Source organism: Saccostrea cucullata, unplaced genomic scaffold, assembly GCF_032062105.1.
Source record: "Saccostrea cucullata isolate Sc308-1 unplaced genomic scaffold, CSIRO_AGI_Scuc_v1 ctg274, whole genome shotgun sequence".
Classification (NCBI taxonomy): domain Eukaryota; kingdom Metazoa; phylum Mollusca; class Bivalvia; order Ostreida; family Ostreidae; genus Saccostrea; species Saccostrea cuccullata.
In genome coordinates, this window is record NW_026936286.1 from 413173 (window position 1) to 557351 (window position 144179).

Consider the following 144179-nt stretch of genomic DNA (forward strand, 5'->3'; position numbering starts at 1 on the left):
CAGGGGCAAAAATTTCCCAGCATACACTACATACTATAAAGAAAATCCGAAGCAAGAAAAACGATATTATTACTGCTACCATTACTGCATAATATGATTCTTTGAAGAAAAAAATATTACATTTCTCTTCACTATATATTTCAATTCTAATATCTTTGTAAAGATCCTATCATACATATACAAGTACACCTCACTGCAACTGGCCATTAATTCAGTTTACCAAAAGCAATTAAGTACATGTGCACAACAAATTCTTCTCAAAACAGTTTAAAATTCTTATTTATTAGAAGTACATGTTTATGATGCAGATGCAGTTCATACCTCTTAAATATCAAACAAGTGAATGAAAAAGAAAGGAACATATTATTACAGATGCTTGGGTAAAAAACTGAAAACTTCTGTTCTCAAGAAAAACTTCTGCTCTCATATGCAGAATGAGAAAAAAAACAAAAATGAGCAAATGAAAGTACATTTTTAGTATATTTATAATCTACATATCTTTGAGATGAGTATTAATCTATGTTAATGAATAAATAACAAAAACATCAATGAATATAGTACATAAGCTGTTGTGCATATATATATATAAAGTCAAATAACATGTGAAAATACACAAGTTTTGCTATAAAAGATTCATTCAATGTGAAAGCAGTAAAAGAGTCCTTTTAGTTGAGGTATATAAACTTACATTTGCAAGCAATAAAATAATTATGAAACAGCCCCAGAAGATCATTACTGCATTTTTTTCTGATCAAATAAATTCTTGAAGCTTTATTTAATATTTATTTACGTCTTTTAGAACCTTTGCCTTTAAAGATGTTTACGTTGATGTTACTGTATACAGGAAAATTTTTGCCCCTGTTTTTTTTGTTTTATTGGCCCTTGTTACCAATGGATGAATTCAAAAACAAAGCCAATTCAAAAGAAACATTGCAATATCCCTTAATTTGACTGTTTGTGGGTGAAATTCAAAACTGGGGAAAGTGATGGAGCAAAAATAACTTGGGGGAAAATCTGCCTGTATGCAGTATATCAGAAAAAACTTCAAACTAAGTGGACGGATGGGCATATTCTGGGTTAAACAGAAATGGCAGCTACTTTCTTTTGTTTACAAACTTGAGTCATAAAAAAAAAAACTCAATCCAGATCAATTAACACATCCATAACATTCAGATCTCAAAAGTTTGAAAACATTGTATTATCTGCATCAAATGAAGCATACAAAGCTCTTCTATAGAAGGTATTTTTCTACAAACTTAATACCAAACTAATTAAATTCTATGTTATAGCATAGACCAGCACATCCAACAATGGTACTACTAACCTACCTTCCAGAAATTAAGGTATATATACATAAAAACATACATATATTTCAAAGAAATTAAAAACCATGACTAGGTCACAGATATAACCCCGAAAATGAAACAGACAACAATAATACTGTCATAAACAAAAACCAAGACAAACTAAACCAGACACAATTAAGCACCAGCATCACTGACAACGATGTCACTTCCTGTTCTCTCTGTGCACATGCTCATTTGGTACATCCTAAGCTGCTGCCCTCAGATCAGTTTTTATTCCTGTTTCTGGTGACCATTGGTTTTTGCATCCTGGTAGGTCTTGAACAACTTTGCATATTCTGGCTTCTTCATTGCATGCTTGGAAAACTCATCTGGTAAGCAAAGATAAAAGATAGTCATGAACATCAAAAATTAAACGTTACTGTACTGAACTTTTATATAATGTACATGCTTTGGAGCAAATTTAATAATAAAATTAGGTTGTCAAAAAAGAGGAGATATTTAATGTATTTTTCATACTTTCAGATCAAACACTAACTTGGGTTGTTCCTCTCACTAAGAACAATTTATGTGAACAACTCATGATTTAAAAATTCTTTGGAAACAACTTCCACTTTTAAATTCATCTCCTTAACCCCTTCCATGGCATATATACGCATTTCTACGCATCTGACTTGAAAAACGAGTATAGTGTGAACAAACATTCATAACTTCGCTAATACTGCAAATATCAGAATAATTTTTGCACTGTTAGAAAGAGAAAATAATTACGATAAAATACTATGCAGAAATTTTTTTTATTGGTTGTACCAGTATTTTGCTAGCTTGAGTTAAACTTTGTGCACTATTCAAACGATTTTGCCATTATCACAATCAATTCGGTGGTAACACGTAATATGTAAAAATGCCAAATTCTGGTGATTACCTCCAAACCCCACCCCATTTCTCTAAATTACTTTAAATTAGATTTTTAAAAATGTACAACATGTTTATAATTCTAAACACAACAATAAAATATTTTTAAATTTATTTAACTAAGCAAAAAAACTACGATGAAACTCATTCTTGAATAAATGGAAATTCCAGCATAATTATTGTGTATTTTGTTGCCATGGCAACTGAAATTATATTTATATAATCATTTTCAGAAACTACACAATACCTGCTTTCAGAATATATATACATTGGTATATACAAAAATTATAAGAAATACCCGGAAAAATGCATTGAAATCTTAATATCTATTTGTCTAGAAATGCTTAAAATCTTTGCCATGGAAGGGGTTAATAATGTTCACATAGAGAAAAAAAATCAGTAATAGAGGAAACACAAACTAGTACAGTTAAATCTCACTAATCTAGAACAAGATTGTGTTCCCAAACAAAGTCTGGAAAAATAAGCATCCTGAACGATGAACGGGACTTGGTAAACATTAGTGTAAATTGTTCAGCGAAACTTTTGTGACGTCCTACTACAGCTTAGATACTTGTTGAGGAATGGGAAAAATTTTGTCTAAAGTCCTAAAATTTTTTGTTAAAAGGGCCAAAGATTAATGAGACTCCACTGCATATATGTAACTTTCAAAAGATACTGTATATAGCTTGGATTTTTTAAATTTTCTTTAACAGTCAATTTTTGCTCAACTTTAGAAATGATGATTTTGCTGCTCATTATAAGAAAATTAGTTTACCCGCTATGAAGAATCAAGGTTACACCCAACCACAAAAACAGTGAGAATAATAAAAAATAGAGCTATGTACAGTATAATGTTCATTAAGAAAATGGAGAAAGTTTGAAACACACAATAGACCAATATCATCATCCAATTCATTGTTTGTCAATTCCATGTGTTTCTTTAAAACAGGTAAATATTCTGGTCTCTCAGCTACATATTTCTTGAACTCATCTGAAAGGGGACATTATTAAATAACGAGTAACATATCAAAAACCTATTTAATTGTGATATTATGTACTACCCACTATGTAATTTTATTCATGGTATTTATTAGAAATCTTGTCAATGGAGGAAATATTTTTTTTATGTACATTAAACCTGATTTTTACCTAAACATTATTGTTAACCATTTGAAAAGGAAGACTGAATGACTTTACCAAAATGAAAAGCTAATTCAGAAAATCTGTGTCCCCTGGTTAAGGAAAAAATATGAGCATGTGTGAATCAAACTGGGAGGGAGGGCGTGTCATAGGGGGGAGGGGCACGTCATAGAGGGGAAGGGCACTTCAAGTAGGTAAGTAGGGAGGGGGTAATAGGGAATTATGGTATATAATTTAATTGCAGAAACTCAAAAGCTTCTCGAGATATTGCCCGTTGACATTTTGACCTCAAAATCAATAGGTGTCTCCCTTCGTCATAGGGAGTTGTGTAAAATTTCATGGCAAAAGCTCAAAATCTTCTCAGGATATTGCATGGAAACAAAAGAGTTACAGACAGACAGAACTACAGTCAGAGGGATGGACGGACAGACAGATCAACCAAAACTAATATCCCTCACTTTCAGCAGGGGGATAAAAATGTAGAGATATAATCACAACAGTATAGATAATGCTCTGAATGTACTTTGTCAATGTTTTCACCTACTATACATTTCATCACTAGGAAATAACCATAATATTATTGGTTTATATGATAATTATTTAATTCTGCCCAATTATCTAATTAGCAATTAAGACGAAAATCTGAAGAAAATGATATAGCGTATGAAAAAAAAACTGGCATACCAAAGCAGATTTTGCCATCTTGATTCACATCCACTTCATCAAACAGAGCATCTGAGTCGAGCCCATCCATGTTGAAAGCATTATGTAGAATTTGTCCAAGCTCGGGCTTGGTAATGTATCCTTTGTTTCCCTCATCAAACAGCTGTTGAAAACAGGAAGAGTGATAATAAATGACAAATGATGAAATTGCTATATTTCTTTAAAAAATACATAATGCTTGTATATGCATATCTGAAATTAAGTTTGGTAGATGTTACCTGCTGCAAGCTCATAATATTTACAGCTTATTCATTCTTAAACTGTGCAGATTTAAAAAAAAAATTTCATTGTCAGGATATGATATATATCCTACTTTTAACCTTCGCACAATCAAAATCATAATGAACATTCAAAAAAATAATTTATTTATAACATCATAAAATCATTCCTCATTTCATACCTATAGAAAACCTTTTCTTCCTAAGCAGATTTTTTTTACCTGGAATGCGAATTGAATGGTCTCCTCTGTGTTTTCGGGAGAGGATACTAGAGACAGTCCTATAGCGTACTCCCTGAAGTCAATCGTCCCTGATCCATCCTGTAATTAATAACCAAGAAATCTATACAATAATGCATTTCTGCTACAAAAAAATCATTAATTTGTTCAAACATTCCAACTGCGTAAATGACTTCATCTGTTCATTGTATTTACCTTTTCAAAAAAAAAAAAAAAAAAAAAGATTGAAAGACAATATTAACAAGTAATGGTGATTTTAATGAGGATTGAATGTTTCCTGTTGTTCAGCTATATTTAACTACATTTCAATATTAACTCAGTTTTCTAAATCTATTTATCTATCTTTTGTAGGTTAAAAACATCTATCAGATGTTTTATTGAAACATTTATGCCTTTCATGAAGAAAGAAAAATAACTCTCCGATAGGTTTACTTTCACTTTCATAACTGTACATTCAAAGAGGCAATAAAAAATATTTTGTGAATTAAACCTCATAGATTCAAACAATTCTTAGGGTCGCAAAAAAAATATGCACTTTGTTCAATGCTTTATATTTTAGTCCTCAAAATTTTTGAAGAATTTCATGTGTAATATATTTTTTTTGGCTCAAAATACCTGACAGTGTAAAAATATTTTATAGTTTTAATTTAGATTCAAACAATTCTTAGAGAAATTTCTCTCGCAAAAAAAATATGCACATTTGTTCAATGCTTTATACTTTAGTCCTCAAAATTTTTGAATACATGTACCCATGATTGAATACATGTATATGTGTAATATAGAATCATGGAGAAAGGGGTTTGGAATAACGGGCATGGAGGAGAAAGAGGAAATGAGTGCTTAAGATTCCATCTTTGGTTCTAAAATTTGCATTTTTTCTATGGAAATAGAACAGTTTACCTACCAAACTCCCTTGAAAAATCTATGAATATAAAATCATTCAAAGCTACTTTTCTGACTTCTTTTCCCAAAAGAAATCAAATCTGCATCACTTTTTAAAATCAATTTTTCTACTTACACGATCATAAAGGGAGAAAACTTCTTCCAGTGCATTAGATTTTGGCAAATGTAGATAATTTGCAAACTGTTCGTAGGTAACTTTGCCCTCCCTGTTCTTTGCAATAGCATAGAATCTATCTAACAGCTCACTGGCTGCATCAAAATTCAACCTTGAAAAACAAAAGACAAATTCACACTGGATTAAAATTATATAATACCTTTTTCTTAAGTTCTTACCTATGATTTTTTAAATTTATTTTGATATCGTGAAACAATATTGTTTGCTTCTAGATTTTGTGGGTCACAGTTACTCAAAAATTGACCATCTTCATAATGTACTTATTGGTTTAATGAATCTTCTCTGTCCACTAGTTAGTTAGCCAAAAAATACATTCTGATCAATATGTGAAACTTTGTTTACCCACAAACACTGACTGCCACAATTTTAAATTTAATTGGACCTTAATCTGAATCTCTCATTTACTGAAGTTCAGTAAAGTGACAGGATCATACCCTAGTTTTTTGTTTAACTTCATGAACTCGACAAGTCCTTCAGCTTTAGGGAGCTTGAGTTTAGCTGCTTTCTGCATCAATCTGCAGTCATCATAGGAATGATCAGTTACAGGAATGTCAAGGGCTCTGGAAAAAGGAGGCATATAAATTATCTTTAATCAACATATTAACACTTGAATTTGGTTACTCAAATAGAAAATAAAAATAAAGTGCCACGCCACAGCATGATACACCTGTCAAAAAATTACAATTTTCTTGAACAGTTTAGTGTGCAAGAAAATCAGGTCAACCTTTTTAAGATTTCCATGATTTTTCCATTCCTGAAAATATTTATCCATCCCCTGTGATGTAGGCATTAATTAAAATAAATATTACATCATTGATAGACTTCTATGCTGGTTGTGTTAGACCTTGTCAAATGCCCATCATATTAAACAATATCAAATTAGTCTTAACACCTTAATCTATACCAAATTAATTTTGAAAAGAAAAGGCTGGCCATCAAATGACATATGCTATAAACTGACCAGCAGCTCTTCTGTCTAATCCCCAAAGGATACAGATAAGACTGCTTGATCAGATAGCCTTCCTACACTGAACTCATTAATCTTGTCTACTCATTACTACCAAGAGATGAATGGGTCTGCAATATCTACCATAAATTTTTTTTTAAACATATAAAATACTCAAAGATTTTTTTTTGGGTTGAGATTTAATGTCCGACAGGTCTTTTTATGTAAGTCATATGGACATACTGATTCCATCCCACCCCATAAAATTAGTTTTTAAATTAATGATATTATATAATATCAGATTAGTCTATTATGCAATATCAAATTAGTTTTAATTACTTTTCATCAAATTAATTTTAAAACTTAGGTTAGCCAACAAGAGCTTTTTCAATCCAACAGGCTTAACAATTTGCCCAATACTCAAGGGATATAGATAGCACCGAAGAAAAGCTGCCAGTTAGCTCTTCACACTAAACTCATTAATCTCTCTCTAATTTGACATGCAATTTTCTTTTATCAAAATTCTTCTTGACCAGTGCTTGATAATTACACTCATGGGAGTAGAGGAATTTCTCTAACCTACATTATATTTGTTATAGATTGCTGTCAAGTATATGCTTAAAAAAATAAGTATTTTCTTGATTTAACACTTTTTTAATAAGGACAGTGCAGTACTCTTACATTATTTGGGATGTGAAAATGAAAAGTAATAAGACACATTTTTTTAAAAAATTTCACTTAAATTAAAGGTCACAGTGACCTTGAAATAGGTCGCAACACACCTTCTACCTAAGATGCATAAACTAGCCAAGTTTGATGATTTAAGTCTTATTGTTTTCTAGTTATGGGCCGGAAAGGATTTTTCCATATTTGGCTATATCTTCTTAATTAAAGGTCAGAGTGACCTACTTTTTGTGCGTGACACACCTTCTACCCAAGATGCATCAGATGACAAAGTTTGATAATCCTAGACCTAATAGTATTAAAGTTATGAGCCGGAAACAAAAAAGCTAACAGACAGACGGACGGACACGAAGCCTATGATATAATACGTCCTGTCTTAAGACGGGCGTATAAAAATGACATAATTTTCTTTCAGTTTACTAGCATTTTTATGTACAAATATCTTCTATAACTGTATTGGCCCTTTACCACAATTTATAGTTAGACTGCCAACTTACTTTGCCATGGTGGCCCTGACATTGGCTGCAAATAATGCAGCATCCTTCTTCTCCTCTTCTGATGGCGTATACACAGGTAAAAACTACAGGTCGAGAACAATATACACAACAGATGATTAAAGCAATATTTTTTTCTTGAATATTATACTTCTCACTTTGAAAATTTTACTTTATACTAATAATTCTGTGCACAATATACTACAGTATTTCAGAATTTATTCAGAGGGCAGGAAAATTACAGGAACATTTTAGAATCATTCTATATATAGACACTCACCTCAATTTCACATTTTGTGTGAAACTGACATAACGTATACCATAACAAGGCAAAGCTGGAAATGAGAAAAAGAAAAGCGCATTATTATAAATTAGTTAACAAGTCATTACAAACAAGACAGAAAACCAGACTAAAGAGTCTTTCCATCTTATCAGCATGATAACACATGAAAGATATTCATTGCTTCATCACTTTACTTTTTTTTAAAAGAAAAAATAAAAAGAAAATTTTGTTGTAACATGTAAGAAACGTTTTGTTTTTTTTTATTTTGAAACTTACGCCCCAGGCCCTTCCCATGTCCATGTTACTGTATCCTAAAACGAAAGATAAAGTCTCCAATACGTTTTATTATATACATGTACATACACATATAACATAAATAATCGATACTGATCGAATCGCTTAAGATGATACATCTTCTCTGACTGCATTTATCATGTTTATATTAACCCCAGATTAGCAAACAGATAAAAGAAAAACATAATACATAGCTTTGAGAGCTGATACTTCAATAATTATAAAAGTTACACATCATGGGATACATCTATAATACAATAAAAATGCACAGAGAAAGTTCTTCCTTTTGGGATAAAAATAAACATGATAAAACTTACAAACTGATTTGGGTATCGTATACATATAGGCTGCACAGGGGAGCCTGGATAAAAAGCACCTACAATAAACAATAACATTATATGTTATACTGTCACTGAAGTGGGTATACTGAAGGGAAAAAAACTCCTGAAAAATAATGTCCCATTTCATATGGGCAGAGCTTGAATTTCACGAGAAAATTGAAATATTTCCAAGTTTTAAAATATCACATTTATAATTTAACTCACTCTCTTCCTTCGACATATATCTAATATTAACTTTCAAACATTCGACAGTGTCAATCATGGTCAATTGTCACAATACTCTAGCTTGTAGAACTAATACAATTTATTGTATTGTACGGTTTCCACTTTTACCATCTAAAAGTGTCTTACCAGATTTAAAATTTATAAGGCAACTTCTATTTGTACATGTTCCCTCCGGGAAGATGATGATTTGGGGCCATTTTCCCCCTGAATGAGCTCTTCTGTGAATTTCCTTAATTGTGTTAGTTCTGGAATTAGGATCCTCTCTCTTGACTAGCACTGGCTGTGTGTACTCTATAAGAGCTAATTGTATATAAAAATAATTAATTAAAACATACTTTTGTTAATGCATAAACATGATGAAAGGACATTTAAATCATTTACTTTGATTGCAAGAAACATCAATATTCTGGCTTCAGCAGAATTCAAAAAGAAGTATTTTTTGTTCATAGATAATATAGTCTAGCACTCACATGTACCGATAAATGTAATTTGTTTCTGTTATATCAAAAAAACAAAACATTTTCACTGAGAAAAATAACAAGAAAATTAGTTGGTAAACAAAACTTGGCTCTTGATCCAGACCCATTTTGATCTTCAAATTTTTTTTTTCAAAAGAATGTCAATTTTATATATTTTATGGATTTTTTCCCTCAAAAACCACATAAACAAGTTAAAGCCCTTCCCCCTCCCCTCGATTCATTTTTGTCATCTACATATTAACAAACAATTCTGTGTTTGTAAAAGCAATGCTAAACAACTGGCCAGAATACTTCACCATAAGCTTGTAGACTTGTCATATTAACTTCTGATTCATCTTAATGATGAAAGTTTGAAACATTTTTAAATTTCTTAGTTTTTTTCCCCCATAGCATGCATTCACCAGATCAGTAGATATGAATACATGTGCAGGACTACAGTGTTATATCAGACATGCTGTTAACCTTTACATACAACAACCATGCAGGGTTATTTGGATTTTCCCTCAGGGCCAATTTTAATCTACAAGGCATTTCTAGACCCTCTCTCTACACATAAAAAAGCAACACAAAACAAAAACAAAAGAAAAACATATCTTTCTGAAGCTTGGGCCTACTTATCAACCTTAGTCTCTGAAAAGGATCAGGATGGGACAAAATATCTTGAAATGGGGGGGGGATTTCTTTTTAAAAATTATGTCAAAGTAATTCCCAATGGTATATTAAGTATCCTAGATGGAATTATAGTATTTTGAACTTTTAATTCTAGACTGGTAAAAAACCCATGCTGACTTTACATTCATTCAGAATTCAGATATATGAATCCATGGCTATATCTATATTATTGCCATATTTTTTTTTAACTTCTTAATTGATTTAGGGGGAAGGAAATGGTAGTTTACAATTTCCTTTCGAAATAAACATCCTCAAGTTACACTGATCATGCTATCACATGTGGGCCAAAAGATTTGATTATCTTCTCACATTCTTTCTTAATGAACAACAGGACATAAACCATTGAACTATCTTTCAACTGTAAAAGGAAACCTACCAGACTGCTAACTAACTAATCCTCTATTTTAAGTTTCCTGTTAAATGTACATAAAAACACACAAAATTAAATATATGTACAACACTCACATTTAAACAGTCTATTTCACTGCAACACCCCCCCCCCCCCCCCCTAATTTGGTCACTTCTTGATTGTCTTAAGCCAAGCCCTCCATCACGTTTTTTATCCTTTCCCCAAAGTAAGATTAAATATCTTATACAAAATAATGTATACAGATTTCGAAATGATGCACTGTATTCCTATCTTCACTAAATTCAAGTGATGCAGTCTTATAAATTTATGAATATTATTAAGGTAGCTTATTCTAAATTAAGATTTCAACATTGTAATTTTCTTTGGGGATTCTAATTTGGAGCTTATGTACATCCTGTACTTTATATTATATTCATAATGTACCATATATGTCCCAATATTACAAGTACAGTGTACTTTGGTTTATATTATATACGGATATAATCACCAGTTACAAAATAACATATATGTCCCAATATTACAAGTACAATATTGATTTTATATGCAACTACAGAGTAATTAGTATATTTTTTCAATACAAAAATTTGTAACTTAATTTTGTCAGCATATTTTTTTTCTTAATCCAACTCAAAATTTTTAATCAAACTTAGTGAGCTCAGTGAAAAACTTCTTTAATATCACAAACTCTCCAAAAACAAAGAGTTATAAATGTTTTGTTAAACATGCAGTAAAACACATTAGATTTTTTTTGTGTAAATCACCACAGAACGGCAATACGTACTTCCCAGTACGAAAAGGGAGGAGATTTCCTGCTTAGACACCACCGATGGAAATTCCCAACAATAAAACAAGACAAGACTATCGAAAAAACTGGAGTGGGGGCCCACTACCAGGAGGGGCGCTTCCTTGGCGGTGGACCGATGACCTTTGACCTTAACGTTATGGAAACTTGTACAAAATATACCAGCTCTTCCCACCATAATCATTGGTCTCATCAAGAACCTGATTAAAAAGGACAAGAAAAAGTACAATATCTATTTAACATGCAATGAGCAGACTTAAGCTGAGAATAACAATCATCTTTTCTTTTTTTTTTTTTTTTGTCTTAGAATAATGAATTATATTAACAAAAAAAAAAAATCCAAGAAAAAATTTTCATTCTGCAGTAAAAAAAAAAAATAAATCCTAATAATTCAAAATGAGTCTGTAAAACATGATAATCATTCTCAAATCTCTGCTTCTGAATTTAAAAAAAAAAAAAGAACCAATATTAGTGCATTTCTTTCTCTCTCTCTTTTGGCATAACAATACATTGAAAAGTTTAAAGACTGCATGATTTTCATGTGCCATAACAATGAACAAAGATTGTTTTTTGTTAATATAGCTCTTTAGGTTAGGATGGAAATTAAGGTTAGTAGCAAATGAAAGCATATCACAAATTAAAGCTTCTAGAGCACATTAAAAGCAAATAATACAATTAAAAATGACTACTACTCCCAAACTCAAAATGGCTCTCCTTGCTGCAGCATGCAAAAATAAGATTGCAAATGAGAAAAAAAATCTCCTAAAATTCACATCACAAAGGATTACATTCATCTTACTATTGGAATTTTTTTTCGAGAAATGTGAAAAAAGACAGTATAATGGGTTGTTTCAATCTTCTACATTTATTATTTAATTTTTTTTTTATTTGATCCTCTAACAACAACATTCTGTTTTTTGTATTTGCAATCCTGGCCATTCAATTTTAAGTGCAATTTCAAAGATGTTATGATATAATATTTTCAATTGCTTTTTTTTTTATTTTAAAATTAACAGAAACATGAATTTCTAAAACCAATGGACAGAAATTACCCATATGTTACCCATACATACATATGAAATGTATTCTATTGAATGTGTTTTACTCTGATTATTATATACATTATTATATTATTATTAGGTGTAAATATGTTTGGTATAATGTATATGTAGGGAGACAATGAACTTTTGCTCTTTAAAGTTATAATAAAATATGTGAAATTACCCATTATGCAATTTTCACAATATCTAAGGTTAATGTCTAAACAATGTGCTCTTTGTTATAATTTGTGTATGCTTTCTACAAGTAAGCAGGGAAACCTCATGCATCCTTATATGGTGTTCTATTTGGGTTTTCAAATCTGCATGAGTTGTCTCCCTTGAACAGGACTGATTTCAAAAAATGATATACCGTAAAAGTATGCCTATCATTATGATTGTATGAAAATGACTTAAATTCAATTATTCAGCAGAGAAAATATATAGATATTTTTCAATGGAAACAACTCTTACTGACTTGGATATAAAATGTGTAGGTTTTGTAACTTGTTTTCAGTCATTTGATGAAAGGGAAATTTGTGCATTTTCAAAAACACATCATACATTGATATCTATACAATAAAAGGCAGTAACATATCATAAAAGGTCATTACACTTCTCTTTTCTTTTTTTTTTTTTTTTTTTGCTATCTTATCAATCTCATTTAAAGGCTAGAACACATAACAACTTTTCAGCCCACTTCCTATGTCAATAAACTACCAAATTTTACCACATTTGGAGTTCCCAAACAAAAATTAAAGTAAAACAGTCCCAGGAATTTCGAAAAAAAAAAAAGAACTTCAACCCAAAAAACATACTTCCGATGATCGGCGCAAGAGCGGTTTCCTGTTTGGCAACAACTGTGGACAAATTAAGATAGACGATGGCGAGGGCATCGAAAAATGAGGAATGAGGTGCGAGAGCTATAATGGGGGCCTCCTTGGCCGAGTGATGCTCGCCTTTAACCGTCAACCAATGAAATCCACCGACAAAAAATACACACCGGCTCACAATTACCACTAGAGGGCGTAAAGAGCTACAAAATAACAGGCATGTTGGATATAAGATGAATTGAATTATGACAGAATTAATGTACTACTTTTATAAAGGCCTACAGAATAGTATAATGTGATATATTATTATTAATGTCATGCTTAGCTTTTGCCAGGTAACAGCATATTAAAGCGTCAATCTATATAGCTGAATATACATGTATCTACTTAGATCTTTTATTTTTGTTTATAATTTTTCTTTTCAAATTTCATGAACAAAATATGATGGCAAATGTAAGGCCAATAATATATTAATATTTTTCGAAGTACTAATGACAAAATTTTTTTAGTCGATATTTTTGTATAAATGAGTGCATGGAAGAAATTTTTTAAAACAAAAATTAAATATGCATGCATATTAAAATCTGTGTTTATATGATATCATTTATTACAATTATGTAGAAATACAGTCATGAGCATGTATTGGCATTATTTCTCTGCATGCACCAAGGATTAACTACCAAATGCAGGTAACTGTTTAATAATGTGCAATTAAAATCCATAATTCAATGACTTCTGAATCTGAAAAAGTAACAGGATAACTTAATATTAAAGAAAATCATTTATTTTGAATATTAGGCCAGCATTTTTTTATTTTTAGGTTTACGAACATCAGAATGAAAAAGTCCCGTAGGAGGAGGAAATAAAAAAAAAAAAAATTATATTTTGGATACATTATCGACTTTTCTACATTAATTTTTGCTTCTTTTTTATGCTCTCCTAACAGGCTTCTTGCCACTGGACACATAAGGGTTACAAAGGGGAAATATACAACCTTTAATTGTTTATTTCATCATCTACCAGTTGGGGGCAGTGATATAAATCTTTTGATGTTGGACAAAATACAGATTTTTTTTTTTTTAAATCAATTTTTTAAATCTCTTTTGATATATCTTTATTTTTGTTTTTAATGTGTGTAAGGTAGAAATTATTCTAAAATATTAATATACTCGAGACCTATAAAAGTAATAATTCCTTTCATAAAAACAGACAGGGAGTATTCCCATGGAGTATTGAGGACCGGAGTAGGGTGGAATTTTTTTCAATTAAGTGTAAAATAATTTTTCTAGCTGCCATAAGCGATACTACATGCCTGTATATATTTGTATATTCTTGTTTTTAAATAGTTGAAATATTTTATTTCTTTAGGCTATTGTTTATTTCTTCCTCAAATGGACTTAACTTCTCCCATAGTTTTATTCATTACATCTGATGCATAAGCGACCCTTTTCTGAAGAATGATGCTAAGACTGTAAGCTATGACAGAAACCTAAACAATGTCTCTGACAATTAATAGCTACCATGGGCAGTTTAAAACCTGTGGAAAATAATTTACAATTACAGACAGTTACTTTTGAATACGGACGGATACTTAATTATCTCACCAACATGTCACTATGCAACAAAGTCGTCAGCATTTTATTGTTCTCTGAACGTGTGAAATTTTGAATGGCACTCCTATCGATAAATATTTACATTAAACCAAGCTTTAGTGCTGCTATGGACTTGACACAAATCTCCCTTCATCATTTAAAACCGGAAGTAAGAGTTCGTAAATTTGAAAATCCCGACTCAAATTTGACATCGGAAAGAAAAACTTCTGTTTTTCTCAATTTTATTTTTTTTCTGAAAATTCAAAAACTTGAGCGGCGGGTTTGTAAACCTAAAAATAAAAAAATGCTGGCCTTACTCTATTTTTATTATCAAAGCATTAATGAGATGTTAGATTTAGGTTTCATCAACAAATAAAATGCATGAGACATTTTATATATGAGTTAAATGAGGTTAACAAGTTTACAACTGTATTTTTAGTAATAATCTGTTTTCAATGAAGAACTCTGTCATTTTTCAAAGAAAAAAAAAGTCAAAAGTTTACTAAATTTGCACCACTACATTGTTCTTTATCACCGAGCATGATTTTGGAATCTAATTCTGATGCATTAAAAGTAAAAAGGAAAGAAAAAAAATCAGTTTAAGAAAAGTTTAAAATGAATATCGTATAAATTTTAAAAAATTAAAGTGTTCAATAATCTTGTTCTGAATTATTCGCAAAGGCATGCATGCAATCCATAATCATAATAAGCATGCCAATAATGATTAAGACTTCCTATATTTAAAAAAAAATATATATAATCCAAGTTTTGTCAATCAAATTAAAATAATTTACCACCTGTGATTTTATAGAAATGATAAATTAATTATATTTAGGTATAAAAATTTGATTCATATTTTGTGTTTACTAGCATTAAATAAGTATAGTACCATAAACATTTGTATGGATATACATATAAAACTATAGTTCTACATACCTACTCAAAGAATATGGCGGTCAAATACTAAACTAAGCATTCTATGTATATTAAATATTAAAAGAAATGTAAGTATCACTAATCAGTAAGGGTTGTTAACTTAAATTTTAAAGTATTAAATGAAGTGATGTGAACAAAACAGCTGCAATTAAATAGAGGAGTAAATTATGTTGTCTTAACTCAATAGAGCTCCAATTTTTTTTTTCAGATATCGACTCTTGTTAGAATTTATGAATGTAACATTTTTGTTATTATTTATAATACATGTACGAGTCGCTAATAACTCTATTTGTTTGTTTTTCTATGTGAATATAAAAAAGAATTGAACTGAATTACTTTAAAACACCCCTATTCAACAGTTCCTCTTGCATAATGATGTTCTTTCCTGTGATAGGGATGAGGAAGAACAGCACAGTAATAAGGAAAAAAAAATTTAAATTTTCATCTTCTGTGTCAGTGATATTTTATAAACATTTAGGCAATTGATTGTAATGTAGCAATTTTGATAACAGTGAATCAATATGTACATTCTAGCTTATCAAATTAAAAAAAAATCATTCTTGGGAAAATAAAAAAGTTTAAAACATGCAGTCCAACTTTTCAATGTATATTTTATATATACTAGATCAATAAAATAACAAATCAAGAGCATATTTCAAAGTAATATCACTGAGGCACAACATAACCTTATTTTAAAATAAAACTAATCATAAATGAAATAATGCACTAATTTACAGACTTATAAGTGCTCAAAATCATCTGAAGTGATAAAAAGAAATATTTCATTTAGTTATTGACTGTTTAAATATTTTTTTGAAAATCTAATAATATTTCATTTATTCACATCTTAGCCTGCCTAAGTATTAAATTAAGTAATTAGTTAATTTGTAAGGTTCCCAGTAATTTGAAGAAATATTTAAATATTCTGAGTCAATCACTCAATGTAGTTTATGGTACATCATGTACATATACCAATCCTTCTGTCGTCTACATGTAATTTATCTAAATCTTTACTTCAGCAAAACTATAACAAGACTATTGAAACGTTTTTAATTCCTAAATATTTACTTTCTCCATCCTTCTAATGGTTTCTCTTTTTCTTCTGGTGTTCTCCAAGCCAATGAAATCTTTGCTAGTAACCAGGCGAGTCCAAATAGCAGGGACAAGGAGACCAGTCTTACAGGTGCTATAGTGACCGACATAATCGCTATCTGAAAATTCATTTACATACATGTATACAGGGTTCGAAATTAACTCATGTCCGTAAGTCCGAGACTAGTAAAAATTGTGTCGGACTAGCAGATTTTGTAAGGTACTAGTCCGTACGGACCAGTGCAAATCCGGATATAAGTCTTGAATTGGTTCACATTTTATTAATTTTATTTCCGAGTCTCTTAGATGTTTGAAAATAAATGAGAAACGCAACCCGATAAAGCGTTTTCTACATTGTGATCAATAGACAAAGACGTGACCATGTGGAGATTTCTGAAAGTTGAAAACCCTCTTTCTTTCACCACATGCTTCCAACTGATGTGTGGACACATATTTCATTGAATTAATTGATAAAATTTTAAGATTTGTATTGTTCTTTTTACATATTATAGGGCGGACTAGTGGAATAGCTTGCGGACTAGTGGAAGCTAGAAGTCACTAGTCCGTGCGGACTAGTGCTAAAAAAAGTTAATTTCGAACCCTGTGTATATTACAGTTTATTACAATGTATATTACAGTTTATTACAATGAAATTTGTCAGCACATACAGAGTGTTACAATAATTAACAAGAGATGTTTGTGAAACACTTTTGCCCTTCCATAAAAATTTGGAATTTTTCTAAGTCCAAGGGGTGTAACTCTGTCAAAAATTGCAGGATCAAACCCAAAACAGACTCTGGCCTAGACATTCTCATGATAAATCTGTATAGCAAATTTCATTTTAGTATGTGCAACCCTTGCAAAGAAAATGAACAGAAAGTGTTGGTGGACTGACAGACAGCTACCAGGCAATAAGCCCTTCCTTCTTCAAAAGGGGGGGGGGCATTATAAAATTTATTGTTCATTATGAGAAAAATAATGCTGTCAAGTGAAATCATCTAAAAAATGAAGAAATCTGGTAAGTAAACACTGCAACTATAATTTCAATAAAGTCTTAAAGGTATGCCTTGAACATGATGAAAAGGATAAAGCTTTCATTCATACATCTCTAGGGATGTGCGATTTTATCAGTATACTGGTATATCGCGATTTTTTGTTGAGTGATATGTATCATGATGCGGACACCTAAATACCAGTCATTAGGTACATATTATAAAGTCAAGAAATTATTCATTTATTTGTTCAATCTTTCCAAATTACAATTACAGAAAGTATAAAAAATGTTGAAAAAAGTGAAAAGAATGGCATCTTACTGTCCAAACATAATTGATTTTATATACATAAAAATTTCAAGAAAGTAAAATTTGGTTTTTCTAGCATATTTTTTAGAAAAATAAATGACTTTTCATATAAAATCATTGTAAAAACTGCTTTTAAAAATATCATGATATTATTGTGATATATCGCAATACAAAATTTTTGGCGATACCCATCCCTATACATCTCTTGTTTAATACATGTATATCTTCTGAATCAGTAAAACCCCTTTCTACATTTCCTTATGTCTATATACAGATTTTATCACTTCTACTTTTTAGCTGACAAATACCTTCCTGCATTTTAATTAGTTTAAAAAACTTCAAAGTTAAGAATAAATGTTTCCTGAATCTAATACTTGAGTTGAGTGCTTATATAATTACACACATGTGTGAAAAAAATATATATTCCTTTCTGTACTTGCATAAATATGATATGTTGAAAAATGTTCAATTCATCTAAACATGATTTTCTTATAGTTTTCTAAGCAAAATTGAAGGTCTGCAAGGCTAAATTTGGAGACTAATGCAAGCTTACATACTAAATGTTTTTATTAATCTATACAAAAAGAAAGTTGACAAAATATTTAAGCCTATACTAGTATCTAAATAAATGTGTTGATGAAAGAATCCTTGAACACAATGTTTTTTTTTTGTTTTTTTTTTCAAACACTGCAGTGCAGATGCAATAAACCCCAACAACAAACTGAAGACAATTCAATAACAAAGATGCATCCCCCCCCAAAAAAAATCTTTCTTTAAAAAGGAAGTTGCAAAATCATCAAGTCTTCCAGCAAGATTTGCAGTCCTATGTCAAACTTTAACTAGATCATCTATATTTAGTATACATTAATACAAGTCCAAATGATTTCATTTCTTTGGATTCACTGGGTTTGTCATGATTTTAACCCAAGGGCAGTTGTTGTGTACATGTACTTAACAGAATGATATAAACTGACATTGTAAACAAATACAGTAGATGCAATTGTTGGAGCCAGCTGTGCAGATGGTTAATGTAGTTTGATATGAACCCCCTCCCATAATATCAAGTCATGCTGAATATTTGAAAATTCATAAGAATTAAGATCTATTATCTTGGCATAATCATGTTATTCGCTTCGCGAATGGAATAAGTTTGACGTTGTACACGTTAACGTCAAAACCTGTATAGGAATGATTTTAATCATGTTTTAGCATTCGTTAATAAAAATTATCAATGATTTAAGGAAATAAAATATATGGAGAATAAAAGGAGAATTCTGTCTTGTATGATAACGGAATAGGTATGAAAAAAAATGAAAGAACCGTATCGATCATACATATGTGAAGAACAGGTAGCGAATCAAATAACATGAGTATATATATACAGACGCAACATTCTAAAAAGCCTCTGAAAGGGGAGATATTCCCCGGAAAAGGGTTTCTTTGGGGGACATACAGATAAAAAATGGGGCTTGGTTTTTTTTTGGGGGGGATCATTCTTAAAATGATCATTTTTCAAATGATCAAGGCATATTATAGGGAGCGAATCAAATAACATGAGTATATATCGCCGCAAGTTCTGTTTTTCCTTGCATTAGAGTCAATTAGACTGTATCGATCATATATATGTGAAGAACAGGTAGCGAATCAAATAACATGAGTATATATATACAGACGCAACATTCTAAAAGCCTCTGAAAGGGGAGATTTTCCCCGGAAAAGGGTTTCTTTGGGGGTCATTCAGATAAAAAATGGGGCTTGGTTTTTTTGGGGGTTTCATTCTTAAAATGATCATTTTTCAAATGATCAAGGCAAATTATAGGGAGCGAATCAAATAACATGAGTATATACCGCCGCAAGTTTTGTTTTTCCTTGCATGAGAGTCAATTAGACCGTATCGATCATAAATATGTGAAGAGCAGGTAGCGAATCAAATAACATGAGTATATATATACAGACGCAACATTCTAAAAAGCCTCTAAAAGGGGAGATTTTCCCCGGAAAAGGGTTTCTTTGGGGGTCATTCAGATAAAAAATGGGGCTTGGTTTTTTTGGGGGTTTCATTCTTAAAATGATCATTTTTCAAATGATCAAGGCAAATTATAGGGAGCGAATCAAATAACGTGAGTATATACCGCCGCAAGTTTTGTGTTTCCTTGTATGAGAGTCAATTAGACCGTATCGATCATATATATGTGAAGAGGAAGTAGCGAATCAAATAACATGAGTATATATATACAGACGCAACATTCTAAAAAGCCTCTAAAAGGGGAGATTTTCCCCGGAAAAGGGTTTCTTTGGGGGTCATTCAGATAAAAAATGGGGCTTGGTTTTTTTGGGGGGATCATACTTAAAATGATCATTTCTTAAATGATCAAGGCATATTATAGGGAGCGAATCAAATAACATGAGTATATACCGCCGCAAGTTTTGTTTTTCCTTGCATGAGAGTCAATTAGACCGTATCGATCATAAATATGTGAAGAGCAGGTAGCGAATCAAATAACATGAGTATATATATACAGACGCAACATTCTAAAAAGCCTCTGAAAGGGGAGATTTTCCCCGGAAAAGGGTTTCTTTGGGGGTCATTCAGATAAAAAATGGGGCTTGGTTTTTTTGGGGGGATCATACTTAAGATTATCATTTTTCAAATGATCAAGGCAAATTATAGGGAGCGAATCAAATAACATGAGTATATACCGCCGCAAGTTCTGTTTTTCCTTGCATGAGAGTCAATTAGACCGTATCGATCATAAATATGTGAAGAGCAGGTAGCGAATCAAATAACATGAGTATATATATACAGACGCAACATTCTAAAAAGCCTCTAAAAGGGGAGATTTTCCCCGGAAAAGGGTTTCTTTGGGGGTCATTCAGATAAAAAATGGGGCTTGGTTTTTTTGGGGGGATCATACTTAAAATGATCATTTCTTAAATGATCAAGGCATATTATAGGGAGCGAATCAAATAACATGAGTATATACCGCCGCAAGTTTTGTTTTTCCTTGCATGAGAGTCAATTAGACCGTATCGATCATAAATATGTGAAGAGCAGGTAGCGAATCAAATAACATGAGTATATATATACAGACGCAACATTCTAAAAAGCCTCTGAAAGGGGAGATTTTCCCCGGAAAAGGGTTTCTTTGGGGGTCATTCAGATAAAAAATGGGGCTTGGTTTTTTTGGGGGGATCATACTTAAGATTATCATTTTTCAAATGGTCAAGGCAAATTATAGGGAGCGAATCAAATAACATGAGTATATACCGCCGCAAGTTCTGTTTTTCCTTGCATTAGAGTCAATTAGACCGTATCGATCATATATATGTGAAGAACAGGTAGCGATTCAAATAACATGAGTATATATATATACAGACGCAACATTCTAAAAGCCTCTGAAAGGGGAGATTTTCCCCCGGAAAAGGGTTTCTTTGGGGGACATACAGATAAAAAATGGGGCTTGGAATTTTTTGGGGGTTTCATTCTTAAAATGATCATTTTTCAAATGATCAAGGCAAATTATAGGGAGCGAATCAAATAACATGAGTAAATACCGCCGCAAGTTCTGTTTTTCCTTGCATGAGAGTCAATTAGACCATATCCATAAATTTCAATTAAAATTAACGGAATAAATAACAAACTTTATTCAATTATTTATTTTCTCATTAAGTCATCAATAAGCTAAATTTTAAAAAATGTGTTTATTCCGTAAATGATATGAATTTAGATATAAAACTTTACGGAATAAATAGCAACATTCATTTTACTAGTTGCAATTAATTAATTGTCTGCCGTTCATACGGAATTAATAGCGTATCTTAAAACTAATTTCTTTATATGCATTTTCTCTTTGTGGTATTATATACTTCAGTTTACGTGAAAAGCATTAAAAGGGGAAAATAAAATTGTGTTTATTCCGTAAATGATATAAATTTAGATATAAAATTTTACGGAATAAATAGCAACATTTATTTTACTACCTGTAATTAATTAATTGTCTGCTGTTCATACGGAATTAATAGCGTATCTTAAAACTAATTTCTTTATATGTATTTTCTCATTTTTTGGTATTATATACTTCAGTTTACGTGAAAAGCATTAAAAGGGGAAAATAAAATTTTGTTTATTCCGTAAATGATATAAATTTAGATATAAAATTTTACGGAATAAATAGCAACATTTATTTTACTACCTGTAATTAATTGTCTGCTGTTCATACGGAATTAATAGCGTATCTAAAAACTTACTTCTTTATATGTATTTTCTTTTTGTGGTATTATATACTTCAGTTTACGTGAAAAGTATTAAAAGGGGATAATTGTGTCGGTATATACTCATGTTATTTGATTCGCTCCCTATAATTTACCTTGATCATTTGAAAAATGATCATTTTAAGAATGAAACCCCCAAAAAATCCAAGCCCCATTTTTATCTGAATTACCCCCAAAGAAACCCTTTTCCGGGGAAAATCTCCCCTTTCAGAGGCTTTTTAGAATGTTGCGTCTGTATATATATACTCATGTTATTTGATTCGCTACCTGTTCTTCATATATATTTAAAACGAACCCTTTTCCTTTGAAAATCTCCCCTTTTATAAAATTTTAGAATGTTGTCTCTGTATATATATACCCATGGCATTTCATTCGTCACCCATTCTTCATATATATGAACGATTATCTAAAGAATCCAGCATTGGACCTCTCTCTCTCTCTCTCTCTCTCTCTCTCTCTCTCTCTCGTATTATTTTATTTCCTGAAATAGTAGTCAATACTACTAAATATTCGAAAATAATAATATAAACTGTATAACATCATTAGAATCCCTCTTATATAAGAAATGACGTTAACGTGTACAACGTCAAACATATTCCATTCGCGAAGCGAATAACATGATTATGCCATTATCTTTTGACATGCAGAAATAAAGATGACACTTTGTAGAGCTTTGTAACATTTTAAATATTATGGTTTAAAAGTTTTATTTTTACTTAAATGTTTGCATACATTTTGCATTAAAACTATATATCAACACGATCAAAATGAAACTTCAATGAATTTGAAAACATGAATCAGAACTTACTCTAACAATATCTAGCGTAGTAAATTGCAGATTATGCACGAACGGATTTTTTACAATTGGATACATGAGAGATTCCTGACGAGGCACAACAACAGGTCGCTTCATTTTCCCTTGATTTGTCGGCAAGATCTATCGTAAACAGTTAAAGCAGTGATTCACTTTCAGCCTATCACCTCATCTTTCTTCACACAGGAAGTTTAAATTAGTTAAGTCAACATTTCCGGTTACACATGCGTAGCTCGTCGAGTGGGAATTGGAATTCTGGGTAATCTATTGCGACGACAACGACAAGCCCTCTCAAAATGGCAACCGAGCCAAACTAAAATATCACCATATTTTGGGACAAAAATTCTTCCCATTTTCAAGACTCTGTAATAAAAATATTGTGATAAATTTCTTCAAGATGGAAAGCGCTGGTGGATCAAATCAGAAAAGCGAGTTCCTGGTAGGTGGAAAGTATCGTTTGGTAAGAAAAATAGGCAGTGGGTCGTTTGGAGACATTTATCTTGGTATCAACATAACAAATGGAGAAGAGGTAGCTGTAAAGCTTGAATCAACCAAAGCTCGACACCCCCAATTACTATATGAAAGTAAACTGTATAAGATTCTTCAGGGTGGTGTGGGAATTCCTCATATTCGTTGGTATGGCCAAGAAAAAGATTACAATATCCTTGTGATGGATCTGTTGGGGCCAAGTCTTGAAGATCTTTTCAACTTCTGTTCTCGAAGATTCACAATGAAAACCGTTTTAATGCTTGCTGATCAAATGATAGGCCGAATTGAATATGTCCACAACAAGAATTTCATCCACAGAGATATCAAGCCAGACAACTTTCTCATGGGAATAGGTCGCCATTGCAACAAGGTTTTCCTTATTGACTTTGGATTGGCCAAAAAGTACAGAGATAGCCGAACGCGCACCCACATCGCATACAGAGAAGACAAAAATCTCACTGGAACAGCCCGGTATGCAAGTATCAATGCACATTTAGGAATTGAACAAAGCCGAAGAGATGACATGGAATCCCTTGGATACGTTTTGATGTACTTCAACCGTGGTAGTTTACCATGGCAAGGACTTAAAGCCAACACAAAGAAACAAAAGTATGAAAAAATCAGTGAGAAAAAGATGTCCACACCCGTCGAAGTTCTGTGCAAAGGTTTCCCAGCCGAGTTTGCCATGTATCTAAACTATTGCCGTGGACTGCGCTTTGAAGAGGCTCCCGATTACATGTACCTGCGGCAACTATTCCGAATTCTCTTCCGAACCCTGAATTATCAGTACGATTACACATTTGATTGGACAATGTTGAAACAAAAAGCAGCACAAGTTGCTCAGTCAACAGCAACAGCAGCTGCTACCGCAGGCCGCTAAAGCAACATTTGATGAGAACAAGGATTCTTAAGATGAATTAAGAAAATTTATGTGATAGAATGAACAGAATGCTCATGATATTCAAGCATGTCTGAGAAAAATTCTGTTAAAGTTGAAAAGTACATTTGGTAAAATCTGTATTCTCTTTTTCAACTAGTTTTATGTTAGTGTGGAAAAAAGTTAACATATAGTGGAAGATAGAGATATTTTGGTTGAAAATGATAATGGTCAGGTGTTGGAAAGTCGAGATCTGTAGCAGTGTATGAATGCTGGGTGATATTTGTGTTAATTTGGCAACATGATAGTTGTAAAAAAAGGAAGCTTTTTGGCTTTTTAATATTAGAGCTTTTGCTGGTAAATTCCTGCAGATGCTTTCTTTGCTTTTAACTAACTTTTATTATTAAATATTATGATTGTAGTAGTCATGACAATGTTTCTCTCTTTCTAACACAATTTATTGAAAAATTAACTGTAAAATTCTACAAAAACACACCTTTTCTGGGAAGCATTGTTATAATTTGCAATTTAACTGATTTTGAAATTAAACTGGATAGCCAATGTCTTTGTAATGAATTATTTTGTTGTTGTTTTTTTTTTTTTTGATCATGATGATAAATTAATATACATAATTGCATCAGAAAAAAATGTACACAATGGCAGAAAATCTAATTCCTTGTTGTACATGTATTAATATTATTATGTAAATAAGAATTTCTTTGTCTTTGTATAACAATATCCTTAATTTACGATAATAATATTGCTTTTTTATTTGTCAGAAGTTTGGTTTGAAGTGGACTGTTAAAAAATGTCAACGTGGTATTGAAATATTTTTATGTCATTTATTCATTTTGTTTGGATATATGCGTCAACATTAGCAGGATAAGATTTGTGCAAATTGTTTTTCTTCTTTTTTTTTTTCTGATGTGGTAAAATGATCATTATGCTACGTGTAATACATGCTATACTTGTTATAGGGATCTCTGTAGAAGAAAGAGAGAGAAATTGAATGAGAGAAAAAATTGAATGTGTGAGAGAGAAATTTAGTAGTATGTATGCTATATTTAAAGGGTCTTAAACACTGTTATTCCTTTTTTTTTATTTGTTGAACAAGTCAAAATCATATAACATTTGTTGTGATTATATTTATTGAGAAACTAACAGCGACAGTACAATATTTAGTTGTAAACACCCACATTAGGAGAAGTAATATTTGATGTAGTTTTGTATTGTACTATGGTAGATATTCCCCCAATAAATTTCATTCATACTAGGCAAAAGCAACCTTTTTTTTCCCCCTTAACACTTTTTCAAAGTAGGCTTTATACTGTAATTTTTGTTATCTTTTTTAACACAAGAATGCATTTTGTAGCTAAGCCCTGGGTATCCGTAATGATTTTAAAATAATCACTGTTTTTTTATGATTTGTAAGTATTGTAGTACTTGGTCAAAATCTGGAGTTTTTAATTTATATGTCATCTGTCTGTTACTGGTTGTATGGAGAGTCAAAGTGAAATTGAATGTATTATAAATTAACTAGAAGTCTGAACACAAATGTAATGTTTGAGATATCAGAGTCCAATAAAATCCTCTGTGTGGTGAATTCTTCGTGGTTTGATAATTTATGGTCAAAAGTTCGATGTCTGATAAAAAACTTAACATTCAAATGGTTTTATCAAGACCCACCCCCACCCCTTTCAAAATGAAATATTATGAACATGATGAACGTTGATAGAAATTTGATATATTAATATTTCCTTTGTTATTCATTAAAAGAATCATTTTAAATACCAGTCTCATCTACAATATGCATTTATTGTGTAATCATATCCATAGAAACAAAAACTTTTGGGACTCGGTCCCTACTATTGAATGTTATTTATTTATTTTATCAGACATCAAACTTTTGATCTGAGTAAAATTTATAATCTTATTCTCCCTTGCAGTTGAAGAGGAGGCATATTGCTGTCCACCTCCTTGTTGGTAGATCTGGTTGATGGTGGGTTGGAAAATAAACCAATGGTCTCATGTTTGCAACCAATATCTCAAACTGATGGTCATCAAATTTTATACACAGATTGAACATTTGTGGTAAACTGCCTGGTCAAGCATTGTTTTCAGAAGAGAGAACAAAATGTTTTAGAATTTAGACACAATCGCATCAAAATATGCAGCATGAAAGGAGGAAATGTATAGCTGCTGGACTGTGAAAATACCCCAGGGCCCCTAAATAAACTTGTCAGATGCTCTACCAACTGACTTATCCAGGCTGATAGCCAAACTGTCTTTGCCCTTGCAATCACAAAAGATCTCTTTATCCCGGCAGGGCAGGTCAGCTGTGCACCAAATCATGTAGGCTAATTAGAATGAAAGAGGTGAAGAAAATGAACAGTAATTGGTCTTGGAATCAAATCTTTGAACAGCGCTTAAAACTTAGACCCTAGGAAATATAGAGGTTAACCATGAAGGTCAAGGGTCAGAAATCATAGCATGCTCAAAAATATCTTGTCACAAGTAATGCACATGCCAAATATGAAAGCCCTATCTCTTTAAAAAAATTAAGAAAAAGGTACATTTTTGAAAAGTAGGTGAAGGTTCAGGGTCATGGGACAAAACACAATAGTGTATTTAGAAAGGTCTTGTCACAGCTACTTTACATGTGAAAGCCCCATCTCTTCTTGTTCAAAATTTATGACCAAGGTGAAAGTTTTTGAAACGTAGGGCCAAACATCAAATTCAAAAATCATAGTAAATTTAGAAATGTCTTTTTTACGGGTAATATACAGTTTTAATATGAAAGCCCTTTCTCTTCTCATTCAAAAGTTATTGCAAATTTACAGTAATTTTTTTTTAAGCAGGTCAAATGTCAAGGCCACGAGGTCAAAAATCGTAGTGTATTTAGCAAGGTCTTGTCTCAGATTATACGCATGAATTTCATATGCTTAATATGAAAGTCCTATCTCTTCTCATTCAAAAAATATTACCAATGTTTAAGTTTAATTTTGGGACAGACAGACGAATGAGACTTAATGTCCCTTGGCTTTAGCAGAAAGCAGGGGACAATAAAGACCTATCAATTTGTAGGGCTGGGTATTGGCCCGAGATTTCGTATTGCGATATATTGCGATATTTTTAACTGTATTGCGATATGTATTGCAATATTTTCAATGTAATAAAAATGGCATTTTCTTACTATATTTACTTTAATTTACATGCAGAATGTACATAACTATGATAAGTAACCAACACGAAAAAAAAATCTTGTTGATTTCATTTAAGTTATGCTCTGAAATGTTCCCACAAAACAACTTCTGACTTACTGTTTGGCTTAATAACAAACTTTCATAAGTCCATTTTTATATTTAATGCTAAAATTCCTTAATTTAAGCATATTGCCAATATATCGATATTACAAAATCGTATTGCGATACGATATTTTTTGTCATTGTATTGCAATATATTGAAATATCGATATTATTGCCCAGCCCTATCAATTTGTATGAAACATGCACATCAGCCAAAATATGACCTAATGTTTGGCTATATTTGTCAACAAGGTCATAAGAACACCACAAATTTACGAAAAATTCCTGTGACATCAACTTACTTGTTACTAGCCTGTCTAGTTTTAAAAATTGATAGTACTCAGAGCATCCTCTTGAGCATGAAATAAACACAGTATGCAGGTGATAGTGGATCACAACGTTTACAAGCAAACTCAAAGAATGGTGGTCCCCCCGCTTTTGGTGTCTAAGTGGATGGGATGTCGTTATTTTTGGCATATTGTGTCAAATATGAACACTCTATCAAATGTCAATCAAAAGTAATCACCAAACGTATTTTTTTAATTAGCTCAAACACGAATGTCAAAGTCAAGGGGTATAAAATAATAGCATGCTCAGAAACATTTTGTCACAGTAAATGCACATTTCAAAAATGAAAGTCATATCTCTTCTCAATCAAAAGTTAAAAAGAAAGATAACATTAATTTTTGAAAGTAAGGTCAAACTTCAAGGTCACGGGTAAAAAAAAATTACTTTATTTTAAAAGGTATCGTCTCAGATTATTCACATGTCATATAATGAAGCTCTATCTCCTCAATCAAACGTTACGACCAATTTAATGTCAAATGTCTAGGTCATGGGGTCAAAAGTCACAGTATATGTTTGGAAAGGCCTGGTCAGAGTTAATGTACATGTGAAATATGAAAGCACTATCTTTTCTCATTAAAAAGTTATCACAAGGTTAATTTTTTTGTGACAAATGGACAGATTGACAGACGAATGAATTAATTTTAATGTCCCCTCACTTCCGCAGAAGCGGTGTACAACAGGCACGTTGCAACAGGGAAGCCTGCCCCCCCCCTACTTTATTTTCCAAACACTACTCTTACCTTTTAAATTGTTATTTTAAAAGCCCCCCCCCCCCCCCCCCCCCACAGTTTACTGAAGTAAAGTAATATGAAGGAAATGTGGTATTGTATTTTTAAAAAAGTGGATATAGATATACCATGATTTTTTATGCTGTGTGTGAACTTGACCATGTTTCCGAACATGCTATAATTTTGACCTCTTGACCTTCATGTTTGACATTTTGTACTTTGGGGATTACTTTTGAATGACAGGTGATATGACGTTTATATTTGATACAAAATGTCATCGCCTCCACTAAGACACACAATTATTTAAATTTGGTTGTTCTTTTTAGTAAAGCACAAAAAAGAAGAGATGCGGCAAACTTCGTGCATGATGTTTTTCAGGCGCGGATCCGGGAATTTTTTCCAGGGGTGGGGTTTCCACCCCAGTCGGAAAAAAATCCAACCCACAGATTTTTTTGACAAGCAAAAAAAAAACAAACAAACAAAAAACTCCTTTCCCAAACGTTAAAAAAACTGTTTTTTCGTAGAGTGGTGGGGGTTATAGTCATTGACTTTTAATTAATAGCTGCAGATCTGTAGCGTTATGGTTTTATATATTTGTCTTTGACCATAACGCTACAGCATTCGGCACACCTCGGCCGATTACATCAAACATTTGATGTAGGGTACCGTAGTCAGCCGAGGTGAGCCGAATGACGCTACAGATCGCGTAATGCAAAAAGGTGCAATTAACCGCGCAATATTTTTTGCGCATTTTGGGGAGAATTTCTTCACTTTCTAGCATTGGTCAATCAATTACCTCTCAATCCTTAATTCTAGACACATTCTGTAGCCAATATGTATATTTTATCCACCTCCCAACCAATTATAGTTGTCTCTACAGGCAATAAATTAAACTCGCTTGAAGTGAATTTTCAGCAATATGATATATAATTTTAATCAAGCGAGTTTATCACTTGTAGAGACGACTATAAAGGGTAGATAGATGAATAAAATATACAGATTAGTTTAATAATGTTCCTAGAATTGGGGAGTGAAAGGTACACTGTAGTTAATTGACCGGTACCAATGTTGGAAAGTGGAGATATTCTCCCCAAAATTGCGCAAAAAATATTGCGCCGTAAATTGCACCTATTTTGCGTTACGGGATATGTAGCGTTATGGACATAGACAAATAATATATCTAACGCTACAGATCTGCAGCTATGACTTTTACAGCTTCATACCTAGAAACCTAGTTCTTTTCATAGAAACTCAGCACATATTTGCGTATTGGAGGAAGGGTCAGGAGGGGAGGGGTTTCTAGGTGGGGGTCTAAGGTCAACTTTATTTGTTTTAGTATATACATTTTAAAACTCTGCAAAAACCATTTTTGGGGGTGGGGTGGGGGTGGTTCCCGACACCCCTCCAGATCCGCGCATGTCTTTTATTTCTCTATTATAGGAAAATAAACACAGGTAAGCTAAAAAAGGATTAAATTAGTGACCATAGGAATACCAATTGTTCCTTGGAAGACCTAGCTGATCCCTGAAGATGACATAAATGCGTCAAGGAAGATCTCTAAGATCCTTGGACTTGCCCCCCCCCCCCCCTTTTCAGACATTTTTTTTACCTATAGAAAAGACAGGTAACTCCATCCCCTTTTTTGTTGTAGTAAAGTCAAATAAGGTTAATGTAGCATGTTTGAGTAAAAAAATGGTACTGGAAAAAGTTGGACCCCCCACCCCCACTACGAAATGAGATTTTCAAGTTTGCTTGTCAATTTTTTTCCCAGGTAATCTGAATTTTTTCACAGGCTTATCCCCCCTCCCCACTTTAAGAAACGATGTTACGTCCTTATAGATCATTATGAGTCCGAAAGGAATACACAAACACTAGAATATAAATATCAAAGCGCTCACAATGACTACTCAAAAGTCATGGGAATGTTATATTTTATTCATTCATTTATTTATTTATTTATTTTTTGCGGATGAAGAGCTCAACAAATAGAAAGCCAGACGGGCGGACCAAAAATATTTCCCCGAATCTCCGATCATGTGGGGAATTTGTGAAATTCTTTCATATTGCTACATGCAGCATACAAATCTCTCAACTGATTCGATTTCAACAACATTTTATTTACAAAAGAAAACATCATATACATGTACATGATTCTGAAATGTAAAACTAAGTTATCATGCAACTCCAGATGCTATTTTTCTCCACCTATATTATAACTAGTCTGACTCTCATAAAAAACCTTACACACGTACGTACCTAAATTCTTAGCATATCAACCCCAAATCCCTATATCAATTCTAATTTTTGAGAAGATTAGGAGAGCTTGGTCCTTTATCAAAGATTGAAATGTAAAATGTGAAGATAGGGAACAGCGATCGATCTAGAAATCAATAAACAAAACAAATCAGTGAAGAAAGCATAACACACGGATCCCTGGAAATCCCAGTGGGATCAGGTGCCTAGGATGAGTAAGCATTCTCTGATTGATCACACCTGCCGTGAGCCCTATCAATTGATCAAGGAATATTTACATTTCCAATGTCTATATGTCCGAGATAAAATTACAATTAGTAAATGTAATTTATTTCTCCATCAATGTACCCCATGGTTCATCAAAAGGCGCGGTTAAAAAAGATCACATGCAGGGCGGGACAAATAGTTAGACAGAAGCAGGACTTGTAGCACGTGGATTGGCGGAATCAAGAGCATGTAAATATATATAAGGAATAACTGTCTTATTTTTTTATTTCATGACGATGATCAATCGATTGGCTTGTGTGATAATTTTATGCATTTTATGCAAATTATCACGCAAGCCAATAGATTGATCACATCATGAAATCGGAAAATAAGACAGTTATTCCTTAATAGGTTTCGTAGTCAGTATAAAGACAAGATGTGTTTGTGGAACACTGATCCCCCCGTATATAATTTGGCAGCTTATGACGAGAGTTGAATTTTTATGCCCCCGTAATCGAAAATTCGGGGCTATGTAATTTTTGCCCTGTACGTCCGTCTGTCTGTTTGTTCGCAAAAACTTGAACGTTGTTCACAACTTTTGAATGGATGGCGCTATGGCTTTCATATTTCACCAGTATATTCCTAATTCCCTTGTGACAAGATCTTTCTTTTGGTACAGCCAAATTTGACCTCTTGACATTGGAGTTTAGCCATAACTTTTGAATAGTGATAGGGCTTTCATACTTAACATGTGTATTTAATGTGACGAGCCTTTCATTGTTTGTAAAAATATTTGTCCTTTTGACCTTGACCTTACAGTTTGGTCTACTTTTAAAAACTTTAACCTTGTCCGTAACTTTTGAACCGTAAGTACTAGGGCTTTCATATTCACAGGTGTCTTCCGTGCGAGAAATGCTTCCATTGGAGTTTAACTCGCATTGAGAAATTTCAACCCTCCCCATTAGCTTCCATACGGTAATTCACCAACACATCTTGTTTCAATTGCATTCAAATGCACTTCAAGGTCAAGGTCAAAAGGTCAAAATTGTTGGTACCAGAAAGAAAGGTCTTGTCACAAGGAATACACCTTTGAAATATGAAAGCCTTAGTTCTTACTGTTCAAAAGTTATGGCCAGGGTTAAAGTTTTTAAAAAGTGGGTCAAACTTTGAGGTCAAGGTCAAAAATATTTATACCCACTGAAAGGTCTTGTTACAATGAATACACATGTGAAGCATGAAACATGATGAAAGACCTAGCACCAACTGTTCAAAAGTTACGACCAAGTTTAAAGCGTGATAATTTTTTGTAAAAGTAGGTCAAACTCCAATGCCAAGAGGTCAAATTTGGTGGTATTTAAAGAAAAGTCTTGTCACAAAGAATACACCTGGGAAATATGAAAATCATAACCCCATCAATTCAAATTAAAGTTATGAGTTTTGCGGACAAACAGATGAAAAGACAGAGAGACAGACGGACATGGCAAAACTATATACCCGGAATCTTCGAAGTTACTCAATGATTGCATGGCCATACATGCACTTGCTAACTATAGGTCATTATAACTAACAAAGAATTTGTGAAATGCTGAAAAACGAGGTTAGTTTTGAAATATCTGTACATCAGCTCATCAGTTTAGCACCATGCCTCGTTGTAAAAATTATCGTACTCAGCAAGCAGCGGATAAGTTGAGAGACAACAACGCCGTTAGCAGGTGATCGTGGAATTCGAATATATTACCAAACGTGCACAAATAAAGAAATTTTACAATGGAAAAGCTGAATTAAGTCATCTCTCTTGTCATTCAGTTTAGTTTTTAGCTTTTCGTTATCGACTATAGTCAGTAAAACATCCGAATACTACTATGAAACAGATGTGACAGATTCAATGGTTTCTTTTATTTCAAGTTCACTGTAATATATCGAATTGACATATATAAGTAAAAATAACTATAAAACATCGTCAGTATACCAAATGTCGAACTGAAGGACACAGTAAATGTTTTCGACTTTTCAAGTCGATTTAAAAAAAAAATTTCTACTTTAAAGGAACATAAAAAAAGGTTAGCCAATGAGGAGCACAACAAGTGCCCATGGGAATTCCAACAGGTTGTTGGAAAAGTTGGTCTCCGAAGATTGCATAAGATATTATTGTTCAGGGTACATACGCGTGTACAATTAGAGTGGTTTTTAATGAATTATTTTTTGCTTATGATCAATCACATGATGAGAAAAATTGTTCCTTTCATATCGAAGATACCATGGACACCTTGCAGATATATGATATCAGCAAGTCTAGATTTTAACTCAATCATTATAACGAATTGTTTCGTAAATTATAGAAAAAAAACATAGAAAAAAATGTGATTTTAAAGTTTCTAAAAAAATCCTTGGAGTTTTTGAGCATCAGATTAATTGCAACACCTCTAAAATATGAATATGCTTATGATTGTAAGGGTTTGTAATGAGTACAGGCCCCGCCGCCACCAAAATTATACAGTACTCAGCCTCAATTCACTACTCAAGCGTTGAGGCCATCCTCAACAGAGGACATTCTCAAATCACCACCACCAACATAGTTGAGTATGTACTCTGTTGAATATGAATTTTTAGGTTCTCAACTCTACTGAGTACATACTCAGTCAATTTTTTTCAATGATGTAAGCGGTCTCACGAAATATACGAAGTACACAAAATTTGATGAAATGTTTGTTACGTAATAAACAGGTATTGCCGTCTGCTTTGTTTGTTTGTTTTATTCACAAACATGGAGCTTGTCGAAGTAAAACTCCCGACAGAACAAAATAATTCTAAGAAAAGGGGCACCAATTGGACTTCAGAGGAGGAGATCCTCCTAATAGAAGAGGTTTTGAAGTATGAAGAGACCCTCTTCGGTAAAATGAAGGGTTCGGGGGTGAAGGGTAAACATGGCAAATTGAAAGAATCTACGTGGAAATCCATCGCAGAAACCCTTAACTTGTAAGTTCTGTTGTTGTTGCATATTCAATCAAAACATTTAATTTTCCTACACTTAAAAAATATTATAGCTTATTAAGTTTTTACTTAACTTTTCCTTTCCAACTCACTGTAACGCGGACCTGTTGTAAATAAAGTTTAGTAGTTATCTCCCTTCAATCTTTACATGGGTAACTATTCATTTCGACCCAATACTGTTTGGAACGTGACGGTTTGACATCCATTGATGTGCAGTTGTATATTAGATCTAAAGTTTAAAAAATACGATGCGGTTTTTTTTTTAAAGAAAACGTTTTAGATCGCAGAAGATTAACAGACAAGAATGAAAACATTTCACATTTGATTCGTTGTATATAAATAAGAATTTTCTATCCATTTCATTATGAATTTATAAATTCTTATAATTGCTTATACAAAGAATTTTTAAATTGCTGTAATGAATTCAACAATTTTTAGAAACGGATTAAATTCGTTATAAGGATTAAATTCATTGAAATTGATATAATTAATTAACAATTCATTTAACAATAATTTATAACAAATCAAATTATACAATATGCTCACTCAGCATTCGTTACATGGGATTCAGTGATACTTTTTGATACGTCCTAATTGGCGATCTCAATAAACTTCTGACTAAAAATAATAGTTATCCATAGTTTTCTCATACGATTGTCTGACCAGTCCCCCCCCCCCCCCCCCCCCCAATTTTTCCAGTTATGTTCTGTGGTCTTAAATTAGGTTAAAGCATTTTTTGAAGTATTCTATTACATGTAATTATTATTGTATACATATAGAAAATATCGCTTTGAACACCAAAGTCGCTATTAAATGTTTCCTTATTCTTCTGATTTTTTTTCGATGGCTTACTTTTCTAAATACTCTCGGGCGGTTGATATTCAAAATGATGGTGTTGTAGAAGCTACAAAAATGACAGAGACAACGACACAGTAAAGAAGAAATTTAACAACATCAAACAAAGAGGTATCAATTTTTTTTTTAATCTAGTCGTTTAATTCTTGTAGGTTTCATTTAGACTTTTGATGATTATTTTTAATTTGTTCTGATGATTTCCATTTGTTTTTTTTTTTTGTCAGTACAAAACTTCATCGAACGTTTATTGTTATCATTGTTGTTATCATTTTGGTTCAAGTTTATGCAAAACGGAAACGGTTTCGTATCATCGTTTCTGAAATTTTGGGAGGGGTAGTCAGAGAGAGAAGGGAGAGAAAGAGAGAGAAAAAAGGAATATCCAAACTCGAAAATCCTATTTGGGAGAGCGTAACGGGGGGGGGGGGGGGACCTAACTTTTATTGCTCAATTAATTTCTATAGTATAACGTTATGTCTGGAAAAGGGACCCCCCCCCCCCCACCGCCTGTGATACGTGCTGAGAAATACAGTTTACTGTTATATACATGAAAGGTAATACCATCGTCACAATTTTTATAAAGTTGTTGTTTTCGTTAAAGTATAGTAAACAGTAAACTGGAATGGGACATTGTTGCATGAATGAGGCAAATTACATTTTTCCTGGATGAATGAAAATGTACGAAAAATCGTTGGGCTCATTTTCGTAGGTTAAAAAATATTTTTTCACGTTATAAGGAGATTTAGAAACAGGAAAGACACACTCAGTTGCAAGAAAACTTATAATTATTGCTTGTGATGGTCCAAGATAAAGATAGCCTTTAATCTTCATTGTGTTGAATAAACTAGATCACAAAGAAGAAAGAGGAGACTTATGCAAATGTCTTGGTTAAACAGCAAAAGTTTCCCGTTATAACACGAAAGTTTCGCTCTAACGTTAAAGTTACAAGTTTATTCGCAAATTCTTTTAACCTACGAAAATGAGCAAAATGGGCTTTCGTAACTGATTTGTCTTATCTATGCCTGCTCAATAAATGCAAATTTCTAAAGACATATTTAAAATAAATTAAGAGGACATGTATTGACCCAGGTAAAGAAAAGATTGACATGTTGAGAAGGCCAAAGACAGGCGGTGGTCCGGCGCCTTCTTCCCTAACAGCTTCCGAGGACGCATTGATGCAAGCCTTTGAAGGGCGACCACAGATATGCGGACTGCCGGATGGAATAGACACAGACGCAACTGATGGTACAAACAAAAATAAGATGAAGCTTTCTATTTCAAATTTTGCTCAACCTTCTTATTTCACAAAAATTTAAAATTCTATGTATAAATTTAACAGAAATTGACAACGGCACGGCTTCTGTCTGTACATCTTCTGCCGCCTGCACATCTTCTGCCGCCTGTACATCTTCTGTCTGTACATCTTCTGCCATCTCTGAGTCTGCTACCCCCAAGACTGCAGCCACTGGCCATCAAGTCTCTTCTAAAAAGCCAAAGAGAAAGGGAATCAAGGATGCGTATGAAGAAGAAGATTTGGAGAATATGAAACTGGATAATAAAAAAATTAAGCTCCAAATTGAGAAATTGATAATTGAAAAGCAGAAACTACAGGCAGAAAAGGAGTTCATTGAAATTAAGAAGGCGTTTTTGGTCCGTCAGTTCGAGGAGCGATATCCGAATTCGATTATTTATACAAGTAATCCAAGTCTGGGTAATGAATTGTAACGTTGTTTCAATTACGAGTGTAATTTTCTTGGAAAATTAAATGTACATGACTGTATTTAAGAAAAAAATTACATGAAACCTATAATACTGGTAAAAATAAATACTAATACATATAACGTTAACATTTATCTGTTAATTATTGCCAAAGGCTATTTTTAAGGCATAACAGCATTTAATACTGTGTTGTGAAATCTTATATCTTATCTGGCGAAGGGTACCTGTAAAATGTGAAACGAAATAAAAATAAAATGAAACAATTAAAACGCCACATCTTCCGAAATGAAACGAAATCAAGGCCTAACGAATAGAAATAAAAACGAAACCTACCGAAAGCAAACCAAACTATCAGAATTACAAGCACTTGGGGTATGGACCCCCCCTTTCCATGTAACTTGGTCATCTATATAACTGTTTAAAAAAATTAATTATATTGTTATAAAAAAAAGAGAGAATGTTTAAATTGTACATTTATGTATGTTGAAATGCCCCTCGGGGCCCTTAATTGGTAAATAAAATATCTTGTATCTTGTATACATGTACATGTGGACGAATAAGGACTGAAAATGAGAGTAAGACATAAAAATTAGAAAATACTAAATATACTGAAATATTATGCATGCATAGTATGCTCGCACATATTTGCAGCTCTCAGCAGTTCCTTCGTGTAAATATATACATCACTACTAGGGAAACATTTTGACAGTTTTGTTTCGTTTCGTTGTGATTCCGTTTCGCTTCGGCAGATTTCGTTTCGCTTCAGTTCGTTTCGTTTCTATTTCGTTTCGCACAGGTACCCCTTTGCGAGTTTTGTATAGGTAATAAAATATCTTACTTAAGTGAAATACGTATCCACTATGTGATTGCGCATGTTTAATCCATCACCAACTACATGTAATGCATTGTCGTTTCCACCAAGCAGTTGAACTTCATCTTGTCTACAATCTACGATATCACCCCTGTCTATTCCAATGTTGTGCAATATTGCACAAGCAACGATGTACCTCGTAGCTTGACGTGGGTCTGTCCTGATATAGAATAGATTACAGATTATTTCTCCAATTAACGGTTGTTGATTTATTCTTTGTCCCGACTGACAAAATGAAATAATTGAATGCAAAATACTGATTAAGTTCAACGGTCTCTTTTAAACAGGTTTTTTAAATTATTCTTTTTTTTTTAATTTTCAAATGCCAAACACCTTAGTACCCCTTGTAGGCACGAAAATCTGCGCTTCAAAATTCCAAACGTTTGTTCCACTAGTACCCTCGTTTTATAAAGTGATGCATTGAATCTCTGTTGTGGGACAGTAGAAGGATTCAGAAACGGTGTCATGAGATACCTTTTACACGGATAACCAGAATCTCCGAGTAGAAATCCGTTATATTCACCTATTAAGATGTAATACAGAATTACACTCTAAAAATGCAAATAATTCATTGGTTTTGTGTTTTTGAAATGATAGGAAAGTGATTGCAAAACAAGTACTGTACCATTCTCAAATTTCTGACACAATGCAGATTCGCGCCATATTCGGCTGTCGTGAACGCTGCCAGGCCATTTCGCACAAATACTTGTAATTCTGAAGTTGGCATCGCAAACAGCCTTTAAAAAATTTAATATAAAACGAAACATAATTATACAAGGACAATATTGAGGCTGCTTGATTTTTAAAATGTGCGTTAATTAATCGACATCAACATGCACAGAATTGATGGAGCAACCTCCAGTGTTTTACAGTAATAAGATTAATGAAGCGACTTTGAACCCCCTTCTCTTTATTTAACAAGTAGGATTTGGACAACTTTTTTCTTTAATGATTAATTCTCACTCTAAAAAAAAGTCTTAAATCCGTGCACATTTTTTTAAACATCGCAAAAAATATACCTGTACGTTCAACGAATGGAAACCTTTACGATTGACATAATCAGGTTCGTTCTCATTAGGGGCAATAATTCCAATAAATGTGCCATCAACACACCCTAAAACGTTTGGAAATCCTATAAGAAAAGATCAAATTAAATCAAAGCATGCATGATAAGTCTAACTCATTTTTTTCGGATTTTAAAAAAATAAATAAAAAGGTAGGCCTATATTTTTTCTTATGACACATGAATGAAACTACGTAAACCTTAACCGTTTGTGTAGTTCTATAAGTATCTCTTACATGTTGAATGTTTTCAAACCATAAAAGCCTGTGCCGTCCATATGAAAAAAGCCTTTTATTTAAGTTATTTGAGTAGATATATTTCTTATTATTTGACTTGTCATGCAATCTAAAGAGTACGAACACATAACAGGCACCTAAGCCTTTGAGGTAGTAAACTTGTACGAGTTGTCTGTTCATTGGAGTTGTCTTTCTTTGAAAAACAAAACCGAAAGTACAATGCAGACGAAAAATGAAAAGAACATTGATAATTTGATTTCATTGGGAAGATGCGGGTTTTTTTTTACCTGCTATTTTCAAAAATTGTTGTTTTGTTTCTCTGGCACGGTTACCCTTGGGGAAGGTGATACAATCTGCCAGCAAATGAACTATAGCATCACAGACTGATCGACAACATCTTCCAGTAGTTGTTTCAGACACTCCAATGCTGTCCCCGACCAGTCTGTGAAACGCCCCCGTTGCTAGGAACCTCAGGCAGGTGAGAATCTGCAGGATTGGAGGTAAGGCACTGTTCTTCGTCGTATTATGCATAATTGCTGGACTGATTTTGTCCAAAATATATAAGATAGTTGGTGTTCTAAACCTATACCTATCAAAAATCTCATCCTCAGAATATATCTCTAATGGATTCATTCGGTCTCGTATTACTCTTTTTGAAATTCTACGAATACGTCGCATTTGTCGCCTGCGGCGCCGTTTATGTCGTCTGTGAGCAGCCATTTGTATTGCTTGAGTATTTACTTGAGAAAGGTAAAGATCTACCTCCAATAATTTGAGTACGTAATCAAATTTTTGACTTGAGTATGTACTCAAATATTTGGTGGCGGTGACTTGAGGCTGAGATTATGGGTTTGAGCATTTTGTCAGAGTTGAGCCTGAGTTTTATACTTAGTAGATTGAGGTCACCTCGATAAACTGGAAGTGGAATATATTAAAGGTATTTAAGGATTTTGAAGAATTTTTGTGTTGTGAATTGATCATTCAATGACCGACAAAATTTAGAATATATTAAAATCAATCAACAAATGTGAATAAATATACATGAACATGAAATCGTGTTTTTTGAAATAAATTTGGTATTCCGGAATAAATCGGTCTTATCATATTCGGTCCTACCCTTATATTCTGCGCGAACCAATGAACGATTATCTCACAAACAATTTCGGGAAATTCAAAAGGGCTGATCATCGCATGATTTGCTGAACTTGATCAAAACATCAAGCAACACATCTTTTGCAGTATTTCAAAGAACAGGTAAGTTAAGAACGAAACATTGTGTTTCATTCACCTTCACTTTAAACCCTTAGTGACGACAACGTCTCAGGGTGCTTTGTTCTGAATCTCATAAAATTTCATCATTTCTATTTTTGATGGCTTCAACAATTTATGAGTTACCAGTGTATTTGCAGTTCTGATCAAGTGTGAAAGGGTTTGTATTAATGTCAGTTGATTCACCCTTTGAATTTTAAAATACGCATTTTTAATTATGCTACCAATTCTTTTTTTCTATTTAAATTAAAAAATGTGTTTGATAAATACAATGAATGGTTATCATGTTAAGCAGTACACACATGATACAGTGGAGTAGCCAATTCCGGGTCATCTCCTATTCCGGGTCACTCGCGTGTATTTTATTCCTAGTGTTAAGATTTAAGCGCAAAATACTTAATGAATACGCTGGTCGTGAAGAACTGGTCTTTCTGTTTGTCATTAATTACAAAATTTTGAATATCAACTTTAAGAGAGCATCCGACAATCGAAATTTTGAAACGCGCTCATTAAAGACTTGGATATTTCTGCTGCGGTGACAGGCTACTTTCGTTTTTGTTCGCTACAGAAAGGCTGATATAAAAGTTCTAGATAAATAATAAGAGCTCGAAAGTATGGCAAATGCATTTAGTTTTAACTCAGAAATCAATCATAATGATCGTTGCTCAAATAAAATTATTATGATTATTAAATCAAACTGTAGTAGTTTCTCCAGTTGTGGGTCACGCAATATCGTGGCATGAACATTTCAAATTTCTATGTACAAAACCAATCGACAACCACGTATTTACCTTGATTATCAAAAGTTTTCTAACTGGAAAATATTTTTTCTAAAAATCAAAATCTAGTTAACCCTTCAAATGCATCTTTTAAATAAATGAATTTAATTGTATCATTAATCCTAATACATTTTTTACATTCTGCATACTGCAATTTGTAATTGTTTTAAAAATAATTAAAACATATTTCTGTGATTGTTTTACTTTTTTCCAAGCTGCATGAATTGTTTTTGTTTCAACATCATAAAAATCGTGTTCCAAAGCGTTCCATGAATATTACACGACCGTGAAGTCATATGACCCGGAAATGGAGAAAATGATTCGTAACTGGGGAAGCTAGGCCTTGCTGAAATACCCGTGTAAATATTGTTCCCGTGCAGCTACTTTGAAAACGAAAAGGTGTTTGGATGACTCACTATTTGTTCTTTCAATACATATATTGCATAAAATATAAATTGAACAGATTTGCAAAATATCAACGAAACACCCTGACGTGACCCGAAATTGGCGACTTCACTGTATTGACAAAGTGAAAAAAATAACTTTTCTAACATGAAGATGGTCATTGGTGCGTCCGTTAACACAATCATAGTTACACTGTACGAATTCAGATATGTCTTTTCAAACCGCATGATATCTGACACGTCTCTGGCGTCGCGTGATGTTTTTAAGTTACATTGCTAAAACGAAGTGTGAAAGGTGCTTATATTACTATGAAAAAAAGTTTTGTCTGCAATTTATCTGCAGTATCCATTAAATTAATGTGCAGATTTTAATTTTCTTGTTAAAGATTTGCAATTGTTGTACTCCATGCACACATGATCAAATGTGATGTGTCCTGCTCAAATCCCTTTATAGTTACAGATTGTATTGAGGACTCATATGAAAATAAACCTGCACCTATAACATTCCATGCATGTGGAGTGTGGAAACATTCATTCCTTAATAAAATCTATTGTAATCTTCACACCTTGCAAATAATTCTTTAACAAGAATTTCTTTCAAATTTTGTTTTAATGTCCCTTGAAAAAAAGTTAATTGTAAGCTAAAATGTGGACCAAAAACGACAAACTGGCTCCTAGCTGGGCCATAAAACTTTGATGAGCTCACTTTTGATCTCTATCTCACTTTTGAATTACACTACATATTCCTTTTGTAAAAGTGGGGCTGAGATAAAAAGTGAACTAATCTAAGTTTATGGCCTTGGAGACTGGTTATTAATTAAGGCAGTTTTAAATTTAAGAGACATCCCCCCAAAATTTATAAAGTTAATATAATCTCAGTGGCTATATGCTTTTATTATTTTTTGTTTGTTTGTTTATTCTTACCTGCAGTTTTGAAATAACAAGAACATTTAAATGATATATTAAGTTCAAGAAAGTTATTAAAAATCAGTTTTTATTTTTCGTGCTAGAAAGTAGAAACTTAATGATATATTTATTTCATGAAGTTTGGAAGAAGGTATGGTCACACAATAAAATAAGGGCTTTAAACCACAAATGAAGTTTTTCTTAATGACTTTAGACCTTGAAGTTTTTACCTGTGAAGATTTATTCCTTTAAACTGATTTAAAATTCTGATCTATTGATAGGTATATAATTACATATATTTTGTTTCCTATTTAGATAAATCACAAGTGCAGACCTGCAATTGTATTCTAAGAGCTTTTTTTGTTGTTTGCCCTAGCACAAAAGGATAAATGAAAACGTCACTTTAATATACGTAGGGATACAGAAAAAGTTAAATGGCTTATTGTTGATATAACAAGATCAAATCTTACACTGGTATTTGACTCTAGATTCCCATGGAACTAAAAGTGAAATAAAAATATCCTTATAAATGTTGGAGTCAGGGTTGATCTATTTGTGGGTGTCATTTATTTTTAGTTGAGAAGCTGAGAGATTCGACTCATTCTAGGATACTACCAGATTGAACATACAGTAGTTGTGAAGGAATACAGGGTTTTGAGACCATTCAGAGGTAAGCATGTTAATTAAGGTACATGGGTTTTATTTTGTAGAAAAAATATTTGGATATCGTATCTGATTGGTGTGCTTTTAGATTACTAAGTAGAATGAGGTCTTTAAACATGTTAAAGGGTAGAAGAAAATATCTTTCATACAGAAACTGTCATATATAATGCAGGGTTGTACGTAAGTCTTGGGTTTGAAAATTTCCCAGCCTCAGCCTGTAATGACATTCCTATGGATCTTCTGGCGTTGCCCCTTCAACCCCATCCTTTTACTTTTAAAATGTCCCTTACATTTCATTTCTTTTGGAAAACACTGCTATGCAATGCCAGTCCTGTCCAGTGTTTCAAAATTATAAGACTCTATCAGTATGTTATTTAATCATTTAATGAGACATACATATACTAAAACCTACTATAAAAGGGTAAAAACCATCACACTGTTTCATGTATGGTGTCTGATTGTTGACTTTTGAATTATCACATACGTCAAGATATTATTAATACTAATACATTGACTTTAATTTAATTTGATATCTTCCACAATACAATAATAAAATGACATGTAACCATGATAACATCATAACAAACACAATTATCTTAGAATGTTAGATAAGACAATTTAGGGGGAATTTACTCAAATTTTAAATATTTTTGAAGCAAAATTTTCATTTGAATTTGAATTTAGTTTTATATTTAAATTACGTGCACAAAGCATTCATTCTGCCATTAATCTCTTATGAAGGGGATCTTTAATTAATTAATGTACCTTGAGTACGCAAACAAGATGTAAATCAATTAAATTAGATGATTGTAAGACTAAGGCATCAATGTATATGTGGGATTATTGATCATCGAGACTCAGGGAAAGAGAAAAAACAGACATGGAGAGGGATTTACAAGTATCAGATTTCATTTTGGGTGTAGGTTTAAGCATTTAAAAAATGGAGAATTTAAATGAATATTTTAGTGCTATTGAAATTTTGTCTTGAGTAGACAATGGAGGTGAAGGAAGCGAAATGATTGTTTATACGATCGGATTTGTCGTGTCTGTTGAATATTTAATAATAATCCTAAACTAACAAATTGCTGAATAATATTATGGATTAATAAAAAAAGTGTCATTTTAAAATGAATTCTGACTGGCGTCTGCATGTTTATTATATGTTCTGTATACGAATGTAGCAGATTTTATATGATCTGTTTATATATTTTGTGTCTTTACAGATTTGAAGACTAGTTTTACCTGGCATACACAATACTTGTTCCTGCATATATAAGGTACTTGAGAAAACAAAGAATGTTCTTTTACTTAAATGTTTAACAATTCATGTTTATATATCAAATATATATATCTGCTGATAAATGAATAGTCTCCATGAAGTCTTCTATTACAGAATGACTATCATCAAAACCTGATTTAGTGAGGACAGATCTAAGAAATTCAAGGAAATTGAAGGTAAGAACAAGAATGGAGATACAGCTAATCTTAAGTATCTTTAACATCAATATTTTAAATACCAATCAGATTTTCTTAATGAATTTTACTTTACGAAATCTTGAAAAAAAATTTTAAGTCCCATAGAGTTCAACATTAATTGTTACAAGGTACAAAGTTTTACGTAGATTCATAAGATGTATGCTTTGGTCAAGTAAAAAAGGTTCTATAAACCTTTGATAAAGAGTTACTTTCTCAAACATCTCAAAATTTTTATGGTTTCTTTGAGTTGGAGATGCATGTACTGAGTTTGTATTGAGAATACAGCTGAACTTTGGTACGGTGATATCTAGATTACTGTAGATCACTAAATTTTTGTGACACCTTATTTTCATGAGATACTCATTGACTCTTGATAAGTGAGACAAAAAAAGTGAGAGAAAAAATAATAATTGCTCTATTTAATCCTACGGAATATTATATTATGTGAGAATTTTTCGCACACTGTCTGGTGTAATTACGTGAAAATAAAGTTCTCACGAATAAAAAGTGAGTTACAGTTCCATGGATATGCTGAAGTAAATTAGAAGTCCCAACAATTTATTCTATGAATATCTTACCCTAGATATCACAAATTCTTGGACATCTCAAATGTTTTCTTCGTCCAATGAGTTCGAGATAACAAAGTTTGACTAAATGAGTTTTATTGAAAATGAAAATGATTTATTCATGAATGCATTGTTCCTATAGTGTAATTACCAGAGAGACTAGCAGTCTAAGTATGCATTCTTTTCCATTGTCTTATACAACTGCAGTTGCAGCACTAATGGGATTTTTATGCTGAGTTGGATTTCTATAATTTTGGGTCCTGGGGAGACTTTGAAAGACAATCAAAAGAGAAATCAATAACAGATCAAAACTTCTCTTAAAGTTAGTTTAGTTTCCAAACATAAACTTTGGCCTATTGCAGTATTTTTACAGCTCTGGGTAAATATCTCAAGTTTTTTAAATGTTTGAATCACTACAAGGGCCCAAGTTTATAAAAGTTGTGTATTGATTTCTTCACAATAAAATGTGGGACTAGAATTAAAGTCTCGAAAAGTTAATTCTTTATTTCAAAAATCAGAAAGTCAGTTTCTGCACAGTATAAAAAAAATTGTCACTTTGTTGGCAGTAATGTGTCATAAAGTATGAGTATGGTAATTTTCATATTATCGGGTATAACAAAAAGTCAATATATGGTACTCGAGCTTTCTATTGATGGCTTCACAGGAATTTTTTTTTTACTTTGGCCATTACCTTGCTTGTTCAAATAATGGTGTGTATTGATTTGTTTTAGCTGCTGTTACAGAACAGCTTCTGTCAGAAGAGGGGCTTGTAAGGAAGGAAATTTGAAGTGGAGTAGCTTGATCTAACAGAGTGGCTTGACAACTTTTATTATTGGTGGAAATGTCATATACCTCTACTGGAATATGATAGGTAGGTGTCAATTTGTTCAGGGTTTTAATATCACATACTGAATTGAAATTCTTTAATCAGGAATCTTATTGATATTATTCATACAATGAAAAAGATATTTACCTGGCTGTCATGCAATGTAAATAAATTTTATTATGTTTATTATGGTTTTCTGATAAAAATCTGAATGAATTAAAAAAACTGGAATCATCAAGAGAAATGCCCTGTTTTTTCCCTATAGAGTATTAAAAAAATATACTGATTCTATTTAGTAATTATTAAAATAATTATGCATCTTCCTTTCTCTGGCAAAGAGGAGTTAAACAACAACTTTAAAAAAATAGTACTGTGTTTCTAAAACAATTGTAAACATAAACCTAATATGACCGCAAACACCCTTAAATTGTTGGAATAGATTTTATAAGTCCTCAGTCCTGAACATATTGACTCAAAGACCTGACTTTATCCTCTTGTTTTTCAGATCGCAGTGTTTCAGTTACATAAGAATTAAAACAGAGAACAGGTAGATAATCCTTATCCCAGCTAATCCTCTTAGGACCTGAAAGGGATTAACAGGTGGGTCTTTATCACTGAGGAAAAAAACACAGTTTAAATATAGAAAAGCTTATAGTGATTTGTGGAGGTATATCATTATGTTTTGTAGAGAGAATTAATCAGGTTGTTGATACTTCAAAGAGAAAGACATTCCATAATAACAGAACTGTTGTGAAGTTGAAGGCCTTTGTAAATTGTAGAACAACTTTTCCCTCTGGGTAGTTTATGCAATTTTACTATTCAAAAATGGGTATGAACACAATAATCTCTTGTGATTCTTCTGACCTTTTAATTTGAGGATACAGAAATTGTATATATATATATATATGGAATATGGACTTGAATGATTTTCATTTTCAAACGAAGGGTAAAAGAACTTGAAGGGCACTTAATAAGTTTATTATCTCAAACCTGGTTCTGGTGTACAACTATGTAAGTTTGATTTTTTTTTTTTTCAAATCAAACAACATAAATTTGAGTTGACAGTTACCATGATTTCAAAATGAATCACAGTTTACAATTCTAAAATGTCTCGATTGAACATTGACAAATACCACTATGGAATTACTAATTCCTGTCAGTATATTCTGTTAAACATACCCAACATGGTTCTGGCAAGCCCCAAAGACAAGTGGTGGATATATCCCTATTTGGTGACTGTTTGAAAAATAAATGCTTTAATTGCTATAAAACTTCTATTCATTTCAATTTTGTAAGTAATACACTTTGACAAATTGTTTTACAGTACATGTAGTGGTAGAGTTTGACACAAAAGTAGGACAGAGTTTTGCAGATTGGTACTTGATAGAGGTGCGTACCTCCAAAGATGGTCTCTTGAATTGTAGAAGTTGGGGATTCTTTAAAAAGTTGAACGGTCTCCTTAATCATGTTTATCTGGCCGATTGGTCAATCCTTAGCCAAGGTGCTTTGAAGCTTTTTTTTTCTTCAAATTTGGTAGAAATTTGTAACAATTATGAAAGGATAATGAAAGGATTAGCTTTGACAACAGTGCTTGTAACTTCAGGAGCTACACATATTAAATTGTTACTGTCAATATTCAAATTCTGCCATTCTTCTTTCTTTTCAAGTGTATATGTTTGATTGTAGAAACTTGTGTCAATATGAATTACACAATAGCCCTGTGTCGGTGATAAATCTAATTTCTCCATTATAAACGTACCAGTCAATGTCATTTTACTATTCACACAAAACAAGAACTTTTAATTTTGATGGGAATGATTAATCCATTTAAAACTGGAAATTTTAAAAGTATTTCTACAGAAAAGAGCCATGTAATGTAATTAAGAAAGATTAAGAAAACTTTGGCAGAGTATTATATCGGAAGATTAGGAAGGGCTAATTTGCAGTGTCTATTGTTAGTACCTGACCGTTCCTAATCGCCCGAGTCTACTACCGAAATTCTGTCATAGTTCCTTTGTTGTTTTGTGGTTTCTGTGAATGTGGTGTTGAAGTAAATTTTTTTTCTGTGGTGTTGGATTTATTGTGGCCTCAAGGAATATACATTCTAAACCATTTACATTTTGGAATTTCTAAATCCTGGGTCCAAAATTCTGGAAGATGATCAGAAAATTTGGTAATTGTGGAGAAGAAAGTTGAATTTTCTTAAGGAAATCTTGATGGTATTCTGAAGAAGTTTTCTATGAAGAAAATTTTTAATTTCATTTATGACTTATACTTTTCTTGTAGCTTTTAACAAAATGAGTGCTAAAAAGGCCTTTACCCCTGGAGGACCAAAAATGAAGGTAATACTTATTCTTGTAACAAATAAGAATCATCAGTATTTAAAAGAAAAAAAGTACTGTAGATGTACTTTTTTCCACCTGGTCATAATTCAGCGGAATCTCAATTTCCGTTTAATCCGCGGGTTGAAAATTATGCGGATTTCTTAGACTGTCACTATATCCCTTACATTTATATTAAGTACGCTTGGACAATATTCCGCGGAATATTTGTGACCATGTACATAGTGTAAATTAATACCACGCGGAAAAAAGTACTTCTACAGTAATTCATATATTTTGAGCCAATTTGAGGTGAAGAATATTTTTGTCATATAAATTTTGCATGGTAGATGTGATACTGCATTTATAGCTGTTTTGAAAAGTTTCTAAGGTCGTCTTTGTATTTTGCTCTTCATATTTTATTTGTTACTTTATATAGGAGCCAGCCTTCAGAACCCCGATGTCCTACAGCCCCAGGATTGTGGGTAATAAACCAGTCCCCTCCCCCTCCAGATCAGAACTGTGGAAAAAGCAACTGGGTTTTGAAGGTAGGTTGATGGAATATTAAAGCATTAAAATTTGTAAACAGGAAAGCTCATGGAGGGACACAGGCACAAAAGTTCTTAAAATAATTTGAGATGTTGTGTTTGCCTACTTTGACTATAAGATCAAAGCTTATCTTAAGTATAGAACCCAAGATGGTGGAAAAAGATATTATTACCCCCTTAACCCCACCCCCCAAAAAACCACCACCAACAGCAAAGCAATGCTCTGTCCTTATGTTACTCTATAATCATGATAATAAAACCTTGTTTGTTTGTTACCTTCACTGTGATGTAATTTGTTCAAGTGCAGCAGATTTTCCAGTAACCACTAAGGTTTCTTATAAGTACCTCTATAAAATTTCGCAAGACAATATGTAGAGAAGCAGGGTGTCCATGAGAAGAAAATCAAATCTTTTTTCAACAACCTTGGGTTCTGGGGCCCATTTTACAAAAGAACTTACGACTAAGACCAAAAACTTAAGTTGATTGTAAAATTCTGTAAAATTAATGATTCTGTTTGAAATTGCTATCATAAGAATATCTTGTTAAATTCTTGTTAAATGAAACAAAAGATTAAAACAATATTCAAATCAATGTACAAGAGAAAGTTACAAACATAATTAGATTTTGGTCTTTGTTGCAAGTACTTTAGAAATACACCTTATTTCAGTATATGATTGTTTGTAGTAAAAAGTATGCTCTTTTACAACCAAATATTCAGCATAGTTTTTTTTTTTTCACAGTACTGAAAATTAAAAATAAAAGAATAAAAAATATATATATATCCATTTTTTAGATGAAAATAGATAAAGTTTTGCATATATGTGGATTAATTTTTTTTTTGGATGAAGTGGTTAGTAACATTAAGAAATTGCTACAGTATAAATAAAGAATCTTTATTTTTTCCACAGATGACATTCCAGTTGACTCTCCGTCAGAATCAGAAGAGGATGAGAATCCATTTGATGATTCAGGTTAGAATTGACTGCCAAAAGTAAAAACAAAAGTTAACTTGAAAGCATTCTGTACAAATTGATTGAAAATAGACTGTGATATCAATTTGTAAAATATATTTGGTGCATCAAATTTTTTATTGATTGAATCATGCATTCACAAATTAGGACATTGATGTCTATGCCAAAGTGGGATTTTAGCTTATTAAAAAAAAATTAAATACATACATTGCGGGGAAGTTGTATCATCTCAAACAAAACTGAATAGCCCTGTAGTAGTCTTTCCCATTTTAGAATGTAAATTTCTAGTTTGAATTGCAGTTTTGTCCCTTGCATTCAGTTATGAACTATGTCATAGTTTTGTGTTCTTACACTTTTAATAAGTGGTCTTTCTATGGTACTGTAGATCACTTAATTTTCGCGACACCTTATTTTCGCGAGATAGTCATTGACTCTTTATTAGCGAGACAAAATTTTCACGAATTATGATCATTGCTCTATATAATCTTAAGGAATACTATTAAACGCGAGAATGAAATTTTCGCGAGCATATTGTCTCGTTTAATTATGCGAAAATAAAGTTCTCGCGAATAAATAGTGATTTACAGTAGGTAGTAGGGCTGTATCAATATATTGATATATCCATACGTATCGATATTCAAGAAAAATATCGTATCGAAAAATAACTTCCAATATGTATCGGACAAATAGCTTTTCTTCTAATTCAGTTATAAAGATGGGAATTTCAATCACCAAAGATTATATTTCACTTTTTTGAGATAAAACTGTTCAATAATAATATAATTTGTAAGGAAATAACACAGTTTTTATAACTGTTACAAAATACAAAGACAATTGAATTTGAATTTTTTTAATGTCATAAAAAGTTTTCATTTGAAGTGTTATTTGTAATGTCAATGAGACAAGAAGTTTAAAATGGGTAATATAACACTTAATTATTATGAAAGTTATGCATTAAAATGATGAATAAGCCTTTTCTGATGGACTTGTTTTAGAATCCAATATATCGCATATCGCTTTAAAAAATATTGTATCGTATCGTATCGAAATTTTTGGCTCAATACACAGCCCTAGTAGGTAGTTGATATCATTTGGAATTTCTTGATCATTATTTTGTGCATTGACAGAATATTCAAAAGAGCCACATGACAACCAGGAAGTTCCTTATAAAAGTCTGTTGAGCCCGAGTAAAATTTATTTTCCAATGAAGGGCATTTGTAAATGGGTTATGGTAGAAAAGCATAAATAGGTTCCCATGTTTAGGTGGTGATAATCGCATGACAGTCATTCTGATCAAATATTACCAGTAAATCTAACATCCATTTACCTTCTACCTAAGTATTGAAAAGAAAAAAAATGTTGGGCCTAAGTCTCAGGTAGGCTTTGTATTGCTTTCTTTTAATTATACCCCACGCAACTAGTTGCGGGAGGTATAATGTTTTTGACCCGTCCGTCAGTCAGTCAGTCAGTCAGTCAGTCCGTCAGTCAGTCAGTCCTCTTTTTTTGTCAGCGCAACTCCTCATAAACCGCTGCACAGAATTTTGTCAAACTTTGCAGGTATTTAGGACATAATGTGTAGATGTGCATATTACCAGGAAAAATTATTTTTTGGGAATTTCCGCACTTTTTAACTTAGACATTTGGCCATACCTTGAATATAGAGATGAACAGTTTGTCAGCACAACTCCTCATAAACCGCTGCACAGAATTGCGTCAAACTTTGCAGGTATTTAGGACACAATGTGTAGATGTGCATATTACCAGGAAATTCCGATTCCATTATTTTTTCCGAGAATTTCCGCACTTTTTAACTTGGACATTTGGCCATACCTTGAATATACAGATGAACAGTTTGTCAGCGCAACTCCTCATAAACCGCTGCACAGAATTTCGTCAAACTTTGCAGGTATTTAGGACACAATGTGTAGATGTGCATATTACCAGGAAATTCCGATTCCTTATTTTTTCCGGGAATTTCCGCACTTTTTAACTTGGACATTTGGCCATACCTTGAATATACAGATGAACAGTTTGTCAGCGCAACTCCTCATAAACCGCTGCACAGAATTTCGTCAAACTTTGCAGGTATTTAGGACACAATGTGTAGATGTGCATATTGCCAGGAAATTCCGATTCCATTATTTTTTCCGGGAATTTCCGCACTTTTTAACTTAGACTTTTTGGCCATATTTGAATATAGAAATGAACAGTTTGTCAGCACCACTCCTGTTAAACTGTTGTACATAGTTTTGTCAACCTATGCAGATATTTAGGACATATTCCATTATTTTATCCCAAAGAGTTTTGCCTATTATTCAAGAAAATTTCTCACCCCCCCCCCCCCACCCCCACCCCAACCACTTCAAATTCATGTTTGGATTTGTATAATGCCAAGAACTTTTGATTCAATTATTTGTCTAGAAATTTCTTTCCACATTTAAATGTCGTAATGTGCAAAACATTTTGATGTGAAGATTTTTTTTACAATTATTGCCCTTTTTGATCTATACTATGTATTTAAAGTGCACTGTGCCTTTCATTATGTGTTTCACCGTCAAGTTTTGGGGGAGCGTGGGGTATGTGAGCTAGCTCACTTTTTCTTTCATTCCTATTATATCCATTCTTCTTTGAATACAGAGTTAATTAACAACTTCAAAGTGACTTAAGCGGGCTTTACACCTCAATATTTAACAACAATTAACACTAGTGTTAGGGTTTTTGCATTTCATTGAACGGAACCTTCAAAAAGTGTATTGAATATTTGTTAAATAAAAACAATTAGTTGCTAAAATTGGCCGTACTTCCACATGGATAAATCTGGGTGGTGAGTGGGGGTTGTTGATCCAAACTTATGTAAATATTTGGAAACTATTGCTACCAAGTACACAAAAATTGATTTTTATGTGAGAGTTGCTATATATCATTTTAAGAGTGATACATTGTACAAGAAAACCTATTCTTTAAAGCACAAATTTTTATTTCATGGAGAAATTTAACTGATTTAAGGTGTTTTGTAGAAAAGTAACTGAATGAACTTGTGTGTTTGACAAGAAATAATAACTTGTAACTTTATATATATCAATTTGAGAAATGGACTCTGACATACTGTTACACAAGAGGCCCATGGGCCACATCGCTCACCTGAGCACTAAGGGTAGGAAAAAGTAGAAAATGGCTTTTTATTGTAAAGTTTAAATCCAAAAGTAGTCCCATGACCAATCATGGATTTGCTATTTTTTAGAAAATGATTTTTAAAGAATTTTCCTATATATATCTTCAAAAACTTTGGTCGGCCATTTTGGCCCCGCCCTACCCCTGGGGGTCATGATTTGAACAAACTTGAATCTACACTACCTGAGCATGCTTCCATATAAATATGATAAATTATGGCTTTGTCATTCTTGAGAAGAAGATTTTTAAAGAATTTTCCTATATATTTCTATGTAAAAGTTTGGTCGGCCATTTTGGCCCCGCCCTACCCCGGGGGGTCATGATTTGAACAAACTTGAATCTACACTACCTGAACATGCTCCCATATAGATATGATGAATTATGGCTTTGTCATTCTTGAGAAGAAGATTTTTAAAGAATTTTCCTATATATATTTCTATGTAAAAGTTTGGTCGGCCATTTTGGCCCCACCCTACCCCCGGGGGTCATGATTTGAACAAACTTTAATCTACACTACCTGAGCATGCTCCCATATAAATATGATGAATTATGGCTTTGTCATTCTTGAGAAGAAGATTTTTAAAGAATTTTCCTATATATTTCTATGTAAAAGTTTGGTCGGCCATTTTGGCCCCGCCCTACCCCCGGGGGTCATGATTTGAACAAACTTGAAACTACACTACCTGAGGATGTTTCCCCATAAGTTTCATAATTCCTGGCACAGTGGTTCTTGAGAAGAAGATTTTTAAAATATCCCACCAAATTTTCATTAATTCCCAATTATCTCCCCTTGAATGAGGGCGTGGCCCTTCATTTGAAGAAACTTGAATCCCCTTCACCCAAGGATACTTTGTGGCAAGTTTGGTTGAAATTGGCCCAGCGGTTCTTGAGAAGAAGTCGAAAATGTGAAAAGTTTACAGACAGACAGACGGACAGACAGACGGACACCGGACAAAATGTGATCAGAAAAGCTCACTTGAGCCTTCGGCTCAGGTGAGCTAATAAGATTTCAGTGGTGGTGGTAGAGGTCTGACTCAACACACATTCCCCCCCCCCCCCCCTCCCCCTTTTCTCCTCTCCTCCCCAAATTCAGTGATTTTTAGTTGACATATAATCTCATGGTCATACGATACCTTACCATAATACATGTATACACCTGGTATTATGATAAAGGAATTCAAAGTAAAATGTGTTGTCATTTTAAGAACACATTTTCCATGCTTTGAAGTTTTAATTTATCATATCCATCAGCAATAAGGAAATCTTAACAAGGAACATATTATCCATTATGGTACTGAATTTACAATACAAATTAGTAGTCCATGAACAGAGCTAGGAAACATTGCATAATTACATTAAAAGGAAAATGCTTATGTAAAGCGAAGCCTGCCTTGTAAGATTAAATTCATGAACTGTTAATGAAAATTAAATATTTTTTCAAAATTGTCTGACAAAATATTAGCCCCTAGAGAAAGTCAAGATGAGCTCATGCTCTGACATAGACTTTGGCTTCCCATTAAATTTTAAAGAGCAGGTCTCATTCTCAGGTAACTATAAGTCTTATAGCTAGGCCAAAGTTGCGTGGATCATGTATGCGTCATGGGATGTACACCTAACTTGCTTAGGATGCAGGATCTGATCTTCTTTTCCTGGATGACAATACAGGTTAAATGTTTTTGAGGTTTCATTCCAAAGTAAATGTGTGCATGGCTGATGCTTCTATGAATGCACATCACCACACTGGCTGTTGATGCTGGATCAGACATAACTCTAACCAATCAAAAGTTATGGGCAATGTCAAAGTTATTTTGGACAAACAGACGGATGGACAGGGCAAAAACTATATGCCCCTGAATCTTCAATTATAGGAGCATAATAAGTCAATTCAAAAAAATCATTTTGATAAAAAAAACACTTTTGATATACTTTCATAAAATCTATGAATGAAATTCCAATTGTTGAGGTCAATCATTTCTATTCAACAATTTTCATTTGAGCACAGTTTAAAAATGATTTAGTCGCCAATGGGATGTGAACTTGATTATTTAAATTGAGCAAAAAATGCCTACTGTGTGCACTTCTCCTGTTAAATACACAAATGCCTGACTTCTGTGATTGTCAACTGAGAATTTTTCTGATGGATCCTTCCAATAAATCTGCTAACCTTATCTCAATATAAACAAATCTCCACCTATACAGAGAATATTTTTATGGCTCAAAGATTTAATATTAGAACTACAGAGTGGCTTAAAAGTTTGATTCAGGAAGAAAGAGGTTCTGAATTTGAGCTAAAAAAAATTCTTTTAAGCATTAGAGATATAATTATTGCAATTATATGGTACAGTAATTTTTAAATAGTTATAAAATTTTAAATTAAATATAAATCCTTTTAGACATATAGTCATGTATAGTATGGTATACAGTCAAGCTTAGGGCATGTAATTTTGAATAAGGGGAGGCAGGAGGCATTTTTTTCACCATTTCAATGATCAGAATTTGTCACTTCAGATGTCATAATTGACAATATAAACTAATTGGATACAATTTTAAATGATCCTCTTCAATGAATAAATTGACCTCTCCATTTCAGAATTATTGAATTCCCTGTACAGTAACAAGTATTATGCACATACTTCTATGTATATCAATATCAAGGCTCCCTTTACATGAGTCTCCCTATCAATCATAATTAAATACACATATATTGGATTAGATTAGATGTTACATGTACTATTCTATTAATTCAAATTAGTAACACACTTTGAGGTGAAAACTGCAATCCAACCCCCAACCGCAACCCCCTTTTTATACCCCCCCCGCAAACGAAGTTTGGGGGGGTAAGATCACCTTTTTCAGCTGTCCGTCTGTCCGTGTCTGTGCAAACGTGTCCGGTCCATATCTTTTTAAAGGGACATCAGTCTATATCCACACAAAGATTGCCCATGACCTAAGGGTTTGTCATGACCTTGACCCAAGGTCATTTGGGGAAGTTCATGGTCACTGGAAGAAAAAGTTCATACCGTAAATCTGGAAATTTTTACGTCGATTTATTTTTGCGAATTTGGGTCAAAAAGCTGTTGATTAATTTTTACGCTTCAAATTTTTGCGAATTGTCACTGGTGTTAAAAATAAAAATCACTAAAGATTTTCATATCAGGTTATGTTTCAAATAATATGCCTAGTTAGAATACCACCAATATGCTCGCAACGTGGCAAGATATTGCAAAATCGCTCCGAAACAATTTTGATAAAAATACAAAAGGATTTGCACGGAAAATAATTTCTTAATCAATTATAACAAACATTTTAGAGGTTGTGTATGCCTTTCAACCTGAAGTATAATCCAAATGAAGAAAAAATACCGGTATAACTAATTTTCTCAACATTTTCACCTAAAATTTACACGACGCGTTTACATTTGGAACTTTCTAGTAAATGCACTGAAGTTATCGCCCGTGTTGATACAAGATAAAATGACAGTTCTCTCTTTATTGGCAAATTAATTGATGAAAATACCGGTAATTAAAAACGGGAAATCAGTGCTTGTCAAATCATCGGACGATATTGCATATAATGAAGGCAATTTACACGCACGGGTAATTAACTTGTAGTTATATAGTGGACTAGTGTAAACAGGTTTCTTTTAAATATGACCAGTGCTTACCGACGCCTATTCACTGAGTTAAAAAAATGACACGAGTTCTCAGAAAAAAAAAATTCTTCAAATGTTGATTTATTTTTAAGAAAAATATTTTTGCGAATGCAATGTACGCGCAAATTTGCTAAAAATTTATCTACAGTAAAAATTTCCAGATTTACGGTAATTCGTGTCCGGTCCATATCTTTCTTATGGATAAACTTGGTAGGTTCTCATTTCACACAAAGATTGCCCATGACCCAAGGGTGTGTCATGACCTTGACCCATGGTCATTTGGGGAACTTCAAGGTCAGTGGAAGAAAAATTTAATTATTCGTGTCCAGTCCATATCTTCTTATGGATAAACTTGGTAGGTTCTCATTTCACGCAAAGATTGCCCATGGCCTAAGGGTGTGTCATGACCTTGACCCAAGGTCATTTGGGGAACTTCAAGGTCACTGGAAGAAAAAAGTTCATATATAATTTGTGTCCAGTCCATATCTTTCTTATGGATAAATTTGGTAGGTTCTCATTTCACACAAAGATTGCCCTTGACCTTAGGGTGTGTCATGACCTTGACCCAAGGTCATTTGTAGAAGTTCAAGGTCACTGGAAGTAAAATTCATAATTTGTGTCTGGTCCATATCTTTCTTATGGATAAACTTGGTAGGTTCTCATTTCACACAAAGATTGCGCATGACCCAAGGGTGTGTCATGACCTTGACCCAAGGTCATTTGGGGAACTTCAAGGTCACTGGAAGAAAAATTTCATAAATTCATGTGTGATACATATCTTTATTATGGAAAAACTTACCTCTGAAAAACCCAGCGGGGGGTATTTTGTCCCGTTTGGACAGTTCTAGTTTAAGATGCCTTTTCATAGTGGGAATCTTTTAAAGTCAGTTATATTTTAAAGTAGTATTACCTACAGAAGAAATCAATTTGGTAAAATCTCTTGACACGTTGTTGACGAGTAGCAACTTTTTTATGAACATACAGAGCCCCTTGTAATTAAAACGGGATCTCTATTTTAAAAAGTACAATTGCTACAAATTTTATGGGACATTGTTGAAAGAAGTAATGTTTACTAGGAAGGTACAAGAAGTTCAGGGTGTTTTCAGATAGCTGTAATTGTTTTGAGGCCACCCTGTATTAAAAAGATTGTGGGTGGGTGTATGCTCCATGTGCTGACTATCATTTTACAGAGTGATTGGGGTATTGGAAAAATTCTCTTCATGTGCGGGTGGGTCTCCTAGGAAGTGTGCAGGAGTTTTTCAAACATAAGCAAAATTTAAAGTGCATATAAATGTATGTGTGGCTGTATTTGTGACATTGTAGTCTTTGGCGGAGTATTCACTGGAATTCGGAAAGTTGTTATTTTAGTGTTGTGAATTCATTTAGTTTGGCCTTGGATTTATAATTTCTATAAGCTTAGTTTTACATTTTATTAAGATTTGCATCTTCATGAATTTGATTTGTTTGTATAAAGTTTTATTATATGAATTGTTGGTTTATTAATGGGAACATTTATATTGATGTATCCTCACACACAAAAATAAATTTGATTTGTGTAAACAAACTAAAGAAAAAAGCAACAATGAAAAACCCCAGAGAGTTTCACCACCTTTGATGTGGCTTAATTATGACAAATGGTTTAATACCTATGGTTTTGATTGAAGAAATTTGAATATTTTAAGTATTTACTTTGTGACATAAATTGACAAGTGTAAAATTTACACACTTATCTCTTATTCATTGAAGTAGTAAGTGAACCGTATAAGATTGTGTGTAGAACAAAAACCACCGGTTTCCTGCATTTTTATCAATGATCTTTGAACAAACTGCAAGTTATTGGAGAGGCTACAAATTAAATCACACATGGATAATCCATTTCCTTATCTGTGCATATTTTTCAAACTCTTCCTCTTCTGCCTATAATTGCTCAGAAGATGGATTAAAAACCGACTTGCATCTTGAGGCATGAATTGATTTCTGGTGCATCAAAAAAAAAATTATTGGCAACGGTTGTTCCCGCGAGGTGTCTCTTGATGTGTTAGTGTAATGATAGATGGAGCTAAATGTTACGTATGTTCATCGACTGGGTAAAATGCTAGTGTGTCCCCGGTACTATGGATGTTGTCTATGCCAGGCCCGCAGACAGCCGCAGAAACTGTACATATTTCCTTCGGGGCTGGAGTATAATAATGTCCAATGTAAGTAGCTAGTTCAAATGTGTCATGGTGAATTGACATTAAATTTGAGTGACTGTCAATGAATTTTAGGCATAATTGAGTGGATCTTTTTTTTTTTGGAGGTGAGAAATATTTTGCTCTTTTCATTTGGATCTTGTTTTTTGTCAGATGGTTAGAATTTCTTGAAATTTTTGAGAGATAACATGTCATTAATTAATGCTGAAAATTGTACACTTTACCATTCATGATTTATTCTCTTTTTTTTTAAAGAGAGGGATGACAAATGTCTTGATCAATCATCTGTTTTTATTTATAATCTAGGTGATATATTCACAATCCTTGCTTCTTAATGGCTTTACTTATATTTTGTCCTTCTGGGGATATAATATAAAGGATTCCATCATGTTCATATTTAAATATATTTAATGAAAAGTTAGTTAATTTAATTAACGCAGGTGTGCAGTCTTTTGAAAAAAGAAGATACTGAAAAATAACAATTTAGTGCACTCTTATGAGATGATTATATTGTATAATACAAGGTCATTGGCTTCTTGGTTTCAAGACTGTTCTAAAGAGACCTTAAGCTAGTGCAGTGAATTGTCGATAATTGCTAAACACAGTATCCTGCTGCTGCACAACCGTCTAGACAAATCAGATGCATCTCTGGAAAATCCTGTAATTGTGATGGGACGGAATGTATTGGTCTTTTGTTATATATGAAATTGTGAATAATAGAGAGGCCTGGGGATATTCTCTCTTGGCATTTTCAGTCAGAATACTGGAAAGTAAAAATGAATGGTTTTCAAAAGATGACTATTTTAATTTTGTTCTTTCTTGCTTTTTATTTGGCTTTTGTACTTTTATATACATATGTCTTGGTGATCTTGCATTTGTCTCAGAAAATTGAAACATAAGGAGAATGATAGTCTTTCCACAAAAGTTTATTGCTCAGTTTGAGATTGAGCCTGCTAGAATTGTTAAACTTTCACTTTGACCTCGAAGCCCAGATTAAAGTAACAGGTTTTGTGTTAAAAATAAAAACACCCCAACATATTATTATGTAATTGTGATTCCACGATGAGAATCACAACAGACTTTAAATGTCATGACTCAGGCTCAGAATGTCATTTCTATTCATATGAAAATGACCATGAGTATTTGATACATATATATCCAATTTGTAAAATTAATTTTTTTTTTTCAGATAACAAAGAGAACATTTCTATTGTGGAATACAAGACTCTACAGAAACAGTTGGATGAGAGGAACGCTGAGAGAGATGAACTCTTGTTCACCATTAGAGTAAGGGGAATGTTATAGAAGACTTATCCATGCATGATTCTATTAACTTTTTGTCCATTTTGAATGGAATCAAGTTAATGGAGTGTGCCTTAGAATTTTACAAAGCACTCATCATTGTCATAGTACTATTAATGTATTAGCAATTAATGTCCAAGGTCATTTTCTCAAGGCTGCAAGTTCAGAGAATCAGAACTAGTTGTACCCAGTATTACTGGGATAGGACTGAGGGTCTAATGCTATAATGTTCTTGTTGGTCACAGGTATTGTCATACCTCATGAAGAAATACACATAAAACATTTCAAGAATGGCAGGAAATCTTTATAAAATTAAGTAGGTAATCAGGAGTAAACTGTAGAATATGTTCTACAGTAGATAGACTATATGAAGAATATTGAATAATATATGAAGAAATTCACAATCTTTGTAATGATAGCATTTTTTTTTTTTTTAAAGTTTTAAATTCAAATACCATATAAGGAGTTTAGACTGATTTTTGCTAATGAATTAAGAAAAAAGGTTGTAGATGTTTTATGCCTTTTGTTCAGCCTCATTTGTAACCCTTTTTTTGGTAGAATTTGTCAGAGAAGAATAAAAAGTACAAAAATAAACTGGAAAAAGAGGAGATGACAAAGAGACAGCAGATGAGGATTCTGTGTAAGACCCAGGAGATAAATCTAATGGAGAAAGACAAGCTAATCGGTAATCTACAGAGTCTGGTGGAAGACCAGGAAAACCGGATCTTGGAACTGGAGCAGTCCATCAATGGTAGGTACAACTGGTTCATACACAGAGTGGTTCATACACAGACTGGTTCATGACCACATACAGCTGGTTCATGCACTGACTGGCTCATGACCACATACAGCTGGTTCATGCACTGACTGGCTCATGACAACATACAGCTGGTTCATGCACTGACTGGCTCATGACAACATACAGCTGGTTCATGCACTGACTGGCTCATGACAACATACAGCTGGTTCATGCACTGATTGGTTCATGACAACATACAGCTGGTTCATGCACAAACTGGTTCATGACCACATACAGCTGGTTCATGCACTGACTGGTTCATGATTACACACAGCTGGTTCATACACAGACTGGTTCATGACTACACACAACTAGTTCATGCACAGACTGGTTCATGACCACACACAGCTGGTTCATACACAGACAGGTTCATGACCACACACAACTGGTTCATACACAGACTGGTTCATGACAACACACATCTAGTTCATGAACAGAGTGGATTATGACCACACACAGCTGGTTCATACACAGACTGGTTTCATACACAGTTCATATTTCTTGACATGTCCAAATTCCAAATATTTTAGACCTACAAATTCTCCCCTTTCCTCCTGCACACAAATATCTGTCTAGGTAGATTTTTTTATGACCAACAACAGTTAGGCCATAAAAAATTAATTTTTGGTTTGCAGGCCCTCCTTCATCTCTTCCAAGGGTGCCTCATTGACCCTTTTTATTGCTAAATCTATAAAATATAAACAACAAATCACCTCCCTCATCATTTTGTGAGGTCTTGTACAATGTAAAAAGATGCCTCATCATGTTTTGGGGGCAATAAAAAAGTTTGTAAAAAATGCCTCTCTCCCTCATCATATTTCTTGAAGAAAGGCCTGAGAACCAAGGAATTAAATTTGCATGGCCTTAGATATTATCCAGTAAGCATTTCAATATTTATTTATTTAAAATGACAAAGTGTGAAATGAGAGTGTGAAAGAAGAAGCATTTATTAGATGATCTAAGAATAACCTACGTCATATACATTATGTACTTTACACCTACTTGAACATTCGTGCACAGAAAGGTCAATACACACCTTTAAATACTGGGATTAATGGCAGATAGGAATTTGGAACAATTTGTTAATAGAAGAAATCCTGTTATTGTCATGTAGATGCATGAGGATGAATTTATGTTATTAATTGCAGGGAACACGAATCCGAAACTCCCCGGACATGCTAATGGCGGTGCTAATAATAAACTGGTGGAAGACATTAAGAGGCTCCATGAGGAGAAGGTCAATCTCACAAAGAGGCTGGAGATGGTCCAATCAGAGATGGAGACACACTCCTGTACAAACGGAGTCAGTGACGACTCCAACAAAGAGATCATAGCTCAGCTGGAGAAGGAGAAAAAGGAGCTACAAGACGAGCTCAGCAAATACAGCAAAAATAACATGGTAAATTAATAAAGATAGAGATGGGGAATTTTTTTTCTTTGAAATAATCCTGATCAAGAAATGAATCTGATAATTAAGGCAGAATTTAAAAAGCACACACATTTAAAAAAAAAAAATAAATATTTTCATTCAACAAAAGTAAAACCTAATGGACAGACAAGCCAGAACAGACATGAAGTGACATTATGTCATAAATCAATGCACCCCCAACCAATAAGACAATGAGAAGCGAGGCACCACAATACTCTTAACTTTCTCGTTATTTTAATTTTCTGTAAATTTCTTACACAGCAGCCTTCAGACACAGGGCCCTGTCACACAGATACAGAGAAACAGGTGGAGAAGCTGCTGTCTAATAACAAGGAACTAGAAGAGGAAGTCCAGGAACTGAGGCAGTCCCAGGCCAGGTCCACTTCATTGTTTGAGGAGGGGGTCAAAAAACAAAAGGTCAGTCATAAACAAAGGTTCATCTTCCTAAACATAGGATTGGAAGAAATTTATGAAAAAGGTTAAGTAAATTACATTAATTGTCTTCTGTTAATCAACGGAAAAATACAATATTAAACCAAGAATTTAAATTATGGAAGTCAGATGGGTTAATCGTTAGTAGCTAGATAGTACAGTTGGTAGAGCACTTGACTGGAAATTCAGGGGGCCTGGGTTTGAATTCCAATCTGGTCTGCACCTTTCTCCTTTCTGTTTATACAAAATCATTCTTATTTTTATATAGAATGACTTTTTATGATTTGATGATGTTGTTAGTCTGCAATAAATATGTTAATTATTAGGATCTGGAAGATGAATTAAAGAAGTACAGAGAAAAGTTTACCAGACTGAAGGAGAGCTTACAGAAGAAATCAGAAGAGCTAAAGGAGAATGAAACAAAACATCGAGAGCAGGTGACCAAACTGTCAGAGGAGAACCGGGTGACCTCCAAGAGAATGAGGGACCTCATGGTGGAGGTGACCCATCTACAGGCCAGGGAACCTGAGGTAAGAGTGAGGTGTCTGGGGTGTGAAAAATTGTCAGAACCAAAGGTGAACTCAGTAAAAGAGAACCTTCTGGTGCAGGCATGACATAAAACATTCTTAGGATATAAATACTTGAAGTCCCTTGTAAGATACATATACCAGGAATTCATTAAATTTTTACTGGCAGGAATTTATTTTCAATTAACAGTCAAAGATTTTTGGTGTGATATGACATTCCTATCGGCATACTTTTAATACACAGAAAATTTTTTATGGTTTTGTGAGATCTTGTCCATGTAACATGAATATAGTGTATATTTAAAGTTTTAAATATGTCTTGACAGGTTGTCACCAAAATCAAAGTACAGGAAGTGGAGGTGGATTCCCAGAAGACACTGGAGGCCCTTAAATCCTGTGAGGCTGAGAGAGACAGCTACCGGTGTAAGATGGAGGAGAGCCAGTCCCAGCACTCACATGTGGTCAGTCTGCTGGAGAAGGAACAGCAACTCACAGAGACACTTTCAGAGGAGGTAGGGCAGGTTCTGTTGTGTTTTTGGAGAGAGTTCTTTGTGTTTTAAAATTCATTAGAAGTGAAAGATAAAGTTTTCTGTATACATGAACACCCCCCCCCCAAAAAAAAAAAAAAAAACAGGACAGTGTATTTAGTTTGAAATTAAATTTCATTTTGACTTGGTATTAAGTGTTACTATTTTTAAATTTGTACTTTCATAATTCAAGTTTCGTAGTTTTAAAAGAGAAATTTGTCAGTGTTTTCAAGATATATTTCCTAAATATAGGGCAATAAATAGATTAATGAAAATTAATATGGAATTTGGTGATTTTTATATTTTTACCATGAGCAGTTGGTATTTTTGGTTGTGATTTTGTTTTAGGTCAATAAACAGAAGGAGAAATTGATCAGTCTTGTCCAGGATACAGCAGACAAATTAGAGGAAGCAGAGAGAGCAAAAGAGGCAGCCATTCAGAGCACTAAAAAGCAAATGGAGAGAAATCTCAAGCATTTGGAGGTAGATATGCTAAAGCACTAATGCACTGTTAAGTTAGCCCTTTTTGGGGTGCTATGTCATCCTTATTTATAACTTGCTAGGAAAATTATGATCCAGCTATATTCATGTATACTAACAACACAATATTAAGTTTGGTGATAATTGTATGTTGTATAATGTGTTATCTACATAGCTTTGACATGCTGTTGTCATGCTGACAGTGCCAAACCCATTTGCTTGCAGTCCTAGCGATTCATTACCTTTGCTTATACAAGCGGCTTACTATAAATATATTTTATATAAATATATCATAATTTTATTTCAATAGAATTGAGCAACACAACAAAGATTTAAACAGAATAAAGCATAATGACATGCATATAAAAACTCAAAAAAGTGATTCTTTTCATGATCACATCTTAAATCCCATGGACAGATCACAAATTTTTTGTCTAAAAGTGATGACATTGGGCTTATAAACATGATAAAAATAAAAACTGGCAGAAGAAGTTTGCGCTTAATTACTTTGTGTGCATGAAAAGCCCAGCGAGTGCATTTGCGCTAAAACATGCTTTGGTGTTTTATTGTAAATATAAAGTATGTTTAGAATTTAAAGTCAATTTACTTTTTACAACTTGAAGATTTATTGATGTCTCTAAGGATAATTCTGAATTTCTTCACGATAGATTATCTTTTGGAGACTGATTTTTGACACTTTTTTTCACCTTACTTTAGTTGGCTAACTTTTGTAATGGTATATCCTCATTTTGGATGAAAAATGCTCAGCAATGGCAGGTTTGAAAATAAATGTCACTTATCCAAAAATATCCCCCCAACATAACTTTTACTAAAACTTTATTCATCCAATGAAGTAAAATAGTTACATATAGCCAAAATTTGTTGTGCAAATATTAAAATTCAAACCTCTAAATATTATGTGTATTCATTTATCATGGTATTTTGATAATATTTGTCAATTTATTAATGAATTTCTATAAACTAAAAATCTACCATCACAACCTGAAAAGTGATCTGCATAAAGCACTACTAGTATCATAATGAGAAGACCTCAGCTAAAACACATTAAAATGACAATTTAAATTCCTTTTCTAATTTGTAAACAACTAGAAAACTCTTAATCAATAAGACAGTGGTATTCAGATAACCTAGACAAAATTCTCTGACATTTGTTTGATATTTAAGAAGATATTAAAAATGATTTTTATCACATAAATGTAATGAAAAGTTTTTTTCTTATATGACATTTTAACAAAATATATAAATGATTTTGATTAAAAAAATAAAAATATTTGCATTTGAAGTGAATATGGAATGTGTTTTTGCATTAAATATCTGTGTAGAATTGAAATTCATTGTGTCAACTATGCAATCTAATATTTTTTACATTCCTGAAATCAAAGAATAGAATATTTGTTCTCGTCTCATTGTTTGGTACACTTTCAACCTTGAAGGGAACCTTTGCATTAGATAAGATATTGATTTCAAACTCATGGTCAAGATTAAAAGGTCAAATCAGGTCAAGGTAGTACAATCAGTCCAGGTCAGAGGTCAAATATGTCTTTAAAAAATAGGACTAAGTCATGGTTAAAAACCTTTGTAAGAACAACTTGATTTTAACAAAAATGTTTGAAGTAACTTTTTATCTGTATGAATGCATATTGCACTACACATTCTTGATTTGCTAGGCTAAGTACAGACAGTTGTGTGAGCAGGCCTCCTTTGTCCTACCAGCCTACCAGGCCCTGGAGAAATCCTACACTCATCTGGAGGCAGAGTGTAGGCAGTTCCCTCAGTTACTGCAGGCAGCCATTACTGATGTCAAAAATCAGGTACAGTAGTAAGGCAGTGTAGATACTACTATAAGACTTTTGCCCATAGAAGTGATACTTCAAATAATAAAGCCTATTGGTTTTGTATTGGTGGATACCTATAGATCTATAAGAACACTCTAACAGCTGTTTTTATATTCATTCTGAAGCTCTCCTCTGTGACGAAGTAAAAGTCGATGCTTAAAATTTGTACTGTTAAACTCTTTGGACTAATTTTAGGTTCCTTGAAATTCCACCATGATTTCAAACGTAATTTTATAAACTAAGGAGGAAAAATTTTTCTTAAGATTCCAATTTATTAATGAATATGTTTTATTTGTAGATGTGTCATGCAATAAGAAACATTGATGACTACAATAAAGACTTGGTACGTCGATATCACCGAGAGATGCAGCTCAGGAAAAAATATCACAATGAACTGGTGGAACTAAAAGGTATCCTTTGTTACGTCAGTACTGTGGACTCAAGAGTAAAGTTACAATGTTCTGATCTTTTTTGAGAAGTAAAAAGCTTTGTACCCGTACAACATTGAGAAATTTTTTATCACAGTCACAGACAAATAAAAATTGTGTCAGAAATTAAGAATACCGTATTTGGCTGAATATACTGTATACAGGTTATTTTCACCCTTTCACTCTTGAAAACAATTTTGTCCCGTTTTAAATTGGCCCATTCATAGTTTTGTTGAAGAAATTATACTGCATTCTTTGAGTTCGCCCCGTTTTAAATTCACCCTAAGAAGGATAGGGCGAAAATAAAACGGGGTCGAAAATTTCCCTGTCTACAGTGATAGACACTTTTTTTGTAGAATATTTTTTCCACTAATATTCAAACTCAAAAAGGGGGCTTCATATTTTACACTAATGCATATAGGTTTTCTTGCTAAAGGGCATGCACTTAATGCATATTATGCTTCTTTATTTTTAGGCAACATCAGAGTGTTTTGTCGAGTGCGTCCCAGAATAAAAGAAGATGGTGGAGGCATGATGGGAAATATTGTGGTGGATTACGACAGAGACGACAATGGGCTCATCTATGTGAACAATAAGGGGAGATCACAGAACTTTGAGCTCGACCTAGTGTTCACTCCGGAGAGCACACAAGAACAGGTAGGGATTAATGTTTATTGTTGGTTATGAAAGTTAGAGTTGACTCATGAACTCTCTGCATAAAATCATGAAGATTTTGCTTTGTACTTTTGTGTCTTTTCAGTAGATAATTATTTTTTATATTTTCCTGGAATTTTGAATCATGAAAACTTGTACAGTCAAATTTCGTTATCTCAAACCTGATGGGAGTGAGAAAAAACTTTGAGATATCGAAGGTTAAATACTTAAAGAATATGTTGTTGGACTTCCAAAACACTTACAAGATATAGAAGTTTGAGATACTGAAGTTCAACTGTATTTATTCAAATGTCAGGTAATATTTAATTGTTCAAACTTCAGGTGTTTGAGGAGGTTCAGTCGCTGGTGACCTCCTGTATAGATGGATACAATGTCTGTATCTTTGCCTACGGACAGACGGGCTCAGGAAAGACCTTCACAATGGAGGTAAGTGTAGACGAGCTTTCTACAACTCAAAAAATGAAAAAATATCAGTCATTGTTTCTATCTAACGTCTAAATTATTGAATTTATAATTTCTGTAAAAGCATCTACAAAAGTCTTGAGATTATTAAACATTATCTGTGTTATTTTCAGGGAAACAGAGAAAATCCTGGCATCAATCAGCGAGCCCTGGCCCTGCTGTTTAAGGAGATAGAGGCCCGGGGCCAGGACTGGGGGTACACCATTACAGTCAATGTGATGGAGATCTACAACGAAAAGATTAGGTACGGTCAGGGAATCTCTAAAAGTGTGCTCATTGTACATGGATACAGCACTGAACTCTCAAACCTTATTATACCCCCCGCAAACGAAGTTTAGGGGGGGTATATTGGAATCACCATGTCCGTCTGTCCGTCTGTCTGTCTGTCCGTCTGTCTGTAGACGAGATTTTGTCCGGACCATTACTCAGAAACTATTTGAAGGATTTGTCTGAAAATTTGTACACATATTATTCACCATATGAAGTTGTGCACCTGATATTTTTAATTTTGATTGGATTATTATTTTGAATTTTACAGGTGTTTTTTCATTTTTATTTTGTGGTTTTGTCTGGACCGTTTCTCAAAAACTATTGCAAGGATTAATCTGAAAATTTGTACACTTATCATTCACCATATGAAGTTGTGCACCTGGAATTTTCAACTCTTTTTGTTCATTTTTCTGCATTTTACAGGTTTTAAAAAAATTTTATTTGACTTGTTCATTTTGGGCTCATGTATAAGGTTTGAGACATAGAATCTAGAATATCTGTACAAAAACGTGAACTACAGCTTAAAACTACTCATAAAAACTTTAAAAAAGAAACATCATCAAGTGTTAAAAACAGTTTTTACATTGCACAGAAGCTAATGTAATTTCATTTGTCTCTTGGGAATAATGACTGGACATGCATCCAGTTAAAGATAAATTAATGAGTTTGGTGTTGGAAGTCTCTTATCAAGCGTGTGTGTGTTATCAAATCTCCAGGGAATAAGGCACAAGAATTAAAGATCTCTCTTCTCTTATTCTCTTAATTGTAATTTATTGTCTGTCAAAACACTTCATTACTGGATGAGCAGCTCTTTATTTTCAAAATGCATTTCAAATTGATATATCAAGATTAATTTGATTTTGTATAATGGTTTTTTTTCAACAATCTGTTTGCAGAGTGACATAACACATAATTGCAATAATTTTTTTTAATGCAGTAATAAAAAAAAATTAAATGAAAAGATTAAAAAAAAATGTTACAATGGAATTACAATGTATTATTATTGATGTTTCATTTGGTTGCACCTCCGTTTCATTCATTAAGAAACATGATGAGCAATTATATTTCACTGCAAATTTTTGTATTACTAAGTAAATTGTGAACATGTCTAGATCCATAAAGTATTTTTGAATTGGCACCTTCTCTGAAAAACCCAGCGGGGGGTATTTGTCCCTATTGGACAGTTCTAGTTGCTTTAAACTTGATGGGATCAACAGACTGAGGTATCTGTGGATTTGAGATGTCAAGATTTCCAATTCACTTTAACATTCATGTATCTATGGTATTCCAGATATTGGTATGAATTGAATGTTTTGAATTGCATCATTGGCAATATTTTTTTTATCTGGATATCAGTAAAAGGGTTTTTAATGTATCTGGGATATTTTAGGGATCTGTTGAGTGATGACCCATCTTATAAGATGGAGGTAAAGATGAACCCAGAGGGAGGACTACATGTACCAGGTCTGTGTTCAGAGGAGGTCAGATCAGTAGACGATGTCAATCAGGTAAGGCTTGTGTATAAGACAGCAGTAACTGTAAAGTTTATAGAATAACAATAGAACTAGTTGATATTTTCTATGCTTGAACTTTTGTTCATTTTCCCTGAAACTTCTACATTTTTTCAGTGCTGACTTTTTCACCCTAAAAATACAAAAGTTAAATACTGTAAAATCACATTTTCGAGGGGTCAAATTTTCGTGGTTTGAGGAAAATATACTGGTTTGCAGGTGTTTGCTCTCGGCCAGAAGAATCGAGCTACAGCCACAACCAACATGAACGAGCATTCCTCTCGATCTCATGCTCTACTGACGGTACAAGTTGTTGGTGTTAACAAAACCACTAATGTCAAAACTGTGGGTAAGTATTCACTTTTGTTCATTTTCCCTGAAACTTCTACATTTTTTCAGTGCTGACTTTTTCACCCTAAAAATACAAAAGTTAAATACTGTAAAATCACATTTTCGAGGGGTCAAATTTTCGTGGTTTGAGGAAAATATACTGGTTCATGGGGATTTGATTTCGTGGTTGAAGAATTGTTATGTAGTAATTTGTGTGAAAAACTGCATTTCGTGGTGGACATAAATTCGTGGGTCTCATCATACCTTGAAAACAATGAAAATTAAACTCCCATGAAAATTAGTGATTTCACAGTATGTTCTGTTGGTATTTTATTGATATTCAAAAAAGTATTATTCACTGAGCATCACATTTGGTGGTATTGCAGGTAAATTGAACTTGGTAGACTTGGCGGGCTCTGAGCGGGTCAGTAAATCAGGAGCTGATGGAACTCGACTTAAAGAGGCTCAGAACATCAATAAGTCACTCTCCTGTCTAGGGGATGTGATCCACGCTCTCCGCAGTAAACAAAGCCACGTGCCATACAGGAACTCCAAACTCACCTACCTCCTGCAAGACTCCCTGGGTAAGTTTGAATTTTAGGATATTTTATGTGAAAGCGGATAGTGCGTCTCTTTGCTTTGCCTTAGTTCTGTTGCTGTAAAGATCAACAATTTTGAGTCCTTCAAGATTGCAGCTCTGTACAAAAGGAATCTGTTGAATTGTATCTAAAATATCATTGTAATATTTGTCAAAAATACTCAGAAATGAACTAGATTTTTGAAAATTCATGAGGACGTATGTAATGAAATGCATTAGTGCTTCATGATTCAAGTATCAGTGTGCAATTTATGAAGAATCCAAGGGAAGCTACTGGAAATGTAAATACATATAATTTCACCAAGATTTCAAATTCTGTTGTTTTAATTTCCAGGTGGAGATAGTAAGACCTTGATGATTGTACAGATTGCTCCAGTAGAGAAGAACTTGGGTGAATCAGTGTGCAGTTTGAACTTCGCTCAGCGAGTTCGAACTGTCGAGCTGGGTCAGGCGAGCAGACAAGTGGTTCAAGCTGTTGGAGATGAGGTATGCTCACATAAAAAGAGCTTGCACATAATACTATGCTCTGTCTTCATTCTCCTTGAGCTGCTGATCTAGACAAAAGGAATCACTGGCAAATGCTACAGAGAGCTTTATGGGTATAATATCCAGTTCTTGGTGCTGGGGGATGGTTTAAAATGCATGAGAATTTTTCAAAGAATGCTAGATACTGTAACATTTTCATATCTTTCCCTAAAATTTTAACATGTCTGAAGACTTGTTTGTAAAGTACTTCCACTGCAAACACTTTTTCCATTCTCTCACATTCATTAACTGGGTTCCTCATCAGGTTATATCATCATTGCAAAATATGACAATTATTTATTGATGAAATGGTTGAAAGTTTTGTAACTTTGATCATCTATTAATTTTGTTTGTGCTTGCATGTGTGAATTAAACTATCTTATGTTCTATACTTACTTGGGTTAAAATCCATCACTTTGCACCTGTGCTACTTTATTTCAGAATTTACGTAGTAAAGGATATAAAAACAGCCCGTAATGGTGAGAACTTCAATCAAGTGTTGCATGTTGTTGATCTCTCTATTTTGCAAATTCTTTTTGCTTTCTTTATCTTGCTCCGGTTAGCATGTGAATAGCTGCTTAGAATAAAATAAATTCGAGTTTCAATTTGAATCATATTTGTTTATTGTAGAATATCCTTAATTTTGTAGCTTTAGCTAGAGCTAATATGTAAAATTGACTCTGCAAGTCCTAAGAAAGAAATATTGTTTGATCCTAACAGGTTAATAAAAATTTCGAAAAATCCTACTTAACTTTGAATTTAAAAATTACTTTTTATCCTCTAAAATAGCATCAAAAAAGTGACCTTATGTCCTACACATGCATAACCTTTTACGTTTAACGGAAAAGAGTTATAAATGTGCAGTTTCTAGGCTTTAGAGCACAAAAAATATTTTTTGGTTCGCATGAAGGGTCAGTTTGGATATGGTATAAAACAAAAATATTTTTTTCTTAGCCCTGAGCTTTGAGTTCTTTATTTCAATAAAGCTACCCAGTAATTTTTTACTTCTTTATATTCAAAATCTCTTTTAGAACAAAAAAAATCAAGTTTTAACTGAAAAAAAATTGTAACTGTATCTCACTCAAGTTATTTGCAGCAAATGAACAGATTTGTGTGTTAGAAGTGGACACAATGGACACTTATTTTTGATTTGATTTTAAACCATGCCATTTGAAAATTCACAAATAAATTATTTTATGCATTATATCTTGTATTTGCTGTTCATTTTAAAATTTGTGCATCATGGTTATAGACACCTCACCTTTAAGCAAATTGAAATTAACTTTTTAAGAATAATACAAATGTATGTATTATATGGCTGTATGAAAATAGTAAAAAAAACATTGTGAATGTCAGTAATATTTTTGTTCTGTTCAGCAGGCTAATGGAGTATCACCAAGTACCCCCAGCAAAACAACCTCCACCCCCAGCAAAGCCCCGTCCACCCCCACCAGAACCATGAGTCTGAACACACCTACTGGTCGACAACATACCCCAGTCATAATGAACAGGACACCCAGCAGCTCCACTAAAGGATCATCACTCCGCTATCCTAAAAGACCGGATAAATGAACAGTCATACCTTTACCAAGCAGGTCTACCAAAGGGACTTCACTCCGCTATCCTAAAAGACCAGATACCAAGTAGTCCCATTAAAGGAACTTCAATCTGCTATCCAAAATGACCAGATAAACGAATGTTCTCAAAGATGGCCAAAATGACTGTGTTAGTAGCAAAGTGGTATTAAAGAGACTTTGCTTAAAAAGATTCTAAATCTTATTTGTTCATTTAGCTTTAATTGCCCTACTCTTTGATGAACCATTGAGGTTAACAGTGCTTAGGAAATTCATAGCTGTTGGGGTTATGTCCCTTTTTCCATGTGTTGACGTATGTGATGCCAGATCTTTCTTGCAATTTATTTTAACCTTGGTGATATTTTCTAGTGCTTCTGCTATTATTTCCTATTTTTGTTTTTAATGGCCCCCAACTTACCCCCAATTTTCAGTGATATATTTTTATTCAAAGGAAAGTGTTTAGTCTGTTATTACTGTCACATTTTCTGTATGTTTGAAGACTCTCATTGCTGGGCATTATTCATTGCCTTTGCAGGTAGATTTGGCAATAAGTTCATTAACAAGGTATAATATTTTTTTGGGGGGGGTGGGGTGGGGTGGGATAATTGATTTGAATTTTGCATGTGTATGTTTTTTAAGTTGTATATACAGGTACAATTACTAGTAGTTAGTTTGTAACATCATTATTGAATGTGTAATGATTTGACCTTCATATTAATATGTGTCCTGTTTTTATATGATGCATTTAGGAGTGTGCAATAAGTTTCTATCTTCTTTTCAATGTATTAATAAGGAAAGTTTTGTAAAAGCAATATGTTATTATCATCAACATTTATTGAGAGAGTTATGGTACTTTGTTTATAATGTACATTGTGTCATCTACCCTTCAAGTCATAAAACCATCTTCCATATAATTTAAGTATAAATTTGAGTATTTTTTCAAAAAACTTTGTAATTTAGTATCAATATGTTTTCTTTGATTATAATTTTTTTTAAAAAAATGCACAGGTAATCCAAAGTTTAAATGTTTCATTATGCACTGTGTTTGTCAGTACATTTCATGGAATCAGTAGAGATTTGAAGGTTCAACATATGTTACCTTTAAATGCTTACTAGAATAGGAAAATCCAGATCCCCTCTTTATGCACAGATTGTTGAATAGCATTATGTATAATGATGTGCGTTGTTGTTCATTTCAATTACATGAATTTATTTATGAGTTTGAGTCTTATCTTAATTTCAGAAATATCTTAAAATTTTTCATAGACCCTGTATGTTCAGTGTATTGCATTTTGACTATGTTGTATACAGTGGGTTTTTTTTTTTCTAGTCCTATAACTTGTTTTCCTTATTTTGCTGTAGCTCTTGTGTTTGGAAAGTGCCTTCTTAATTGTTGATGAAAATAATTATCATTCATACTGATTCAAATATATCATGATATAATGCAATAATACATCCCATTTGTGATATGTTAATATTGGAATTTCAAGTGATGCTGTGACTATGTGTGATATATACTTTTTTTGTCTTGTTATGTCAATAACATTGCTACTTTATAACTTACAGAACAAGTACATCATCTTAAGGTTCATAACATTATGTAATTAGGCTACAAGGTACTTTCCTTTTAAATAATTCCCTCATATTCATTTTTTTTTTGTAAATCTTATAAGCAAAATTAAATTTTAACACATTGCTAATGTATATCCAAAATTTACATTGAAATACTACTCACAGCAGTGGTTCAGTTTTACAAATTTATTTTAGGGTTCTGGATTTTTTATTGACTTAACAACTTGACTCTATTTAATTTTGTGTTTTCATATGCTCAATACACATTTATGGCAATACATGTTTATCTTTGGTTAAAATTAAGGTCAAGGTCATTCGTGATAGCATAATGCAGGACCCCCTATGACATATTATGCCCTGTTCACACGGAGAGTTTAATTCGAATTAAACGTAAGTTTACTGCGAATTAGCTTCGCTTAGCTTTCACATGGAGAATTTAATGCGAATTAGTTTACTTCGCATTAGTTTACTGCGCATTAAATTACTTCGCATTTAGCTCCGTGTGAACGCTAAGCGAAGCTAATTCGAATCAAATTTTGGGGCATGCGTAATGGCAAAATTAAGTCAAATGCGTCATGTCGGTGGTCAGCTTTAAGTATTTGTGCTTTTTTTGAGTGAAAAACCAAGAAAAAATGTTGATCACTAAAACATGTCTCCAGACACTGTGACATTATGTCAAATGTATCTGCTTCTGCATAAGGTGACGTGATTTGCAAATGACATCATAATAGTCTAACTGACACCTGACTGTAAAAGTAAATTTTTAATTCGCATTAGTTTACTTCGCATTAATTTACTGCGAATTAAACTCTCCGTGTGAACAGGGCACTATATTTCTAGTTTGAATCTTATTTCAAACATCAAAGATATTGATGAAAATAGACTACAGACATAGTAGACAATCTCTTTTTAAAAATGTAGAATTCAAGATTAGGGGTAGATTTTAGCATGTTTGGTTCAGGGGCCAAGAAGATTTGGTCACTACCAGGAAAACAGTGTTTCAGTTATTTCTATTTTCTCTTTTTGCTATGTGCCAAAGATTTTGTGATGAGCTCTGGATTTCTGTACATATAATATTTTTGCTCATTTGACTAAAAATGACTCAGCAGACAGAGGTTAATGGCTAACCTCCATTTATGTAAATTAGATTAAAAATTGAAAGCAAATGCAGTGAATTACTGGTAATAAAAAATATGAATGAAGTTCATGTATGTATGCATTGAATTATTTGAAAGAAAAGTTTTTTTATTGAAAGTAAAATCCATGCAATAATGAATGAGATGTTACAAAGATGAGTTGATCATCCCCTGTAAATTCCATCTTATAAAATCCTGATGTTTTTTATGGATTTTAAGTGATTTATTTTGGATCAGATTGTTTTCTGCATGTGAAGACATCTTTATGTACATCTGCAGAGGAAAGGGATATTTTTTTGTTCAACATCTTTCCAATAACTTCTGTTTCATTTATAAAATACCTCCTTCAACATATGGAGGTGATTAAATAAATTTTGAAAAAATTACCCTTACAAATTTGTTTATTTTCATTGCATGCTGCAGAGGAGATTTTTGTACTTAGCTACTGTGCTTGGCTTTAAGCACAAGATTTTGCAACTTTCTTTGAATATTTCCAGATAGTGTCTGAAGAAGATTTATACTGAAATAAGTAAGATATGGAATTCATTTTACATAGATAGAATATCTTAAAGATCAAAGGAAATGAAATCTTGACGTAAACTAGATGCCACTGTGCTGGTAATGATGGAAAGCTGCAAATTGAGTACGATTCTGAATGAACCTGCTTTAGAATATATTCTCATTCATGTTTCAAATGCAAAATCACAGAATACTGCAAAATTGGGAGTTAAGCACTAGCCTTCCAATTTACTTTGTTGCAGAGTTAAGAGGTCCTACCTAGCTTGAACTTGTTCAAATGACCTTCATTCAAGGTTAAACCACATTATCAGGTTATGTTTTTGCTCTGCTTCTAATTTGAATTGTTTGAATGAACTGTTGAGCATGGATGCTATAATTCCTTTAAGCAACCAATTTTGTCAAGTATTCATTTCCATATACCTAATAATGGATTTATGTAATATAACTTCCATCCTCTCAGCAACAAAATAGACTTGGGACCCTGACAAAAAATTGTAAGGATTTGTTATTTCAAATATTCCCAGCAAAACATCAGAAAAACTGTTTTATGCTATCAAGTATTCCTTGCTGCAAAGAATTTTTACTTTGAATGCAGAATTGAGCCTTTCATCATGTAGTAAATAAAAACTGGACCAGAAATGTGCAATTCCAAAATAGGTATAATAAATTTGAAATCCTAGCGGTTTGATTTACCAAAGAAAAAGAGCAGTTGAATCAATACCATAAGTAATTGCATGCAGAATATGATACCCAACTTTTATGTTGCAATTGCCCTAGTCAGTTTTCTATTACCTTATTTAGTTCAAAGTAAATGCCTTTCCTAGTAATGCTCTATGAAGTCTGTCAAAAATGAAAAGTAGCTTTTTCTGCTAATTATGATTGAAGACTCTACACACTTGTTCAAAATGGATCATTTTTGGTAAGCTCTTTTTTCATAATTGTGTGTTTTGCTGTAACCAGTATCTGTTTTCATCAATAGCTGCCAAGTAGAAAAATGGCAAAGCAAGATAATCCAATCTTTGCTCTCTTTAACATAGTGACAGCACCATACCATGCAACCTAGCATAATTAATGAGAATTCATTGCAAATTGGTGAAATCTTTACACAGAACTGAACAGATAACATCACATATCATTAAGGGTGAGTGACTCCTAGAACTAGATTGATCGTATGCTTCTAAGTTACCTCCCCTTGTAAACAGAATGGCTCAGGTGATTTGGCAGAATTTCCACTCATTTCTATGATAAACAGGATGAAAAAATATCTATAAAAATTCCTTAACATGTTAAGAGAAAGAGTTTATTTTATTTCAAATAATTTTTTTAAGCAATATGTTGTCATCCAATACATTTTACATCCTTCACATGTATTAGGTAAAGGATTATAACCTCTGCCAGATTTAGCAGAAAGGGGTTATCTTTTTTGTAAATCATCCATCTACAAGATGTCGTGAAAAGTTGCCGATTGAGAAAAGGTGGAAGGATTTGATATTTAGTGGTTCCAATAAGGTGTGGATTGATGCTAGATTTTCACCTTGAGTAATGGTTTGTGAAATCACAGAGAGCAAAATCCTATTATAAGTATCCACACCATACTAAGTACAGTAATACTGCTTATAACAGAGTGACAAGGACAGACAATTTCATGTGAATGCATGAGTTCAATTTGATAGATCCATGAAGTTTATAACATATTTTTGAGTCACTGAGAATGAAAATCACTTTCACTGTAAGCGTCAATTCATAACAAAGCACTATTTACAGTATTGTTTTGTACATTCAGATATAGAATTCTGCATATTACAAGAGATTTTTAATTTTTTTTTTATTATGGGGGGAGGAAAATGCCATTATCACATGTAGCTCTTAATTTGTCACAATACAGCCCCCTCATCAGAAGAGCCAAAAAAGAAAATAAGAAGAATCACAAAAAATTAAATGTTTTCATGATTTATTATCTTTTTACAACAATCTGTACCCCTTCAAAACAAATGGGTATTTATGCAACTTTCTGGATATCTTGATTTAAATGTAGTTAGTTCTACAAATTGTTTCCACAGTGTAAATAGGACATTATATCCCAATTGTGCTTTTATTGAAATTTAGAAATTATTACAAAATATTGAATTTTATTTACAATTAACCAGTAGAAATCCTTCAAATCTAAACATATAAAGGTATAATTTTTAAAGTTAAAATGAAAGAGAAACATAATTTTTGCCTCAAAATATTAATTTGCATCCACACTTTTATTTTACAGTTGACAAGAATACTGTATGCAGGGTTATTTTTGCACTTGTGAACAATTTTGCCCCATTTCAAATTCGCTCAGTCACAGTTATGTTTTAGAAATTAAACTGTGTTCTTTGAATTAGCCCCATTATAAAATTCGCCCACCTGTGATTAGGGCGAAAATAAAACAGGGGTGAAATTTTCCCTGTATACAGTACAATAGGACTGATATTGGATTTGAAAGTAATATTTACTTAGCTGACTTCAAGGGAGCTAAATCATGAGTGTAAAGTGAATTTTCTCAATGCTATTAACAACCTTGAAATTATGGACTACAATGTGATTCAAAAAAAAAAAAAATCTTTCAAAAACAATAACAACACTGAATAAAACATGTGTGAAAACTTGGACCAGGCAAGGAATTATCTAATCTACTGATGAACAACAAATAAATAAACCTTAATATGTTTGTAAATGCTGAAAATTAATGCTTCAAAAATAAGAAAAATAATTAAAAACAAACAATACACATGGTAATAAATATAAAATGCAACAAATTGATTGTCATGCAAAATAGGATCTAGTCTCCAGCTAAATGTGGCCAAAAATAAGAACTAAAACATTTTTAAAATCCAGAAATATCAAGAAAATATTGAGGGTCTAAGATTATGAAAAAATATTCAGATTTGGGTATTTCCCAATTGTATAATTAAGAGTTAAAATAAAATCTGGTTCCAAAAGAATGGCACATTAAAAATAATAGACGTGCTAAAGTGGTTAAAATGTGAAAAACTTTTTTTATAATAACATGTAAAACAGGATCACAACAATAATTTTAAAAGTGTGTAAATTGTAAAAATATACCATTTCCTTACAACTTTTGTACTCACATGTACAAGAAAAAAAAAACAAGAAAATTTAAATCCTTCTTGCAATTCACAATTGCTAAGTATAAATGCATCATGTAGATAAAATTTCACAGATAAATCTTGATCATCAGTATGTTTTGTTTTACATCAAAGCACATGGATTTCATCTTATCTCTCCCTTCATAGAAGGTTGATATAATTTAATAAATAAAAACAAGAAAAAAGGGGGGAAATCAAAATGGAGACAGGTCAATGTGCAATGAATGAGATGGACAATTCCATTTCAAAGTTGTTTTTATTTTGTTGCGAAGAAAATTTAAGTATCAGAATGGCATTCTCTGTCAAAGACATTTGTATGTTGCCTTAACTGCACAATGTTGAAACTTAAATTTATCTAGAAAACTAACAATTTGCTTGTTAATCTTTATTGAGGAGATCAAAGAAATGTTTTGTAGCTTTCAAGGTATTACCATATTTACAACTGCAATTCAATGCCATTTTGTTCCGTAAATCAAGCATAATTCTATTGTAATCTCAGATAGGAAATGCTGCCTTAATTCAATTTTTAAATGTGAAGTTAAACCAAAGTTTGACTCTCAAAAGGGGGATTTTTATAAATATTGTCTCAGCTACTAAATCTGTAGAAAAAGCGTCATTGCAATATGCATTTACCATGATCAACAAAGAGAATGGGGAAGGGGTGATAAAGAAGGAAGCAGCAATACCTTTCATTGATATATTATATATGATTTTAAGTAGTAAAGTCTTCATAATTAAGTTAAAAACATGTAGAAATGATTTTTTAAAAAGTGACATTTTGTATCCAATATCATAGTCATCTTCCAGAAATCTGGATAAAATTTCGCACACTACTGAAAACATACAGTTGTCTATTTTTATAAATTTATACATACAACTTTCCATTAGACAAACAGTAATGCATGCATTTGTTTTCTTTAATACAACCTCTTGGAAGTGTATAAATAGAGAATTAACAGCTAAAAATAACAAATAAATGTACAATTGGAAAAAAATCTGTATATGTATATGTCTTGAATGTGTTATTGTGAAAAAAAAATTAAATTCAATTTTCATTACATTTAATGATATTGGCATAATTTCATTTTAAAATGTTGAAATAAACATGTGGTTTTATAAGGGACAATTATGACACTTTAACTGAACACACTACAAATTCAAGTTTTAAAAAAAAAAATTACATAATCATTGTATGTGCTATACAAATATCTCCTGAGATCATAATATTTCTGTCATTTTACAAGTCTACAAGGCTAAATCCTTAAAATTTAGTAGCTATAGGTCACGTGGCATCCACATCACAATTTCACATTCTCCTAACCACATAACAGCTCATTTATATCACAGCAATAAAACACAATCAAATTGCTGCACAAAACTTAGGCATTTACACATCGGTTTCAACCATTCTTAGCATCTGCAAAAGCAAATGCCCTGCAAGTTCAAGTGTACATATAGCACTGCAATAAGTCATTTTTCCATCTTCTGCCATTTTTTTCCCCACAATGCACTCACAACATATCCCACAATTCCTTTTTCCATTGTTCTTCCTCTGCTATAGGTTAGCTATGGGCAGTGCAATCTTGTCCGTGCCTTGGGAGTAGGTGACACTGGTGCTATTATTAGATCGCGTGGACTTTCCCGAGCGGGAGCTTGTCGGGGTGTAGGACCGGTGGTGGGAGGGGGGCTGTGAATGAGAGTGAGATTGAGAGGAATAAGCACTTCCTGAATTGTGAGTGTTAGCTACTAAAACATCACGAGTATAAGCAGCAGTGTACAGCGCTGTGCCATGCTGAGCGGTAGGGTGGTATACGGGTTGCATGGGGAAGTAACCCTGATGCGTGTGTGGAAATTCGCTATATTCCCGACTAGGAGGGTACGAAGAGTTACACGTGCTTTGACCTACAAAGAAAAGGCAGAAAGAAATATTCAAAGCTGTGTTAGTATTTTTTACAACAATGCCAAACTGAGAGGCTCTCATATATATAGCTTACAAACTTTATAATGTTTAACATGACTAAGCTTTTTGTAATTGTGCCTAAAGATAAATACTCATGCACCTAATTGAAATTTAACATCATTCAAATCTTCATCATTTAAGGTAGCCATGCAATATTGCAATCAAAGCATTGCTACAAAACAAAAAATAAATTCTTGGATATATGCTTCTTTTTATACTTTGATAAACCAGTATTTTAGTTTTTTTCTGTCATAATATAAAGCAATGCATGCATAATGCAAATATTGATTTTTATTGGCACTAAATTGTAATTACGAACTCACTTTCAATCTAAACTTGTACTCAATATTGCAGCTGATCATGAGAATTTGTTTTAAACACAAACATTATGTCAACACATGAACATGCATTTACGAATAATGAAATTTGTTTGTTAAGAGGCCTAAAGTACTAGATACAAAACCAATCTTTCTCTAGAGGTTTTACTATTTAAACAGATGTTTTTGTACCGCTCAATGCTACGCACTATTTTATTTCACAGCATTCAACTTGGTAAATATTATGAAAAGCTGTTTTTCACGTAACTATTTTGAATTAAGTCTAAGGTATTAAATCTAACAATATGGCTCTGAAAGATGTGCTTCTTTTCTAGATGACAGAACTGTCACAAAATTTAACACTTTGTTAATTAATGAGAAGATTAAATTTCTAGAAGCAGGGTCCTCAGGGCTATTAACTATCAGAATTTAATGCAATCAGATATGCCACAAGCAAGTGCAATTTTTAAAAGATACTAGAAATTTAATCTTTTTAATCACTATTGGGATCAATTTTTGTGACACATTTTTTAAAGCAAGTTTCAAAGGATAAGATAGAGTAAACGAATAGTTCTTGCCCCAATAAATGTATCCTGCTTACATGATACATCTTGAATTTAAAATTCAAAAAAAGTCGGGAAGACCCGAATTGACTTTTCTAAGTCACTATCAAGAAGGTCATCACTTGCTTTCATTTTTAAATCCCTTCTCTTTAATCAGCTAATCCCTACGCCCTAATCTCTTAACTTTTTAGCAACAACTGGATATTTTCTTTTGTCTGAAGTTGACATGTTATTTATCATTTCTGAAGTATCAATACAAACTCTAGTGAACACAATGCCCCTGGCAGGTGAAAGAAGCAAGAGGTCTGCAGAAACCTTACTCCATCCCAATATACAGAGATTTTTAAGAATCTAGGAAGTTCCTCCTTAACCCTTTCATCAATGAACGTCACTTTTGATCTGTAACAGATTCTGGCCACTACTTGTCCTTAGTTACAAAATAATGTCTATATCCTTTACAAATATTATATACTTCTTATACCTGCTTTATAATTGCCAAAGTGTTGTTGGGTTTATATGGTTTACAGGACTTTGAAAATATTTTCCTTGGTTCATATTACCTGTATAATATCTTTTCATATAAAAGTGCATTCATATACTTTTTGGTAAAAATATAAATTCCACGTTTCAAGGCATCTATTTTTGAAATTTAGAGATTCAACAGTATATAAAAGTACTTTTTATAAAAAATAAAATTCTATGGCCTTCTCTAGACTTGAAGTTATATTCTTTATATTTGTCCTCTGAACAACCCTATTCCTTTTTTTATCCTGCAAAGACTTAATTATATCCAATAAGATTTTTGTTCTCTGCTTATTTCCATATTATCTTTCTTCAACATGTGTAGTTTAGCAGTGACAGATGATTTTGCTGGTAGATAAAGATTTCCATTACCCACTAAAAAATCAGGAGAAATCCATGCTACATTAGTAATTATATTCATTAAACAAGATGATGACCTGCCCGGTTATAAGATTCAGTGGAAATGATCAGGAAGCTAAGAAAACCTATTAATCTCTCTTGTTCATGTTCAAACCCATCCCTCGAAGGGACCAAGTTCATTTAGTTTTCATCAGATATCAGTCTCCATTACACTGTTCTGTAATTAAAGTTTATCTGAATGAGGCTGCTGATTGCTTAATCTTAATTAGCAGGACATTATTTGATGGAGATAACTGGAGGATTACATCACAATTTTCTACAAAACAAGATCGGCAATAAACTTAATCAGGGATTCATTACCAAGAAAGCAATTTATAAAAATATGAGAAATATCTATCATAAAATCTCTGATTAGGAATGCCTGGTTAAAATCTCTAAATTATGAATTTCTAGTCATTACTACATAAATATTTTTAATGGCACTAAAAAGAAAATAAAGTTGAAACAGTTATTTGGTCCTTACTTTGATTATAGGGTGGAACCCCATTTGCTGCCAAATTGTTGGGGGCAGCATTATGTGGCGAACTAGTGGTGCCCTCTGGGGGCGGTTTACAAAATACTTTTTTACAGCAGCAGACGGCGGCGACAATGCAGACGATTAGAACGATGAGACTTCCGACAGTTATCGTCACCGAGGCCGTTACTCCGAGGGCTAAGAAGCGGTTGAGAAAGGAGCCATCTGAAACAACACAAAAATAGATCCTGGTTTTAAATATATAAACATGGAGGGGCTTAGGACCCCCAACAAATCTCTAATTCCTGGTGAAAAGGAAAAATAAATAAAGTCTAATGGTAGACCTGCACCTGATTATACAGATACAGTTTAACAGCCTCTGTTGAAACTTTTTAGATACTGTATCTAATTTCAGTTGTACTTTTTCATAAATGAATGAAAATGTGAGACATTAAAAAAGTACAAACTCTGAATGTCAGACTGTTCTAATTTAACAATTTTTAAACAAAGAAGAAGGTATGGTTATAGCTTTATTGCGCCCTAAAAATGTGATGACATCAAAAAGTTTTGAAACTGGCTTAAATATTAGTTAAATAAATGACTGTGATAAATCAGGAAAGAATATGGCATGAAGAATTACCATTCTGTAAATATGACGTCATAAATGTGAAGCATTTCTCTATTTTCAACAGAAAAAGCCTCAAAATGGCACATTTCAAGGGTAATTTTCCTTTAGAAAACTGTGTCCACAGCCGTCGCCCACGTTAATTTTTTGATAGTTTGTGCACAATTCAATAACAAATCACATATCTCAAGATCTTTTTATGGACAATGTTATCTGAAAGAAAATTCAGTTGAAAATTGGTGTCTTCTGCAACTTTTTAAGAAAATACGGGAAAAAACGTTTATGACGTCATAATTAGCATTTAAAAACACATGTGAGAAAAATGACTTGTATGATTTTTTTGCATTGAATTTCAATTATTTAAAAAGCATGAGTTTTCAACTTTTACACCAGTTTCATATTTTAGAAAACCACAGGGCAAAATTTGTTTTGAAATCATACCTTCTTCTTTTGAAATACATGTACAGTTAATTCTCGATAAACCGCCACCTTTTGTAATTTAGAAATCATGGCGGTATAACGAATTTGGCGATGAATTGAATTTTCCATCTTGTAGGAGAAAAGAAGTAGAGTTATCGTTCTTAGAAATACCATTTAGCATTTCTATTCTTATTATCACATGTACATGTATATATAAACATATTTCTAAATTTGAAAATACTTCAAGTAATTTTTTTATGTTCAATTTCGCTAAAACAAAGTATTCAGTTATGAAATTAAGACAAGTATATGTGTACAGTTATGTATGTAAATCTGCACGTCTGATACTGAAAAAAAAAGGATCGTTGATATATTGCCTATAATACGTAAAATAAGTTCTTGAATAAATTCTTTGTTTATGAAATCATTGTTAATGAAACGTTCAGAATTTCTGACTTATAATTATTTTTTAAGCAAACTTTGCATTGTTTTTAAAAGCAGAGATCATCAAAATAATATCGTTATCGGCGTACTTTACAACGACCGCTTTCGTGGCGAAGCCTTGACTAAATGATTTTATTAAAAAGAAAACAAAATTATTCTAACAGTTCATGTTAAAATCATTGTTTACTTAATTGCATGTACCTTGATTGGCTTTGCATGCTTTACAACAGGGATAGCGTCAACCAATTATCACTGACCACATACACCTGTGGCGGTTTATCGAGATAATTGACGCTTAAAAATGGACGTTTGTTGTGAAAACAGGGTTGCGGATGGCGATATGCGTATTTGATGTTATAAAGAGAATTTTATATAGCAGGAAAATCGTTCTTGGGAAATCATGGCGGTATTGCGAAAATGGCGATGAATCGAATGGCGATAATTCGAGAATTGACTGTACTGTAAAATCACATACTTTTATGAAGTCCAATTTCTGAGTTTTGGGAAAGAAAAATTGGTTTGTGGGGATTTGATTTCGAAGTTGGAGAAGTACATGTATTGAGTAGTAATGCATAGGAAATGTTACATTTGGAGGTGGTCACGAGTATGGGGGTCTCTCCATACCTTGAAATCAACAAAAATTAAACCCCATTCAAAAATTAGTGATTTCACGGTATATCAATTTTTCTTTGCATTTTGAATACAAATTCAAAAAAATATAATTATTTTCTCCGAACAGCTAGGTAGAACTAAGTATAAGTGAGAAAGGATGGGTGCCTGTAATTAATGTAAAAATGCTCATCTTTATCTTACAAATTCCATTAGACGCATACATCCTGTTGCTTGTATACAGTAATCTTTTAACACTTACGATTATTTTTAATATGAATCATGCCAGTAATCATAACATGTACTATCTTAATCAAATGGGCTTTTGGACAAATTCATCATAAATCCATATGTTTCTGAAAACCTTTTGAAAATCGTAGTTCCATCAACAATATCCATGTCAGCTTGTTTGCTTTTTCTACATCAAAGAAAAATTATATCTACCCAAAGGCACCAAATACCGATATTTCCCTGATCAAAGAAAGCAAGATCAAGTTCCGGCACCTTGATATTAATTTATAAGATGAGCAGGGCTAAATTATAATCATGCAAAAGGATCCAATTTTCATTACTGAAGAATCAATTAATATTGCACAATGTACAAATTTATGACACAATTTAAAAAAAAATATATAAAAATGCATTGTATATTTTTTGCCTTTGCTTCATTTTTTTTTTTTGAAAATTAAAATTGTACACATTTTGCAGTCTGGCTAGCAAAATGCCTTAACCCTGCATCCAAATATCCTCTGCTCATAGCACATGCTTCCCTTTGCTATCCCTTTCTAATCTTATCCAATAAGATATCAGGTGCATTTATGAGATACCAGTGTGAAATATGTCCCTCTAATTCCAATCTCAGCAGAACCTATTAATTAGTTTTTTGTCTGCGATGTCTTGTTAAGATAAAGTTATGGTGGTCAGCTGGAGAAAATGGCTGATTATGAAGGTAGGCCGTGTGAGAACGGATGCTCTTGCTTTAGCATAAAGCTTTATATCAAGACCATTAATGATAAGCATATAGTCACGAACCTTAATTCATACATTATACTTACATTATATATATACATGTACCCAGTAGTCTGATATTATCACACATAAAGTGAGTACATCTAAATTTTTACTATTTCTTAATCGGAGAGAAATCCTCAAAACTAATCATGTAAAATATATTCATCAAACACTAAACTTGAACTGTTTGCAATGTAGATACATACAGTAACTATTTTTTTAATGATTGTATTTAAGTTTAAAAAACATGTTTTTTCATGCATCCAAGTCAAAACATCATTTTATATAAATTAAACTACATCTGATGAAAATGATTGTGTTTACTTTTGAATAAGATGAAAAAGTCAATTTTGATAATTCTATCAAAACACAAACTTCCTGGCCTTTGAAAGGGTTCAACTTGAGAGAAACCATTGCAGAACTGAACATAAAAACAGCAATGATAAATGAATACACCAAAATAATCATTTATAAAATACATCACCCATTTGCCTAACTGTCATAGAAAAATATGCCCGGAAACATCTTATCTTAAACAAGAAAGCTTTTTACAAAAATTTAAAACAAAAAAAAATTTAGTCAAAATTTGGATTTAGGATAAAGGATTAGACTTGATGACCAGATAAAAATGTCCCAATAATCTTGATCGAGACAGAAATCACAGGAACAACATGGAGTCCTGATGTAAACAAGCAATGCTCTCTATCACTTTTTCTCTTGATTCTCACAGAAGATAAAACAATGAACTAAAACATTGTCTGGCACCAGTCTCTGTGTAATGTAGATGTCAGTGATTATAGAATTGTATGGAGACCTAAAATCTCTGATTTGGGATTAGAGAGGGTGATCTGTTTTAAGCCATTCCCAGTTACAGTGATTATTTTCTTTAGATTTTTGTTAAGATCCATGAAAGTTACTCTTTATTTCCCAAAATAAAAATGTGTTTTTCTATTTACAATCTCCAAATTTCACATATACAATCCTTAAAATCCCCAAAACATCTATTTAACAATGGTGGTAGGACTTGGGGAAAAAAAATAATGATTCACATAAATAAAGTACAATTCAATAAAGTGTCTTTTCATTTCAAAAAAAAAAATTGGAGTTAATGAAATAAAACAGAATTAAAAAGAACAATATGAACTCATATTTCCATCCAAATGTTTCTTTTGTACATATCACAAATAAAAGAAGACTTTGATGCTACAGATCAAATTCTTGTTCTATTTGAATTTAATTCATGGCCAAATAATATGATAACAGCAATCAATGACTACGAAGTAAAACTTTTCAAACATTAATTTTTTTCCGAAAAATTCACTTCTTTTTACCAGTAATTCTGTTAAATCTCTATACTCTCTATTTAGATGCTAAGAATGTATCAGAATGGCTCTTTCTTAGTTTTGACTGCTAGAATATCTTACATTGTTGTTGTTTGACTAATTGAAGGAAGAGAGCCAAAGGATGCCAATTATCGATAAAAAAATGTGACCACCTTGAACATTAATTGATATAAACCTAGGATGTAGCCAAAATATATTCAGTATTATCTAGGCAATGTCCAAAATGTGTGTGGTTTGGTAAACATCAGTGTGTTTGCTATATTAATAACACTGTACCAGATAATGGCATTACACCTTATAATCCTGGTCACGGCACCAAAATTGACCAAACATTGAAAAAAAACTTCTTCCCTTTAAAATCGAGTCATTTAAAAATATTAATTATTAAAAGATATAATATTACACAAAATCACCAATCTGTTTAATGAAAATTTTGATATTTTTTTTCCCACAGCTTACCATCTTTGACGCCACACTGAGCAAACCCCTCCATGGCCTCATCAGAGTTATCACCGCAGTGATCCACTTTGTCACACTTGAGGTCTTCATCTATACAATATCTATTACCACACTGGAAATGTGTGCCACAGGAATTATACTTTTGAAAATCTGAAGTAAAAAAAAAGAAGAATTTACTTATCAATGCAAAAATTTTACGTGTCGTGAAAATAAAGCCATTAGGGCATTTTATCAATTTGTTCTATCAAAGTTCATAATACAGCATCACTAATTTTTAACAAACTGTTTACAATCTCAAGCCATTTTCAAATTTCTTTTAAAAGCATTTTCAGGTAAATATAAAATTTGTCATCTTAAAAACATCTCCAAAAATTGGAGTTAATCATGACATTGAACCATAAATCATTCAATGAACAATTGTTTAATCTTTTGTTGATCGACTTTTTTAACAAGCTGCTGGTGTCATTTGATATAGTGTTAATATTACTCTACCAATTATCATGCCTGATAATTATTCTTGATTGAATTATGGTAGGAACACAAGAAATATCAATTTATTGACTCTCTTTCTGAAAATACATGGAGCTGTGTTGGATTGAACTGCCTTCCAGTCGATAGCATTCACTGTAGGATTAGGTAAATTATTGTTGAGAGTGACAAAATCTTCAGGTGTAATTGTTTGAATTGATAAGTTCACATCCATCACATGAAAGAGTGAGAGAGGAAAAAGAAAAAGATCAACTTTGTGAGAGATTCATTATGTATAGGCCAGGCCATCTATAAAAAAATGTTTGGTTTCTCTCTCCTTACCATGTGACTTATAAAAACTAAAAATGGCCTTCTAGTACTCAGAACTTCTTTTAAACCCCAAGAAGCATTTGTTTTTCAGCCTTTCGGAAAATAGATTTTGAAAATTTCAGCATTGTTGAAATTTTCTGATGAAAGAATTTCTCATCAACCTATTGACTTATTTTTTTTTCATCCAGAGTCAGAAGAGGGCAAAAAGTTGGTCCCATATAATTCACACAAGTAGCCCCATCAGCTATTGACAGAGTTACATAATACAATACATAAAATAATCAATCTGAAGAAAAGTAAAACACTGTCATTACCATCAGATACATTTATGATGGATGTCTCCAACTATAAAACTATCCTAACCACTGTACCAAGACATGCAAAATGAACATCAATTTTAAGATAGTCCTGACCTTGAAAATAATCTGACCTTGTCCTAACATTACTTCCATGTTTTAAGCTATTTGTGTTGTCTAATATTCCCTAAGATTTGGTTTTTAAGACTGAGCTGTTCATAAATCTGATGATTCATCTCCTAAAATACAGCCAGATTATTTGTGCTGGACCACAAAAGACCACAAAAGACCGGACTTGATTAGACCTTAATAAACTATCAATGGGCAATAAACATGACAAGAAAATGAATACCAGAGGTTTGGGTAATTTTTTCAAGATACTGGGAACTAATAGGCATGTATAAATGAACTGTTTCAATAACAAGAATACTAACAAGACGCTACTGTGTGTCTAACATGTAACAACAGCAAAATAAGCATTATAGGTGAACTAGATTTTTGGATGAAAATTTGGTAAATTTTATTTTTTATTAACTAAATTGTCTTGTAAAAAAACCTTAAGAAAAAGAATTCCAAGCAGCTTTTAATTGTTGTCAGCTTCAAAATGTCAAGCAAAGATGGCCTGTCTCCTGGTGCCAATTGGGAACAAATTTTACTTCAAAGCCAGACAGTTAAATCACCCTTGGGAACAAATTGTCATCAGAACATGGAAACAAGCCATCACAACTAAAGGTTGACCAGCGTCTCTTGGTAAATTCTCTTCCAGGGAGGATAATTGTCCTTAAATGTTGACAATTCTTCAATGTGAAAGATTATTGATTCTCCAAACTCAATTATGAAGAAGACATTGAATGCTTCCCAAAATGTTTCAATTCCAAGAATTTTATTGTTGTTCTATGTAGACTTTCAGATGTTCAAATTTTATCAGACAATGAAAATGGAGATAATTTACATGCAATGTGTTGAAAAAATTAGCAACAAAATGAAACTTTGTTTAAATTAATGCCAATTTAACATGCATACAAATGCTCTGTCGTGTTTAAAACTCGATTTTCCACTACATTTACTTCTTTGAATAAGGCGAACTTGTGTTTTGAATTCAATACAGCTGTTTCCATTACATGAATAATATCTTGTGTTAATTTCGGCTCCCATTATCACATACAAGAATGGAATCTTCATAAATCATCGACTTTGTAATTCAAAAAACACTGCATGACAGTGCAACAATTCTGCACAAAACAAAAGCAACACAAAACCTCATGCAACCAAGCACTAAAAAAAGACTCATCTGAACAATATATACACATGGAAAAAAGAAGTCAATCATAATAGCTACCCAAAGCAAAAAGGTTCTATTAATAGCTTTGTCAATATGCCTAATTACTGAGCATTGCATCTCTGGATCTGTAGCAGATAATTATCTGGAAACCCTTTACTAGTCAATGGTAAAAACATTACCACTGCAACTCAAAATGTTATACAAGATTTCCCTTGTAATTTGCAGCCAGAAATCTTCCAAGATCCCCACTGTACAGGCACCTAGGTCATTTATTTCTAATTGGGTAATTGTTCTAAAACAGCAGATTTGCCACTACAAAACATGGGAACAGTTCGGTACAGGCATACTCATCTAATCCAGGGAATATATGGGAGCAAATGCTCTCAATCATCAGTAAAGTGGATAAAATTGTACAGATTTTTGCAGAGTTCTCATCTAGATGGAACCGAACATTCTTTCCCACTGATTAATAGCATACAGACCAAGGGGGTTTTTATTTCAATTGATAAAGGATTCTACCATTTATCTATCCAAACTGTTGGATATTTGATTGTCTGTAAATGGTATATTACAGTTTGCTCAGATTTTACGAGGTTTCCACCATAGACAATTTCCTTCCAATGAAACGACTACGGCTTGAACAATACTGGATGAAACGAAGCAATGACTTAATAATGGCTCATGAGGACCTGTTGCCAAATCGACCATTAAAACAAGCAGGCGGCCAGGAAAAACTGTGACGATCAAAAAAACTTGAAGAAGATGTATAACTAAATACCCTTGAACTTCTCCCGAATTAGAGATAAGGAAAATAATACACCTGTCAATCTCCTAGCAGTTTATAAATCAAACCGCAGTTAAAGTGGTAAAATTCGGAGTCCATAATCACCCAAATCACCGAATTCTTACTTTGTCTCATGATAAGAGAGAAAAAAAATTTTTTTTTTTCAAAACTTGTCACTTTCATAGGATTTCAAAGAGAAAAAGATCTCTTAAATGAACATTAAAATCTTTCAATGTTACGAAAATTCTCGATTCGTATCGAACTTCAGCTTCAGAAATAGGAAACTTTTTTCCAGCCTGATAAACCAGTCTTGTCAGTTTGTATATTTTATTGCAGAAATACAGGAGCCAAGCTGAAAAAGGTTAACCGTTCTGACATTGTGATAACATGTTTCATCACTCTATCTCGCAACCAAATGATGGATTACTCAAAACTCCGTATCATACCTTGTTGTTTTTTCACCTCCAACTGTTTTATGATGAGGAATGATCAAAGGGGAGTAGGGGTTTAATAGTTTCCCTTCCAGTCTTAGGAATGCGATCCCTTAACATAGAAAACAGACCTTTAACATATTGTATTGCAGCTCTGGCTTAAAAATTGAACAACTGAATGGCTCTTCAAGATTTATCTGCCCAAAATGATGAGTTTATGTACAGAAGAGAAATTTGTATTTCATAGGCACCAGCAAGTACAAATTACAATACCATCCATTTAAAATATCTACAACTCCTTCCCCCCTAAATATTTGATTTACATGTAAACATTAACATTGTAGATAAATAGCAGCTCCGATACTTTGATGATAATGAAAACAACAAAATTCAATCAAGCTTGCCCAATCATTTCCTATTCATGAACCAAAAGACCCATCTTCCCTGACCACTTGATGCAGACCAAGAGCAGCAAGAAAATGTTTCCATGGAGAAACAACCATAATTGCCCTTAATTCGGTGTTTGCATACTCTTGAACTCCAATATCCTCCACCATTTTCTTTTATTAGAAATTTCCACTAATTAATTCCCTCTGCATTTGGGGATGTCAAACCGAAGAGGGGGTTGACTATAAAGACAGCATTGGAAATCAGCAGGTGGAATCCATTTACAAGGTCCTTTTGTCATATTAACCTATCAAATATCCACAACATGACAGGCAAGAATTCAGAGAAAAAGCTAGGGATTTCAAAGGATGAGAGACAATAGTGACCCATACCCTGATCACAGAGAATAATTGGTCATCCAATATCAATGGTACTGGCTATAATGAGTCTCAAATTAGGGGCAATAGAGGAAGGAAACCAATGTATTAGAGATTAATATTGGGAAGAATTTATATATTTGATCTTTACGCATTTCATATAACTTAATTTGTAAGAGGCGTAGAACCACGTCAATTAAACTAGAATTCAAAGAAGGATAAACAGTAATAATAGTTTACTTGCCTACCAAGTTTCAATAAAATCAGATAAAAACTCTTAAAGATGTAGAATTTTGAAAAAATTATTTTAGGAGAGCCAAACAGCAAGACAGAAGGCAGTTCAATAGACATCTTACTTAAAGAAGCATTCACTTTACAGTATTTTGTAACAATTATAAAATATGCATATAAATATGCTTTTAGTTGTATATACCTTCACTAAATGCTGTAACTATGAATTTGAAACCCCTTCCAATTTCTCTTCTTTTTAAATCTCCATTTTTGTTGGTCCTAAAAAGAAAGAAAACAACATAAGTACAATGTAATCTATAATGTATTTTAAAGTGTTGGCATTGCATTACTGAAAGCAACATATGTAAGAAAAACACAAAAACTGTTTTAATTATCAGTTCTTTTCAACACACACAGGGTGATGGTAATAAAAGTCATTTTAAGGTGTTGGCAGTGCAACTCTTCAGTAATAGGAGTTACATTTATGACATCTCTGATAGAATTACTCAGCATGTGTGGTATCAGTTGCCTTAAAGATAATAGAACTACTTCTTTGAAAGTCAAAACATTAGATACTTTCTTCTTTATGATTTCCTCTTTTTCTTTTGACAAAGTATTATATAAGTTTTCTAGAGATTTTAACTTCCTACTTTAAAGATATCAAGTCTTACATTACCACTGACAATAAAGGAAAGGTTATAAAATTTGTAAGCTATTGACCCCAAACCTCAAATAAAATTTTCAACTACCTGTACCAAGAGTATGTGCTCTCAGAATACATCTGTAGTAGAAATTTGCTGTGTTGTTTAATGGAGTCAACACAAGAACTCTCATTATTAAAAGACCACCAAAGAGTTAAAAACTTAAAATCCTTCACATTTTACATTTCAACCCATATTACAGAATTAATTTGCTACTGACAGTAAAATCTTGTCAAAATGGTGAAATTCAACAGACACCATGCTGGGCCACGACAATTCGATTTTAGTACTAAATTCTTCTTATTTATAGAAAATTGTTTTGAGGATTCCAAACATTTTTTGTGTGAGATTAATCTTGTTATGTGTAGTAAAAGACGGTTTTAGTGAACATGCTTATAACAGTGAAGTGATTTTATTCACCGTGACTTTATTATATATTGCAAACTTAACTGAATGAATTATGCTTTTAACAAAGCAAAATAGTCCATCTTTTATTCTTTGTTACAACTGTGTTTTACTGTATGAGGTCACAAATTTTCCATCAAAATTTTTACAGCATACTTAAATTGCATTCAAGACAAACAAATGGCAATCAACAAACCAGAAGTCTCTGTCGAGAGTGAAGCTCTACTGGTTTGTACTTATAGCAAAAGAAGAGAAAAGTACTTATGCAGTTGGGAATTGAAACTTTTCAACAGCAATTAATAGAAAAATGATCCTTGATTTAGTCTCTTTATGTTTTAGTGTAGTCTACTTGCATGCCACATTACATTATAATCAGACTAAAACTGTATTTGGAGTAGCATTTTGAGTGTATTAAACAGAAATTTCTATTTTTAGTAACCGTGGCAACACCGTTCATTGAAGTGAAAAACTATACACAGAATTATGTACCTTAGTGTAGTCTACTTGTGTGCCAAGTTATATTGAAATCAGACCAAAACTGTAGGAGGTGTAGCATTTTGAAATAATTTCACAGAAATTTCTATTTTTAGTAACCACAGCAACACCGTTCATCGAAATCAAAAACCGATACACAGAATTATGTATCTTAGTGTAGTCTACTTGTGTGCCAAGTTACATTGAAATCAGACCAAAACTGTAGGAGGAGTAGCATTTTGAAAGAATTTCACGGAAATTTCTATTTTTAGAAGCACGTCAACACAGTTCATCGAAATCAAAAACTGATAAATAGATTTATGTACCTTAGTGTGTTCTACTTGTGTGTCAAGTTATATTGAAATCAGACCAAAACTGTAGGAGGAGTAGCATTTTGAAAGAATTTCACAGAAATTTCTATTGTTAGTAACCACAGCAACACCGTTCATCCAAATCAAAAACCGATAAACAGAATTATGTATCTTAGTGTAGTCTACTTGTGTGCCAAGTTATATTGAAATCAGACCAAAACTGTAGGAGGTGTAGCATTTTGAAAGAATTTCACAGAAATTTCTATTTTTAGTAACCACGGCAACACCGTTCATCCAAATCAAAAACCGACACAGAATTATGTATCTTAGTGTAGTCTACTTGTGTGCCAAGTTAAATTGAAATTAGACCAAAACTGTAGGAGGAGTAGCATTTTGAAAGAATTTCACAGAAATTTCTATTTTTAGTAACCACGGCAACACCGTTCATCCAAATCAAAAACCGATATACAGAATTATGTATCTTAGTGTAGTCTACTTGTGTGCCAAGTTATATTGAAATCAGACCAAAACTATAGGAGAAGTAGCATTTTGAAAGAATTTCACAGAAATTTCTATTTTTAGTAACCACGACAACACCGTTCATCCAAATCAAAAACCGATACACAGAATTATGTATCTTAGTGTAGTCTACTTGTGTGCCAAGTTATATTGAAATCAGACCAAAACTGTAGGAGGAGTAGCATTTTGAAAGAATTTCACAGAAATTTCTATTTTTAGTAACCACGGCAACACCGTTCATCCAAATCAAAAACCGATATACAGAATTATGTATCTTAGTGTAGTCTACTTGTGTGCCAAGTTATATTGAAATCAGACCAAAACTGTAGGAGGAGTAGCATTTTGAAAGAATTTCACAGAAATTTCTATTTTTAGTAACCACGACAACACCGTTCATCCAAATCAAAAACCAGTAGAGCTAAAAATTACTTCTATCCATGGATTGAACCGAAAAATTTTGATTCTGCAGAATTATAAGTGGAACCCCCATGGAAAAAATCTGTTTAATGTAAGGTTCTAGCAAAAACGTACTGATATTTATGGCTTATCATGGAGAAAAAATGAGCTATCAAACCTAGTGTCAGCAATATTACATATACATCAAAATGTTCAAACAAATTAAAAGAACAACTTCAAAACCAATACCAAAAGACAACCTCTCTACTCATCAAAAACAAGACAGCGGCATGATTTAATTACGAAAACCACATAAAAGTCACTGTAAGCTCCTTTCTGCCTCAACCCTCCTTGTAACCTGTCAAAAGATCATAATTGTGTCCCAGGGAAGACTAATAGCCAGGATTCACATAACTGTCTATGGAGATCAACTAATTGACTCTTCTCTGTCACACAAGTCTATAGACATACCGCCTGATCTAGAGAACCTAGCTTATAGTGATAATGTGGATATCAAAGCAGCAGCCGCCAATGGAAGGAAATGCAGCCATGAAGCTGATGGGGGTATTCATCATATTTTTTCCTGTGTGCATGTCAAGAGTCATTACTCAATATTAAGTGGTTGTTCCAGGATTAATTATTTATCTCATGCCAAAGCCTACAGAGATGGCTTAATTCTCTCCTGGAAAAAATCTTCTCTAATCTAAGACATCAACTCTGCAAAAACAGAGGTGTGAAGTATGAATTTGTTGCAAGGAATCAGTTTAAGCTCTGAGCTTTTAAAAATTTTATTAGCTATCAAACCTAGTGTCAGCAATAGGGTTTGTTACAATAAATAAAATGTTCACACAAATTAAAAGAACAACTTCAAAAAATGAAAAGTCACCTTCAAATTTATCAAAAATGGTGAAAACAATGAAATACATGTAACAATAAAATAATTGGCAATTAGGCAATAATAAATTATGGGTTACCTGGCAATAAAAGTCACTGTAAGCTCCTTTCTGCCTCAACCCTCCTTGTAACCTGTCAAAAGATCATAACTGTGTCCCAGGGAAGACTAATAGCCAGGATTCACATAACTGTATGGATTTGCCGGGGATTGGCATCAATGAATCAATTGGGTATGGATCTTCGGTTGGCTGTCACACAATATCTATCAGATTTTACCCACTTCTGGGGAGTTAGAGAACCTAGCTTATATGTTGATAATGTGGATAAGAAAAAGCAAGGAGCCTTCTTTATATACCTTTTCATCACTAGGGCCGAATTAGTTCACGCAGCCATGAAGCTGATGCCAGTATTCGCGCATATTTTTTCCTGTGTGCAACTTTTGTCAAGTAAAGGCTTTATCATTACAAATCAATATTAAGTGAATTGTTTTGGTAACGATGCCAAGTTGGAATTATTTATCTCATGCCAAAGCCATTTGCTATTACGATTGGGCTTCTCTGGAGGAAATTCGGGTTTCTTACAACGAAACGATAGCATGAAATAAACATATACAATGAATTATAAAGCATACATTAATGACCAGAGGTGTGAAGATGTGAATTTGTTGCAGGGAAGCAGTTTAAGCTCTGAGCTTTTAAAAATTTTATTGCGCTAGCTAGGACTCTTTCAGACCAATTCCTTTAGAGTTCTAGTGTTGGTGAACAAAACAACCTACCGGTATTTCAAATTAAAAAATTTCCACAGTTCCACTCTCTCTTCATGTTAGACTAAAATACCATGTCTTGATTCTGTTGCTCAATAGCAAAAATCAGCAATTCTCATCTTAGTTACCAGAATTACTTTCGAAATTGCCAACAAAGACTGGAAAATAAATATTCTGAGAGTAAATGCTACATCTTTATGCTCAACATGCTCAAGAACAGTTGCATAACCCCTTAAGCTTTCTCACGTTTTTGCTATTTATTGCTCCAAGTATATTTTTATTTCTATGAAAGTGCGTAGAAGTTAGTGTGACATAAAAGTGACAGCAAGATAAAAAGTCAATTCCTTCAAAAACCAACACATTTTTACATCATTTATAGTCATCAAGAGAGACAGAAATATTTATACAACCAAGTCCTACCGAAAAATAAACTCAGCTTGGAGAGGAATGAAGAGAAATGTTAACAAGAGCATTGCAACTTATGATTTCAAATGAGCACATCAAAGAGGCTTCCCACTGAAACACTTAGTTTTGTTTGCCATTGCCATTAGCTGTAATTCAACGATCAGTAAGCCTCCTAAGAGAAGACTCAGTGGAATCTTATGTTTTTCATTGAGACCTGAAGTGGGGGTAAAAAAAAACACAACTGAGTAACTGCTCTCTTCCTGGAACTGCGTGACCTGAGCATTTCTGCCTGCTGCTCACTAATGCACTTTGTTTCTATCTTTTTTACACAGCTTTCAGGGGTCTGAATGGTCTTCACCTTTTGTTTGTACTTGGTCAAAGTTATGCCAGAAATTTGAAAAAAATGCAAAAGAAGATACTGCAAGTCACCCAGGATGCCATTTTCAGTGGTGCCCTGCCACTGAGAGAAATGTTAACAAGATCTTTTAACATTATGCCTTATGATTCTGAATGAAGACATCAAAGAGAAAACAGACTCCCCCATGTTTATTTGTATATTGTAGAATAGCTTCCACATGACCACTGTCTCACCTCATAAAAGAATAAATATTTTCAATTTTGTGTGATACAGATTCTACCAAAATGAAATATATATTCTGCAAAAACACTTTTTTTCTTACATTATCTACTAACTGTCATACTGTAGATCACTTAATTTTCGCGACACCTTATTTTCGCAAGATAGTCATTGACTCTTTATTAGCGTGACAAAATTTTCATAAATTGTGCATGGTCATTGCTCTGTATAATCTTAAGGAATTAAATTATACGCAAGAATGAAATTTTCGCGAGCATACAATCTTGCATGATTACGAGAAAATAAAGTTCTAGCAAATAAAAAGTGATTTACAGTACTTTTACCACATTGAATTTGACATGAAACCTATGCACTGGATGGATGCTGAATACAATGTAGTATATAATGCTGAGAAATGGGAGTTGACATCAAATCACATTTTGAATGCATGTATAACTTATTTATGTAATGGTTTGGGCTGTGGATATCAACCTTGGTAACTTAGTTGTTAAAGCAGTACCTGACGAGTGAAGCAAGTGGGTTCCACATTTGATTCCTGGTCCAGCCGTACACATACACATTCTTTCCTATTACAAATCTGGTGCCTAATTGACCACCCCTTGACTTGCAGGTGAATGTCTTGCCAGAGGCAAATTAAAGGACCTGGGTTGTGTCTTTGATAGGCTAAGGACAATTCAGGAAGGAGGAATGTAATGGTCTGGGCTGTGGATATTGGCCTGGATACTGGATAGCTCGGCTGGTAGAGCACAAGGACGCAAGGGTCTTGAGTTAAGTTTTCTGGTCGATTTTCTCCATTCTTGTTACATATATATGCACTGTTTTCACCTGTACTAAAAGTGTTCTCTGTTTGCACAAACCTGTCTTGTTCCATTGACCAGATAAAGAGACCCCATTTTTTTGCACAGTGGGGCAGGTGTATCTTAATGCATTTTACACACTGCTAAAGAGCTCTGCAAATAAAAACCCTCTAAGACTGACACCCCTAGAAAATAACGGCAAAAAATACAATGCAAACATTTACCCAACTCCAATGCACACACCATAAAAATACCCAGCATTCCCTTCTTTATGGATGTAGAGTTTCTAAATATTAATCTTTTATCAATTTATCAATGAATAAACTCTCCTCATTCTTGGTAATTTGTCTTTGCAGGATTGTGATTTCAAAGGTTGTGTGCTGACAAATTGGAGCCTTCTGTCAACAAAGCTGTCACTATAAAACAGTATTGATCGGGGATAAAATGGTGTTGCATGGGTTAACAAGTTTCACATTCAGGTACAAGGAGATCTCGAGTACCGACAAATCTTTGTCAACAAACCCACAAAATTAAAATCATCACAACTGCATTCAAACTCGGGGGTTTCGAATTCAAATTTTGTATACCGATTCAACATATAAGAAAATTACGTTTCCTCAAATATTTCATTCTGGAAATCCAATTTTGGATGTACTGTTCAAATATTGAAATTTTTATCAGAACAATTGAGTGAAAATTACATTTTAGCGATGAGATATAATTAATTCTTCATATTGCACAAGAAATTAAGCACATTAATATTTAGTTAATAAAAGAACCTATAATCCGTGTGATATTGACTGTGTCATCCGGTACAAGGGAATTCCAGGCTTTCGGAGTCTGAAGCTATGAGCATTGTATTTTGTAGAGAGAGTGTTGACAATCAATTTTTTTCTTCTTTTCAATATAAAAGTTGTAGCCTTACAAACTCTTGGACAACAAATTGCAGCGTATTACAGTTAATAACTGATTCATCCTTTTAATGATTCAGAAAAACCAGTCAACATTATGATGAGGAAGCCAGTAAACGAATAAAGAAACCAGGATTTACAAAACTGCGTCTTCTAGTACAAGCTCAGAATATCTGAGATCTATGCAAATGTGCCAGGACTGCCTTGTCGAAGTGATGACCAATGTTGCCATTGGCAAACAAGCATGTTTACACACTATGCTTGGTTTAGCCAAATCTTAGAGTGGTGTAGAGAGGATGGATCATGGATGTCAGTGAAAAACACTTGACCTTGAGAAAAAGATGGAAACCTGAGAAAAACCCCTGTTAGCTAGGCCTTATCTCTATTACATGTTACATCAAGTGTAGGCAATATGTTGACCAACAAGAGATTGATATGACCTTTAACTGTACTACAAAACTTTTTAGAATCACTCCAACTCTTTTCCTTTTTGTTTATCACTGTGTCTGTAACTTCTATCATGAATGGTTCTTGCACTTTGAGCATGTTGAGATGAATTCCTTACAAACTCCTAACCAGTATTTACTATCATTGCCAATATTTCTAAGCTCTGTAACAATCAATATGGATGCTTAATGCCATGCTATGAAAAATCACCTCTCAAAATGATACAAATAATTGGACAGAACCCATCAGTTGAGTTTGTCAAGACTAATAATTTTTACTTTTCAAAATAATAAACATTTAATGTAGAAATCTTGTTTTTTTTTGGAAAAATAAAATTGATTGATACAACTCCCAGGAAAGGCAGGGAAGCTGCATGTTATAAGAATATTCACCCTGCTCGGTACATACCAAAGAGAGTTCATTGCGAGAACAAGATGGTAATTGAGGCTGCAAATTAAGATACCTAGAGCTGAACCCCAGGTGAGACCGGCTTTGAAGTTTGAAAAAATGATCACCTGCTTGATCACAAGCTTATTATCCAGTTTGTCTCTCGAATTTGTCTGTTAGTGGACTGGAGGAAAAAAAATTGACTTATGTAAACTTGTCACACATTGATTGTTTCTTTTTTATATAAGGACCAATGAAATCTCTTATCTTGTTGGGCCCTCTCATTAAAATCTAACAGTTTTATTGATTTTTGTGGGTTTTGGGAAAACATTTTTATTGCACAATTTCCTTGGATGCATAAAAATGCATGTCTTATGAAGTGAAAATATCATAATAACTTGTATCTGATCTTATCTTATGTGACATTAAACATGCAAACATGTCCCTGTTTTTTGGCATGTAGTTTTTCCAGGCAATTACATCAGACTGGGTCTTTAAGACTTCAATGAAATAACTTTATGAAATAACATCATAATGACCAATTATAATTTGAATGAATATGTCAAAAACATTTTTTGTCAGAGGCCTGAAAATCTTAATAAAATTCCCCTTCAGATGTCATCCTCAAAAGATTACAGCGCGATAAAACACCTGTAAAAATTACGCAACAATCTGCAGAAAACATCTACCCTCTGCTCGCATTCTGTGACTAAACCTCCGAACTTACTGCTTATTTTTTTCTTCATTTAAACCCAACAGACCTGAATCTAGCAGCAGACAATTAATCAAAATTTCTGCACAGACAAACTTGCATGTCAAACCTATGACCCCCTGAGGATCTAGGTCATATGAGGTCCCCAGGGTTGAGACACAATCCCTCCCCTTCCCCATTCTTTACCCCATATCAGTCAGAATGTTTCTCAAAAAAAAATCATGAACTGATTTTTATCTCTGATATATTAAATGCCTTAATGATAATTAACAAGTCTGGAAATAGATATCCTTGAATTACCTAGACTTTTGCCCCACCTAAAATATATTTTTCTAGTCTAATAGCTGAGTGTGAAAAAATACCCAAGGTATACAATTGCATGACCCCTTCACTCAAACACAGTCTAGGGAAAAAACTACTGTATTATTTTACTAAAATTGCACAACAGATACATGTACTGATAAGAGTTTTTAAGGGTATCTTAGCAATATGTACCAGGTACATCTTTTCAATGATGAAGCAATGGCTACTGCAGACCATATAAACTCCAATGACATTTCTGGACTGAAATATAACTGAGAAATCAAACTCTTCTGGTTTTTATTTTACATACCTAAAATGGACCGTCATAAAAGGCCCTGTGGAGACCAGCAGATTTGGTGGAGGCTGGATACCACATAATCCAAAATTTCCTCCTGCTTCTAACTATAAGTAAAAAAGATCAAGTTTTCATATCAAATAAAGTAAAGTTTTCATAAATGCAAATTATAAAATCTTTAACAAAGTGATAGATGCTGACTGTAACATTTAATTTGCACCAATACATTGTTTTTTCTTAGTCCCAATGAGTTCCAGATAATGAGGTTTAACTGTATTTACAAAACTGAATTTACAAGGTAAGTTTTCTACCTGTCTCACAAGTTCCTGACATTTTTAAACTTCATACTCACCATTGCTCCTGTAAAGATGTCTTCAGAATCATACATGTACAAGGCATCATTACATATTCCAGTATTTTGGTCTATATCAGGAATATCTAGTTCTAGAAAACGTAACATAATTCTCCAGCCTTCATTATCGGCTTTAAAAGTCATTTTACACTCATTATTGTTCATGTAATATTCCGAGTTTTCCTCTCGATGGGATAACACAGTGGCACCTCCTATATATTTCTTATTTCCGCAGTCTATTCCATGCATATAATCTGTAAAATAAGAGGAAATAATTTTATAAATGTCTTTAAGAATGTAAATTAACAAAAAGGTACCCACACATAAAAATGAAAAAATTATCTCCAACTTCACAAAACGTTCTTCAATTCATCAGTTATATCAATGTTTCAAATTTTAATGAAAAATACATCTTAGTCTAAAATATGATTTTTCCAATACACATATCACCTGCCATTACACTCAAAAATACAATTATATGACAACACTTTTATATTTCTTGTGTTTATTTGAAATCCAATTCTTTGAATGTATATTAAATAAAGATTTTTATCGATGACAAAACTTATGAGTTGCATGCATTTTTTTAAATCCACAATAAAAATGCTTCTTTCCTTACCCTATTAATGATAAAATGCAGTAGAAAGAAATCAAAAATGAAGTTGATTTTCAGTCAATTGCAATTATACCCTATGCCTAACATTCTAATATCTCTAATTTCTTTGATTTTTTTAATATTAAAAATGGAATATCATCATTTAAAATTTCTGTCAACAAAATATAAAATACAGTGTAACAACTTCAGAACAACTGAAGCAGAAACATCATGTCCATATAGTAATGGGTAAATACTGGTTTAATCGAGAGTCAAATCTCGCAGTCTGTCGAACATAAGAGCCTTTAGAGGTGTGACATCACAAGTTTTTTCAGAGTTCACTATGGTGATAATAATTCAGCTTTCCTCAGAACATGCCTAACATAACACCTAGACAAATGAGGTGCTACTTTAATAGGTGATAATGGCCCCTCAATAACCCTCCATCATTTCCCCCCATAAGACAGATTTTGACACTCCCAGTAGGCTGTTTGCAGTGCAGATGTGGGCTATGTAACCTTTGTTCCTGATTTTTGATTGCAGTTTAAAGACTTTACGTATTATCACCTTGTCTGATCTGCTTTGACACCTATTTTATGTGAAATAATGGCACAGACTGTCTCTGTGTCAAGTTAGATATCAACAATGTCAAAAATATACCCCAAATAGTGTAATGGCTTTTGTTTAAATGTACCCCTGCCAAGCCATGAAGAAACATGTAATGAATGGCATTTCTCATTTAGGTTGACAAAGTTTGGTATTAATAATGGGCAGCCATCTTCTTGTCACATACATTGCTTCATTGACTAACAAACTTGACAAAAAATTGAAAAATTTTCTCGTACTCTTTTCAAATTTATAACCTGAAACATGTGATTTGACATTTTAACTAACAACACATAATCAGAAGTGTTCAAAAAAAGATTCTAGATAATGAAGACATGTCCGTTTATTTTCTTTTGACCTTGAGTACTTAAAGTACATGTCAGTTTTATAATATATTGCCCCTTTCCTGATGAATTGTGCTCATGAGCCAAAAAATAGGCCAAATTTTTACTATACTTCTTTTCTGCTCCCTCAAATACTCTAAAAAACCTGCAATTCAGCAAAGCTGATATATGTGTATGAAATAAATTGTGCGAAGATAATCTGCAACATTATGTAAGATAAATCACAATTAAGTAACATTTTAAACCTGTGTGGTAGACTTCAACAATCAGCCATTAATCAGACATGCTGAAGTTTCCTGGCATAATAAAGATTTCCTAAGAGCGTGAAAATCCATGCAGGTTGTGTCAGCTGCCAATCAAAACCTTATTTTAAACAAGAGGCCCAGGGGCCACAGTGCTCACCTGAGCACATCGGACTTGAATTTATCCCCCCCCCCCCTCCAGGCGTTCATCATTTGAACAAATTAGAATCTACACTACCTGAGGATGATTCCATATAAATATCACTAATCATAGTTTTGAAGTACTTGAAAAGAAGATTTTAAAAGGTTTCCCTATATATCCCTATGTAAAACTTGGGTCGGCCATTTTGGCCCCACCCTAGCCCCGGGGGTCATGATTTGAACAAATTTGAATCTACACTAAGGATGATTCCACATGAGTTTCATCTTTCCAGGTGCAGTGGTTCTGGAGAAGAAGATTTTTAAAGATTTTTCCTATATATTCCTATGTAAAACTTTCGGCCATTTTGGCCCCACCCTTGCCCCGGGGGTCAAGAACAAACTTAACACTACCTGAGGATGATTCCATGTGAGTTTCATCTTTCCTGGCCCAGTGGTTCTGGAGAAGAAGATTTTTAAAGATTTTTCTTATATATTCCTATGTAAAACTAGGGTCGGCCATTTTGGCCCCACCCTTGCCCCAGGGGTCATGATTTGAATAAACTTGAATCTACACTACCTGAGGATGATTCCACATTAGTTTCATCTTTCCTGGCCCAGTGGTTCTGAAGAAGAAGATTTTTAAAGATTTTTCCTATATATTCCTATGTAAAACTTGGGTCGGCCATTTTGGCCCCACCCTTGCCCCGGGGGTCATGATTTGAACAAACTTGAATCTACACTACCTGAGGATGATTCCACATGAGTTTCATCTTTCCTGGCCCAGTGGTTCTGGAGAAGAAGATTTTTAAAGATTTTTCCTATATATTCCTATGTAAAAATCGGGGGTCATGATTTGAACAAACTTGAATCTACACTACCTGAGGATGCTTCCACATGAATTTTTCCTGGCCCAGCGGTTCTGGAGAAAAATTTTTTAAAAATTGTGGAAAAGGGCGTGGCCCTTCATTTCTCCCCTTCACCCAAGGATACTCTGTACCAAGTTTGGTTGAAATTGGCCCAGTGGTTCTTGAGGAGAAGATGAAAATGTGAAAAGTTTACGCCGACGACGACAACGACGACGACGACGACGACAGACAACGGACAAATTTTGATCAGAAAACCTCACTTGAGCCTTCGGCTCAGGTGAGCTAAAAAAAGACAAAAAAAAAAAATCGTAGATCTCTAATCGACAGCTGTCGAAATAATGACCCCCTTTCTGCCTCTGCCCCAGTCAATACCATACCACTTCTATGGTCCTTTATTTTGGAGCACAATTTCAAATAACTACAGAATTTCTATTACTTGAAAGCCAAAGTCACGATATTTCTAGCATTTCATAAAAAGAAACAATTACGAAAAATGCTTCGAAAACCCCTCCTGGTGCCCCAATTAATATTTGTATGTCTCGGTGGGGTTCCTCTGTGTCTCCTCCGAATTCAATAGGAAAAGCCCTATTATTTATAGCAGAAATCGGAGTCGCCAGTGGCAGATCCTATCAAAAATTCATGCCGGACCTCTTCGACCCTTTTACATAACCAAGGCCACTATTAATGGCGCTTTGTTAAAATTCTTGTAAAGTCTCATTTAAAATACATGACCTCAAGTTTTCAGACTTGACAGAAATTTCTACAGCAAAATTCGTCACACAGGAAAAAAATCTATATTTTCCCAAAATCTGACAGGTCCTATCTAAAGACTGTCAAATTTCTGAATGGCATCCTTAACCGTTCAAAAAAAGTGACCTGAATACAATGCACAATTAGTTGGAACATTTTCTACGATTATTCATTTCATCTGTGAACAAAGTAACACAGTTGTTAAAGGCCTTTAGAACAATATTTTGCTTTAATACATGCCAATCGAAAAAATATACAACAGAAAGGTTTGACCTTAGGTAACCTGCATTTAAATCATACAGTGAAGGCTAGTTGAGCCAAAGTATGAACTTAACCATAGGCGTAGTGAACATCATCCGTATGTCTGTGCCCCCCCACTTTTTAATGAAGAACAAAAACACAGCTATTTTGAAGTAATATTAATACATAGTAATAAAATTGTGTAGAAAAATTGAAATTGAAAGTAACTTGCCTTTGAAAAAAAGTTGGCCACAACCCCCCCCCCCCCCCCCCCCCCCCCCCCCCCCCCCCACGAAATAGGATTTTTGATGGGGAACATACTTTTTTTTTTTTTTTTTTTTTTTTTTTTTTTTTTTGCTTGTTAAAGAATTTCTGGAAGCCCCCCACTTTTAAGCTTTTTTTTTTTTTGCTTGTTAAAGAATTTCTGGACTTGAGCCCCCCACTTTTAAGCTTTTTTTTTTTTTTTTTTTTTTGCTTGTTAAAGAATTTCTGGAAGCCCCCCCACTTTTAAGTTTGTGACTACGCCTCTGACTTAACGAACATCATCCTTTATTTTATGACATAATCTTTCATGGTGCCAAAGCAATATTTAAACAATTTAAACAATTTGGGGTAAAGTTGACACTAAGCTTGCCAGTCTTAAATGCCTAATCTTTGACATATGTTTTGGCTGGCACTAGCTAGCAGTATTAATAAATAAGTACATACATAATATCTGCAGTCGGGGTGTTTGAATGTGTGTAGGTATACCTTTCTGAATGGAGTGATGAATGTTACTATTTATAACACTGTACAGATTAATGGGATGTGCTACTACACTGCAGATATCACCAAACACCACAATAATTATGTAGGATACTGAGATATGTGCAGAAAGATAGATGGACAGAGAGAAATATAATTATGTAGGATAAATATATCTGTAATGATAAAGAGATATGTGCAGGATAGAGATTTGTATTTTGAACGAGAAAGATCTCTGTAGGATAGAAAGACATCTAGGTGATCAAGAGATATCTGTAAGTCAAGATATCTCTAGGATAGAGCCATCTTTAGGATAGGAAGATATCTGTATAAAAGAAGAAACATAGAATGGGCAGATATATAATTTGTTTTATGACAATTTCTTTTACATTATTTTTGCAGCACAAGAATCATTCTATCCAAGAAATACATGTACTGAGGTAATTAATTCTAAAACAGGACCAGGGAAAGGCAATTATTCTACAAGGCAACAGAGAGTGAAAGTTCCATAGAAACAGGAGAAATCAAGTCCAGCACATCTTCAGTTTTATTGAATTAAACTGCATAAAAAAAACACCAATTTAAAAGGCTTTCAGAAGTTTCTTGAAATATTTAGTAACTGTAATTACACAAATTTCAGGACATAAAACTTTGATGTTCTTGAATTAAAAAGCTTTATGAAAGATGGACAAAAAATACCCAACTGCAAGTAGATAATTACAATGTAAGAAAAGATTTTTTTTAAAGTTAGACACTTGTGTCAGAATTTGCAGGCGCACCTCTCCCAATGATAAGCAATGAGAAAACACACACCTAACCAGCTACCCATCTGTATTTGCTCTCCTATCTTCAAGGGAGGAAAAAAAAATCAAAGCAAGATTCCTCCCTCAATTCTTTGAGAGCCAGCACTCACATATGAGCAAAAAGGAAACAATTACATGAGTATCTTTCTGCATGTCAAAAAGGTTGTGTCCTTCAACATGTCAAAGTCTATCTTAACCCTATGATGCTATTAGAGGTCCACATTTGCTCTGCTCAAAATCTGTTTGTTTCAATGAGCTTGATTGCTGTTTGTTATCTCCATATTTCATGAAGGCATACACTGGACACTAACTGGACACATGGTACAAGGAGACCCAAAAATCAATGGTATCCCCTTCATTAAAGGCTGTCCCCAAACTAAGGCCATATTGGTGGACATTAGGTAAAGATCGACCAAGAACTGTTTGTTCAGTTTATCAGCAGATTTGCCATTATCTCATCATTGTTATGAATGTCTTGACAAGGGACAAACAATTACATTACAGTTTTATGATGAGCCAGAGTTCAACAAGTCATAAATGGGCCATTCGAATTAATATGTAAACTGGCCCTTGGTCAACTTGCTGATAACGGAGAGCTTCTGTTGATTACACTATAATCATATTTCCTGCAGTCCAATTTGTCGAAACAAATATTGATTTAATACATCAAAATTTTTGGTCTTGGTTTTTAAAGAAAACAAAATTATTTTAATAATTAAATTTGTCTGATCTACCACTAATTATCGAACATGATTTATTTTTTCAAAGAGGAAAAAATGAAAAGAACAAGATTTATTTTTACAGAGCTGACATAACATGTCATTCAAATAAATTTGTATTAAGAATGTAGAAATAATTAATTTCAATATCTGCCAGCATTTATATATATTGATAAATAAGTACAGGTTCTTAACCAGTTTTTTTTAGGTTTAGCTCAAGAGTCCCAATAGCTTAGAGACATTTTCTTTTCAAAACATTACATCAACCTACATAATTGAGCAGGAAATTTAATGTAGGCTCTGTCAATCTGTTTACATTAATCTTTTTCATCTGTCACAAGCCCACTAGTAACTGACACAATGTACATCTACATTTTCAAAAATATTTTTTCAAACACTTCACTCCTCAGGGGGAATATGATGAGAGAAGAATGACCCAGGTATCAAGATTTTCCAGATGTCAGCTAGAATACCAAGAAGTTATATTTTGAGGGCATGGTACAAGTACACGCCAGAACAAAACAAACATGAAAAAGAGCTGAATATAAATATATCAGACGAAAAGATAGACATTCAAGCCAGTTTTTCAAAGTTTTTTTAATGACACTTAATGCAGTCAATTCTTTTACTATTTCTAAAGATTTCTACTTATATTTTAATTCATCATGCTGCACATAAATTTTTCTCAATTAATCTCAAAAAATATTTAAACATCAAAATAATAATTAAAATTTACTTGTACAGCAAATCTACCTGAAATGTCAAAAAACATTAGGAGCCAGATGATCAAAACCCAGTATATGAAATATCGGGGAGCTATAATCAGCTCCATGCTACTGAGAAGGGACTTAATCAACTGTTAATTATGACCTTAAATAAACAAACAGGGAGATAAAGGCTAATCAGGGAGATTTTGGCGGCTCCTAAATATCACTTGTGGCCAACGGGAAGGCAAGCTAATCTCCAAATTTTACGTAATGTTTGTCAGAAAGACGTACTCCCTGTGAACTCAGAGTTCTAGTCTCTAAACTCGTAAGAATGCTGAAATGCATGGATCACCGATCAGGATAAGTTTTTGTGAATCCTTTAGATATTAAACTAATGTAATGATCATGATGAAGTACTAATTATCTCACTATAAATTGAAAATGTACACATAATACAATACAAGTTTTTATGTACATGTATATGTTTTGAAGATCGATTGTTAAATTCTTCTGTCAGATGAGAAACCTCTGTCAACAGTTGCTAAAATTCTAATCTTATATGGCTTATCATCTTAAATATTGTAAAGTATATTGAGTATGTAATTAAATTCTTCTCCCATAAATCCTCAACATGTTTTAGATCATCACAATAAATAATTTAGTAAACCAACAGCCTGAGTGTTGAAATCTGAAATTACAAAATATTGCATCGCAGACCACCCTTACTTAATCACCTCTTTTATAACACATAAAAATCACCCAAACCCCCTCATTTGCTAACCCATTGTAACATTCTCGTTATTTAATATGGCCTCCTTTGTGATCTACAAGCCTTACGAACTATGCTCTACCTCTCCGAATTCAATTGCCCCTGCCGAAAAATCGGAGGTTGTTTTCTAATCACTTCTCAATCCCGCTTCTCCATAGAAAACAAAAAAAGAAAAGAGAAATACAGATTTAGATGTTTATCAAAAAACATGTATTTCAAATAAACTCTTATTCAGCGTACTTATTATTACATGTACATTAAACTACGCTACAGAAAACATGTACAATTAAAACAGATTTATTTCTCCCTTTGTAAACAAGGAATTTTTTTGTTATTTCAAAAAGATGATAATCACAGATTCAAATTTCAGAATTTTATTTGTGTACAATCCATTATCAAGCATGTCAAAAATGACACATAATAGAATTGTATTCTAATGGACAATGAAGTTCGCAAGCTCGGTTTAATACCACTTGGAGAGATAAGAAAAGCCCTTTAATTTGTTTTTGAGAGTTTTGATTATGACAAGGTATTTTCTTTTAAAATAATTATGTGACTTGGAGCTTTGATTTCCTCTTTATAGCTTCAAGAAGTTAAATCCCAACCAGTTACAAATTATTAAATAATAATGCCATTAAACATATGTTAAAGGGCTGGAAAACCCACAAGAAAATTCTCTGCACCTTATTGACATATATATTTCTCATTGTCTATGATACATAAGATGCAGGCACTGGCACTAATAAAACTAGGGTCATCGTCAAATTATCATGTATAATATGAGTTCTACTGGCCTTACAATATCAGACAACATATATCATTTATTTTCATTATAAACAAATCTACTAACAATATTATACTCCCATGACATCAATATGAAATGGAACGCTAATCCATTTATGCACAGACAAACTGGCATCTAAACTATTCTAGATACGATATTGTATGCTCTGTTATAATAATTTCTATGTAGATGTAACCTATTATAAGCATACATGGTCTAATTAGAATGCAAAATGAGGTCAATATTTGACACATGTTTCATATGAAGCTGAACTTTGAGAATTACAGGCTAATACAGGGCATACATTTCTTAATATAAATATAGCATGTGTTTCTAGTTGCTTTTGGAGAAATGACTAATCCTATATAGAGAAGCAATAGCACATGAACAGCTTTTCAAAGTCTAAGGTATGAAGAAATTCATCTTCTATTTTCTTTGGACTTAGGAATTTTTGTATCCAATCCATAAAATAATGTAAAGAGCTTTCATTTGTCATTTTGCTTTTCTTGGCTTGAATTTGTAATTTTTTCAAAATACCCTTAATTAGTTTTTAACTGTTTTAGAGTCCATTTAATACATTATGATTCATAATTTAAATATTTAAAAACAATATTAATTAATGAAAATGATTTTGGTCCACATTTTTGGCACCAAAAAATGAAATAGCCTAATCAGTGATATTGTAACTTTATGATTTATTCTTTTATTTAAAGTTCATTTTTTAATTATTATTTCTCCCCCAAACACTTTCATGACTTTGATACCTGCTCTTGAAAAATCGAGAGGCAAAAAATCAGCACACAGTAATCTTTATCTTAAAAGTGTTGGAATTATCATATTGATATCTTAAATAACAATCTGGGATCCCCGTGTTACACTAAGTTGACTAAGGAAAAACAAATAAGACACATGATGGACGTGAAACTTTTTAAGTTTCAAAGTAATTTTTCAATGCAAATATTTAAATGTGGCACTTTAAAAATGTCCAGATGAGAAAAATATCGACTTTTGTTCTTAAAGATAGGGAGACCCTTGAATGACACCGAGTTCTCTGGAATTCTGGATCGATCGATCGTTACAAATTTTTTTTTCAAAACTAGCACGTTTTTGGAAGCAGAGCATTTCGGTGAAAAAACAATCAATTTATCTAAGTCATTTGAGCTTGTTTGCAAAAATTAAAAGAAGACAATTATAGGCTTAAAATGTACTTACATGTTTGTGTCTTTTTCGTCTGAGATTCACTTAATAATAGAGTAAACATCCATAAGAAGCACCAGGACTGAGAAACCCAGTCTGGCCCTAACGCCATGTTGAGTTACTACTGAAACAAATAACTTCCGGGAAGCGCCATCTGTAAACAACACCACGTGGGCAGGTGAGACCTGTCATCGGTAAATATATACATTTGTGGTATCTCTCCATTATATAAACATTACAGAGAGAAAATATCTTCAATTCTGTATGAAGTTTGTCAGAGGCAAAATATTGACCTAATCACACGGCGCAATAATATCTACCGATACATAAATTATAAAATGACCAGCTCTACTTGCTTTTCATGTACAAAAATGAATAAAAGAAGCAATTATAATGATAATTATTTTATTTTAAATGTAAACAAGTATTTCATACAGTTTTGCTATTTGTACATAGAGAAAACTAGGAGCCTAGCGTTTGTTTACATTTTTCTTCACTTTTGTCAGCTGCACAGTCTCTAACGTTCATTCTTATTTTTTGGAAAGACCTTTGGTTAAATTTTCATGATAAACTTTTATTTTATCTTTAAATTTTACTCACGATAAATGTGCAAATCTGTTGGAAAATATCTTTGCAATCATGCCATGAACAGCTGCCAAACACCTCGGCGTTTTCGTAGTTCAATGTAAAGCTGTCGCCATTGTCTCCGTGTTTATCAGTGTTTTACTATAAGTATGCCTTTAGATACTGAAACCGTGGAATGTTTTTGATCAAACAGCAAATTAACTGGCTCGGACAAGTGTCTCAATCCATCGGATCCATCCATGTTGAGTCTTTTATCGATTATCATTTTTGAAGACACAATAACTGATCACAAGTAGTCTTTCACAAAATATTCCCTTCGAAATAGATTCCTTAGCCTAATGAATTCGAAGCGTAACCGCCATGATTTACACCTTGCGTCATTTTTCAAAATCTACCACGGTTAGTGCAATAATTCAAATTTGAAAGTATTCAATCGTCTGTCTCAAATGTATATATAAGTAATAAATAACAAGTTTATAAACTTCAATGGGAATTGAAGTGGTCGGTACGTGATCAAATCTTCTGAGAAGGCCTTCGGCCTTCACAGGATTTGATCACGTGACCGACCCACTTCAATTCCCATTGAAGTTTATAAACTTGTTATTTATTTCTTAATTAGAATGTTCAAAAAGGTGGTAAAATTCACCTACCGTGAAAATCATAGTTATGACAGGTGTCTTAGAGTTTAACGTCGAACTCTAAAAAATTAATGTCTTGACCACGCATTTGAGATGAGATAAATTTCTTGGTAACTTTGGTATATAAAATTAACCGTAATTAATATAATTCAAGACATTAATTATATATGTCTGTGTCATTACAGTAAGTTTATGAAAAAAAAATTCCATGGACTTTTGAAGAATGAATGACGCTTAATTTTATTACCGATGATGATATCTAAAAAGAAATTAAAAATATACATGTTTTGAGGTTATGTGTATATTTTAAATGCAACAGGAAAATATATTTCAAAAACATATCTGAAAAAAGTCCAAATATATACACAGTTGTGTTTTTCAAAGTTTTATCCCTCGTTTTGGGGATGGGTGGGTGCCGGTTTGTTAAACCTATTTGCATAGCTGTTAATAATATTTTTATGATATAAAAACAATCGAGACTTCTTTGATCATGCAGATCTGCGCTGTATCTACAATACCTCTGCTTCAAAAATTCATTTATTTTGGATGCCGGGCATGATCTTTAGTTTAAATATTCTATTACGTAGTAATCTCGAGAATATCTTTTGAAATGGTCCTTGGTGGGAAACCTTATATACAAGTTCACAAATTGTAAACAATTTGCTCTATAGTAAAAAAATTCTAAGCTTTTTAATAACAATTTGTTCCAAGGAAGAAAGAAAAAATAAGAAAGTTAAATACTATTATTCAAAGTACGAAGACCAAGGCGCATTTAATGAAATTCAATCAAACAAGCATAACAGAGTTACATCCCTTCGGTCTCTTAATGTAGTATTGGGCTGAAAAGGGGGTGTCAAACGTGCAGTTGCCAGATTAAAATTTTCTATCAAATAAATTTGTCAAAAGCTGAAAATCTATTTAGAGATTTCTTTACATACACAACTGGTGGATGTATCGTCCAAAAGCACCTGTTGCCATTTTAGTGTACACACGTACGTGTTAATATACAAATTTGCTGCATGAATTTCTAATATCACTGATAAGTTTCCTGACAAGTTTTCTTTAAAAATATTTTTAGTAAAAGCCCAACTGCTCTGCAGAATATACGTCTACGAAGTTGCATGTATTAATAGTGCTTTATGCACTTAGAATACATGTACCAGGTATGCTGAAAAAAAGGTGATGTTTTACGCCGCCTACCCAAAATATAGTCCAGACATACAAACAGCTAGACAAAGTGTAACCATATTCCGACTGAGCAAAACATTATGATTATGAGGCAAGAGTGATAACTCGAATTCATTGAAAAAGGAAAACTTAAGATATTGTGCGCTGAGCTCAGTATTGATAACCCCCCACCCCACCCCCCGCCTCCCATATGATATACATGTACTCAGTAATGGCAAAGCCCATCTTTTGTTCTGGTAAAGACCCAAAAGAAGTGTCAGATCAACACGCACTTTTCCATTATAATCATAATATGGGAGGTGGGGGTATCATTTAGAGAGCTCATTGCTCACAGTACCTCTCTACGAGTATATGTTATAGGTTTACGAGAATTCAAAAACTATAGTTATGTGTATGTAGTTAAGGGTATTTCCCTTGTTTCTTAAAAATCATTTTTTTTATTGCATTAGTCCAGAGATAGATAGAGAGAGAGAGAGAGAGTATTATAGTCGCATAGCATTAATTGGGGTGTGTGGCTGTGTGCAGAGAAAAGAGTCTGAAAAGCTTTACATTTATGCCAAAATTAGTGTCAGTTACGCATTTAATTAGCGTTACGCGAAAGTAACACTTTATTCGCGGAAATTTTGCGTCGCACGAAAGTTACATATTTCTTCACGAAAATCTTGCTATGCACTGAACGCACATTTATTTGCGAAAATTTCGCGTTCATTCGCGAATTATAACGCAAATGTTTCTTGTTTATATTCGCGGAATTTCCGCGTAATAAGGCGAAATATATGTTTTTTTAATCAACAAAAATGAGCTAAATGGGCTTTCGTAAGCACACTGCTCAACGCGTTATCGGCTACTCGGTTGTTATTGGACACTCGGTGCAAGAAAAGCAATGTTTAGAAAATGTGGGTAATTTAAATTTCATATTTCAAAGATAAATTCGTATTTCAGCAAACAAAGTTTGTGATCTATGACAGATAATAGATTATACTTTCAGCAGCAGAAAGCACAAACCAAATCACTCTCTTTCAAAAGATCTACAGCTCTTTCAAATGATATTTTACAAAACTTTCGGACTATGTCGTCACATTTTAACTTCTGTAGAATTCAAAATTAGTTTATTCTATCAAACAAACTAATCTATTTATTTTATGGACAATCAGATACCTTTAGATCAGCAAACTGAGATTAAAAATCCAAATTAAGAGTGAGTAAACAGTCTTTTAAAATGTCTCGTTAGTTGAAAACATGTTATCGTTAACACGGTTGATGTTGCCGGATACTTCGGTTTTTGACAGGTGTACGTTATCGGAAACTCAGGTTAAAAAGTGTCCTTTAGCTTCATAAATAGATTGGAAAAAAACCCATTATAATCTGCCAATCCTTGAAAAATAGCAAATGTAAAAGTTTGTTTTGATATAAATGTATATAAATAAGATTAATAATTATAAATTTATTATAGAACTACTCATCTGTTCAACCATTTTTCTTGTTTTCCATTCAAGATAACCTCTTGGAGATCGCTTCAGGCAGTTTCAAACGTAAATATATCATGTTTAATTAATCATAACAATTTTGCTTTAGTCTCCCGATATAGCTTACATGTATTACGTTATTTTTGGAAAAAAAAATAAGTTCAATTTCCCCCATGATCCCCGGGGAACTATTTTTTTTTGTCCAGTAATGTCAATCGTATTATCACGTCACAGTTACACATATATAGCAGGTTCACCGAGACAGCTCTCAACATTAAAGAAAAATAATAATTCTAAATTCTTTTTTTATACAATGTAATTTGGATATGTAGTAGATTAAAGAGACTATCCTTTCACAAAAAGCATGGTCCAGAAAAAAATACTTAAAAAAAAATGAATATATAAAGTTAAGGGAGCCGACTGGATTTTTATTGTTTTATTGTTTTAGAAACGCTTTGATTAAAAAAAATATACTAGTACATAACTTATTTTCCAACCGTTAAAAATAGGAGGAGGGGTGCTGGTTGTTTCACCTCAGTTCCTCGTATGTTTAACTTTTTCTACAAACAGTTATTTGCGTTTTCAATTACAAGGGATTCAAAGAAAATTTTTTGCTTCAGTATAAACACCCAATAGCAAATTGGTTACAATTATAATCATTAGCGCTATCTACATATTGAATTTGAGCACACTGCGGGATGTGACCGTTCATCAGGGGCTCTTACTCCTTCTTGGTTCGTTAAACAACCTCCGATGTTTTAGAGATCTGTATTTAAGATTTTGTAATTTTTTTTAAAGTCAACATTTTGAATTTTATGTCATATATTTTGGTCTAACTACCTATTTGGAAATTCATCTAACCACCCTTGAGTTTAAATTATTTTGCATGTATATACCAAACAGATAAATGTATTCGCGTTCGAAAGGTTATGAGTTTGAAACTCAGCGGCGACTGACCTAAGTCGATAAAAATGGCTAGCAACTGTTCTTTCGCCATGCGTTCAGCAACTTGATTGTGTGTTATTTAACGCCCTCCTGAGATTTTTCCAGTCATATGGAGACGCCATCACATGCCGGCGGAGAGGTTCAAAATTTGTCATATACTCAGCACCTAGGGCCATTGAGCAGTGAGGGATCTTTTTGTGCTAGCACTTACTGCGACGTCCCACTGTGGGATACGAACCCGCGACTTAAGGATCGACTCCTTACTTGGTGTTCAAAAGACACTCTAGTTCACTGCGCCACTAGGCGACCTCGGTACCTTGAAATGAAATTTAAAACTTATACCATATTTTCAAACAGGTCAAGATCATGCAGATTTCAGTGAGAAATGCTAAAAAACACTCATTTTTTAAAACTTACATATTCTTAAAAGAGGCAAATTATAGCCAAAAATTAGATTTTCGTGCCAGCCACTTTATATATTTAAATTTCATACGGATTTCTTTCGTTTCTTTGCGTTTTTGCCTAATTTATGACAACGTTTGTTTCCGATAACCAAAACCGAGTTATCCGATAACAATAAAGTGCATTATTCAACCGTATTTCAGATAACATACTGAAAGTTAAACTCGGGCACTTTTTGCCCTTTATTTACATATTCGCAAGATTCTGAGGAAGTCTTCTTGTGGACAATTATTAACGTAAGGTAAACATAAGGATTTTGAAGAAAAAAAGCTATCTACAGCAATGCCAATCGGAGAAAAACTTGCAAAATACAACAAATTTGACTTTTAAAGCCTTCCAAAGGCTAGCTAACAAATGCTGACTAGTACGTATCGAGACTTTATTTTGTATCCGTATTCATTTCTGTTTACAAAACGCACAATGAATATTCTCTGTTTCAATTTTAACACAGTTTATTTAAAATAATTTACTATCCTGTCAAAAATTGTTATCAACCGAGTGCCCAATGACAACCGAGTAGCCGATAACGCGTTGAGCAGTGTGGTAAGGGCATAATTTAATTTTTTTCGTGGAAAAATTACAAAAACATGAGAGAAGCTCTTATTTTAAAAGAAAGTTGAAGAGGGTGATCGAGGGGGTATGGCTTTTTGAATAATTTTCAGCATTACAGCATCACAATTTTTTTCTTGTTTTTTGAGAAATAATATTTAAAAAATCATGCTTTCTTCGACATTTTTACTAAACAAAAGGCGGATGGTGTATTTTGACGTTTTGTGTATTGAAAATAATTAGCCTGGTATAATTTATGTAGACCCCTCTAATGATATTTTTTAAAACTAATTTAATGTGAATTATATACTGGTATGCAGGTCCCTGATATTAAGAAGAATAAATGGGCCTATAAAAGGTACTGATCCAGGTTTGAGAGCCCCCCCCCCTCTTTTTTTTCTCTCCACTGTTTCGTTTAAATATTGATGTAAGCGGCCACATACAAAAATAAAAGAAATATTTATATATATCGGTTTATGTAAAATATTTTAAATAGAACAAACTTCTTTATTTGAAATAGTAATAATCGAGTAATCAAAGCCTTGAGGTTGAGGGAAAAAAAAATCCAAACGGCTATCCGATTTCGACCGTTAATGATGTAAGGGGCAGAGTTTATTTTCGTTGGCATGCACTTGGCTATTTAAAACACAAACTCGTGCTCTTAAAAGCTTTAAAGGGTACTAAATAGAACGTGCTTTTGAAATTTCACAAGGGCGCAATGCATGCAATATCATGAAAATTTTGTAAACAGTACAATGCCACACGTTTCCAAGTGAAGAAAAAAGTAGGGCTCTACCCGTCTTCTTAGCCCTTAATCATGAACTCATGATCATGATCCACACATTTTCATACGATACAAAGCGACGAAAGGTAAGAAAATTATAGATATAGATGAAAGCGCGTGTTTAATTAGTGATTTAAAGAAAAATATTGGTTACATTTACTTTTAATAAAAAACACGTAATAAATGAAAAGTGGATTATTTAACTGTTTAACAGTTTAAGGATTCTTTGAAGTAAATTTTGTTCACCAGAGAGAAAGTATGATATATAAACCATTTGAAAATGTAATTTCATATGATCATTGATACCAAAAACTTGTAATGCTCAGTAATTCTTGAAAAAAAAAAAAAGGAATTTTCAACTTTTAAAAATACATGTATAACGTTAGTCAGACATCATTAGGATAAGAAAATCTTTGAGATACTCAGTGATTCAATGTACCAAGGGTAAAAGTCTTTGAAAGTAAAGACTTCAGGACTTCCAAATCACTTGTAAATCCATACAATGATATTAAAGATACTGGTGTTCAAGATTCTGAAGTTAAACTGTAAGCTGTGAGCAAGACAGTCAATCGCTCAATGCATGAAAAAGGTCCTAAAATTTAGGATTAAACATAAAAAAAAGTTGCAAAAAATAGGTAGAAAAACAAGCAATTGTTTCTGCATAAAAATCACAGATGAGATATTTGTCGGAATTGAAGGAACATGCTAAATAATTTTTTAGAATATCAAAGAATACCCAAATACTGTCAGTGAAATTTTATAAAATTGTCAAATCAGAAATTGATAAATTTTCATCATGTTCATACATGCACATTGAAAGTATGTAATTTTGCCAGTACAATACTTTAATTTGTATGCCTTTAGATGGACTAAGGATTCATTGTTGTATTTAAATGTACGTATACTTATAATTGCCCCTCATATAACAGAAAATGTTATTTACACTATATAAGAAATGTACTGTTGTTTACCATAATTTGCTCTTAAAATTTTGATGTACAATTTGTATATATAGTATGCTTATTAAAAATGCACAACAATGTGACTGTTTCGGTGTAAGTCGGGCAGGTGCTTGAAAGTAAAGTGTATTGCCAAATCTTCTTCCTCCTTAAATATAGTTATAAATTTAAAGCTCCATACACCAGAAATTTTTATGATTCTGATTAAATCAGAGTTTACATATTATAGTTTTTCATCTCATAACTTGTTCAGTTGTGGTAAGTGCAGAAATGCCTAAATTTTGATGGAAGATGCAGGGAATATTTTGTCTCAAAAATATTTCAAAATATTAAACCTCAAAGAAATAGTTTTGTGTCCCTTTTGTTATTCCATTAAGAATCTTATACATTTCAATTTCAATTCAATTTCTTTATTGCAAAAGACATATGTCTTATAGCATTAATACAATATATAAACAAAAGAAATAAATGAAATAATGGCTGGCATATATATACATACAAACTAGTATTAACAGTTTTTACAGTTCATATGGAGAATGACATGTAATATAGCAGATATAATCATATCAACAATATAGAAGTAATTAAATGAGACAAATCAGCAAATGACACACAATTACATTATTAAATCATTTCTAAGCGCGAGGGCTTTATAGATAAACTTCCCTAAATTACATAATTCTTTTACATTATTCACACTTAGCAACTGTATTAATTTGTACATAGATGGCCTATACCAATAATATTTTTTCAAAAACTTTGATCGCAATGTTGAATAAATTGGGCATACAAGTAAAAAATGATATTCATCTTCAATTTCTGAAGTACATATTTTACAGAATCTTTTGTCTCTTGTTATATTTTTATGCCTACCTGTTTCAATAAACAGATTATCCGAGGACAACCTCATTTTAGAAATACATTTTTTGTACACCTTTGGTATCGATTTTTCTAAATAATATTGCAAGCAAAAATTGTCAATTAAATGCTTATAAATATAACATTTTGATTCTGTTTGCATTTTGCTATATAGGGTCTGTATAAAGTGATCATTAAGTCTTTGACGAATGATTGGCAGACAGATACGACTATTCAGATTCATGTATTATAAATCAAAATTAATTTGATATCTGAATTTTAAGAACAGAAGTTTGAAATAGTGCTTTAATTTTGAATAATTTGTACAATCTAAATGTAAGAAAAGCATGCAGTTGAATAAATAATTCAATTGAGAGATGCAAATTATGATTTGGAAGTATCAATCACAGTACACACAGTTCATTGTGTATATATTTTACTCTGGAGATTTAAGAAAAAACAACAGAAAGACAAGTTTATATATAAGTTCATATGTGATTTTCAATTTTCTGCTTTATTGTAAATATCAAAGTCTGCTCTTAAAAAATCTTTAAATAAAAACTTTTATCAGAATAAGAATTCAGTTATACTGTTGTAACTTTAAATCAATTAAATCCTTGTATTGGTTGGAAAATGAACTATGTGTATGTCCTTGTATTGGTAAGAAGATGAACTATGTGTACTTATGTGTGGATTCAAATGAGCAAGATCTTGTGTCAGTATTAAATTATGTTACATACATCAGCAGAAATTTAATGAACCACTGAAACCAGAATCCTTCTTCCTTTTCCTCCATATCCTTTTCCTCCATATCCTCATATGACCCTCCTCTCAATATATATAAGTATGAACTGACCTGTGTTTCACACCATAAAGGGAGCATTCACACACCTAATACCGGTAGGAGTATGAAGACATTTGCCACTAGATAAAAAGCCCTCTGTATAGTTTTCTTTAATATGTTTAATAATTAAGCTTCATAATATATTCGTACCATGAAATATACCCAAATTATGTTTAATTACTAAAGCTTCATTTATACATGTAATATTCATACCATGAAATATACCCAAATCTTGTAAAACGTAAATACTTATTGTACAGTAAGATGTACATGCCATTTTGAAATCAACTTTGACCCATATTTTAATCTTCGTATATTTGATGTCTAAAGTGCAATTTATTTATTTGTTTATTCATGTGGCTGATGTATGAATGTACTGTGTAGTTTGACCTACATCAGGTCTAGCTGTTTTCATTTACAATCGGGGTCTTGTTTCATTAAGGAGGCAATAAAATAACCAGAATAGCTAGTCAACTAAAATTTAGTTATATAAACTCTTATCATGTGATAGAGTGTAAAGAATTAAACTACTAGACCATTGCAGATATACTGCACTTTACACTTTTTTTGGAAACATTTTTTCCTTATGGGTAAGGTATGTAAACTATGTTATATTGGATGACTGCTAATGTTGAATCTAAGTTTTGCTTGACATTAAACTGTAATCACCAGATATTAAAGTTGACATTTAATACATGTATTTATTATATGTTTTATGGTTTGCAGTTGAAGTATTATGAAGTACATTTTATGAGAAAAAAATATCTGGTTTGAATAAAGGGAAGCAGAAGGCTGGGTTACTCCTTAATTCTATCTTTCCCCAGAAAAGTTGTTAATTACTGTGGGTTATGACTGAAGGTGGTTATAGTTGGTAACCAAAAATTTTACATGAAAATTCTAAAGTATATATGAAAGGTGCACAGGCCTAACAAAGCTAATGTTGTTTGTCATTGTTTTAGCTGGGACTTTAATAATTTAATTAAGCTATACCTGCATGCAGAGATTATAAAAGAGAGAAACGAAGTTACTAGTGGGTCAATGCCTCAATAAAATGACTTTTATGTATTGTATGATAATCATATACCAGTTTTTATGATGGCTATAGTTCATCATTAGCAGTTTGGGAAGTATATAGTCTTGCAGCCAGTTTTATGATCCTTGAGAGATTAGAAAGATGAACCTCAAATAAAGGAGTGGATCCAGGAATCAGAGTTAAAAGGGAGGTGGGATCTAAGAAGTCTGATTTTAAATAGATTGGGGCCTCTTGTATAAAAATGCACTAGCAGAGGTCAAAGTCATACTTAGAGGTCAAGGTTATTGATCTAAAAAAAAAGAAAATCAGAGTTTACAAACATATGTTAATCTACCATGATGTTATAGCAATGATATCTCATATAATATGTAAACTAGCTGTAACATCTCATATTTTCGTTGGGTCTAATTTTCAAGGTTTGAGGAAAAAAAATTGGATTGTTGGCCGGGTCATTTCACAGTAATAAAAGTTCTTCAGTAATTTTTTCATCATCAGAATTAAATCTCAAGAGTCTGAAAAAAGTGATGTGAGAGAAGTTTTTGATTAATATAATTTGTGAATGAACAGGCAAAAGTTCATTACAAGCAGCAGCAACATGATGAAAAATGATTTCCCAATGGGTACAGAGTTCCAAAAAAGAACTGTGTATGTCTTATTGATTTGGTTATTTTGTGTATGTATTTATGTATATTAATTTCTTTCTAAATCTTGATCCACAGTACTGACAATGATCCAGGATTGTATACACAGCAGGAAAAAGCAGAATTTTGATGGTTAATTTGAAGAAATAGAGTTACAGAAATTAAGGTAAATGTTTTTTTAAATTAATTTTTCTAATAATTTGAATACTGTTTCCTAATTTCAGTACATACATAGGTATTTGCATGTCATTATCCAATGTGTTAATTATATTTTCATGCATTGCATAGTTTCTAGGTGAACATATCTCTTATTTCTTATACAATATACAACTTCATCTGTAAAACTGTTTTATTGACCTAAAGTTTCATTACAAATTTTTGCATCAATTTCCCATGATAGTTTTTATTTATAGATCTCATTTTTTGTTAATTTGAAATGGGTATGGTAATGAAATTCTTATTCTCAAAGATTCAGTTTAATTAAATAGTGATATAGATTACTTTATTGAACAAATGGTTACTCTCTTGAGGTTAAATTACAGGAAAAATAGACTGCACTGGTTGTTAAATCACAGAAAACTGAGATTGATTCTATGTAACATGGGAGTTGCAGCATGATGTGTTCGTTAATTACAGATATCAACTTTGTTTTTCTAAATTTAAACACTTTATAAGGAAGTTTGTGTTGGGGATTTTTAAATAAAGTTGTCGAACAGATTTCAGAATGTATAAACCTCATGCACTCTATGAATTTAATAGAACAGTTTACGCTTCTTTATAAACTGCTTTGCGGTTTATAAAGCGTAAACTGCCCTAACCCAGTTTATACCGTATAAAATGGATAGCTATTAAATTCATTGCTTATAATTTAATTTTCATTCATTTGATGTAAGAAAAAAAGATGAATATTCTAACAAATTGTCTTCAATTTGTACAAAATTAGAATGCAACGTCAGGCGGATTGATACGTCATTGTGACGTAGGCAACCCATTTTATACGATATAAAGTATATTTTTTATCCAATCAAATACAGCGTTACATTCAAAATTAAATTATAGTGTATTAAAAAATTCATATGCCAAATTAAGGTATAATTGTCATTTTTAATGCAAAACTGATTGAAAAAAAATTCAACATTGCAAAATCAAAGTATTTAAAAAAAATCCCTAATAAAAGATATTTTTTCCTAGAAGGATATAGATTTTGTTTATTTATTGAAATCAAATATTGAAGGGTTTGAACCACAATACATGACCCCTGATCTCAAAGGTCTCCAAGGTCCGGCTATTATAATTTTATTTATTCTTTGTAGTTGTTCAATATTTATCTAATGCTTAAGTGACACACTTGATGGAGATTGGTTAAAACAATCTCAGACAAATATCATGAATGTTGTACAAATTCAGGTCGGAATAATTAGTTAATCACACATCGAACACTCTCCTTCAGTCGAAGCCAAATAAAAGCGCAAGGTACAATGTGCTAACGAAGAAATTATTGACTAGCAAATTGATTTTTTCGCCCTCCTTTTCCTTACTGACGCTCTATAAAGTATCTGGAGAACTAAATAAAAAGAACATGCCTGGATTTATATTTCCTGTCCTTTCGAAGCTTACGGATTGAAAACAATAATGCAGAAAAGCCAAGGTGTGACAATTTTGCTTCACCTTTAATTTCAGTGTGTGTTGGACAGGTAAATACTTCCCTAGGCACATGTAAATTGTTGTAGATGATTGAATGTAAGGAATTATTAATAGGTCATACATAAGATGTTATCTCCTGCCTTCCTGTTTCTGCTAACGAGGTGTGTATGCCTTATACCCGTACGTGTATATCCAGGGTAGTGTGGCTCAGTAGTTATGTAGGGGTGTTACAAGGTGTTATAAAAAATAATTGCATCAATGTACAGGGGCTTCTTGAGGGAGTAAGAGGATGGAAAAATCAATTCATAAGATTTATTTAATTATATATAGGTATATAATTTATATTATGTATCCTACATAGTCTTGTATTGTGTATTTGATTCTTTAATCAATATGTCAGGCTTTACATTGTAGTTTAGTATATTTCTTGGGATTTAACTAAAAAATCTGCATTAGTCTTTAACATTCAGATTGCACAGACCTTAGCTCTTGAACGTGAAGTTAGGTTTTAAGGTTCTCCTGTACCCTATATAAATTTGTCAAGTATTTTATGGAGGTGACATATAAATGCATTAAATGTGAAGTATACAAGTAAATATTTGTTTTCTCTCCACCATCACTCTATCAATGATGTTATCTATTTTATCCCCTCTCACAGTGAAGCAGGTTATAGCAGTCTGACCACATGGTAGCAGAAGACAACTTCAACCCCGTGGCAATGGCCTCTTGTACCGACGGGTTCCACTTCACCGTGCAGCACATTCACATGCGACCCCAGATGTTCCTGGGCGAGTCCTCCACGCTGGACGAGGTATTTCTGTCAGGTCGACCCCAGGGTCACCACCACAAGGGGGTGGTGGACTCCGCCGTCTCCCCGGATGTGGAGCTCCTCATAGAGAAGGACAAGGAAAGTGATTTGGACTCTTCGGAAGAAGGAGATATTTTAGGTCGCTCTGGACCCAGTTGTTACCAACTCTCCATTTCATCTGTGATACTGATCTCAATTATATGCATACTAATCGTGACTTGTAGACAATACATCAAAGATCTCTTACTATGGTTGGAACAAACAGACCCCTACATTAGTGTATTTATTTTCCTCCTCCTCTTCATTGTGACCTCGTTTCCCATGGCCTGGGGGTACATACTCCTCATGGTGGCCGCGGGGTATCTCTACGGTTATATCTATGGACCTATAGTGGTACTGATATGTGGGACCGTGGGTATTATTGTAGCGCATTTAGTGATGAAAAACTGCTGCCAAAACTTCATCAAAAAGAGGTTCCACAACAGTAAGATGGACGCTGTGATCAAAGTGGTGCAGAGTTCTCAAGGATTCAAGTTAATAGCATTAGCCAGACTTACTCCTATTCCATTTGGATTACAGAATGGACTATTTTCAGTAAGTAACTCTTTTTCCAAAAAATGGACAGAGTATGCTGACAGCTGGCATAGATTAGACCCCTTATCAAAAGCAAGTAAAAATTGTCATAGTTTTTGAAAACAAAATTTTCCTCTAAAAATTTGAATATATAAAAAAAAAATTGAGAAAATCTAAAAAAAAAAATTTACATCTAAACTGCTCTAATATCTGGGATAATTCCTGGAATCCACCCCCACCCACCCCAACCACCACATGCCAAAACACACTAATACTGGGATGAGAAGGAATTCCAAAATGAAGGGGGGATTTATAACAATATAAGTACAAGGGAAATCCCCCCCCCCCCAGTCTAAGGGACAGCCCTGTGTATGACTAGTTGATGAGTAAAATATTTTATATCATTTCATTTCAACTCAAACATCAGCACACCATAAAAAGAATCAGTGTAAATGACATTTCAAACATTGAATCAGCATTAAAATCTGTTGTGTCAGAATCAGATGATGGCTTAGATCCTGAATTAATAGAGCAAAGTACACTAAACAAGTGTTGAGTCATATATATATTTAATGTAATAAAGCTAATTGATACAAATTATTTAATAATATATACTGTAATACTGTACTTGAGCGTTTTCTCAAACTAAAGTGTTTTATGATTGCACTTATTTAAAACTCTCTAATTCACTGTTTTGTGCCATACACATTTTAAAAGTCACAAACAGACGAAAGGCCACAAAACCTTAATGACAGTGCAAATAAGTACAAAATGGTATTGGACTATCTGCCCCCCCCCCCTCCAACACACACACACACATCCTCACATACACAAGAAAAACAATCAAACCTTTTAAAAAAAACTAAAAAACAAAAGCTTAATCTTCATGGTTAATAAAATGATGGAGTCTGCACTTAATTTTATAGAATTTTGGTGGAGAATATTTTACTGTATACCAAAATATTTTGACCTCAACTTTGTATTATATGTTCGTACAAGTCTAAATATAACAAATTATTTTTGTTGATATCTTCTAAACTAAATAAACTAACAAAGCTTCAAAATTTCATGACAAGAAATTACCCTTCTTCAAAAACTTTTTTTTATATTTCCAAATCAACTAGTCTAAGAGATTTTAAATATAGGTGCTAGATACACATCAAACAAGATCCAAAATAATCCATGGTCTGAATAAATTAAGTCAGGTACCTCAAATATAAATATAGATTTCAAGCCTTTTAATTGCTGACTTTTTTATAACTGGTGACAGATGTTGCCATCTTAACCAATGTCTTGGGCCATGCTTTACAAAAGGACTTACAATTAAGACCATAATATTTTGTAAATAACTTTTTTACAATAAAAAATTTCATAAGTCTTTTGAAGTAAAGCTTGTTAAATTCTGTTTTACCAATAAAGGCCTCAAAACATCTTTCAGTCCTTTATCCTCTCAAAATATGCTTAAACTATAAAAGTCCCCAAATCAGTGGCGGATCCAGGAATCTTGACAAGAGGCCCAGGGGTCACATCGCTCACCTGAGCAATTGGCTCGGAAAAACACAGATCAGATCAGAACTGAAAGTAAACAAAACTTAAATCTTTACACCCCCCAGGGGGTCATGATTTGAACAAACTTGAATCTACACTACCTGAGGATGATTCCCTATAAATATAACGAAGCCTGTCTTTGAAGTACTTGAAAAGAAGATTTTAAAAGGTTTCCCTATATGTTCCTATGTAAAACTTTGATCCGCCATTTTGGCTCCACCCTACCCCCGGGGGTCATGATTTGTACAAACTTGAATCTACACTACCTGAGGATGATTCCACATGAGTTTAATCTTTCCTGGCCCAATGGTACTTGAGAAGAAGATTTTTAAAGATTTTTCCTATATATTCCTATGTAAAACTTTGATCGGCCATTTTGGCCCCACCCTACCCCCGGGGGTCATGATTTGAACACACTTGAATGTACACTACCTGAGGATGATCCCACATGAGTTTCATCTTTCCTGGCCCAGTGGTTCTTGAGAAGAAGATTTTAAAAGATTTTTCTAATATATTCCTAAGTAAAACTTTGATCGGCCATTTTGGCCCCACCCTACCCCCGGGGGTCATGATTTGAACACACTTGAATCTACACTACCTGAGGATGATCCCACATGAGTTTCATCTTTCCTGGCCCAGTGGTTCTTGAGAAGAAGATTTTAAAAGATTTTTCTAATATATTCCTAAGTAAAACTTTGATCAGCCATTTTGGCCCCACCCTACCCCCGGGGGTCATGATTTGAACAAACTTGAATCTACACTACCTGAAGATAATCCCAAATGAGTTTCATCTTTCCTGGCCCAGTGGTTCTTGAGAAGAAGATTTTTTAAGATTTTTCCTATATATTCCTATGTAAAACTTTGGGCCATTTTGGCCCCACTACCCCCAGGGGTCATGATTTGAACAAACTTGAATCTACACTACCTGAAGATGATCCCACATGAGTTTCATCTTTCCTGGCCCAGTGGTACATTAAAAAATTTTTTTAAAATGCCATTAATTTTTCTCTAATTCATAATTATCTCCCCTTGGAAAATTCTGCCCTTCATTTGAACAAACTTGAATCCCCTTCACCCAAGGATACTTTGTACCAAGTTTGGTTGAAATCGGCCCAGTGGTTCTTGAGAAGAAGATGAAAATGTGAAAAGTTTACGACAATGACGACGACAGACGACGGACAAATTTTGATCAGAATAGCTCACTTGAGCCTTCGGCTCAGGTGAGCTAAAAAGGGAATGGGTACCAATTTGGGGTCATGATAGTGGCCCACAGCCACACCAAATGAAAAAAAAATTGATTTATAAAATCATAATTATGTATATTTTGGACACAAGAGGGGGGAGCAGCCCCCCCCCCCTCCCCCCCACACACACAACACCCTCCCCCTTTAATCCACTGGTGCAAATACCAGAGATGATTTGAAATCAACATCAAAACTTTGTATTGAAGATTTACACTCTGAACTTTTTCCAAAACTGTAGACATTTACTTGTCCATTATATCTGACAATCTGATCAATGACATGAAGATAATATTAATGCAGTTTATCCAACTTCATTTTGAAAATAAACAAAATTCTTGTGGCTTGTAGATTTTAATGGGTTGAATAGTACACCATCAGCCAGTGACATAATTTGGAATAGATCATGTCATATTCAGTTGAAACACTTATTAACAGATTGTGTACATGTGCAATATAAGTCAATATAGGCTACTTGCCATATATAAAAACAGTCCAAAGACTGCTTTCAGATGCTAGTCAATTCATAATGTATATAGTAATAAATGTATATTGATCTCTCTATTATAGTACATACTAGTTCTTTCTAGTCAATGCTGGATTCACTGACTATGACATGACAGGTGATAATTAATGATAATAAACAGATTAAAACATGATAGGTCAGGTTCAAATAGATTTCATACGATAACAAGATGTGTTTGTGAAACACTGATGCCCCCGTATGGCAGCTTATGGTGAGGGTTGAAATTTCTCAAATGCAGGTTTAACTCCAAGGTCAAGGTCAGATGGTCAAAACTGTTGATACCCAATGAAAGGTCTTCTCACAAAGCATACATCTGTGATTCTGTGAAATATTAAAACCCTAGTTCTAACAGTTTAAAAGTTTTGGTCAAGATTTAAGTTTTCAAAAAGTTGGCCTAACTCTAAGATCAAGGGCAAAAGGTCAAATATTTTTTATTATTATACTTCTGTTAAAATGTTTCCTATATAAAGTTCAGAAGGTAAAATAACTATCCTTCATAGTTCATGCATAGCAAAGCTATACCCCGGGGTATAGTTTTTGCTATCCACCCTCGGAAAAATTTCATGCAAATTGTTGCCGCCAATTTTGATTTACAACGATAAATCATTAAACTGGTGATGTCATAATGACTTCAGTAGCACTGGGACGTCATCAGAATTTCAAATTAATCTTGCAGAATTATCTTACTCCAAAAAAAAAATTCAAACCTCAGAAATTATATTATACATCAGTATAATAAAATGCTTATCCACTGGATGTGAGTGGGATAGCTCTTTTATCAAACCCTTGACAGGTACTATTCCCCTCGGGCAAGCCCACGGGGAATAGTTCTCTGTCGCGGGTTTGATAAAAGAGCTATTCCACTCACACCCAGTGGATAAGTGTATAATACCCATTGAAAGGCCTTATCATAGTGAATACACATGTGAAGTATGAAAGCCCTAGCACCAACTATTCAAAAGTTATGGCTATTGTTAAAGTTCAGAAAATTTTTGTTAAAGTGGGTCAAACTCCAAGGTTAAGGTCACAAGGTCAAATTTGATGGTGACTGCCAAAAGAAATGTCTTGTTACAAGGAATACACCGTCCTGTGAAATATATGAAAGCCATAGCCCCACTCACTCAAAAATTACAGACAAGGTTAAAGTTTTTGCAAACAAACAGACAGACAGATGGAAGGACAGGGCAAAAACTATATACCCCTAGTAAATCTTCTCAGATGAAAAGTAATTTAAATGCACTACTGAAAAACTAACATTGTGGTACCCAATGGTATATGTATTTGATATACTGTGGTTTATTATATTTTCAATAATGAATTTTATACTGTAATTCATCCATTGAATAGCATTGAAATTTTCCCAGAATATTTTATTTTCACACAATATTACATATAAAATTCAATGAATTTGCAAAACAGAAAGTTTATGAGAATATTATAAAACACCTGTTCCCTTTATGAAATAAATTCTTATCCAACAACGACAAATGAATTATCTCCTATAAATTTATTCCTTTTTTCATGTTTTCAGCTAACAGATATACCTCTTATGTCATATTGTGCTGCCTCCACAATTGGATTGCTGCCAACCACAGTGCTGAATTGTTACATGGGCTCCACCCTCCGAACCATGAGTGACGTTTTAACCGACCAGTCAAATCAGGCCACTGGTTATCTCATATTATCAGTTCAGGTAAGTTGCCAATACAAAATATCTGAATATATTTACATTCATTGAATATTTTCTCCTTTACTCCTATATCGTCACCTGTGTGGATCAGTGGTTAGAATGTCAGCTCCAGAGTCGCGAAGTAAGGAATTGATCCTTACGTCACGGGTTCGAATCCCACTGTGGGACATGGAGACCGGTCCTTCAGATTAGACCGCATAAACGGAGGTCCCGTGTCACAGTAGGTGTTGGCCAATGGCCGTAAGTCCAAAGTATAGGTCAGAATTTGTAACCCTCCACTGGCAAGTGGTGGTGTCTTCTTATGAGTGAAAAATCTCGAGAGGGACCTTAAACAATCAGTGAATCAATATACTCGTATATTTCCTTTCTTGAATATATCCTTATGATATTTTCATTATCTAAAATAAAAATAAAAAACCTTAACTAGTTAGGTCTGACATTTCTTAAAACTTAAAAAAAAAAAAACTGAAAAAAAATTGGGAGATGGAGGATGCTATTCCTGATGCTCGGAAGTGATTTAGGAGTCACAACATAAACTGTCACATTTTCATTGATTGAATTTGCAATTCAGCAATTTTGGTAAAGCACTGAAAGTCTTGTAATGCTATGTATATACATGTACCAGTAATTGGATTTTGGAATTATGCAACTTCAGATACTGGTAATAAGGGAAAATTGCAGTCACTTACTATCTATGTGTTACATGCAAGTCTTTACCATCTTTCTCTTTATTGGCCATATAAGAAAGATACTCTAGCTGTTTGCAGATTGTCAGCTGCCTTTAATTGCTTTAATTCTGGGTAATTCCAGAGATCTAATCTAAAATCCCTGGAAAGTAGTCCATTGTACAGGACCATCAAATCAAACTCTGATTCATCTTTTTATCCAGTAATTTATCTGGAATTGCCAAATCTAAATTTGTGGCTTGGTAGCTAATTTTGATTGTAACCTACAATTGATTGAGTAAACAAATGAAATATTAATACAAGGCCTAATTTCCTTTTATTTGATTTTACAATTTATTGCAATTGGTAAAATTTTTCAGCCAAATTGATACATTTTTTAGATTTGATGTACATTTGATTGCATGAACTCAGTATTTATTGTTTTTAATGCTTGGTCATATTTTTTTTATACACAATGCAAAGATTAACTTGTCTTCACCCAATTATTTTTCAACAAGATTTAGGCTATGGAATTTGCCTGTACAATTTTTTATAACAGTGTTTAAATTACTTTTCACTTATTATAATAGTTACATATACTGTACATGTATTTTAGGATGTGCCCCCTTTCTTTAATCACCCTGTATGGGTATTAGACCTACAAGGACAGATCTATTTTTCCTCTTTTTGAAAGGTTTGATAATCATGATAATGAAACTTATACATGTAGCATTAATCAGTTAGTCCTCAGAAATAACATTCAAAGTTAATATATTGTACTATATAATTTCAGATCTTGTTAACTGTTGTGTTACTGTGGTTTGTCATCAGAAAAGCTCGATCAGAGTTAAAGAAAACAGTGGAGGGCCAAGAGAACCCCTGTATAGAGCTGCCAGAAGTCACCAACCACGACGATCACCATAGCAACAGAATAACAAAAAAAGTATCAAATGGTGTCATTCATACGTGATGCTTCTTGTAACTTTGATGTGTTGAACTATATTTTTTCACTGCTGTTTTTCCTTTTTATGGAGGAATTAATTCTGTTTGCCATAGATTTTTGGTTGTGAGTTTGGTGTTGTATCTATAGACAAGGAGATAATTGGTGTATGGTAAGTTTTATGAGAAGTAAGAAGCACATAAAAATGCAATTCTTGTCATGCATGTACAAGTTTATCTTGGGTCCAGTACCTGATGTACTCCACAAATTTATGCATCATAGCTAGGTGACAGACGATCTTCAATTAATGTTATTATCTTCAATTGCTTTATATGTTTCTTAATTATGTCAATATTTTATTAAAAGTGCTGCTTTTATGTTTTCAAGTGATAAATTTTTTAAAAATTATTCATCAATATTTATTTGTTATTGTGCTTAATTCCATATCCTAGTTTCCCTTTTATTTTTTGATGAATTCAAAAGAAAAAGTTTCAAAATTTGGATTTAGATCTAAAAAAATATCTATTTCATGCTATGGTTTCCTTTTAATGTGTACAAAATGTGATTTTTTTAATTCATGAAAAATGAAATACTTCGTGTTTATCTGTATGTTTTTAAATTTTTGATTTTGATAACACATGTGAAATGAACAAATTTTGAAATGCCAAACTAAGATTTTTATGTATTTATTTTATTAATGCTCACAACATTCATCTGAAGCGGCATTACAATATATGTGATAATCATTATTATTTATTGTTGTACTTAATCCATATACATTGATGGATATAGAAATATCTTCAGCCAAATTTTTTGTTTATCAGGAATTTTGGATTTGACTGCTCAAACTTGACTAAATGTTCTGTTATTTAAGACTGATTTTTATATACACATGTATTACATGTATTAAAATACTTATGAGTCAACTTTTATTTTCACAACTTTTATTCACATAAGACAGTTTAAATTCTGTCTACAACTAATGATAAATTTTCATGAGTATAGGAAGGTTGTAACCTAGCAGATATTTCCTGTGCAGAAATAAAAGTTGGTTTTAACTATACACTGTATATGTTCATATGATGTATGGTTTTTAATACCCAGTAACAGTGATATTTTAATAAGTACATGTACTGTACCTATCTTTATGATGTATAGATTTGAAAAAAAGTGTTATAAATCCTTCAAATAATGGAATAAATCCATGCATATTTGTAAATTTTCAATCAATATGATGTTTTCCAACTTTCCAACAAAGTGTTTTTTTCTGTTTTGAAAAGAAAGAAAGAAAGAAATCAGAAAAAAAAGAAATTCAGTTCAAAAATTTCACAACCAACAAGTTTTTTTCTTTTTACAGAGTGCATTTCAATACTGGATGCTTTTTCATTGTAATAAGAACAATATAAAACAAAACATAGTTAGTGTTCAAAGGACCACATGTTACACCTAGTGCTGCAGAATTCTGATCAATCACTAGTAACCTCCTTATGACAGTTGGAACATGTGTATGCTGATGTCACATCAGTAAACATAAACATTCTGTAAGGAAAGCAAATTTGATGTAAAATTGATTATGTAATGCTTGCTCTAGATAAGCATTTCTTTATAAAAAGTTCAATTTAATCATGCATATTTATACTGCACTTAAGGACATATGCAACATACTTTACCTACTGCTAATTTTTCAAGATATTATTAATTTAAGACTATAATATTTTCCTCTGATGTTCACATACAGAAAATGAGCATGCGTTTCCAGGGGTTTCGAAAAGATATCAATTGATGACAATTGTTTTTCAATTCAAAGAAAAAATATATAAAAATTACTAAACACAATTTATTCTAGACCTTTGGTATATCCAAACTTGTTTTAGAAGTGTACAACAACATAGATGGGCATTAAAATATAGCAAATAGTTCTTTTGAGTATTGGACCTCTTCAACTCCTGGGAAAAAGACAAAAGAAAGTTCTAATATGTTGCATATGTCCTTAAAAAAAAGCTTAAATGATAATAAAAAATATTCTTGTTTGAGGTATCTTTAATTTGACTATACCATCAGTTACTGTTAAAATATCTAACTGGTTATTTCTTATAAATGTTGTATGATGTACTTAAGTAATTCATTAATCTATAAAATCCTTTATGGTCATAATCTCTGGACCATAAGTAGTGGAATACACTTTAAAAATTGAGACAAATTTTACTAATGATCAGGAATGTCTTAAATTTTGTTATTGAAAATGCAAGGATTTTTTCCCTGTGCTTTTCAGCTTTCTATAAATGAATTTCTAAATCTATCAGTCTTAATGTGACTACTTAGTTTTTTTCTTGTTTGACATTTTGTTGAGTTCTTGATTGTTCATGCAACAGAAAAATGTTCTTGTTCAAATTTTTGAGTTATTTCCCTTGTTCCTTCTAGCAGGGACCTATATACTATACTAGTATATAGGTCTCTGCTTCTAGTCGTTATTTGTTCTCTGGTTTTCAGGTGTTTTATTGGTGTTCACGCAATCATTTGTTTTATCCATGTTATCAGGTAAAAAGAGAGTTATACATCTTGTACATAGTGTGAAATTTGTCAGTGTAATTAAAATTAGATAGTCTGTGCTCTCGTAGTAGGTAATCTAATTTTAATTCGATTGATATGACACAATTATTGCTATGGTTTTCTGCTTGATGTGTTCTTCATCATTTTATTCAAAATTCTGTTTTTAGTGTATTTTTAGTAATGGATTCAATTTTAGGTACCAAAGAGTTTTAGATTGTAAAAATCTGAAGAAAAAAATGGATTTTTAAGATAATTATCCAACCATATATGTATTAAAAAGCAACAATCAATTTTCTTTTATTGCAATTTTTTTGGATAATTATCAATTTCCATTTGGAAAACGAATCAGGTTTATTGTTTTTTTTTTAATCTCCACCTAAAATATCTGTATTCTAATGCAAGTTATATTCACATGAAAACCCTCAATCTTTCATCTGTTAAATACATGTATTGTTTTAAATGACCAGAATACAATTTTGAAATATTTTGAATTTATTCTTGATTGCTTAGTGTTTCAATTATGAAATAACTTAATTTTTTTTAAGACAAATCCAACAATCCTGTATCATTACTTGGCATTATAAGAAATTATCATGAACTATCAGATTTGTATGATCCAGATATTCTGTGTGACACACTGTTTTGTAAATAAGTTTTTGCTATGTGTGTATTAAACACATTTATTATAGCATTAACAAAGGTGCTGTGTATGTATGAATTGATTGCATTGAATAAACATAAGAATCTAAATACAGGAAGTTTATCTTTCAATTAGCAAGAACTTCATTTCTATAATAAATTTTGTAAAAGATTATGCTAAAATGATGGGCTTAATTTGAAGAGGATGACCTGACAACTTGGCCAGAATGCATATGGATTAAAGGCAATATGCGCACCATTTTATCCATCCGTTTTCACTTTTTTGGAGGTGACACAATATTTATGAAGGTTGCATGTACAAATTGTTATATGTTTGCAACAAAATCGTCTTTGTTTACATTACTATAATATTTTAGGACAACTTGGTTTTTAAACATCTGGAAATCCAACTTATTCTCATAGTTCACATTCTAAGGATGAAAATTTCGTGGTAAATTCTATAAACACTCCAGTGAACCATGGTGATTTTGATGTACCCTTTCTCAACTGGAATCCTAAAATTCAGAATTCTTTCATAAAATACCCTTAAAAATATAATATACATGTATGGAGATAATTAGCAATATTCAAGCTCAAAAGTCCATCAAACAATACAAAATTGGAGCAGAGCAAAAGCGGACCTCCAAAACATTCAGAGATGGGATCAGATGCCATGGGGGAGTGAGCATCCCCTGCTGACCGATCACATCCGCCGTGTGCTCCTCATGATCGGGAAATAACGGAAAATCCGTCGACAATTCAGTGTGTATGTAATGGCCTAACAATTAGAATTAGAACATCATTCAGCATTTGACTCAATGATAAATTGTATTTGCTAACAAGGTAACAAAGATACATAGCCGAATCAAGTTAATGTCCTACCAATCCCCTTTCCTTACTCCTAAGTTCTTACAAATATATTAAAATTTGTTTTTACCCAAAGTAAGGGCGCCTCACAAAAAAAAAATATTGTGAAATATGAAAGCCCTAGCACCACTTGTTCATAATATGACCAAGGTTAAGTTTTTTTAAAGGTAGGTCAAACTCGTAGGTCAAGGTCAAAGGGTCAAAATAAATAGTTTCTAATGAAAGGTCTTGTCACATGGATAACATACGTGAATTATGAAAGCCCTAGCCTTAACTGTCCAAAATTTATGACCAAGGTTAAAGTTCTTTAAAAGAAGGTTAAACCCCAAGTCAGGGTCAAGGTCAAAGGGTCAAAGTTGTTAGTATCCATGAAAGGTCAAGTCACAAGGATTATATTTGTGAAGTATGAAAGCCCCAGCACTTACCGTTCAAAAGATATGGAAAAAGTTAAATTTTTTAAAAAGTAGACCAATCTGCAAGGTCAAAAGTTGTTGGAATCCAATGGAATGTCTTGTCACAAAGAATACATAAGTGAAATATGAAAGTCTTAGCACTAACCGATCAAAAGTTATGGCCAAAGTAAAAGTTTTGGATTTTATGCCCCCATAATCGAAGATTCGGGGGGGGGGGGGTACAGTTATAGTTTTTTGTTGTGTCCGCCCGTTTGTCTGTCTAGTTGTCTATCTGTTTTTAAAAAGTAGGTCAATCTCCAAGGTCAAAAGGTCAAAGTTGTTTGTAGTCAATAAAAGGTCTTGTTACTTGGATTATATGTGTGAAAGGTGTAAGCCCTCGCCCTTATCGTTCAAAAGTTATGGCCTAGGTTAAAGTTTTAAATAAAGTATGTCAATCTTCAAGGTCATGGTCAAAAGGTTAAAGTTGTTAGTATCAAATGGAAGGTCTTGTTACACAGAATACATAAATGAAAACATAGGTTAGTCCTAGCACTAACCGATAAAAAGTTATGGCCAAAGCAAAAGTTTGGATTTCTATGCCTCCATAATCGAAGATTCAGGGTTATGATTATAGTTTTTGTTGTGTTCGCCCGTCTGTCTTACTAGCTTTCATTTGTCTGTCTGTCTCTGTTTGTTCACAAAAACATCAATCTTGTCCATAACATAAGTTATTCCTAACAGTAACTGATAAAAAGTTATGGGTAAAAGTTTGGATTTTTATGCCCCCATAATCGAAGATTCGGGGGTATAATTATAATTTTTTCATGTTCGCCCGTCAGTCTTACTAGCTTTCATCCGTCTGTCTGTCTCCTTTTTGTTCGCAAAACATTAACCTTGTCCATAACTTGTGAGTGGATGGGACTATGGCTTTCTTATTTCACAGGTATATTCCTTGTGACAAGACCTTTCTTTGGGTACCAACAAATTTGACCTTTTGACCTTGGAGTTTGACACATTTGTCACAAAAATGCCAAACTTTTACTTTGGCTATAACTTTTGTACTATGGGTGCTACTAGGACTTTCACACTTCACATACATATTCTCTGTAATAATACCTTTCATTGGATACCAAAAATTTTGACCCTTTGAACTTGGAGTTTAACCTACGTTTAAAAAAAAAATTTAATCGTGGCCATAAATATTACACAGTTACTGTAAGTGCTAGGGCTTTCATACTTCACATATGTTATCACTGTATCAACACCTTTTATTGGATACCAACAACTTTGACCCTTTGCCCTTGGAGTTTGACCTACTTTTAAAATAACTTGGCCATAACTTTTGAACGGTAAGAGCTTGGGTTTTCATACTTCCCATATGTAACCCTTGTAACAAGATCTTTCATTGGATACCAACAACTTTGACCCTTTGACCTTGGAGTGTGACCTGACCTCCTTTTCAAAACTTGGCCATAATTTATGAACGTTAAGGGCTAGGGCATTCATACTTCACATATGTAATCCATGTGACAAGACCTTTCATAGGATGCGCCGAACAACTTTGATTTAAAAAACTTTAACTTTGGCCACAACTTTTGAACAGGTGGTGCAAGGACTTTCACATTTGAAAATTGCATTTCTTGTCAGAAGGTATTACTTTGGGTACCAACCTACTTGATTTGGAATTTGAGAAAGTTTAACCTTAATTCGCTATGTTGCCATATGGGGGCATCAGGTAAATTTTATAGTTTGTGGTGTTAAATAATGACCTTACATTTTTTCTTAATACAAGAAAAACTTCAAAATGTTGTTTTAAAACATTATTGTATTTGCAACTTCATTGTCAATAGCCTGCCTTGGTTAAAAAAATCTGACTGTATAAAAGTGTGCTCTTGTCCTTGATGTGTCTAATGCGTAAGAAAAATTGTGAACATTTAAAACCATAAAAGCAATAATATTGGAATACAATTTCTCAATAAAGAAAGTTGCAATTTGTCATATCAGTACTGTGTTAGATGTTAATTTTTAATGAACGACTTTTTAGTTAAACAACAAAAAGTTTAAAAAATAAAAGATCATTAACCTTTTTCTAAGTGGGTAAATACAATTACTTTAAGAAAAACTTTTTAAAAATTAACATGGTTTATAACATGGATTATGTCAATTCTCAATAGAATGAGATAAAAATAAATCTGTTGACTAAATGTTTGTAATTTGGAAGGAAGTCAAAGCGAATGTTGCCAAATGTTTTCTTTACTGTTTTGTAAAGTAGCTGTTATATCAGATGAATGTTGAGCAATCAGACCATATGCACTATTGTTCATTGTAATTTAATATCCCTCACCTGAAGCCTATCCATGTATAACCCAAATATCAAAATAAAAGCTAAACGTAGGTTGTTTTTAAAGTATCAAATACCTTTTTCGTTGAATCATATTCGAAGAAGGAAGTTATACTACAACAATGAAACCATCAGACATTTACTTCAGCCAAGATTCTATCAAAAAGGAATTTAATAATGGATATACAATATACTCTACTCTTAGTGCCTGCAGAAAGCATCCCTTTGTTATCGATGAGATTTCTCCGATAAGAGTTTGCAAGAAAAACGGAAGATGGTACACTCTGGACAACCGTCGACTTTGGGTCTTTAAGAGATTGGAAGAAGAGGGACACATCAATTATGTGAGAATCAAAGAAGTGAGCCCCAAACAGCTGACCGATGATAAATTCACTACGAAAAATGGAGGCGAAAGTGTGGAAATTCGGCAAAGTTTTAACGATTTCGGTGCGCGTGATTTGTTGTTCTAGCTATTCACGCCGGGGTACAGACTATTCTTACTCCTAACATTTATTTCGTCATCATTTGGATTCGTTCAGTATGGCTTGTTCTTTGGCTTTATGTCTCCCTTGACTTGATCATCTTGACATTTCATTTCGTTTGATTGTCTTTTAATTGTGTTGTATTTAATCTGTATATATTATCCCCAGTTTGCTCTCTAATATTATGAATTTAAGTTCATGATTATATAATCTTTAACATGAACATTTTACTAAGAACTTCTGAATTATAATTAGAAAAATATCGACATCACTCTCAGTCTTGCTTATAACAAAAATTGTGTAATTTATAAATTGAATGGAAGATATTGAAAATATATACTTTAAAGAAGGCAAGTAAAAAACGAAACACCAAGAAAGTTTTAGAAAAATTTTTGGCAATGGTTACAAATTTGCACATTTTAATGCCTGTAACAGGATCCACTTGTCATCTATAAGACCTTTCTGATAATAACCTTATACGAAAAAAAAATAATCGTATGTTGCTTAAGTTACATTGAAGTTTTTTTTTTCTCTTGACAAATTAGAAAATATCATTACAGAGGGATTCATATATAAAGAAAGTTTTGAATTTAATGTTTTACCATTAGCAACAGATCTGTCTGAGATTGGAAACTGAAAGTACAATGTAGCAAAATATTCAATTAAATATTTTATAACGGAGTGAAAAGATGTAAATTCTTTATAGAATTGCTAAATAAATGTGTTTTACATAGTGATTTTAAAGAAGAACGATGAACAAATATTTATTTCTTTTATTTTGCAAAGTACAATTTTCACTTCGTTTATAATGTACTGTTTATATGATGTTTTTTTTAACGTTATGAAAACGTTTTGGACAATAATATACTATTAATGGAAGCATTGTCATTTATGATATTTCGATAATCAATTGGGAAAATACCCCCTTTTTAAAATTAATTCCTGTGACGTAATAACACTTGGAATTCTTCCATGTCCATGTCACGAAAAACTAAATATTTTTTGTTAAGAAGTCAAAGAGCAAATGCGTGTGAAGTAGAATAGACTATATCATTAATTAAGTTTCCAAAGAAACTTAAGGTCTAGGATTGAAAATGGCAATGATTGACAACAATAAAGTTAGGTACGTAATAATGAATGGTTATCGTTTTATTTTGAAAGGAATCGTTTACACACAGATAAATGAGAAATTAAAAAAAAACGGCTTGAAGAAAATGGACTGTGCTGATGATTATCAAAATAATTTGACATGCTGTAAACCTACACCTGCTAACTAGTTGGCCTTACCATATATAATTTGGAGACCTAAATTGACTTTAAAAATACCTAACCTCACCACTATTATAATTGTAATTATTTATCATAATGTTGCATTCACATTCTTTCTTGTTCCAAGGTTTAGATGAAACTTGGAGATAACGAAAAGTATTCAAGATCTAAAGTCCATCAAACAATACAAAATAGGAGAAAAGCAAACACGGACCTCCAAAATATCAGTCGGGATCAGTTGCCATGGAGAAGTGAGCATCCCTGCCGACTGATCATGATCGGGAAATAACGGAAAATTCAGTGTGTAATGGGTAGACGCATGAAAAACGGCAGTCAGAATTTGACTCAATGATAAATTGTATTTGCTGACAAGGTCATTGTTACGAAAAGATGACTTTTAACGAGATTGCTGATATTCTTGTTTCATCAACTTGTTTGTCAATATTTTACCTCGTTTTAGAAATTGTTCAAACGTAAAGCATGCTCTTGTACATTGAATCAACTGAGATATATAAGCTCCGTATGCAGGTGATGAAGGTATATTTGTATTTTTTATTTTAAAAGTTTCAAGTTTATTTTATTTCTTCAAACATTTCTTCGAATCCGTCTCAAGTGCAAAATACCGATATTTGTTAAAATTATGTACAGTGGGACCCTTGTTTGATAATTTTTTTTATAGAAATATAGAGGAACAAATCTCAAAATAAGCAAGATCCATCAGGTGAGCATTGTAACCAATGGACCTCTTGTTATGTCTGAAAATATCTATAACACATGCATTCAATTTTGATGATAAAGAACAGTACTGTTTCCCTGTTTAAACAAGTAGGTAAAAAGTTCATTGTGACATACAAATTGGGAGCAGAACAAACATCAGAGGTTACATGTAGATCAGGTGCCATGGAGGAGTGAGCATCCTCTGACAACCGGTCACTTCCACTGTCTGTTGTTTGTCATGATCTAACAAACTGAAAAATTCATTTTGAAAAAAAAATGGCCTAACAATTTTCTTTAAAAAAAGTTACATGTAATCAACTTTTGTCTAATGACTGATAGATTGTGTTTGCTATCAGGGTGATTGTATCTACCCAGGGATTTGTGAAATATAGTCTTTAAACGGGACTGTTAATATTTTTGTACCAACATCTTATCAATAACAGCTAACCTCGTTACAAAAATTTTCATACGAATACCATATGCTATTGTGTATCAAACAAACTGAGAGACATTAACTCCATAAAGATAAATGAGGGAAGTTGACGATAGAAAATCTGATATCATTTCATGATGTAATAAAGTATAATCTTCTGGGATATGTCAAATTGATGTAATGAAAAATAATATTGTAATTAATAAAACGTCACAAAATATTTAAATGTGATTGTCAAAAAGTCTTTTTATTTTTACAAGACTAGAGTAGACATTTTTGATTAAATTTTGTCTTCATATGAATAAAAAAGTTGTCTGTTTATATGGAAATGTGCTATCATAATATTTTTTAAAAAGCAATCTTGTTGAGGATAAAGAAAATTAAACATTTAAATTGTTTTTTCGATAAAATGTATTTAGAGGACAGTAAATACGGCAAAATACATGATTGCAGCATTTTCTCACTAGTTCTTTTTTTGTTTCTGGATGTTGAAAAAAAAGTACAAGAGAATACGTCTTCGTCTTCAACCAATTGTGTAATTACGTCAATTATAATAGAATTTTCCCAGTAATTTTTCCAAACTGTTTAAAGCCTTTAAAAATTTGAATTATACATTTCTAAATAAGCAACAAATCAAACCAACTGTGAAACTAATTTAAATGCATTACAAATGATATACATGTACATGTAATTTACAGAAGATTAATGGTATTGTTGTTCTGAAATTGATCTCCAAACTTTCCTTCGGGGAATTCCAAAATAAAAATTCCAAATGTATGGAGTATATATTTGATAGGCACATAATTTTCTTCTTATTGCAATTTGTTTTTCAAGATGCAGAAACTTGTTAGTCTTATTTTTATCCTTACTCTAATTGCGCTTTCGTGTGCATTATATCACACTGAACGTAAGTATAAGTGATTTTGTTCAACCTTTTTTGTTTATTCAAGAGAAATATTTTTTTGTATTCATAAGTATCAGTATTATTAGTATTTTTGATTTGTAAAAAAGTCCCCCATAAATGCTTGCACATTGACGAGTTACTAGTAATTCTATGTTCGAGTATACTGTGGCCTGGTCTTTTCGTCCCTCAGTCATACCATGTTCTTCAAAATATTTGTGGTGCTCCAAATAAGTGCAAAAAAGGTTTTAAAATTTTCATTTTCAGCTGGAGGGCAACTCCAAGTAAAAGAAGAGTTTTCATCCATAATATATATATATATATATATATATATATATATATACAAAATCCAAATTCAAATGATAAACTCAAACGGGACTGTTAATATTTTTGTACCAACATCTTATCAATAACAGCTAACCTCGTTACAAAAATTTGAATTATACATTTCTAAATAAGCAACAAATCAAACCAACTGTGAAACTAACCTCGTTACAAAAATTTGAATTATACATTTCTAAATAAGCAACAAATCAAACCAACTGTGAAACTAATTTAAATGCATTACAAATGATATACATGTACATGTAATTTACAGAAGATTAATGGTATTGTTGTTCTGAAATTGATCTCCAAACTTTCCTTCGGGGAATTCCTAATTAAATTAGATAAAAGTTTGAGTTTATCATTTGAATTTGGATTTTATTTTATCCCTATACCAAGGAAAAATAATTTTTTGATATATATATATATATATATATATATATATATATATATATATATATATATATATATATATATATATATATATATATATATATATATATATACGATTATATATTTAACTTATATATTTTTCCAGCTAAAAGCTGATGAATAGGTCAGTTTAGCCGATACTTTGGACTTAGAAGACGAGGTCCATCTTTTGTTTGATGTTTATCTTTTTTTTCTGTTTTTTTTTTTTTTAAGATTTCGAATTCCATTAAAGCCACAGAAAACTCTTTCATACGCAGTGATACCTTGAACCGGATTAAAAAAGGAATGCGTCTCTTGCGTTTAATTTCTAGGGAAATTGTCATAATAGGATTGTTTTATTTAATTCATTTTCCATCTTCAGAAACAATACGACCGATTTATTTAACCCCTTGCTCTGGAACATCATTGCATTGCTCAAAAACACCAACAATTATCTTGCAAAGAGTAGTTTTATTGTATTAGAGGAATTTTGGGAG

The 144179-nt window shown here is 32.8% G+C and overlaps 7 protein-coding genes and 1 long non-coding RNA gene across 12 annotated transcripts in view; 5 read left to right on the forward strand and 3 right to left on the reverse strand.

Moving 5' to 3' along the window:
* Positions 1–1255: 1255 nt before the first annotated feature.
* LOC134245256 (lysophosphatidylcholine acyltransferase 2-like) lies at positions 1256–23279 on the reverse strand. Of its 2 annotated transcripts, none has more exons than XM_062727556.1 (13): positions 23079–23279; positions 16674–16816; positions 11187–11407; positions 9011–9184; positions 8636–8694; positions 8301–8335; positions 8022–8076; positions 7745–7827; positions 6052–6177; positions 5558–5708; positions 4522–4620; positions 4044–4185; positions 1256–1675 (listed from the first exon to the last, which is right to left on the reverse strand). In XM_062727556.1, exons 1-13 carry the CDS (start codon positions 23181–23183, stop codon positions 1578–1580), a joined length of 1491 nt encoding a protein of 496 aa, XP_062583540.1. In that variant the 5' UTR covers positions 23184–23279; the 3' UTR covers positions 1256–1577. The 2 variants fall into 2 exon arrangements, with proteins under 2 accessions (XP_062583540.1, XP_062583541.1); XM_062727557.1 differs by lacking the exon at positions 11187–11407 and adding an exon at positions 13063–13280.
* A 51-nt stretch (positions 23280–23330) lies between these two features.
* LOC134245258 (casein kinase I) lies at positions 23331–26053 on the forward strand. Its single transcript, XM_062727558.1, has one exon. It carries the CDS (start codon positions 23482–23484, stop codon positions 24451–24453), a length of 972 nt encoding a protein of 323 aa, XP_062583542.1. The 5' UTR covers positions 23331–23481; the 3' UTR covers positions 24454–26053.
* A 7757-nt stretch (positions 26054–33810) lies between these two features.
* On the forward strand, positions 33811–36859 carry LOC134245233 (uncharacterized). The gene is made up of 4 exons (XM_062727509.1): positions 33811–34267; positions 35184–35248; positions 36224–36379; positions 36474–36859. Exons 1-4 carry the CDS (start codon positions 34056–34058, stop codon positions 36857–36859), a joined length of 819 nt encoding a protein of 272 aa, XP_062583493.1. The 5' UTR covers positions 33811–34055.
* Positions 36860–37691: 832 nt separating this feature from the next.
* Positions 37692–39879, reverse strand: LOC134245240 (putative nuclease HARBI1). The gene is made up of 5 exons (XM_062727516.1): positions 39311–39879; positions 38744–38856; positions 38350–38461; positions 38058–38247; positions 37692–37884 (listed from the first exon to the last, which is right to left on the reverse strand). The coding sequence occupies exons 1-5, from the start codon at positions 39741–39743 to the stop codon at positions 37692–37694; spliced, it is 1041 nt and encodes a 346-aa protein (XP_062583500.1). The 5' UTR covers positions 39744–39879.
* A 4423-nt stretch (positions 39880–44302) lies between these two features.
* Positions 44303–74405, forward strand: LOC134245259 (kinesin-like protein KIFC3). 3 transcript variants are annotated; one of them, XM_062727562.1, is made up of 24 exons: positions 44303–44321; positions 44465–44499; positions 45818–45957; positions 46418–46512; positions 48199–48254; positions 48673–48781; positions 49690–49752; positions 59957–60054; positions 60628–60820; positions 62017–62267; positions 62559–62714; positions 63056–63259; positions 63583–63768; positions 64132–64266; positions 65952–66095; positions 66418–66529; positions 67023–67204; positions 67544–67648; positions 67798–67928; positions 69345–69462; positions 69685–69814; positions 70182–70379; positions 70728–70879; positions 72299–74405. In XM_062727562.1, the coding sequence occupies exons 5-24, from the start codon at positions 48210–48212 to the stop codon at positions 72488–72490; spliced, it is 2904 nt and encodes a 967-aa protein (XP_062583546.1). In that variant the 5' UTR covers positions 44303–44321; positions 44465–44499; positions 45818–45957; positions 46418–46512; positions 48199–48209; the 3' UTR covers positions 72491–74405. The 3 variants fall into 3 exon arrangements, with proteins under 3 accessions (XP_062583546.1, XP_062583545.1, XP_062583543.1); XM_062727561.1 differs by lacking the exons at positions 44303–44321; positions 44465–44499; positions 45818–45957; positions 46418–46512 and adding an exon at positions 47596–48085 and having other exon boundaries at positions 62562–62714; XM_062727559.1 differs by lacking the exons at positions 44303–44321; positions 44465–44499; positions 45818–45957; positions 46418–46512 and adding an exon at positions 47598–48085.
* A 5527-nt stretch (positions 74406–79932) lies between these two features.
* LOC134245260 (uncharacterized) lies at positions 79933–111896 on the reverse strand. Its single transcript, XM_062727563.1, has 7 exons — positions 111785–111896; positions 102263–102516; positions 101926–102017; positions 92795–92871; positions 88007–88156; positions 83105–83320; positions 79933–80761 (listed from the first exon to the last, which is right to left on the reverse strand). Exons 1-7 carry the CDS (start codon positions 111879–111881, stop codon positions 80415–80417), a joined length of 1233 nt encoding a protein of 410 aa, XP_062583547.1. The 5' UTR covers positions 111882–111896; the 3' UTR covers positions 79933–80414.
* Positions 111897–118200: 6304 nt separating this feature from the next.
* On the forward strand, positions 118201–132828 carry LOC134245261 (transmembrane protein 64-like). 2 transcript variants are annotated; one of them, XM_062727564.1, is made up of 5 exons: positions 118201–118472; positions 122800–122887; positions 125024–125767; positions 130593–130754; positions 132210–132828. In XM_062727564.1, exons 3-5 carry the CDS (start codon positions 125051–125053, stop codon positions 132384–132386), a joined length of 1056 nt encoding a protein of 351 aa, XP_062583548.1. In that variant the 5' UTR covers positions 118201–118472; positions 122800–122887; positions 125024–125050; the 3' UTR covers positions 132387–132828. The 2 variants fall into 2 exon arrangements, with proteins under 2 accessions (XP_062583548.1, XP_062583549.1); XM_062727565.1 differs by lacking the exons at positions 118201–118472; positions 122800–122887 and adding an exon at positions 124159–124526.
* Positions 132829–142846: 10018 nt separating this feature from the next.
* LOC134245234 (uncharacterized) overlaps positions 142847–144179 on the forward strand; it is a 2517-nt gene continuing 1184 nt past the window's right edge. The window contains exon 1 of the long non-coding RNA XR_009987370.1: positions 142847–142953. This is a non-coding gene — a long non-coding RNA (uncharacterized LOC134245234). The remainder of the gene's footprint in view (positions 142954–144179) is intronic.

Bases quoted from the DNA above. Each gene is read 5' to 3' on its own strand.
- LOC134245260 (XM_062727563.1), bottom strand. From the start codon at position 111,881: ATGGCGTTAGGGCCAGACTGGGTTTCTCAGTCCTGGTGCTTCTTATGG. The intron at 83,321-88,006 runs GTAAGCTGTGGG...GTGTTGTTTCAG, and splicing joins TCAGTGTGGCGTCAAAGATG to ATGGCTCCTTTCTCAACCGC. The intron at 80,762-83,104 runs GTAAGGACCAAA...TTTTCTTTGTAG, and splicing joins GGTTCCACCCTATAATCAAA to GTCAAAGCACGTGTAACTCT.
- LOC134245240 (XM_062727516.1), bottom strand. From the start codon at position 39,743: ATGGCTGCTCACAGACGACATAAACGGCGCCGCAGGCGACAAATGCGA. The intron at 38,462-38,743 runs GTATATTTTTTG...AATTTTTTAAAG, and splicing joins TCCATTCGTTGAACGTACAG to GCTGTTTGCGATGCCAACTT. The intron at 38,248-38,349 runs GTACAGTACTTG...ACATCTTAATAG, and splicing joins GTGTCAGAAATTTGAGAATG to GTGAATATAACGGATTTCTA.
- LOC134245258 (XM_062727558.1), top strand. From the start codon at position 23,482: ATGGAAAGCGCTGGTGGATCAAATCAGAAAAGCGAGTTCCTGGTAGGT.
- LOC134245259 (XM_062727559.1), top strand. The intron at 62,268-62,558 runs GTAAATTAATAA...TTTCTTACACAG, and splicing joins AATACAGCAAAAATAACATG to CAGCCTTCAGACACAGGGCC. The intron at 63,260-63,582 runs GTAAGAGTGAGG...ATGTCTTGACAG, and splicing joins TACAGGCCAGGGAACCTGAG to GTTGTCACCAAAATCAAAGT.
- LOC134245233 (XM_062727509.1), top strand. From the start codon at position 34,056: ATGGAGCTTGTCGAAGTAAAACTCCCGACAGAACAAAATAATTCTAAG. The intron at 34,268-35,183 runs GTAAGTTCTGTT...ATGGTGTTGTAG, and splicing joins ATCGCAGAAACCCTTAACTT to AAGCTACAAAAATGACAGAG. The intron at 35,249-36,223 runs GTATCAATTTTT...GTATTGACCCAG, and splicing joins TAACAACATCAAACAAAGAG to GTAAAGAAAAGATTGACATG.
- LOC134245256 (XM_062727556.1), bottom strand. From the start codon at position 23,183: ATGAAGCGACCTGTTGTTGTGCCTCGTCAGGAATCTCTCATGTATCCA. The intron at 8,336-8,635 runs GTAAGTTTTATC...CTTTCGTTTTAG, and splicing joins TACGATACCCAAATCAGTTT to GATACAGTAACATGGACATG. The intron at 5,709-6,051 runs GTATGATCCTGT...TTGTTTTTCAAG, and splicing joins AAGTTAAACAAAAAACTAGG to GTTGAATTTTGATGCAGCCA.
- LOC134245261 (XM_062727564.1), top strand. From the start codon at position 125,051: ATGGTAGCAGAAGACAACTTCAACCCCGTGGCAATGGCCTCTTGTACC. The intron at 125,768-130,592 runs GTAAGTAACTCT...TCATGTTTTCAG, and splicing joins TACAGAATGGACTATTTTCA to CTAACAGATATACCTCTTAT. The intron at 130,755-132,209 runs GTAAGTTGCCAA...ATATAATTTCAG, and splicing joins ATCTCATATTATCAGTTCAG to ATCTTGTTAACTGTTGTGTT.